The sequence below is a fragment of the Mesoplodon mirus genome, assembly GCF_964341445.2.
Source record: "Mesoplodon mirus genome assembly, chromosome: 4".
Taxonomy (NCBI): domain Eukaryota; kingdom Metazoa; phylum Chordata; class Mammalia; order Artiodactyla; family Ziphiidae; genus Mesoplodon; species Mesoplodon mirus.
Genome location: NC_138979.1, coordinates 151947048 through 152067633, shown reverse-complemented (window position 1 = coordinate 152067633; position 120586 = coordinate 151947048). Strand labels below are relative to the sequence as shown.

General features: G+C 44.7%; 2 protein-coding genes across 8 annotated transcripts; one reads left to right on the top strand and one right to left on the bottom strand.

The window, feature by feature from the left end:
* The first annotated feature begins 3723 nt into the window (after positions 1 to 3723).
* MAX (MYC associated factor X) lies at positions 3724 to 26335 on the top strand. 6 transcript variants are annotated; one of them, XM_082618934.1, is made up of 5 exons: positions 3724 to 4012; positions 4737 to 4763; positions 12156 to 12263; positions 24640 to 24763; positions 25026 to 25239. In XM_082618934.1, exons 1-5 carry the CDS (start codon positions 3977 to 3979, stop codon positions 25166 to 25168), a joined length of 438 nt encoding a protein of 145 aa, XP_082475060.1. In that variant the 5' UTR covers positions 3724 to 3976; the 3' UTR covers positions 25169 to 25239. The 6 variants fall into 6 exon arrangements, with proteins under 6 accessions (XP_082475060.1, XP_082475061.1, XP_082475057.1 ...); XM_082618931.1 differs by lacking the exon at positions 25026 to 25239 and adding an exon at positions 26013 to 26335 and having other exon boundaries at positions 3734 to 4012; positions 24634 to 24763; XM_082618932.1 differs by lacking the exon at positions 25026 to 25239 and adding an exon at positions 26013 to 26335 and having other exon boundaries at positions 3738 to 4012.
* A 12215-nt stretch (positions 26336 to 38550) lies between these two features.
* On the bottom strand, positions 38551 to 118947 carry FNTB (farnesyltransferase, CAAX box, subunit beta). Of its 2 annotated transcripts, XM_082618929.1 has the most exons (12): positions 118706 to 118947; positions 96041 to 96105; positions 84010 to 84082; positions 81518 to 81609; positions 73342 to 73488; positions 73156 to 73239; positions 61858 to 61944; positions 55935 to 56064; positions 52943 to 53075; positions 46266 to 46377; positions 44741 to 44855; positions 38551 to 40057 (listed from the first exon to the last, which is right to left on the bottom strand). In XM_082618929.1, the coding sequence occupies exons 1-12, from the start codon at positions 118847 to 118849 to the stop codon at positions 39926 to 39928; spliced, it is 1314 nt and encodes a 437-aa protein (XP_082475055.1). In that variant the 5' UTR covers positions 118850 to 118947; the 3' UTR covers positions 38551 to 39925. The 2 variants fall into 2 exon arrangements, with proteins under 2 accessions (XP_082475055.1, XP_082475056.1); XM_082618930.1 differs by lacking the exon at positions 44741 to 44855.
* Positions 118948 to 120586: the final 1639 nt, after the last annotated feature.

The window sequence follows — 120586 nt, the reverse complement described above, 5'->3', positions numbered from 1 at the left end:
TGTGGGATCTTTCTGGACCAGGGCTCAAACTCGTATCCCCTGCATTGGCAGGCAGACTCCCAACCACTGCACCACCAGCGAAGCCCTGTGGTTGTCTTTTAATAGCCCTACTGTTTTGGTGAGAATGATGCTGCTCGCTTAAAAAGGAAAGAAAAGAAAAATCTTTGGAAATCTCACCTCCCAGAGACAAATGCTGTTAACATTTTTGCTGAATATTTTTCTACACATTTCTCTATACATATATACTCATACAGATACATTAGACTTCATATGAATGAATCATACTCCAAATGCTGAATCAAACCTACTTTTTCTCATCCATAAGCCTCAAGTTTTGAGTTGCCAGTGGACAAATCCAAGTAGACCTGTCAGGAAACAAACTGAATATAGTCATCTAGAGTTCAAGTCTTGAGGTCGCCATCAGAGAGTAGAGAGATGGTCATGAAAGCCTCATGAGGCAGAGGGTCCCATCAGGCAGAGGGTGGGAGGGGAAAAGGTGAGGGCCACCACAGAGCCACTGGAACTCAAACACTGACAGTTCAAGAAGAACCAGAGGAGACAGGGAAGGAACAGTTAAGGAAGTAAGAGAAAGGAGCGTTCTTGGCCTTTGAGAAAGAGGTGTGGTCCATGGTGAAGAAGGCCACTGTCAGGTCAAGGGAGGTAAGGGCTTTGGATTTAGCAGTAAAAAGGTAGCTGGTAGCCTGGATAAGAGTGATTTTAGTTGGGAATTCCCTGGCGGCCCAGTGGTTAGGACTTGGCACTTTCACTTCCGGTGGCCTGTGTTCGATCCCTGGTTGGGGACCTGAGATCCTACAAGCCACTTGGCATGGCTAAAAAAACCAGTGATTTTAGTCAAGTAGTAGAGTGGAAGCCAAATTGTAAAAGAGCTGAGGAGAAAATGGTGGTAGTCTGCCCCCCAATTTGCTGTCCCCCTCCTCCCTCATCAGAGCTTTTTCAAACTCTAATGTGTGTATGAATCACCTGAGCATATTGTTACAGTGCAGATCTGATTTAGTAGGTCTGGGGTGGGCTCTGTATTTCTAGCAAGCTCCCTGGTGATGTGAATATCACTGAACCAAACGTGAAGCAGCAAGGGGTTAGATTGGGCTGCCCAGTGCCAAGGCCCGGTCTTGATAAGTGCTTTACCAAAGACACTCAAGTGTACAGATATAAAAATGAATTCTTAGGGTCTTAGATTATTATTCACATCAGAAAAGTACTAAAAAGGAAAACTAGAGGAAATTTCTTCACTCATATGTCTAGTTCTGTCCTATGTATGTGCCTTCCTCATGAAAGTCCCTTCACCTGGGTCACTCAAAACTTATTAGGATTTTCTAGTTATCTTTTAGTTATTATTTCTACTTTAATTGCATTAGGCCCAAGAACATGCTAAGATCACAATCCTTTGAAATTTGTTAATATTTGCTTTATGGCTCAAAGCATGGTCAGTTTTTGTAAATGTTCCATGAGTGCTTGAAAAGAACATATTCTACAATTGGGTGCTTATTAACTGGATTGACAGGTCTTCATATTTTATCAATTACTAAGAAGAGATGTGTTAAAATCACCTGTCTCTCTACCTGGACTCTACTGGGGACTCATGGTGACCAAAATCTGACCCAATCTCTGCAGATCCAGTCCTTCCCCTCGTGGAGCTGACAGTCTAAGAAGATTTACCTGGTCACCAACACCTCCCCTCCTCACATCAGACCTGGAAATAATTCTCCCTCCTCTGAGCTCTTACATCATTCACTGCCTGGGCAGCTAATTCAACACTCAGATAGTCTGTCTTCGTTGCAATTATTTGTGTTCATAATTTACTCCAGCGTTTAGACTCCACATGAGCAAAGATTTTCCTATATATTTTCTATATAACTGCTTTATTAAAATTATTGACAAACCATAAAATTAACTCTTGTAAAGTGTACGATTCAGTGGAAGACTATCTTATTTATCTTGGCATCCTCTGTAGCAGGGGTCCTCCATCTTGGTTGCACATTGGAATCACCTGTAGAGCTTTAAAAAAAAAATACTGCTACCTGGTTCTCACCCCTAGAGGTTCTGACTTAACTGGTTTGGGGTGTGGCCTGGGCATCAGATTTTGTAAAACCCCCAGAGGGATTTTAACTTGTAGCCTGGGTTGCCTTATAGTGCTTTGCACATAACTGCCACTCAATAATTGTTGCAATCATGAATTAGCCCTAGGTTCCAGCTAATTAACTCACTCAAGAACTACCCTGTCTCCCTTCTAGCCCAGCAGCTCCTATAATGATCTGCTTATATCTCTTTCCCCCACTTAGTGTAAAAGGAAGACTGAGACAAAAGCATTTAGAAAAGATAAGTATACTTGCAAAGACGTGCTGACTTCAGTAGGATTGGACCACTGAATAAGAAATACAACATATTTAAAGGAAAAATGTAAAGATTACCATGTTTACATTTATCTCTTCAGCATAGATAGTATGCTCACATGGGAAGATATGTCACAAATGACATATTCCCAAATTTCTGTATTCAAAAGTCAGGGATAAAATGGTTTTCATTAGGGAATCAGTAACTGATGGGAAAAGCTCAAGATTTCATTCATTCTAGACAGCAGACTTAAAAAAGTAGTTCGGATACTTTGTCTTAGGGTTGAAAGTGTCTTATTATCAGTAGTATTCTTCCTCCTGTGGGACTTGATGTACACTCTTAAAATGGCAGCAGGGCAGTCTCACTTTTGTTTCCACAACCGTGAGCTTCATGAAGACAGGGTCCGTTCCAGTCTTAGATATTATGGCATTCCCGTGCTGGCACATGTTGGACGTTCAATATATATTAGTGAAATGGATACGATCACACCTCATGCCACAGTACTTAAATAAGATTTTAACTGGATAGGGAGCTGCACCGGTTTTCCATTTTGATACTTTTCACAATTCTTAATTATGGTACTCTGAACTGGGGCACTCCTCAAACTGCTTAGGCTACAACAAATTCAGAAGGAGCTTTTATTTCCACGTAAACGATTGTTGAGGGGCGGGTATCTGTGAATGGACGACCCTCACGTGAGTAACAAGATGGTCACTCCCGGATGAATGAAGACACGATTCTCGTGGCTGGGAGTGATCCCTCAGCGAGGCCGGTCATCTTGCCTATCCTGTAATACCATTTAACACCTACTATTGACACCTCGCCATAGCCAGATCCCAGAGGTCCGCGTGGGTATCCGGAGCCGCGCCCCCAAGTTCGCCGCAGCAGCATCCCCGCAGCAGGGGCGTTACGCCCCAGGGCGCAACGCAGAGCGACTCACACATCTAGAACACAGAGTAAAACCAGTCGCACCAAGGAGAGGCAGCGTTATTTAGGCAGGCGGCTACTCATCCAGAGCTTCCACCCTGTCCCCTGGGCCCGGCGCCCGGCGCTCAGCCTGTGCCCGGCTCCAGGAGCCCCAGCTCCCTCCACGTGTCCTGTCTTCCCAGCAGCCACCTCTGCTGCCTCGGGAGGAAAATCTCCTGACAACTCGCGGTCTGCGGACTACGACTCCCAGCAGGCACCGCGCCGCTTCTCTCTCCGCCCCCCCTCCACGGGGCACGCAGGCGCTCTGGGCTCCGTCAACAAGCCGGGCTGGCGACGACTGTTTACAGTGCCTTATGGGATTTGTAGTTTCTCTGGAGCTAGCTGGGCCGTCAGTCAAACGGACAAGAACTACAAGTCTCGGCGGCCCCAGCGTGACGAGCCTGGTCACGTGGGAGGGGGCCGACCGGGCGTGCGTGCCGCCGTTGATCCGGTGCTGCAGTGAGGAGGTGGTTCTCGCCCGTGTTGTGTGTGTGCGTGTGTGTGTGTGTGTGTGTGTGTGAGTGAGAGAGCGAGTGAGTGAGTGAGTGAGTGTGTGTGTGGGGGGACTCGGCTTGTTGTTGTCGGTGACTTCCCCCTCCCCTCCACCCCTCCCCCTTCCCCGCCGCCGCTGCAGTGGCCGCTCCCTGGGCCGTAGGAAATGAGCGATAACGATGACATCGAGGTGGAGAGCGACGTGAGTCCTGGGGCTTCTTGCTTCCCTTGCGGGTTGTCAGGCGGGGACAGCGGCCGGGGTTCTCAGCAGGGCGACGGCGGTAGGGGGCCGGGCAGCCGCCGCCTCCTTCCCCTTCCTCACCCTGGGCCGGGACCGCCTCCGTCGCGCTCCCGGCTCGCTCTCCTCCGGGCTCTTGGCCGGAGCGGCCTTCTGGGACTGGAGGTGGGGAGGAGACACGCGGCCTCTGGGACCCCCACCTCCCCCGGTGGAGGAAGGTGCTGCGGCCTCCCGTTCCCACCCTATCCAGTTCAGGATCCGGGGGACAGGGACGGGGTGCGTCTGGGATCCCATTGTCCGGATCCTGGGGAAGGGCACCGCGCTTAGGACCTGCTCCCTCGGCCCGCGACCCCCTCCTCCCGTGACCCGCGGCGGATCCTGGCGGGTGAAGGAGGGCGGAGAGGGCTTGGGAGTGCCCAGACGCCCTGAGCTGGGTGCGAGGAGAGGAGACAGTGCTCTGGACCCGCTCTGTCCCGAGTCGGTTCCCGGAAGGAGGGGCGGCGCTCGGGACCCCCCTGCCCCGCTACCGGATCCCGCTAGGGGGGATGGGGGCGTGGGATGAGGGGGGTAGGGCTGACTCCCCCCCCCGCGCCGCTTCCTCTGCCGCCGGCATTTTCTTTCTTATTATTGAATATGAAGTGTAAAAATAACTTCTATATTTTCTATTTTTTTTTCTCTCTTATTCCAGGAAGAGCAACCGAGGTTTCAATCTGCGGTACGTCTCCTACTCTCCGTTTCATTTTCATTTCCGTTCAGTTCTAGTCCTTTTTGGGGTCAGAGAGAAAAAGAGATCGTTCTATTACTTTTAATATTGTAGTAAACCCTCCTGTTAACCGCTAAGGTGAGGTGGGGCCTTGTTCTGGGGTTCTAGGTTGGGGGGCGGGTTTGCGAACCTCATAATTCTAGGTTCTCAGGTGGTGAGGTTCAGTGACTGTAGGTGAGTGAGAATTTGTATGCAAGGAAATGAATCCTTCTGTAGGTTTCCGCTGGGGGCTCTAGCTGTCACTATAGAAGTGGGAAATGAGAAACACATCATGCTGAAGTAAATTGTAGTATTATTTCAGGGAAAAGTGGCCAGATTTACTTAGGAACAAGTAGGTTCTAAACCATATCTGCATAGTTGTGTGAAGTTGAAGCCACATGCAGTAATCACCTTTAACCAAAAGTCACGTGACTGCTGTAGACCTATGGAATCTAGCACAACCTGGTATTATTCTAATGCAGAAATTGGAAATGTAGAGGGGCCAAAGGTTGAATGTGAACGTGTCATATTCAGCCGCTTATTGTGGTCTGACTATATTTGAGTTGAAGGAGCAGTATAAAGACAATAAAAGAACTGTTGAAGAAAAGTGGCACTGTAGAGAGAGGTTTGCTAAGAGGTGATGGTTGAGACCATACCGTGTTGTCAATAATTTCTCAGAGTTTGGATATTAGTGTTCTCAGTGGATGGTTCTGTGGATTAAGATAGACACAAATCTCATGTCCTTGGAGTCTGAGATAGTACTATGGGTGTTCCATGAATAGATTAGAGGGAGAAAAAAGAATAGAGACAAAATAAATCAGAATCAGAGGAGAAGAGAAATGAGTAAACCATAGCATCTAACATTTGACAGATGGGAGCAGTAAGAAGTGTAGAGAATGAGGGTCCAAAATTTAGATGTCTCTAGGTGGCCCAGGCAGTGAGATAGTCAGGAATAAAGTAGAGAGCAGAGGTGAGGACTGGGGTACTAGAGAGCACACGCCTCTTCTGAAAAGGCAGTCACTAAAGTCCAGTGGGTTGCTGTTATGTGGGAATGAGGGCTTAGTGTTGTCTTATCTTCCTATTTTAAAAGAAAGATTACAAATCCAGACTTTGATGTTATTTTTCTGATTTTTAAAATAATGTATGAGGCAACCAAGTTGTTTAGGGGCTTGTTAGAATTTGCAAGATGCCACTTTGAGACCTCTGGTCTAATAATTTCATTATCACAGGATAAAAGCAAGCCCTCTTAATTGTACCTGCTTTTCATTAGAGCACAGATTCTAAGGTTGTCGAAGGAGTTAGGCATTTAGAAAAACTTTACTTATGGAAAGCTGATATTTCCATAAAATCCAAGAATGCAGTTGTTCCAGGGGGTTTAAAATTATCCCTGGGTACTAGTCACTAAAAAAGAATTTGTTTTATTTTTCCTTGAAGTATTTGAAGACAGTACTTTGAATATTTGAAGTATTGTCAGATACTTAATATTTATACATACGTTTGAAAATTAAATTCCTTTTTGTCGGTTACTATTATCCTTAATAATGTAAACATGGAATTTCATGTTTGGAACACCGTCTATTTAAAACATTTTTTTCCTCCAAATCTCTGGTTGTAAAATCTGTCCTAGGGCTTGATCAGGATTGGAGGGTAGGGATTGTTTAGGCTTCCTTTGAAGAATCATTATTTAAATTGGAATTATATTGGCTTTGCAGTGAGATAAGGATTTTCTTTGTGAAATTTTGGCTTCCAGTTCTTGAGCGCTTTCTGCTTTTCAGAATGCCCGTCCACATGGCTGTTGATGTAAATCGTTTTATTAAATTATGAAAATGTCCCCACTCTCCTAGAGTGCTCATCTCATTGTCTGGTCTGGAGGTTTTCAGTTCGCTGTTAAGGCACTTAGGATTTTTCCCTTTGATTTTGGAAGGTGGGCACAGGGAGTGGTTCTGACCCTTTGTTTTTAATTTGACACATCTACTTGCTGAGACATTTAAATATTATCTGTTACAAGATAATCACAATGGCATAGAGAGAAGAAGCAATAGACAAATTTCATAGCATATCAAGCAATTATTGTGAACACGTAGGGTAAAAAGGATTTTTTTTTCTGTGTGACTATGTTTATTTCCTGACATTTAGTATAGATAAATATATATTTTTTTAATTTGGGGGAAACGGTTCTTAAGCTTTGCCTTAGTTCAGAAAAGGGTGTGGACTGTGAACAACCAAATATTTAGAACTGCAGAAGAACTTTTAAAAAAAGTTATTTTGAAACGGTCCTGTGGGTCCTAATATAAAAAGAGGTATTCATTCATGTTTTATAATGTCACTACAATAGCTACAGCCTTACTACATAAGAAATGTAGGATACCCAGCAATAACAGAGTTAGGAAGTGAGGCTAACAGTAACAGAAAGTGAAACTGATTTGACGAGTATTTTTTTCTGTTGCCTCAGTGCGAACAGAAAACAACTTCTCCGGTGACCAGTAAGCTTTGTTAAAGGAAGTAATCCCAAACAATAATTTTTATTATTAAATTCAATATGTCTCAGAATCCCACTGATATTATCTTATTTTTATTATTTTTTTGGAGGGAAAAAGTTGCATTTCAAAGACAGTTTTCTGGGGCAGGTATATTTCATACAAGGTGATCTTTGTTTTATTTCTGCTTGGGATTTTTTTTGTTTGTTTTAAAGAATGAACATATACAAGAAATGTAGGGTTAGTGTGTTAGTTGGAAGCCTAAGACCTTTTTCAGCTTATCCTTCATGACAGCTGCACGTGTTTCAGTTACAGTATATCTTTGGGGGGGGGATTAGAAACAGATTTGTACAATTCTGTTTCTGGACCTTTCTGGTATGAAATACTTCTAACTTCTCAGAACTCTTTGTTTCTTTAGAAATTGCAATGTATTCAGAAGGGAATGAGCTTGGTCACCTTTGAGATTGGAATTTACTCAGGAAACTACTGTCTTTTACCCGGAATTAGTTGCATGGCAGAAGTGCTACATGATACATGTACTTTGTGTCTGCTTAGAGTGTTGACAGTGATGTGGATGCCAGGTTTGGTTCCTAAAAATACCTGTTGAAGGGCGTTCTTATATTTAAAAGTCTTTTTTCAAGATTCCAGTAATGGTAAAATAGTTGATCAAGGAAAACGGGTATAGTATGATGGCATATTTGGATGATAGTGTTCCCAAGTTTTTTTAGGCACCAAGTGATTTTTTTGAATAGCCTGGAAAACACATGTATGTATTGGATATTAAAAATGTATACCAGGCAGTCGGCTTCAAACAGGAGAGGTGTTGGGAAGTTGCAATTTATATCTCCTATTAAGGACTTTTGTGAATTTCTCATCCTAGCTGCCCATAATTTCATGTTGCAATTTTCATGTTGCTTAAAGTGAATTAAGTTGCTTAGAATTTCAGTTTTATTTATCCATTTGCTTCCCATCAGAAGTAGTAAATAGATCTTTTCTGATGAGAATTTTGAGCCTGTGTATTTCCAGTGTTAGTGTTTAATAAGAGTAGCTTATTAAGTAATCATAAGCAACACTATTTCTTTCTAAAATCTAGCCTTGAAATTTCTTAAAGGCAGTAAATGTTTACTGGGCAACTCTAATTCCATATATGGTGGGAATTTTCTATATTGGAATTGAGAAGATTCCCCTTATAGATGGGGTTAGGTGTCACGTGACCTGCAAGAGAGGACATTGCTCTGGAGAACCTTGGTCATACTTGAATAATGGATCATTCATTTCCCCTTGTGATTTGCCTACCTAGAACTTGCAGGAAATAATGCTGCTGACTGATGTAATGCCTTGAAGGAAGATGTATTCTCTATGCAGTAAGTTGGAAGGAAATAATTTAAAGAGATTTCTTCAGTTTTGAGCAGCCCTCCTTAGCTTGAATGACCTACTGCCAGTTTAGCAACTTCTTGGCTAACAAAATAACGTTTGCCTTCAACATTTAACGACACTTAAGATAACATGTGCTTGTTAGTGTCAGAGATGGACAAATTGTAGGTGAAGATTTTTATTCTGGCTGCCAGTATGGAAAGTTTGGTGGAAATAATACTGAGAGGCTGAATAAAAACCTTGGCAGAGATGTCAAAGCTGGAATCGATTTGGTGTCGGAGTTCCTGTTGAGCATCTGTGGGCCACTCTTAAGATCACACGGCTCTTTAGTATTTCTGTTAGCCTAGGATGCCCTGAAGGAAGGGTTGTCTGCTGGAAACTGCAAATCCAGCGTACTTAAAGAATGACAGCATCCAGCCACTGCTCCTGTAGGATGTATAGGGGAGGTATTTGTGGGCCTGCTGTACAGCCCAAGAATGTTTCTGTTGTCTCCTAGAATTTGTTTGGTATCACCCGTTTCCATTATCAAACATCTTTCTCAGTATAGCTGAGAGAAAGCTGACTCATCTGAGTTGAGCTTTATTTGTTCAAGACACACAATTGTTTGACCCTTCCCCACCTGTTGTTTTTTTAAACTAGTTTTGAGTTTGTGGGAGGATCTCAGGTGCCTTACACTGGGAGTCTTCAAATCTTGTCCCTTTCAAAAAGGGTTGCCAGCAAGCAAAGATAGTTAACAAAGCAGTGATAAGCCTGGCAACTGGCCCTCCATTTGGATGGGTCGCGGGGGAAGGGAATTCATCCGGCTGGACATTTGGAAATGTTTCCCAAACAGAGTTCTCAGTCTTGTGTAAAGGTTTTTCATACGTTTAAAGGTCTTTCAAGCCACTAGAGGTATTATTTAGTTCAGAGTTGCCTGGAATTAGACATGTTAGTTCTGCATGTTTTTAACTTGCTCTTTCAAATGAGGCTGGAGAAGAAGAAAAATACATCATTGCCATTGTCTCTGAGAGCTTTAAAATGGACTCTGGTTAAGTGTAGCAGCTTGGGGATGGACATGGCAGCAGGGAATGGTCTAAGATTCCACTCTTCTGCTGGTTAAATTGGGCCTGGAACCACCACAGAAATTCCATCCACTACTTTGAGAACAACAGTCCCCAGCCCAGGCTTTCTACCAGGCAGTGGACTGTTGCCTTTCCTTGTTGAGCCAACTTCTCAAACTTGGCTGGTTTCCCAGATGAGAAGCCAAGATTTCTGCTGATGGTCCACAGCCAAGTTCACTTACAATCCTCTAACCGAAAGACTTGTCCATTTGAGTCCTTTCAGGGCTCAGTGAATGGGAAGGGGGTAGTGCATTGTGGGGATGATTTTGGTGTTAGATTATACTTAGCTCCACCCTTCTACTGCAGGCCTGAGTGAAACCAAGTCCAACTTGATTCTAGCCATTTGAGATTTGCAGGGCTCTCCCAGAAAGAAAACAGACAATTAGAATTTTATTTGTATCAACAAGAGGGATTGTGGGTAACTGGTGTCACTGCTTCTGTGCACAGCTCTTAAGCTGGGACGAGGGCCAGGAATCAGGGTGATTTAGTAGACAGGAGTATCTTGGGCTGCTGCTGGATACCAAAGCTGGGCGATTATTTTGCATGTAAATAAACCATCCTAGGGAGTGTGTAGCAAACACAGGAGAGACAGATAGAAGCCAAATGCCATCTCTCAGCCCTCTAAGTCTTTAGTCTAAGACCCAGCCAACTTACCTATGTATCAACAGATGACTAGAGGGAATGGTAAGTTAGAAAAGGACTAGGTACTTAAATATGTTTAATTCTTTCAGGCTATTCATACTGCTGATAGAATGCACCTGCACTTTTCTTGCTCTAATGCTGTATGTTACCTTCCTCTAGCCTCAGGTTATCTGATCATTCCCTCAGTTTCCCTGTAAATTCCACATATCCCTGGAGTTCAGCAGACACTCATTTTTACAGAGATTCCAGGCGTAAGATTAGCAGAGCTTTAGAAGTGTTCCAGGCATCTGCCCTGAAAATGAGTGCTATGCCATGGAGAACCATGGCTGTGATGGGAACCGTGTCCAGTTCAACAGAGCTATAGGTGAGGTGTTGGGCTCGAGAGACCAGGAAGTGACTAAAATTACCACAGCTGCTCTCAGCCTCTTCCTCTGTAATGACTCAGACTTTTAGGATTAGATACTAGAATTTCAAGTTCTTTCATTCCTATAACTCTTGTCTCTATAGACTTTTGTCCGAACATCTTGTCTAGTATAAAGATTCATTTGAGGCATTCTTGTGCTAAGCCAAGTTATTTACTCCTGTTGCTTCATTTTTTAAATTCCTGGTGCTGTGTCTGGGTAGATTAAAACTACCTGAACCTCCTCTGTACAGACTTCCTCTTTAGGTTAGCCCAGTGCAACCTTGTGTATTGGGGGTAAGTTCTTAGAGTATAGTATTTCCCATAATTCCCGGAGTGCAGATGTGAAGTTCTTGCTTTAGGTTAAGTGAGCGTTTGTGCTTCATTGGAGGGACCGCCCCTTTAATGGGGACCTGCCAAAGCTCTCTTGCAGTGTTCTCCAGCATTGTCTCTTCCACCTGAAGCCAGTGTATTTTGCCACTGATTACTTGGCCGTCTCTGTCCCTCTCCAGCTGATTGTTCTTTGTGATTCTAAGCAGGACAGGATAAGGAGTTTGGCCTGTGGGTATTTAGATACCACCAAATAAGCATGACGTGCCACAGGTGCCTGATGAGATGTATTGAGAATATGTGAGTGTCAGAGGTTTACTGGCTGAGAACCGCCTTTCTGGCAGCCTGTGTGAGGGAAGCCCTTGGCTGAATAGCACCTTAGATGCACTTTAAAAAGTAGGAGCTCGGAATGCAGTTGGCGTCTATATCAGCTCTGTCATAATGATCGCAGATTCATGCATCTGGGTTTTCTAGAGGTTTTAGTTTCTATTGTATGATTTGGCAAGAAGATGTTAAAACTAGTACCCCTTAGTGAGCTGGAGCCCAGAGCAGACTCATGGTGATGGTTTCACATGGAAAGAAACAGTGCACCAGTGACGTAACTCCTTTCCTGGGTACCCACCATGGGGAATCTCTTACAGTGGGGGTGATCACATCTTATGAAGGGGCCCACTGCAGCTTTTCCCTGGTCACCTCCCAGCCATGGACTGGCGGCTGTTGTGTCACATAAGTAAGTTGTGGGAGAAAACTGATGCTACAGGAGAGTCACACTTTGTCCCCGTGAATAACTTTTATTTTACTTATGCATGAACTGGATGCATCGAGCTACTTTGGATGTTCCTGTCGAAAGCCTTGCTCACCCCTTTCTCCCCCTTTAACAGAGCCTAATTCTGGAGACTCCTAACTGCCCACCTGGACAAATCCTTCCCAGTCCAGTCACCTGGGACAGCGCTGACAGCATATACTTCCAGGCTGTACCCACTCACCTGTACCAAGCAGAAGGACTGACATCACTAATGTGCTCTTTCTCCCATTCTTCCAGGCTGACAAACGGGCTCATCATAATGCACTGGAACGAAAACGTAGGGACCACATCAAAGACAGCTTTCACAGTTTGCGGGACTCGGTCCCATCACTCCAAGGAGAGAAGGTGAGTTTATTGAGAAAGCTGATTAGCTTAACCACCACTAACTTGGAACTCACTGTGGGGCTTAGCAGGGCATTCACCTTTCTGGAAAGAAATGGAGTCAGGGATATTTGGGTGACATGGTTTCCTTAATCTTTGATTCTTCTGGGAGTCATCACACACCTTACCTACTGTAGTTCATCCTTAGCAAACGATGTCAGATGTAATGGAGCTGCTTGTTAAGACATCAGTAGGAGCTCTCTTTTAAAATTAGTATTATGTATAATAAATTACTCATTCAAGAAATTATTATAACTATACAGTGTAATATAGAGAGTAGCATATAGTAGTTTGGAATAATGCTAAGGATTCCTGAGGTCAGTGATTCTCTGGACCTCCATGAGAATTCCTTTTATATGGTTCGAAGTGAGTACTTACTTTAAATGAAACTTCCCAGGAATGTATTAGAACCAATCTGGACACCAGTGATCTCCCAGTCCAACAGTTATTATTTCAAAGGCATGTAAAGAGCATTTTAAATGTGGGACTTGAGTAAAGAGATGTGTTCATACGAAATGGAAGAAAAAACTAACTACTCTTCTTCCACCATCCCTCTACCCCACTGGTGGCCTTCCAGAAACTGTTTTCCCTGGAGAGGTAGGCACCAGCTGTTTCTACATTTGAAAAACAAAGTCCGAAGCTTTGAGTAAAAAGTCTGTGGGTTAGGGTCACTCCTTGGAATTTGGAGAAAATATGTGTTTGCACAGTTAGTTCCATCCTTTTCACACAATATAACTGGCTGCTCTCTGCAGCTATTCAGTGTATAAGTGGCAAACTTGGAAGAAGACCTGTGTGTTTTTGGTTTTTGGTTCAATAATGCAGTGTTAAAGAAGCAACCGAAAAAAAAAGCAACCGTTTTAAGAAAAATTGTTGCTTTCAGGTGGGCTTTGAATGGCTTTCCAGATTTAGCTCTGTGGTAGGAGTCCTGGTTTTGTTTGGTTATCCAGAATTAAATTTGGGACCATTATGGTTTCATTTTATTTATACTGCCAGTCTGGTAAGCCACTTGCTTTATACGTTATTTAAGGTGTGGCTGTGTGGCTATAAAGGATGGGGTAGGTCTGACCTTTATGAAAAACATAAAACAGGCCATGTAAATACCTAGCATTGCAAAACCAGAATTTGCCCTGGGTTAGGCCTACTTAGTGTGCACTTGGCTTAATGGCCTTGGACCAAGGTGCTTACCTGGAATAACAACATTCCTGGATACAACACTGTTAAGCACCACAGGAAATCTTTATGATGGGGGGAGAGGCTCACCCTTTTAGTCAGAGTACACATGTACAAAGGATTATCTCTTGTGTTTGTCTGAACTATTGACAGTAGGTGCTTATTCATATGCCATGGTATCAATTAAAATGGCTTTGGTGAAGTAAATGGACAAGAGCTACCTTTTTCTAAGTCTCACATCTAATCAGGAGTGGCGCCGGGGCAGCATATCCCAAGAAATGGCCTGTGGATCACCCCCATCAGAATCACTACTGAATCTGTCTTTCTGGAGGCAGGCCTAGAGATCTGTATTTATAACCAGCAGTCAGGTGATTCTTAGGCTTTCTTAAGTTCAAGAACACTTTGTGAGAGGTCAGTCTTAAGAGCTCAACTATACCTTTTTCTTTATTCAGTCTATTTTACATCGTTATAACATTCTTCCTTAAATCCTTAAAATCACATTACCCTAAATCCTGTTGTCTCCTTTCTTCAAGGAAGATGACAGTTTGAATTTGGTAACCTTACAAACCAAACAGTTGTCATTCTTTGTGGCCTATTCATTTATTCACTTACTCCATTCAGCAGATACTTACTGGGGGTCTGCTACATACCAGTCATTGTCCTAGATATTAGGAATACGGCAGTGAACAAAGTAGACAAAAGCAGAAGCTCTTAGTGTGGTGAGGAAAAGATAGAAAATGAACTAATAATTAAATATATATATAGTATGTCAGATAAGTGCTATGGAGAAAAACAAGGAAGGAAGGGTTGCAGTTTTCATTAGGGCAGACGAAAAAACACGCTGGCAAGGCAACATCTGAGCAAAGACTTGAAGGAAGTGAAGGAAAGAACCATGCATCTATCTGGTGATTAGCATTCCAGGCCAGGGAGGGTGAGTGGAATAGTCCAGGGGCAGGAACCTGGGAGCATTCCTGGGCCTGTCAAGGAGACAGAGGCCAGAGCGGCTGGAGTAGAGTGAGTGAAGGGACCATAGCAGGAGATGAGGTCAGAGAAGTAGCATGACTAGGGGAAGGGAGTGGTCGAGGGGCCAGGTTTCTTCTAGCTGATTAAAGCCCAGTGGAAGTTAACCAGGTGCCTTTCTGATTTCAGAATGCTTTTGTGTGTTCCAGTCCAAATGTTCATGTTGAGCATGAATAAAGGAAGTAAGTGGCTATTAGCTTTGGTTGGACCCCAGCCCCTTCCCACTAAGTTCCACAATCTTCATTATTTTCCTTCCCTGCCAACACTGTTTCACAGGTGCTGCAGTGAGTCTAACAGAATACTTTGGTCTCTCAGACTTCCTAGTTCTCCCTAAATGTTGCAGTTTTTTAAAAAGTGGTATTTGAACCAAAGGGAATTGGGTAATTCTTGAATTGGATTGCAGTAATTAAGGTTCTGACATTATGTAAATAATCATGAAATGATCATTTTGCCCTGTGAGTTTTGGGGGTGCTTAGATCAGTTTCTTGAAGCGAAGGCCGCCAGTCTCCTTTGACTTGTTCACCTTTATGTTCCAAGTGACTTCTCACTTAGTATTTGGATTATCTGTCCTATGTGTTCTAATAAGCCTTTTGTTTTTTAAAGAGAAACTAAAACTGATTGAATTGGATCCTAACCAAGAATGGGGATACTTGTACTAAAAAAAAACAACAAAAAAAACCCCTTTAAACATGAGACCCAAACTCTATTTATCCTTTGTTTCCTATATTTCTACTATAAAATGGTCACCTTTTGCTTAAGTAAAAAATTCAGTATTAACTAATATCTGTATTGCAATGTAAAATGAAATCTGCACAGCAGTTCTCTGAGGTGAGTACTACACTATTATAATTGGACAATTACTACTGCTAGGGCTCCTGCCATCCTTAATGTATCAGAGATGAGGAAACAAGCTCCAGATCAGTCTGTAGCTGGACAGGGACTAGAACTCAGGACTGCTGGTTGCCAAGTTCAATCTTTCTACCACACCATAGGGGTAAACAATTTAAGGATATTTTAAAGAAATCTTGCCTAAATTCTTATATCTTGTCTTTATATTGGGAGATTCCCCTGGATAGGGTCAGTAATCTTGGCAGTATGTCATACTAGGGTTGCTACTAAAATATTATCCCCTGAAGTAGCATATGTAGACAACACCAAAGTGCAGAGTTAAGGGTCACTGAAAGTTTATAAATTTGTCTGAGTCCACGTAGCTGTTCTGAGAAATAGATCATTATAGTTGGCAGTCCAGCTGGGTTTTGCCATAGGTCACATTGTTCACAAGTAGACTCTTGAACTCTTGTTGCCTGAGCCTTTTGTTTCCCATAGTTTTTCAGCTGGACATGGAGCCCACAGGAAAGATGGAATGGCATTAGAACCATCAGCCAGTCAACCAGAGTAAGGGAGCAAGGGCAAGAACGACTGTGGTCCCACTTTTCAAAGGAAGATATTACTGTTCTTGAACAGAACTATTCCTTATTTTGAGGGTCCTTGGTTGGGTGCTAGGGAGTGTTGCCCAGTGGCTTGCTGGCACTGAGCTCACGCTGTTATGTGGGGGGCAAACGTGGTGGCGAGCCCATCAGTCTGCCTTTGCGTGGGGCTGTAATTCTGTGCCCACCCCCGGTGACTTAGCCCCAGCACCTGCACCAGAGTGACTGTATCCAATCACAGTGTCTCCTTAGCCTGGCTGACTTTAGTGAAAAAAGGTTCTGTTTCAGTAGTGCCATATGTAGCTGAATAGTGGTGTATAGTAATTTTTCATCTTCTAAGTCTCTTCCTAAATGCCTATTTATCATACTTAATTGCTGTCTCAGGCAGTTGTGCTCTGGATTTCTCCTTTCTGGATAGAGCTATGCTATGTTAAAAAGAGATTATAACCTAAGATGAAAATAAAGAAGAAAAGTGTTTCTTCTAGTCAGCAAGTAAGAGTTCTTATAGTCAGTGAGTCAGAGTCCCTTTGTTTTAGGTGAGACCGTGAAGGCACTGCCTCTGCTGGCTGCTGTCACCGACTCCGGCTCGTTGTAGGTTCCCAGAAAGGAGCTGAGGAGTGAGAGCGCCAGAGGAAACGGTGGGCTTGCTCAGCTCTTTGACAAAAACCACCACAGCCCACATGGTTGTGCTCACGTTTTTATATGTGAGCGCCGCAGAGATTTAAGAGGTGTAATGCATGGTGTCTCCTCTTGAGAATCTTGCTCTCTTGTTGGGGGAGAGGATTATACCTAACAATTAACAATAATATAACATGCTGAGCATCAAGTAAGAGGTTAAAACACGGAGCTAATTTGTTTCATCTTCATTAAAGCCCAGTGTCCTTAACAGGTAGATGTTGAAACCAAATAGCCCCTTATACCAGGGAACATAGTAGTTCTTACTGCTGAAGGTCAGTCTCCCTGTTAAACTCACTCAGCACTGAGACCCGGGCTTATCCCAGGTGTAACTGTATACATATTTGTGTGGTTACTTGATGACTGTCCGCCCGTCTCCCGTACTACACTGTAGTAAGTACTGATGGCAGGGAGAACACCTTTGGTCATATTTCTTCCCTTGGTGCCTGGCACACAGTAGGGAGCAGAGTGAGTGTTTATGGACTGAAGGAAGGAAGCCCTCTCTCCACCTGGCCTTGTTACACTGGGAGGAGCTCACTCCAGTGGACACCCTTTAAGGCAGGCAGTTCATTCAGCAGCAGTGTTTCTACATCATATCTGGGCTGCTAAAGGGGTTGTCTTTTAAATGAAATGTAAACTACAGCCCTACCCATTTCACCTTACTACTCAACAGGGTTATTACCTGGCCAGACTCCAACTTGGGCAGTTCTTTTATTCTTAAATTTTCTACATCTTAAGTTGTTGTCCATAGTTGTCCAGGTCTCCCTTAAGCTCCAGGCTCAGCAACTGTAAATGTACTGATTCATTGAATTCTTTGTTAACTGTATTTTTGCACTGCCAAAGCCTCCAAAGGCTTTTCAGTGCCCATCAAGGTAAGGACTGGCATCCCATGTTCTCTGAATAAGGCACCCAACTTGTCCTCCTGCTTTTTCTGCTCCTTCCCTTATTATGAAGCAGTGTACACCCTCCTCTGTTTCCCCAGGAATGTCATCTTCAGGTTTATCTGAGTTCTTTCCTTCCACCAAGGTCCCAACTCCAGCTTCACCACCCAGATGACATTGGGGTTTCACAATGAAGAGACCCACTTAGAAGGGCTCCCCAGCTCCCCGTGTTTCCTGCCCATGTGCCTTCCTGTGTTTCTCCCCAATGAGGCCACCCCTGCCAGTCAGTCTCCACCTGCCCATTTTCAAGGGCTGTACCAAATGCCTCAGCACCCTGAGAACCCTGGGTTATCACTCTCCCTGACACCCCACTGGCCCTTTATGGGGCCTCTCCTATGTCTTCCTTTTTTCTGTGACAGTTCTTATCACCTAACTGAAGGGTGCACTCCTTGAGGACAGAAGCTTTGTCCATCCTTCTGGAAGTCTCTGCACTACAGAGTAGGGGAGGGCTCACTCCCATAGAGAAGACTAGAGAGTCAGGAAACTTACTTACCGCTTTTCCATCTGGAGATTTGAAAGAAGAGGAATTGGTTACTGGGCCTTCCCTCCAGCATTTCTCTTTTCTTTCCCCTCTAACAAAATTGCAGAAACTTTGGAAAAATGGGAAGAAGAAAAACAGTCCTTCCATTCCTCTAACACAACTACAACCTTTCCTTTATTCTAAGATTCTAAGACAAGTGCTATCCAGTGGAATTTTAATGTAAGCCACAAATAGCAGGTAAAATTAATTTTAATAATATATTTTATTTAACATAATATACAAAAGTAAGTATGACTTCCATATATAATCAATATAGTAAAAATTACTAGTGGGATATTTTATATTATTTTCTTGCACTGTTTTGATAATCCAGTGTGTGTTTTATACTTACAGCACGTCTTAGTTCAGACTAGTCATATTTCTTTTCTTTTTTTTAATTAATTTTTATTGGAGTATAGTTGCTTCACAATGTTGTGTTAGCTTCTACCGCACAGCAAAACGAATCAGCCATACATATACATATATCCCCTCCCTTTTGGATTTCCCACCCATTTAGGATACCACAGTGCGTTACAGACTAGTCACATTTCAGTACTTACTAGCCACCTGTGGCTGGTGGCTATTGTGCTGGACAGTGCGGTTCAAAGATGCACTCTCCCCATCCCACACCCCATTTTAACATGACTGAAATAGGGTGCCATCTTAAAGTGGATGTTAAACAAAGCTCACCCCTTTTTTTTCCTCCCCCGGCAAAGGCCGCTCTTAAATCCATGTGTTTATTGATGGAGTCTAAGAAACAAGAGAATAATGGTGTTATCAATCTGTGTATCCCCTCTGGTCTCTTCATACGCCTGCTTTACATGGGTAAAGGCTTGGTCTCTTCATACGCCTGCTTTACATGGGTAAAGGCTATAGCCTGATGCTTTCACATAACATGCCCTTTCCCCAAGTGATAGAGTGTTCATATTTAGCTATTAGGCATGTTTCTTTTAACCATTCAGGTTGCCTCCAGTCTTTTAACTTTATAAATAATGTAGTGATGAACATCTTGATGCATGTGGCTGTTTCTATAAAACAGATTCCCAGAAGTTGGATTGCTGGGTCTAGTGGTAAGAACATCTGATTTTTTGCTGTATGTTGCCAAAATGCCTTCCAGGAGGATTGTTTTCATGTCTTCTTTCTTTTCTTTCTTTTTCAAGCAAATTCTAAAGATTAGTCTTTTGGTATTGTTTTGAGAGTAGCAATTTTACCACCACTGGAATTTTTTTTTTGGAGGGGGTGACTAATTTAGTAGGCAAAAGGTAGTAATTAATTTTGTATTTTGTTTATTCCCTGTGAGATTAAATCCTTTTCCCCATGTTTATTTACTAGTTGTATTTCCTCTTTGAGGAAACCCTGTGCTCCTGTCCCTTGTGGTCAGAGTTTGATGGGGAAATGTCACACCTTCATTTCAGACCACCAAGGGCTCAAGATAAAAGAATACAAAGTTTGAAACATGATTTGTGTTGACCCTTAAACAAATGTCTGGCTCCCAGCTTTAAGCCCTTAATGGGGCATGATAGCTTTGCCTTCCCCTAGTAATCAAGAAAATGGTCCTTTGGGCTTGGAAGGGCCAGGCACAAGAAGCCTTTGAGGGGCCACATGGCTATGCTAGCTCTGAGCCCACAGCCTTCCAGCCTCCCTTGTTGGCATTGATGGTGGTTCCATTTTGGAATGAACTAGTTTAATACAGACCCAAATTTATTGTGCTTTGATATTTGTTTCCAGAACATGGCTTATTCAATTGAAAATGTACACCAGCTTTGCCCTAGGCCTCCCTTTACCTTACTATGCATAGAAGTTTGTGCAGGTTTCAGAAAATAATGGTTTTATTTTCTTTAAAATAACAAAACATGTCAACTGGTGAGTCAGGCAGTAGTTCTTTTTTCATTCCCCAGGATGTGGCGTTTTGGTTCTTGGCAGAACAGGGCAGCTGTAGCATCAGCCTGGTAGGATCTGATTTTGACAGGAGGAAAAAATGATAAATACAGCGAAGATGACTGTTTCTCAGGTCAGCATTAGGACCCTAGGGAAGAGCAATGGTGTTCCTAATGTTAACAAGCTAGTACGACTCTTCTCTTCCTCACCTCTCCCCACCTGCTTTCTAAACAACTTGGATTTTTGTCTAAACAAACACAAAGATTTACAGCTCCAGAAATGTGTGGGACTCTTGCCCTATATGAAAATTTTTGAGAACCACTACCTTAAATGGGATTTAATGACCTTGGATGTCATCCTAAACATCAGTGTTAACTACTTCAAGAATCATTTGGGACCTTTAAAAGGTACTAATTAGAATCAGATTCCTGGGTTTGGGGCCTCTCATGAAATAGGTAGTTGATTCTTGCTGCAGCACACCAGGTGAGTACACTCTGTTCCCAAACAGAGTTCTGTTCAAGTGGGTGCCTCTGGAGGCTGGGGTGGCCCTTTCCTCCATCTCCTTGCTGCTCTGGGCAGGGATGCAAACAGGCCAGCAACTGCGTACGAACAGGAGAGGTGGCACAGGAACCGCTGGGCCCCTCTGCCACGCTGGGGTCTTCTCCGCTGTCCATTTCGGGTTTCCTCTTCTTAGGTAATGAAGCCAGAGCAGTGCGGGGGGCCAGCGTTTCCCCTGGCCCAGGCCCAGGTTCAGTCAGTTCTTTCAAGCTAACTTGCATCTTCTGGCTTTTCCTCTGTATTTGCTTCTTCTCTGCTAGGGGTCACTTTGAGTTTCACCTGCCTTTAAAAGAAAAAGAAAAACAGTCTTCCTTCAATGCTGAGGTTATTACACGCTACTTTTTTTCCATTTCTTACTTTTTCAGCCTCATTCTAAAAACCAGTCTTCATCTTTGCTTCAGCTTCAACTCACTCCTGCACCCATTACTTGTGTGAAGATGATTTACCTAAAATCACTCCTTCAAGGAAATCACCCTCACCAGGCTCTTCATTGATGTCCTTATAGACAAATTGGGTGACTCTTTCCTAGTCCTTTTCTTCCTGCTCAGACTCTCCAAATTCCATTGATCTTCTTCTTCATTAGTTCCACAGCCTCCTCTGTGGTCCCAAAATAGGGTGTCCTGGAGGCCTGGGTTCAAATCTTGACTCACTGTTACCCACTGGTTATGTAATATCAGGCAAGTTACAGCTCTGTGCCTCAGTTTCCTCATTTATAAAATAGGGGAAATAACACATCAGAGTATTGTATGAGGGTGCCTGGCATTTAGTAAGTACTCAGCTGCTGCCATTATCATCATCATTTGTATCGCTGTGTGCAGCCGTGGCTCTGGAACGCGATTGGGCAAGGGCGTCCAGTGTCCTTTTGCGTGGCTCCCAGAGGGAAAGAGAAGCCTGACTGCCACTGTGCATTAAACTACTACCCAGAAGGCCCAATGCCTTTTCAGTGCCCTTGGCCATAGGCCATCCTGTGTCCAAACCATTAAAGAGATACATGTTTCTGCTTAGAAAGGCAGAATGAGAACTGGTACCTTCTAATTGTAAAAACTAGCAGGAAAGAAATTATTCAGGTCCTTACTGGGTACCCAAAGGCAACAGTCAATCTGTGGACGTGTTGACCTACCAAGTGTTATCTGCTCAGGGACACACACACGGAGATTGCTGACTTAGCCAACTGGGCACGGTTTAGAAAACAGAAACCGAAAGCCCAGGGCCACTCCATAGTCCAGGCCATAAAGCGCAGGGTTTTTCCTGGCTTCATGTCTGCTGTTCACAGTATAAACTCATAAAGGCAAGGGCCTGCCTGCACCTTAACCCTGTGGCAGGTCACATGACCTTGCATGGTTTGTAAAACTGGAAGAGAGGGGATTTTAGCTGAGTCTGGCATTTTCTACCTTCAACCTTTGGCTTTTTCTTCGCTGGACTAGATGCACATGTAAATTTGGGGGAATTCTGTATTTTGTACTTTAAATTTTTTCTTGTGGGACTTCTTGTTGAGTACCCTGGAGGGGGCAAAATAAAGTTAATTGAACCATGCTTTTGGACTTAGTAAGTGGGGGTCAGGGATACCCCAAGTGGCCTAGGTGCTTCTCCTTAGGCAAGGGGGGTTTGGAGGAAGGGCGGTGCTTATTAGCATTCTGGAGGCCTTGTGCTGGGTTTATTCCAATCTGGCCTTCTGTGGAGACCTCTTGATCCCAAGACACTGTTTTCTGAGCATCTATGAATTTTATCTTCATCCAAAAACTGCCTTGAGGTGGAAAAACTTCCATCTCTCATGGCATCTTTCTCTTTGGTTTGTTGTGCTGTGCTTGCTTCTCCCTTTTCACTTCGTGGTTTCATGTATAAATATGTGAAGAAGAAACTGGGAGCGCTCAGGCTGCTACTCGGTGTGGTCATTTGTTAAAAATTATCTCTGAACGTTTGCAGGCGCCACCAGGGAAGCCCACAAGTGCTCTCGTTCAGAGATTTTGCTTTTTTCCCTTGTGCCAGATGCAAATGAGGAGTTAAATAAGGGTTAATGTTGCTTTCTGGGAACAACAGTTAGTTGAAAAAATAGTCAAACTTAAAGAGAGACTGGGATGTAAATATGTATAACAATTAGATCAGTGATGGAGTGCATAGCATTTGGAAGGCTAGGTGGGGTCTGAGAGAATTTCTCATCAGATAAGGAGTAGCCACGGAGAGAAATACTGTGTCTGCAGTCACAGAGCCCATTAACGACAGGACCTAGGAGGTACCCGTCTCCTGGATTCCTAAACTCTTCTCCCCACTCTGCCACCCTGCCACCTATCCTACAATACTTGTTTTTAATCCCATCTCTAGCAGCCAGAGAGGCAGGGTGTTTTAATTAGTCCCTTCTAAATATGTGCCCCCCCCTTTTTTTCATTTTATCACCTAGTAATTAACCCTAATAAGTCCCCTTTGGCAGAAATGGGAAACAGCTTCTGAAGCGGCCTTGTAGCCAGAGTTGCAAGCCCCCGTTGGTAGGTGCTCTCATTCTTTTCTACGTAAGCTGACTTACTCAACTAAAGAAATAGGCCTGGTCCTGTCCCCACCCTCATGCCCTTGCTTGTGCTATTCTCCCTGCCCAGAGCAACCCTTTCCCACAGATTCCACCTCAGTCTAACCCAGGGTTCACTGGTTCAGATAGGAGCCTGTGTGTGCCGAGCCGAGGCTAATGCCTGGCACTCAGAAGGTGATCACCCCAGCCAGAAGCCATCTTTCCCGTGGCCTTTCTAATCTGTACTACTCAAATTACACTTGTTGGTACTGCCCTGTGATTTGTCTGTATATAAATACATTTATCTCCTCAACTAGATAGTAAGTTAGCTTCTGGGCAAAAGAAGCCATGACTAATACATTTTGTTTCCCCACGGTGTCTGCTCCGTGCCTTGTATGTAATTCGCACCAGATAAAAACGGTTGAATATGAACAATTTCCTTTTGAGGAAGTTGCCTTAAGGATGCTATAAGACAAAGCCTGGAAACTCTAGTACTTGTGAGAACTGGTGAATAAACCCAGGCCTTCCAAACCTCTCTGATACCCAGCCCTGCTGAAGTCTATGAGTTGAGATTGTCAGAATATACTACAGGTGGATTTAGTTTTGCTCGCCTGAGTGTGGCTGTTTTCTTTGCCATTTAAGAAGCTTTGCTCCAGTTCAGGTGCCTGAGGTGCCTCACCAACATACTTCGGCTACTAGACTACCCTGCCTTGAGCTTCTCTTGGCTTTGTACCATTCCACCAGTTCAGCTGGTTGGCTGCCTGGCCATGAGTAACTCTGGCTGTGTTTGCAACCTGGGGGGAATCTTCCAGGTACTTTTGACCTCCAGGGGCCGAGTAACCTGACATCCATTTTATTAGCTCATTAACTTGTTCCTCTGACAGGGCAGTGCCTAGGCTACCGACAGCCATGGTAAAGGTGTGGTTGCTTCCTGAAATGGCCCAATCTCATGCCCTTCCTGTGTTGACATCAAGCTCTGACAGCTTTCACAAAATTCTCTTTAGCCAGTTAGGCTGAAATCATGACAAAGCAGCATGGCTCAATTGGAACTAGTTAACAACGGTCTGAAAGCTTGTCTGAAATCTAGGACCTTGATGAACAACATTGTACCCATTCCCATCCTGACAGCGTTGTACCCATTCCCATCCTGAGCCACCTCCAGCTGAGATCTTGATCTTGTCTTTCTGGACCAGCTGCCTGTAGCCAGCCAGGCCCTAGCAGAGAGTGAATGGCCCAAGGTCTCAGTTAAGTAGCATTTTAATGTTTTCAGAATAGCCTGGCTGAAGACATGAAAGCAACCTAAAGAACCAAAGCGGGTGGGCAGGGTACAAGTTCAGGAATGAGTTGGACCTGCGTTTGAATCCAGGCTCTACACTCTTATTTTGAATAAACCAGTAAACGTCTCTGAGCCTTGGGTTCCTGGTGGAGCTACCTCTCTCAGAGAGAGCCAGTGAGGTAAGCTATGTAAAGCAGCTGGTGCCTTGACTGGTATAAACAAGATTCCCGATAGCACTTACGCTGTCTCCTCAGCCTTGTGCCCCCTCCCCCTCCTGCTTCCATTCCCTCATGCCGTCTTTGCTGAAAGGCATGGTTTCTTCACTGCGTGGACTAGGTCTTTATTTTGTCCCCTTTGCTTTTTCTCATATTGCAACAGGCATCCCGGGCCCAAATCCTAGACAAAGCCACAGAGTATATCCAGTATATGCGAAGGAAAAACCACACACACCAGCAAGATATTGATGACCTCAAGCGGCAGAATGCTCTTCTGGAGCAGCAAGGTGAGCGGCAGAGCTTGTGGGGCATCTGGCCCTGCTGTGCTCCAGCCAGGTCAGGGCTTCGCACCCAGGCCTGCTGAGCCAGAACCAGTTCCGGAGCGAGTGCTCCTAAGCAGCTGTGGCCCTCCTTCTTGGGCCTGAGTAGTCGAGTGTAGAGCCATCCTGAGGAAGGACCTGAGCCCTCAGTGAGGGAACAGTGGAGTATAGGGGTTAGACACTGGAGACTTTTTTCTGACCTGCTCTCTCTCCCCTTCTTGGGGCTCAGGTGCTCCGCTTGTCGTAGGGGTCACACCTGGCATCAGGTGTCTCAAAAGAGCTGTGAGGTCCTTGAATTGGAGTGTGCTGTGTAAGCGCCACAGAGACTCCAGGTGTTCAGGGACAGTGAGCGCTCCCCGTTGTCAATGGTAGTCCAATCAGGGCAGCCTCTGGGCCAGGCCCATGCTGTTCTCCAATGCTCACATCCGCCTTTTCCTACAACCACAGGGGAAAGCGAGAGCTGATCAAGTTCTTTGTTCCTGGGGAATTCACTTCTCTTCCTCCCTCATGGAAGATGCAAGTAAAAGGAAATGCAAGTAACCACCTGGGTTAGAACACCTCAAATAAACTAAACTAAAATAAATGGGCTGACCTTCCAGGCTCCAGATGAGCTGAAATGAGGGCTGGGCAGCGGGAGGCGGCAGCGGGTTGGTCACCGGGCCGAGCAGCCTGCATGTAGGGGCCGTGTGTCGGAAAGCCCAGGTATTCTGTGTGTATTGGTGACTTGCTTCCAAGTGTCCAGCTTGTCTTTCCAAGTGGATCTTGTACATGAGAGCTAAGCCAAAACTTTTCTTTGGCTGATACATCTTCTGTCATCCTTTCCTGCTGATGTGTGGCCTTCACACCCTTGTGGAGCCTGGCATTGCCAGGCCAGCTTCGCTGTTATTGCACCGCTGGGTCCCACAGGGAGCTCGTGCTCCTGTCTCTGTACTGGGCTTCCACAGCAGGACAGTGACATCACAAGCCTTCTCTTTAGGGTTGGGTGGCATTGCAGAGTGGCTGGCCACATCCACTGAGCGCTCAGCTCTGGCTGGGAAAGGCGGAGGGAAATGAAGTGTGCAGGTGGAACAGCCACCAGAAGGGAGTTACTTATGAGCCACCCTGAGCCTCGGGGGCCAGCAAGCCCTTCGGAAGAACAGGCTGGACCCTGACCTGAGACTCGGTTACTCCCCCAGTCTCCAGAAGGCTGTAACCCGCTCGCTTGGTTGCCTTTCAGTCCGTGCACTGGAGAAGGCGAGGTCGAGTGCCCAACTGCAGACCAACTACCCCTCCTCAGACAACAGCCTCTACACCAACGCCAAGGGCAGCACCATCTCTGCCTTCGATGGGGGCTCAGACTCCAGCTCGGAGTCGGAGCCCGAAGAGCCCCAAAGCAGGAAGAAGCTCCGGATGGAGGCCAGCTAAGCTCCACGGGGCAGGCCAGCAATAAAAACTGTCTGTCTCCTCCATCGTCTTATCTTACTTTCAGTTCATCTTTAAAACCCTCAGAACCATTTAAGAGACTCTTGTTTTCTCCTTCCCTTTTTTTTTTTTAATTTTATTTTTACGTAGAAGCTCTTGGACAACAGCTCTCGTTCTCCTTCCCCATTTCCACTATTTTTTTTTTTTTAAACGTTTCCCTTCAGGGATTCCCTGTCCCCACCAGGAATATTCAAACCAAAACACCCCAACTTGGCAGCTTTTTCTGTGGAGGACAGACGGCCGGCCAGACCTCTGAGCACATGGTGTCCTGACCACCCACCAGCTCCTCCAGCCCTGCCGGGCGCATGTGCCCCGGGGACTCCTGCCCCTCCCAGGCCTCTCCTCCCGGGCCACCCTCACCTCTGTTTGATAGACTTTGTGAATCTGTGGACTGCTCTACTTTAAGAAGATGACCAGTTTGGAGTAATCAGAATTATTCCCCCTTCTTTTTAAGGATTTTTTTTTTTTTCCCTGAAAGGCTATTTATCGTTCCTGTTGAAAGACCAGATCCTTGAAGAAGTTTGTGGTATAAAAGGAAGTGGGGACAGATTTGCAGCGCAGAGTCTTTGGCCTGTTTCACTCCTGCTTCTCTCAGCCAGCCTTAGGGAGGGCCTCGTGACACTCGTGTGGTTTGTTGGGGGACAGCAGCAGTGAGGCGGTAGCCGCCAGGGGGTGGGAGGGGGCGGGACAAGGAGGGAGGGTAGGGTGGGGTAGAGGTTTTGTATTGAGGGCCAGTGATGATGTTTTGATATTTATTTCCTGCTACTGAAATTTGAATCTGAGTGAATTGTCCCTATTTCTGATGATGTCAGTATTGCAAAACGACAGATTCATAAAGTAATGATCAAATCTTCCTTTCTTTCCGTGTGTATTTCTAAGAAATAGAGCCAACTGATTTTCTATGTAAATACCAAGAGCGGTTCACCTCATACTAAACCCACACCCCAGTGCAGACCCCTCCCCGCCCTCGTCCCCCTCCCCTTCCAGCTGTCCTGGAACCTGTCCCCATTATGTGATCCAGCCCTGGTTCTGGCTGCGGTCCGCAGATCCCAGTGAAGGGTTTTGTGTGTTTAGGCCTCATTTCTTTGTCTTTTTCCTACTCTGTTCCTGGCATTTGCTGATTTCTAGTGTATACTCTGTAGTCTCAGTCCGTGTTTGATTCCATTCCATGGAGATAAAAAGTATGTTGTACATACTGCTGAAGAATTGTCTTGCAAGTTAAGGCTTCCCCTTTACTATAAGACTATAAATAAAAACTTATTTTATCCTTCTTGGTGGTGGTGTCTTCTTGCCCTGGCAGAGGCCAAGATATCTTGGTAGAGGGAAGCGCCCCCTGGAGGCCGCTGGGCCTGTGTGGGAGCCTGAGACAGGAGCCTGCAGGCTGGGAGCGACCATAAGCCAGAGTGGTTCCCTTTGTGCTCTAAGGGCTCAGTCCAGCCTGGGCAGGGGAGGGTGGCTAACCCGGTGGTGGTGACTTCGCTCATTGGATAGAAGCTTTTAAGGCTCCAACAGGGATGGGGTTACCCAGGGCAACGTTTCTGGATCCAGTTCCTGCTAAATAAATGACCCTTGGGGAATTGGTAGCCCAGAGCTGTGAGTTTGGGTTTCTCCTGGTAACGAAACGCCCAGTCCAGGGGTGACTGGTATGCTCTAGGACTTTTCAGTTTCTAGAGAGTTCCGACATGGTAACAGGAGGCAGCAGTGCTGCCACGGGCTGGAAGTCAAGGAGGCTTCAACAGCATCCAGTTAACTCTACTTGGGCTAGGGACCAACACCGGCCTGGACTCATTTGACCTGGAAAGAAAGGATTTATGGCCAGAATACAGCTCAGCTTTGGTTTTCCTGTCTGGCTGACAGGAAATACTGCTGTTCCTAGTCCAAGGGAGGGAGAGAAGTCAAATCAGTTCTTTGATTTGTCACTCTTTAGAGTGGTGGGGCTGGACCTCCTATCAATTGGACATCAAATCCATGGTATCTCGTTTTGGTTAATGGGAGTTGACAGGTGGTGGTGGATTATGTTTCCATAAGAGGCATTTTTTAAAAATATATTTTATTGAAGTATAATTGACTTACAATGTGTTAATTTCTGCTGTACAGCAAGGTGACTCAGTTATATATATATATTTTTCATATATATAAGAGGCATTTTGTAACGTGATCAAACCAACCCCCCAAAACTATGATCACGATAAGGAAAACAAGGATGCTGGGAGAGAGCAGCGTCCCATTTATTAAAGTCATTCTAAGACGGAAAGAGACACGAATAAGGGGAGAAAAATGGGAATGAGAGGTCAGGTGATTTCCTAAGCCTTCAAAGTTAGTATGATTTCCTCCCCTTTCATTGCGCTTTACTACATCCCTTTGTATATCTGGACTTATTTGTAGACTTCATATTACACACAGTTGGCTTGGTCAGGCTGGGCATCAGAACCAAGCTGCAGCTGCGGCCGTGTTGGTGAGGAGATGGAGTGTGAAGCAAACGGTCGAGCCAGCCCTGGGGTAGGGGACGTCCCCGAGAGCCAGTCCCTGGCTCCAGGATATTGGCTGGACAAGGGGTTGAGTTTTAGGCTTCTCAAAATTTCAATAAACCAGTTGGAAGAAAAGGGCCACAACAGGATAGCTGATTCACCTGGGAAAATCCAAACCACCTGACTGACAAGTGGTGGAGAGGAGGTGGTGCCACTGGGAGCAGCTGCCTGGAAAGGAGAACCAGGTAAGAGCAGCCGGGCTGGAGGTTGTGCTTGCTGAAGGGGACAGATGAAAGCCACAGCTGAGTTCCTTCGGGTACGCGTGTCTAGGAAGCCAGTGTATGTCCTCCACGTTCACCAAGGTTGGACCACGGTTCACTCAGGTTATTCTTTGTGGCTGGTTCTCGGCACTGCGCTCCGGACCGCCCTGGTGAGTTGCTTGGTCCTGTGAAAAGCCACCTCTTTCTCTTGCAGAGGTGAGCTTGATATGTACCTTCCTTTACAGTTGCCCCAAGGTCAAGGGTATTAATGGCCCAGTTTTTTAAATTCTTGATACGCTAATCCCATCTGTAGAGTAGCTACCACTTCAGCAAAGAACTACCTCAGCTCACAGAGCTATCAACTCGCAAAGGTTTAAAAAACAAGACGAGTAGATGAGAGCCCTGAACTAGGGCTGAAGAGAGCCGAATTCGATTTCTAATAATAGAGTGTAGTGGATTATGCCTGGGCTCTGAAGGCAGGTTGCCTGAGTTCAAAATCCTGGCTCTGTCGGTAGCTGGTAATCTCGGGCGAGTTACTTCTCTCAGCCTCAGTGTCCTCATCTATAAAATGAGGATAATAGTAGCTTTCACCACATGATGTGTCTGTGAGGACTAAAGGAAATAATGCTTATAATGCACTTGACCTCAGGACCAAGGGAGCACTCAGGTGCCAACTGTCGTCATCTACATAGAGCACGTGACCAGGGCTGAACCTGCAAGATGGAAAAATCCGGCTCCTGCGGCTGTCTCCAGACTGCATGAGGGTGGACTTCTGGGTATCTCACAAATGCTTCCCACCCCTGAGATGTGCCCTCCCTGTACAAGGCAGGGTGAATAAAGAGACGGCAGGGGACCCCAGAACTGGAGTGACACACTCCAGAGTTCAAAACCGGAGAATGTACCTTAGATCTTTTGCCAGCCGGAGTGAGACTGTCACCCCCTCCCTCTGCTACTCAGTGGCCTCTAAACTTTGGGCACTTGGTGCTCTGCCTGGCAGAATTGTTCAGAAGCCCCCATGATGTTGTTACTTAAAGTGGATCTTTGGCCATGCCCTGGGGGTGCTTGTTAAGAGGATTCCTGGGCTCGAGCTCTGACCTGCAGCATACCACGGCCCACCAGCCAGAGTCGGGCTGTTTAACAAGCTCTCCCAGGTGGTTCTCATGCACTCAGGTTTGACTCCCAACAGCAAAGTAACCCAGGGAACAAAAGGAAGCTCTTGGGGAAAGTGAGTCACAGCTGAATTAGCCAGGTGGGTCTGAGACCGGGCTCTTTAAGGCTGCACTCGGGGAAAGGGGGCGGAGAGGGGCTTGTTAAACAGTCCTATTAATAGGACTGCCTTGAGGGTGTTTCCCTTCTCCCCGTGGGTCTCCAACGCTAGTGAGGGCTGCCCCGCCACCTGTTTTTGAAGCCCTAAGCAAGGGTGATACCATGGGGCAGCACCCATTTTTATGCCACACACTGGCTGGCCTCTGTCACCAGGCAGATTTATAAGCCAGCCAGAGCAAGGCTATCTCTGAGGCCTGTTTGCCGGGCTCTGTTCTGGACAGCCTCCGGGAACATGAAACTAGAGCTTTTCTTTGCTCAAAACAGTTTCTCTAGCCTGAGGAGGAAACCCAGTTAGGGAGAAGGAGTTTACCAGCCTCTACATTTGGATGCACTGAAAAACCATGGAAAAACCATGGTAGGAACTAGGACCCTTCTGAAGCACTGCTGAATCATGAACGGGCAAAGACAGTGTCCTTCACTTGGGTTCGATAGTTTGGGGTTTACTAAGGCACGGGCTTAATTAATACATCCCCACACTTGCCGTGAGAAGGGGATAAACAAAAATATTTTCTAGTTCATTTCTCAGGTAGAGGATCAAATTGGCCAAATACTCATTCCTGGACCGGGTTTGAGAAGCAGGCTTAGCTGTGCGCAGGACTAATGGCACCGGGCCCTGCTCGAGTTCTGGAGGCTCTCCCAGCAAACACCATCACCCAGCCGGTAAGTGTTGTCCTTGCTCCGTTAGGGTCAAGGTGGGGACAGGGAGCCCGAAAGCTTCAGAACCAGTGCCTGGGTGGTTTAGGTCACAGGCTCTGAGCCCACCTATCTGGACTGGCTCTGGGTGACACTGCCGTGGTTTCCTGAGGCATGAGGACAGCAGTAGCACAAAGTGCCATTGTGAGGTGTGAAGGCATAAGTTGGAAAGCCTGGCACTTTGGAAGGACTCACATGTTAACAATTCTTAGGTCTATCCACCGGCATGGGTCCTGGCCACGCAAACATTTGAGTTTTGTTGAAATATGGAGTGAATAAACCCTATCCTTCAGTGTGTTCAAATCCTCACAAGAAAGGGGCAGTAAATATATGTTGAATACCAAAGGGTGTGGTAACGAACAGGCTTTGCTTGACTTCTGAAGGGATTCCAGCAAGACATCATCTGTTACCATTTGAAAATGTATCAACTTAGGAAATGAAACACATGGAGTCATCAACGGCTCGGAGGTGGCAGGGACAGACCCGGGGCTGAAGGACAGTGGCCAGCGGCTTTGGACCAAAAGGCCATAGCAAGGCCAGCCAGCTGAGAGGAGGAATGTCACATCCATAGCAGGCTAGTGGGAGACTTCAGGTACGGGAACTCTGGTTCAAATGACTTGACTGTTTCCCAACCAGGTAGTGAGTCCAGGGCCCTCTCCTTTGCAGAGAGCTGCCGTGAACGGTTCGACAGGCCTTTCCATCTGGGAGCTCCCAGGAGGCCAGGTGTGGTCTTCCTGCTTGCTACTGCACCCCAAGCACAGCGCCTGGCCTGTCACAGGCACCACACACAGACACAAGCGTGTGTGTATGTTCATCTCTGAGCACTGTTAGGTCAGTCCTGAGGTTGCCTCTGCATGAGTTCAATCCATGGGTATTTGACCAGCATGTATTCTCAGCCCAGCCCTGTGCCAGGCACTGGGGAGATTCAGGGCACCTAATGAAGCCTAGGCCCTGCCGCCAAGAAGCTTAGAGGAGTTGGAGACCAGATTCATGCACGTGGCACAAGCGTGCATGTCCGGGCTACAATGCCAGAGGAGTTCAGAGGCTGCGGCCCTTGATGAGAGAGGGCTGGCAGGTGGGAGGGGCAGGGAACAGGGCCAGGTCATAGCTTCTCAAGCTTTTGCTGCGCTCTCCTTCCTACCCGAACAGAACCAGCTCCGGGCTCCCGGTGCAGCCGGCAGAGAAGCTGGGTGGAGGCTATGGGTGAAAGGAAGGTGGGCCAGAATCTCCCCCCTGCATGGGCTGGCTAACCATTCATATCCCACCACGTAGACTGGCCACCATGGGATCCAGGCCCAAGGCAGCCACTGCTCTCGAGACAGAGGGGAGGGACTCGAGGGGTGGAGCCCAGTGAAGCATTCACCTTCCTTGGGAGCATGGTGTAGGTCTCCAGGGTACTCATGTCATCATCCCTGTCATCATCCCCCTCACAGAGGGGCCACTGCAGGGCACTCACATGCTCCTGCCAGGCACTGGTCAGCACGCCTGGGCAGCAGAGTCCCTGCAGCCCCAGGGTGCACCCAGCCTTCCCCTTGAGAGAGCTGTGCCACTGAGCCTGTTCTGACTCTGGTAGCTGAAGTCCCAGGCTCCTGTCACCCACTTTGTCTCATTGGCCCAGGCCATCACAGGTACAGCAGATGGCAACATGAAGTCCCACATCCAAGAGTACAAAAATGCAATACCTTTTATTATGGAAAGAATTTAATGTGACCAAAGGCTGTGAGAGTAGAGTACTAAACCCTAATGTAGGGACTTCCCTGGTGGCGCAGTGGTTCAGAATCCGCCTGCCAATGCAAGGGACACGGGTTCGAGCCCTGGTCCGGGGAGATCCCACATGCCGTGGAGCAGCTAAGCCCATGCACCACAACTACTGAGCCTGCGCTCTAGAGCCCGCGGGCCACCACTACTGAGCCCAGGTGCCACAACTACTGAAGCCCGTGCACCTCGAGCCCATGTTCCGCAACAAGAGAAGCCACTGCAATGAGAAGCCTGTGCACTACAACAAAAGAGCAGCCCCAGCTCGCCGCAACTAGAGAAAGCCCACACTCAGCAACAAAGACCCAACACTGCCCCCCAAAAAAACCCTAATGTACCCATTATCCAATGTCAACGATTATCAACATGCAATACTTCCTGAAAGAAAAGGGATGGAAAATGCATTATTATTAAAAGTAAGAAAGTGTGGGTATAGCAAAGGGACACGGAGCCAACTGAAAGAGCTCCTGATGGCCAAAGCTGGAACAATCTGAGCAGTAAAATAAACATAGTATTGGAACACTGATACATAACCCGAAGTATAAAATCAATATTCATGAGTGCATACTGATATAAATGATTGAATAAATGGAGTGTAGACAAACCTCCCAAAGAATTCCAAATAATTTATGTAGCTACTCTACCCTCGAGGATGTGGGGCATAACTCCCCATCCCTTAAGTGTGGGCTGTGCACACGGACTTCCTTCTAAAGGGAACAGCAGGGGAAGGGGAAGAAAGAGGAACCTTATGGTGGGGAAACCTGACAAACCTCAGCCAGGCGGCCAGGGTTAACAGCGTTAGTGATGAGCCATGTTGATAGCATGTTGATAGGATGTGATCAGAGGGCACTTGACCTCTGGGGTGTTCCTCCCCCCAAACCCAGTCTAATCAGAAAAAATGGACACAAATCCCAGTTGGTTGACATTCTGCAAAATACTTAACAAGTCCTCAAAACTGTCAAGGTCATTCAAAGCAAGGAAAGTCCAAGGATGTCACAGCCAAGAGCAGCCTAAGGAGACCTAATGACTATATGTAATGAGGTATCTTGGATGGGATCCTGGGGCAGAGAAAGGACATCAGGTAAAAACTAAGGATTCTGAACAAAGTATGGACTTTAGTTAATGTATCAATATTGGCCATTAGTTAGGATGAATGTATCATACTTATATGAGATGCTAACAAGAGGGGAAACTGACTCAGGGGTGTATGGGAACTCAGTGAAAGTTTATTTTTTAAAATGCATTATTGTCATTGTTGTCATTTTTCCACATCTGTGTTTCTGCAGGGGGCAGAGAAAGCTTCCCATTAAGTTGGGCTGGTGATGAGCACTCTGCCCGCCTGCCTGGCTTTCTTCTTGGATGTGCCCGAGAAGTAGGAGGGAGGAACATCAGCCGCCTGGCCCCGTCCTCTGAACCTCCTGCACCAGCTGGTAAAAAGCAGAGGCAAAGAGGTTATCACGAGGAAGTGAAAGAGATGTCCAGGAACCATCCAGGCATGCCGGGCTGGAGTGGAGCAGGCTGGCTGTGGTCAGCTCCCGGGAAGACTGACTCACGGGGGCCTTGCTTGTGACTCACGCAGCGTCACACTCTGCACTGGGGTGGCACGCATGTGTGCAGCGGGCGTTGCTCTATGCCAGGGACCTGACAGTGGGCAGCGGGTTAGAAGGGTGAGGTGAGCCCGCCCCTGCTGTTCGCTGTCACCATCCTTGTCCTGGTGGAAGATGGGAGCAGGCATTCAGGGCCTCGGTCGTCCACCCCTGGAGCTGACTCGTGCATGTTTAGCTACTGCTCCCCACCCCCGAGACCGCCCATTTCAGAGACCTGGGGTGGTGGAAGCACATGGGCTTTGGACGCAGCAGATCTGGGTTCAGGTTCAGACTCTACTACTTGATAGCTAGGAAACCTTGGGTGAGTCACTTAAGCTCTCTGACCTGTTTCTCCAGCTGTAAAATGCAGACACACACCTGCCTCACCCACCTCATGAGGCTGAGTCAAGGATCAAATGAGGAGAGACAGTGACCAGGAGGCTCTCTCTCAGGGGTTGTTTGGATGGAGGTGACAAGAACGATCAGCATTCTTCAGGCAGCAGGTAAGGAGTTCATGGCTCTGGGGCTAATCCGGAATAGAGTTTTCTATGTATCAGGATGCTTTGGGTTGCAAGAAATAGTAAATCCAACTCAAACTGGCTTACACAGCTGAAAAATGCAGAGGCAGATCCAGGCTGCAGGAGTCGTGTGACAGGGTTCTGGCCGTGTTTCTCGATAAGTGTCTCAGGCTTCCTTCTAGGTAGGAAAATGGTTGTTGGAGTCCCAGGCCACACATTCCACCATCCCTAATAGGAGAGAACTGCTTTTCCCCTGTCATCAAATGTCCAGGGCTTCTCTCTCTTTGGTCTATTTTAGGCCACATCCTTGGCTCTGAATCAATCACTGAGGCCAGGACAAACCATGCTGATTGGCTTAGGCCTGGGTTATTATTAAACCTGAACAAATTACTCAAGCAGAGGGATGGATTAAAATGATTGGCTTAGGCCAATCAGGGCCCAGCCTGGAGGTAGGAGGGGGGACACAAGCCTTTTGGCTGCCACAGCTGGGGAGGGGAGGAATGGATGCCACAGTGTCCACTACAGGTTTCTAGAATCCACCATTGGAGAGAACGTGGTGATTTTGCCTGTCTAGCATCCATCTCCCCCTTTTGGCTACAACCCTAATTTGCACTGGGGCTTCATTCCTTCCCCATTCTTGGACTATGTGCTTCTGATGGAGCCCCATTTCCCACTCATGGGAGAAGCATTTGATCAATCCGTGTACTGTAATCTCCTGGCCACAGGATTGCATCTCAGAAAGGCACTTGGCTTGATCAAAGTCAGTGAAATGCAATGATACTCACTGGGAAGAAAGTGCCAGCTGCTCTTGTCTGCTGGACTTGACCCTAAGAGGATGTAAGGTCTGGAGCTATTGCTACTGCCATTTTAGAACCACATGGAGGGAGCCTGAGACTGGAGCCGATATAGAAAGATGGAAAGAAAGCCACTGAAGCCACTCAGAAAGCCAAGCTAATTCCTGGACGATTCAGTTTATGAATCAACACATCTCCTCTTTGCTTTAAGCCTGTTTGGGTCAGGTTTTCTGTCAGTTGCAACAATTCCTTAAATCATACAATTCTCCTTCCTGTTCAAGGGCAATGAATGCCCTGAGCAGTGCATGTGGGTGGCTAAAATGTTTGGGCCGAAATTTACCAAGTACATTTTGTCATTTAACACTAATATTATGTACATGGAAAGCATCCCAGCCATGAAAAGATGCAGAAGAATGCTAAATGAATATGGATGGGATTTAGTCTAGATCGGGGTAGGCAAACTACAGCCCATGGACCAAATCTGGCCCACCATGTTTTCATAAAGTTTTACTGGAGCATAGCCATGCTTTGTCTGCAGTTGTTTTGTAATACAGTGGTAAAGCAGAGTTGAATAGTTGCTTGCAAAGCCTAAAATATTTAGTAATTTGGCCCTTCACAGAGAAAGTCTGCTGCCCCCTGGTGTAAATCGTGGAATAAAATGTTAGCAAAATACTTCCCCAAAATGAATACCTGCATCCCCAGATGAAAGCAACACTGAACAGCCCTCCATCATAGACCTCTGTATCCTTGTATTAACATCAAGCCCTATTATCAGCGTTAGGAGAGCAGACTTTCATTGTACTGAACTTATCCCAGACGGTGAACGAGACATCCTGTCTTTGTTAAGATTTGGTCTCTGCAGTGCCTGTATCTTAGTAGCCCTGGCCACAGAGGGTCTAGGAAGCCTGCAGGCCTAAGAACAGTCATTTCCCACCCCAGCCATTACCCTTTCTTCTGACTCGGGATGCTGAAGCTACTGGCTATTCCTGCACGTAGCCCAGTGACCCTCTTCCATAAGGAGGTGGGATCAATGTAAACATGGTGGGAAGAAGAGACAAGTTCTTTAGCTTTCATAATGGAATGTCAGCATTGTTATCTGTACATCTCTGACTTCTGATGCCAATGGATTCCACTCCTACCAACAATATAGTGCACTCAAGAAGCTCCATGTTTAGTTCCTGGCTATCAAGCTCCTGCCAGAAGCACAGCATAATTATTACCGGTGAAATAGCCAGGGTCATGTAAGCAACCACCCTGCCAGGAGTTTCTAAACTCCATCTCTCTGCTAAGTTAAATCACCAGGAGGCAACATACCAAAATCTAAGGCTAGTCCTCCATGGTAGGACATCGTGGAACTGTTATTTAATATTATGACCTCTGCTTTTGTGTGAGGTCTTCCTGAGAAGTGGCTTCATCGAGGACACTCCTGCGTTGTCACAACACAGTGGCCAGAATCTAACTAGTGGCTTCTAACTCAGAAACGATACCACGAACAGAGGGCAGTTTAGGAATATTATTGACTGGTGTTGTTATCTCAGGCAAGTCCACGCTGGCTTATCCACGAGGTCCCCCTTCTGCTCACCGTAGGGTCTGGAAGGCTTCCCAACTTACACAGCATTCAAGGTGGGTCTGAGACAGTTCCAAGGGGGACGTTGGGGCCCATCTGGATATAGAGATCTGTAGTCGGCTTATATTTCTTTATTGATAGGGGAAATATTTATTTGGGGCAACCTACCTTGAATGCTATGTAAGTGCCTCCGACTTAAGGATCCACATGATAAATCTGAGAATCTACCTGCAGGACCCACTCTGAATGCTCTTTAAGTTGGGAAACGCTCCAGACCCAAATGGGAGCAGAGAGAAGTCTCATGGATTTGCCAGCGTAAACTCCCCTACCCTTTGGGGCCCACCTCAAATCCTCCCTCCTTGGTATAAAGCCAGTTCAGACTGAAGCAACCCCTTCTGTCCCTTAACCACACCAACGATCACTGCAGTTAATCTCGTAATACCTCGAGGCCAGTGGTGTTAGAGGGTCTGGCCTTTTGTTGTAGCGAGCATTTCAATATGTTGCTTTGTAGCCTGAACTTTTTTTTTTTTTTTTTTTTTTTTGCGGTACGCGGGCCTCTCACTGTTGTGGCCTCTCCCGTTGCGGAGCACAGGCTCCGGATGCGCAGGCTCAGCGGCCATGGCTCACGGGCCCAGCCGCTCCGCGGCATGTGGGATCCTCCCGGACCGGGGCACGAACCCGCGTCCCCTGCATCGGCAGGCGGATTCTCAACCACTGCGCCACCAGGGAAGCCCTGTAGCCTGAACTTTTGTTATCCCAGCAAAAAACAGCACGGGGGCAGGAATCACCTTCCAGGATGTGGCTCTGGCTTATGCTCCACCTCTGAGGGTACCCTCTCCTTTCCTGTCAAGGAGGGGCAGGCCACAGAGCACCCGCCTTCTTGGCTTCTCCCTGGGAGAGGGTCTCTGCCCAGACGAGGAACGCCAGGTGACACAGGATTCCGACCTGTCCCTGTGACGGCAGCCCTGCCTCTGGCCAGGACGTCCATCACCCACCCCACCTGCTGCTGAGTGCCTGCGTGAGGGCTCGGGAGCGCAGTCGCTGCTCGTAGCCAGGTGGGGGAGACAGACTCCCAGACCCTGAAACCGTGTGTGGAGTGCTGGGACAAACTGAAGTGCTCGGGGGGGCTTTTCCCCTCCTTGTCCTCGACTGGAGAAGGGATGTGAGGGAGGAAGGCAAGTCAGACCTCTTTGTAACTACAGACTCGCCCGGCCTGCAGTCGCACACGGGAGGAGACTGGCGACCCACGAGCAAGCTGCAGAACTCCAAACGCTGGGCACTCGGAAGGAATTTTCTTGGTACCAGTCACAAATGAGAGACATCATAGAAAAGGTTATTCTTTTACTATTTCAAGGAGGTAATACATAGCCCAATACACCAAAGCACTAGGGAACTAGAGGCAGCAGATGGCCAGAGTTTTTGAGAAGAGCCTTATGCTGCATCTCCAGGCCCCCATCTGCCCACAGCCCACGGCTGCTTATGGAGAGGCCAGACCAGCGACATGGAGCTCGCTGTGATCGTAGCAGTGGACAAGTGAGCCAACTCCTCAAGACCCCACCGACTGAGAAAGGGTTCTTCTGTGAGGGCAGCAGAGGCCCTGCCAGGCTGAACACACCAGGCAGCGCTCAGCCCTGCCCCGGCCAGGTTTACACGGTTACTGCCTCAGCAGCACCCAGCTTATCTAGCGCTTGGTTTTATTTCTCTGAGCCTCGAGTGGGCAGGATGTGAGTAAATCCTGAGTCAGAAATTAAGGTGAAAGTCTTTCTTAGTAGTGTTAATACTTGGGGTGAGAGAAGACAACACCGTCTCTGAGGAGGGTGGGCTGGGAGTCGGTGGAAGACAGATGGAAACAGACTGGCCACGGGCTGAAGGTGCTGCCTTGCGGTCCTCAGAGGGCCTTTTCAGGGCACCTGGGGGGGGCGGGGCTGAGTCGGGGGTTGGGGGCTTGGGGCTGCTTCCTCTGGCACAGAGTTGAACTAGAGGTTCATTTTCCACTCATAATTGGCTTCCCGGGTCTAAGTCACCACAAGTGGGGCTGAAGCAAATCCTGCCCACGCACCTGCCCTACCTGGCCTTGGAGATATGTGGTCAGTGCCCAGTGTGGACAGGGAGGGACTCACATCTCCCGAGACCTTTCTCCTCCCACCCCAGCTCCTTCCCCTTGCAAGTAACCAGGCTGGGAGGTGAGCGCCTCGGGCACCTCTGAGTGAAGTGCCACCATGTTTTTTTCCTGGAAAATTCATTTTGGTGGGACCCAAAGCCCCTGCCTAGGCATGGAGCAGATTTATTTCCACCCACGGAGGCCACCTTCCTGGTGACTTAACAGCGACACAAGGAGGAATCGCAGCAGCGACTCCAGATGCTGTAACCCTCATAAACATCGTTCACTTCGACGCGACAGTTGCACTGGAGAGCTGCACTGTTCCCCCACCAACCCTGGCCAGGCCAGAGCGGGCTCAGAGGCCGCGTGGCTGGAGATTTTTGGTTGGACAGGAGTGGAAAGAATTTTTTAAAAACCACACCACTGTGTCCTCTAAACACAGAGCCATCCGTTTTGTTTTGTTTAACAAGAAAGGACAGAGAACCGAGCTTCACAGCGGCCAAGGCTTGTGCAGCACAGAATGCAGTATGTATCGAAATGTATAAACCTTGGTCTGACTGGGGAGGTGGGTGAACACAGAGCTGCGGGACACCATGTCCTCTAGTCAGTGGCAGGCTCTGCTGTTGCCTCATCCTCATGCTCCTCGAAGCCTGGAACTGGCTTCTGCAGAAAGTGCATGGTGGCCTGGATCACCTTATCTGGTCCAATATTGTACACAGGGTGAGTGGGCTGCTGCAAAGAGAAGAACAGATGCCAATTAATCACCCCAGTGGTCCTTGGAAATGTGCACAGCCTCTGCCCATTAAATGCACTTGTAAAAATGTAACATAAGGAATCATCAGAGATGCACTAGGAGGATCTCACAAGGCCCTAATGTTCAACAACAGGGTATTGGTAAAAACATGTTATAGTATGTGGGACACAAAGGAACATTATAGAGCCATTAAAAAACATGCTTTCAAATATTTGACGATATTGGCAAATACTTATATTAAGTGAGGAAAACAGTATGCGTGATATTATCCCAAACTTACTTTTTAAAGTGTTGATAGATGTGATTTATATAAATAGGCAAAAAATGGACATATGCCCAGATAGGAACTGTGACAGGACTGTTTTAAATTTTCTTATTTATACTTTTGGGGCTTCCCTGGTGGTGCAGTGGTCGAGAATCTGCCTGCTAATGCAGGGGACACGGGTTCGAGCCCTGGTCTGGGAGGATCTCACATGCTGCAGAGTAACTAGGCCCGTGAGCCACAACTACTAAGCCTGCGCGTCTGGAGCTTGTGCTCCGCAACAAGAGAGGCCACGATAGTGAGAGGCCCCCACACCGCAATGAAGACTGGCCCCCGCTTGCCACAACTAGAGAAAGCCCTCGCACAGAAACGAAGATCCAACACAGCATAAATAAATAAAAATAAATTAATAAACTCCTACCCCCAACATCTAAAAAAAAATTTATTTATACTTTTATATATATTCTAATTATTAAAACAATGAATATGCATCTATATTTATAATCAAGAAAATGGACCACAACCCTGTTACACTTAAGTAAAGGTGTCAGGCCATATATAAATTATTTTATATTATCCCACTGCACCACAGAAACCCAAAATAAACTTTGTTCTCAGACAGGGCACAATCCTAGGCCAGTATTCAGGACTCTTCCACCCTGGGACAATGAAGAAGGGGACATAATTGCAAGAGATTTAAAAAATTTTAAGAAAATACTACATGCGAAAACATAAAAATTCTGATAAACTGAATAGTTTTATAGAACAATACGGATTTTCAAAATTGCTCAAGAAGAAATTCTTTAAAACCTATATGAATAAGTTAAATCAATAACAATTGTTTTTTCTGCTACCACCATTCCCCCCCCAAAAATACCAGGCCTACATGGTTTCTCAAGCAAGTGTTAGCTTACAAGATAATCTCTAACTTATACAAACTTTTCCAAAGAAAAAGTAGAGCAGGAAGACACCCATCTAATTTTATGAGGCTACATTATCCTGAAACACAAACTGGAAAAGAATACAATAAAACAAAATTTTAGATCAGTCTTTCTCATGAACACACATGCAAAAAATCCTAAATAAAAATACGAGCCAAAAATACCAGCAGAGTGAATCCAGCAGGCGTTAGAACAGCACATACACCCCCTACACACTCTATTATCACCAAGCAGGGCTTATCCCATAACGTCAAGGTCACATCAGAATATGTATTAACAAAACACAACATCAGATTAAAGGAGAAAAGCCAGATGAGGAAAAAGCATTCAATAAAATTTAACATTAGATTATGACTGAAATAAAACAAAAAAACAACCCAGTAGACCAGGAACAGAAGGAAACATCCTTAACCTGATATGAAATGTTTACCAGAACCTCACAGTAAGCATCCTCCTTAATGATGGAATTATAGAAACCTTCCCATTACAATCAGAACACTTTCTATTACCACCTCCAGTCAACACTCCATGGGGGTTTTAGTCAACATTACAGGGCAAGAAAAGAAAGAAAATTCTTAAGAATCAGGAAGGAAAAAGCAAAACTCCTTACTTGAAGATGACATTACATTCTAAATAAGAAATCCAAGAGATTCTATAGACAAACTATTACAACTATCAAGAGAATTCAGAGGGAATTCCCTGGCTGTCCAGTGGTTAGGACTCCACACTTCCACTGCAGGGGGCCGGGTTCAATCCCTGGTCAGGGAACTAAGATCCCGCAAGCTACGCGGAGCAGCCAAAAAAAAAAAAAAAAAAAAAGAATTCAGCAAGGCTGCTGGGTGCAAAATTATACTATAATTATCAATAGCATTTCTATACATTAGTAACAACCAATTACAAAATAAAATGGAAAAAAATATTCCAGTCACAATAGACACAAAAACTATAAATTTCTTAGACGTAAGTCTAACAAAAGATGTGTTAGTCCTTTAGGGAGAAAATGATAAAAGACCATTAAAAGAAACGTAAAAAGTCTGAAGAATTGTGTTTATAAATGGGAAGCCTGAATGTTAAAGTCAGTTCCCTCCCATTAATCTTACATTCAATGTAATTCTAATAAAAATTCGACTAGTTTTTTTTGTGTGTGTCACTTGATAAGCTGATCCTAAAATGCACAGGAAATCCTAAAATGCAGAAGGCAAAGAATATCCAAAGCAGTTTTGAAGAAAAAGAATGAGGCGGGTAGGTGAGACTTGCTTACCTGCATTTGAGATTTGCTTAAGACAGCAAAGATAACAAACAGACCAATGGAACTGTATGTCCAGAAACAGTCACCGCATATACAGAAACTTGAGTATGTGACACACACGTGACACACATCAATAGGAAAGGTTGTAAACTTCAATAAATGGTGCTGGTCAACTGGTTAACCAAAATGGGAAAAAGATAAAATTATATCCCACTACAGACGGAAATCAATTCCAAGAGAATTAGATGGGATAAGCAAAACTTTAAATTGTTTAGAAGAAAATATATTTATGACCTCAGGGTACGAAAAGATTTCTTAAGTAACGCTCCCCCCCCCAAAAAAAAAGCCTTAAAAACCGAAAAGGCAAATAAAATTATTCACTTTAGAGTTAAAATCTTCTATTCAACAAAAACACTAAAAACAAAGTGAAACGACAAGTCACAAACTGGAAGAGATTCACCACACACAAACCACTGACAAAGGATTAGTATCAAGAACACACAAAGAACTCCTACTACATAAGAAAAGAGCAAACAAAATTACAAATCAATACGAAAATGAGCAAAGGATAGGAGCTGGCTGGCAGTTCACAGAAGACATAACACAATGGCCAACAAACGTTTGAAAAGATGCTCAGCCTCACCAGTAATCAGGGAAATGCAAAACAAAACTGAGACACCATTTCACATCTGTCAAGCTGGCAGAAAGGAAAAGTCTGACTGGAGCGACTCATCTTGGTGCCACGTGAGCATTAAATAACCCAAGCACACAGGGGCGAGGTTCAGGGCCATCTGGTGAGGATGAAGGTGTATCTCTCTCAGAAACTGTAACTTGAGAATGTTCACTGCAACACCTTGTGTAATAGCACAATCTGAAACCATCTCAGTGTTAACCAACAGGAGACTAGAAAATTAAACTGGGGTACACTTAGACAAGGGGATACCGTACAGGAGTGAAGGTGACACTTAGACAAGGGGATACCGTACAGGAGTGAAGGCGACACTTAGACAAGGGGATACCATACAGGAGTGAAGGTGACACTTAGACAAGGGGATACCGTACAGGAGTGAAGGAGACACTTAGACAAGGGGATACCGTACAGGAGTGAAGGAGACACTTAGACAAGGGGATACCGTACAGGAGTGAAGATGAATAAACTAGAGCAACACATATGAAGACGACTAAGCCTCAAAAGGGTAATGGTCAGTGAGAAAAGTGATGCAGAATAAATGGTGGGGTAGATACTGTTATAAAACATTTGAAAACATACAAAACAACTCTCTATATAGTTTGTGGATACATACCTATGTAGTAATGGCAAAAAAACATTTGCAGGCATGATAAATGTCAAATTTAGGATGGAGCTACGCTGAGGAAGGAGGGAGGGAAAAGAACGGAAGAGGGTTGCATAGGAGGCAAATACTTGAAAGAGCTGAAGGGTTGTTACTTGGATTTTCTCAATTACTAGTGAGGCTGAGCATCTTTTCATCCACCTACTGGCCATTTGTGTTTCTTCTGTTGGAATATTTCATGACAATCTGCACAGGCCCCATCATCTGACAGCTGCAGTCTTAGCCGGAGATGAGTCTCAGGATCGTGACTAGGCTCACAAGCATCTCCTGCGGCCAGGCTGGCCTGGGGCTAGATGCCGTGGTGAACAGCTCGCCCGCACGGGGCTGACAGTATTTGAGGGAAGCAGATAAAACCCAGTTAAACACACGCATGACAAATCGTGCTGGTGCTATGAAGGGCACAAACCAGGCTCTGGCAGAGTGTTTCGGGGCATCTCATTTACAGAAGGTGGTCTGAGAGGGCTTCTCTGGAGGGATGGCCGCAAGCGGAGAGCTCCAGAAGACAGTCAGCCACATGGGGAGGGCTGCTGGCTGCAGATGCAGAAACTCGCTACCGCTGAGCCAGCTTCCTGGGAGATGGGAACTAACGACAAGTGGTCTGGGTCCTAGGCTGTGGGACAAAGGCACAAACCCTCTACCACAGGTTGGACCTTCGCCTGGAACCTCGAGTTTGCCAGCCAGATGCTCATGAATGGAGATCGAGCTGCAGACAGAGGGTGGGGACAGTGAGTTCACCAGCCCGTCCATGTCCTCCTGCAGCCGGTTCTGCAGGCCAAGAGCAGGTGCTATGCTCTCCTGCCAGCCCCATCCTGGGGGCCCCGTGGAGAAGCAGTGGTGAGCCCCCCAGCCCACCTTACCAGGGCGTTTTCGGGCACACCCAGGACCACATCGTGCAACATGGCTCCACTGCCGAAGTGCTGGGCTATGGACAGTCCGCTCAGGCAGTAGCAGGTGTGGTAGAAGTCCCGGGACCTGGAAGGATGGGGCGACTCTCAGCAGGCGTCCTCTGCTCCCCACCGGCCCCAGCACAGCCTCTGACAACAAGGCCACCGCACAGACGCAGAGGCCCGGGGAGCGCTCACGCGTCCCATCCCACCCTCCACGCACCTCGAAGCCTGGCTTCCCCCAGCAGCATTTTTCAGAGCCCCATCCTTCCGCCCTGCTTGATAGCAGGAACTGTAACCTTACAGTCAGTCCTGTCAGCTGTCTTCCGGAAAGGGCTCTCCAGGGTAGTGCTGGCTAAATTAATATAGTTTTTTAAAAAAAAAAATCTCACATCAAAATTTCTAGGAATGGGCCAAATTCTTCCTGATAAATTGCTGGGGACTGGCCTTCAGCTGGACCAGGATGCAGAGGCAGCAGGGTGTGTGTGTGCTAGGGGAGTGGGGAGTGAGCAGCAAAGGCGACAGGACTTGACTGGTTTCCCTTTTTCTTTCAGTATGGCACCTAAAGGTATTGAATCTACTCGGTAATAGTCGCCTTGATTATAATCTCTGTTTATGACACTCAGGAGTTTTAAAATCCTGTATCCTCTTCTATTTAAATCAGTTTGGTTAAATAAGAGGAGGGGCTTCCCTGGTGGCGCAGTGGTTAAGAATCTGCCTGCCAATACAGGGGACACGGGTTTGAGCCCTGGTCCAGGAAGATCCCACATGCTGTGGAGCAACTAAGCCTGTGCGCCACATCTACTGAGCCTGTGCTCTAGAGCCTGTAAGCCACAGCTACTGAACCTATGCTCCAGAGCCCACGAGCCACAACTACTGAGCCTGCATGCCACAAGTACTGAGCCTGTGCTCTAGAGCCCACAAACTACAACTACTGAGCCTATGCTCTAGAGCCCACGCGCCACAACTACTGAGCCTGTGTGCCACAACTACTGAGCCTGTGCTCTAGAGCCCGTGAGCCACAGCTACTGAGCCCGTGAGCCACAACTACTGAAGCCCACATGCCTAGAGCCTGTGCTCCGCAACAAGAGAAGCCACCACACCACAACGAAGAGTAGCCCCCTCTCCACAACTAGAGAAAGCCTGCGCGCAGCAACGAAGACCCAACGCAGCCAAAGATAAATAAATAAAATAAATAAATTTATAAAAAAATAAATAAAAATTTAAAAGAGGAAAGAAAAGCTACCAACACAGCAATCTGTTTACCTAACTGGAGAGGGGGTGCAAGTCAGCTGGGTAAAAAGGAGAGCACTGGAGGGGCCAGGATGGATGGACGGCACTGGATGGGGGTGCTCCCAGCTGGGCTGCTTCCTCCCATGCCACACGTGCACTAAGCAGCAACACGGAAAGGCCCACCCCGTCTGGCTCTGAGTAGGCCTGAGGTGCTCACCCCTCTCTCCCCGCCCCGCCCTCCCCTCCCCAGAGGCAAGGCACTCACTTGCCAGGTTTATCCAGAAGCCCCCCGGTGGGGCACTGGCAGCACATAAGGATGTACTCCTGCAGGGCCTGCTGATGAAACATCCAGCGGCTCATGCTGAGGGCAGGGTCACCTAGAGGAGACAAAGGATCAGTATGGGCTGGAGCCTAGGAGAAGCCCAGCAAAGGATCAATGACTTCTTTGTATTTTAGGATCCATTAGGAACTGTCAGGGTTTCCCTCTATTCTCCTTGGACTAATCTTGAAAACTACATTCTTGGGACACTTGATTTCTCACCCAAGTACCGAGACACGTCCCTTCTCCTGAACCTTGAAGAGTCAAAGAGCAGCAGGTCAGAGCGGCACTTGGCTTTACTTGAAGTGTCCCCTTACCCTGGATGACCACCCTAAACCATGTCCCTTGCAGGCATGGACAAACTGTTTAGCTCAGCTTACCAGACTGACCTCTGCTACTGCTCCTGACTTGGTTCACAATTCCTTTCCCTGGGCTTCTTAAGACATTTCCTCCAGTGCATCTCTGAAACTTGTTAACCAGACTCTAATTAGCCAAGAGAACTCTAATGGGGTAATAATGTCTGTTTCTTCTATTGATACTTGTCTTAGCCTGGATTTAGTCTATCTCTAAAGGGAATTCTCCAACTAGCGTTTTGGCTCAAAAAATTTCCCTAAGAAGCATTCTAATAACCACTCTCCTGCATCATATAATATGATAGCCCAAGCAGAAACTGACAATTCTGGTGATAATATTAAAGTACGGCCAATCAGCAGTCAGAGAGCCCTGTGGACCACTCGGTTATCAAGGGTGGAGGAGGGACAAACAATTAATAGATAGATGTGCACGGAAACATTTATGTGGGAATACACATATAGAATGTGCATTAAGTCTCTGGTTAATTTTATACTTTGATACCTGGGCTACAAAGGTAGCAAACAATCTGTAAGTGACAACCGAAAGCTAATTTTTCTTCCAGTCTTTTTGTGTTTCTATGCGTTTTTCTATATAGGTATGATAATTTTGTATCTTACGTTTTTCATTTAACCCTACAGGCATACATTTTTCTGTTCTGCTACATAATCTTCATGACCATCATTCTAAAGAGCCATACAGCATTTCATAAAGTGGACGCAAAAGGTAATGGCATCAATATAGGCTCTGGATCCAAACTCTCATATATATGAGTAGAGAATCTTCTGTGGTAAAAATTCATCAAAGTTTATAGTAAATGTGGTATATAAAGAGAATATGTAGGCAAAATAGTTAATTTTGGAATATTTATATACATAGAATACTATAGAAAATAATCATTTTTAGATTTCTTAAATGAGAGATGGGAGGAGAGATGGGTGCAGTTGGAAAGTGATCGCCGTCTCCTGGGTCGAGCACTGGATGAGGTGCACGGTCAGCCGATGTTTGGGGGCCACATGCAAAAACCACTCATCTTCAACACCCGAGTCCCGCCCTGCCCCTGAGATGCTCACACTAGAAGAGGCACGTGGGAACTGAGCCCAAGGAAGGAGGAGCACTTTCAGGTCCCCCCTCTCATGCTCAGCCTGGCACACAGGCTTACTGAAGGAAGCGCTCACACTATTTTAATTACTTTCCTCTTTGTTCTTTCTCCACCTGTGAGCACAGTGGACTCTGTAGGAGATACATACATATATGATGGGACTTCACTCTATCTTGTTTCCAAGGTTGTTTCCAGTTCCTTGCAATCATAAAAAATGCCGCAATAAACATCTTTGTGAATCTCCTCTATGTCTAGGATTATTTTCTTCAAGTAGATTCACAGGAGTGGAGTGATTCAGTTAAAGGGAATAAACATTTTTTTTTTTTTCTTTTTGCGGTATGCGGGCCTCTCACTGTTGTGGCCTCTCCCGTTGCGGAGCACAGGCTCCGGATGCGCAGGCCCAGCGGCCATGGCTCACGGGCCCAGCCGCTCCGCGGCATATGGGATCCTCCCAGACCGGGGCACGAACCCGTATCCCCTGCATCGGCAGGCAGACTCTCAACCACTGCGCCACCAGGGAGGCCCGGAATAAACATTTTTAAGGCTTTTAATAGATACTGATAAACTGCTTTAAGACTTTATATAGCTGCCAGCAAAATTTAAGATTTTCCTGTACTACCTCTAGCATTGGTTACTTTGAAAAAAAAGTTCTCAGCAATTAAAATGTTATAAAGAAACAGTACCTGATCATTTGTTTTGATGTGCATGCCTTTAGTTACTAATTAGGGTAAACTGTTCCCCTAACTTTTGCTTACTAGTTCTATTTCCTTTTGAGAGTGTCTGTCCTTTTGTCCTCTGAGATCCAAGAGTCAATTTTATTAATCTAGATTTTTACTATATTTATTCTTTATCTGTATCATATGGTATACCTATTTCTCCCTTTTGGTTCTACTTTTTTGGTTATATGGGTTTTTTTAATTGCATAAATATAGTTTACACATATGCTGTAATCACAGTGTTGATTTTTTCCTTTGTGATTTCTTATTTTAAGAAGCACATTTAATGGGTACAGGGATTTGGGCGGGCGGTGACGAAAACTCTAAAATTGATTATAGTGATGGTTGCACAACTCTGAATACACTAAAAACTACTGAACTGTACACTTTAAATGGGTAAATTGTTCAGTATGTGAATTACAGCTCAACAAAGCTGTTATTTTTAAAAGCATATTTACTAAACTTTAGGGTAACTGCATTAAACATCTGTACAAAATATACCTTTACTTCATATCCTATAAGAAATAAAAGACTGTTACCTTAAGATAAATGATAACCTATCGCTAAAATTGGAATCTGAAAAGAAAATGCTACGTTTATTATTAAAAAGATTACAGAGTGTTTCAGTTACCCCCTACATTATTGAAGTCTAAAGGCTCAAAGTTCATAAACTCGACAAGGAACTTCCTGAGATCTTGAATTTGCACATCAACACACATAATTACGGTGAGATGAAGGGAGATATGATTACAGGCTGATAACTGTGCACTGGAGTCGGCCTTTTAAATCCTTTACATCTCTCCCTTAAAATACAGATCCCCATTATAATGTCATTTTGCATTTCAAAGGTTCCTTTTATCTGAGAAATCAAAAGTTTTTCAAACAGTAACTGACAGGTACAGCCACATGTAGCTCAATTTCACAGGTGGACAAATAAAGCCTGTGGTACATCCCAAAGAACATGGCAGCGACTAGTAACTATCAATCCAAACACAAAGGCCTGCTGCTATCCTACTGCTCCACAAAAACAAACTGACTCACTAATTTAGTCAGCATTTGATATTTTAAAGATATTAATAGCGATTTGTTCTTGTACTCAAATACCGTCTTCTATACATAAGGCAGCCACCGCGTGGACTACGGAAGAGGTAGGGATTGGCCTGGGTTCATGTGCTACAGTTGCTGGTCCCATGTCATCTTTTTAGTTATCAGAATGATCATCATCATCACCTTTTAAAAATGTATTTGTTCACTTACTAAAATAAAAGTAGTAACACATATGGTAAAAAAAGAAAAAGAAAAAGAAAAAAAAAAAGCAGCCTACAGTACAATAGGAAAAGTACATTTCCCTCCCTCCATCTCCTACCCCTCTCCCAAAGGTACCCATTGTTAAAGGGGAGTTGTGTATACTTCCAGGAAAGCTGGGTGGATGCCAGCCTGTGTGCACACAGACAGACTGTTCTCGGCCTGGCCTGGCCTTTGACACTTGCCATTGTGTCCTGGAGAGCTTTCCATGTGAGCCCATTGTAATGCAGCTACTGTATGAAGAGATCATAATTTATTTAATTGTTAGCCTTTTGATGGGCAGTTGGGTTGTTTGCTATTAAAACTCCACTTCAACACACATCCTTTGCAATGTCTGTGCAGGTAAATTCCTGCCAGCGTCCTCACTGGGTTTAAATAATTTAAACTGATGTCTCCAAACTACCCACCAAAAAATGATGCACCTATTTACACACCCTCTAACAGTGAAAAACAGGGTCCCACTGTTTTTATTTGCATTTCCTTAACTATCACCTTTTCATCTGATTAATGGCCATCTACAGATGGCAGGGCTCTGATACCATGATAGGTGGCAATCAGGTATTATAAAGCAAGTCACTTACCCATGTTTTACTTTGTTTCCTCACCTGTAAAATGGGAATAATGATAGAACCTGTTTCTTTTTCTTTTTCTTTTTTTTGGCCATGCAGCTTGCGGTATGTCAGTTCCCCGACCAGGGCTTGAACCTGGGCCACAGCAGTGAAACCCCAGAATCTTAACTACTAGGCCACCAGGGAGTTCCCAGACAGTATTTGTTTCATAGGGCTGTTTGGAGGATCAAATGAGAAAATACATGTGTAATACTCAGTTCTGCCCCTGGCTTGCGGTGAGCACGTGGTAAGTCTCAGTAGTCGTAGCAGCTGTAGTAGAAGTTATAATAATATCGGTTCTTTTTCTGTCTGTTCTGAACCTGTCTGTTCAGATCCTCTGCCTGTTTTTCAGTTGGGTTGTTCATGTTTCTTACTGCTTGGTATGACTTTCTCAAATGAAATTAAGCTCTTCATCATTTATCCAAATATTTTCCCCACCTTGCTACTAGTTTTGTTTATAGAATTTCTCTTTTGTAGAATAACTTTTGTTGTTCTCATTTATGGAAGAAAGATATATTACTGTAGAAAAATTAGAAAATAGAAGTAAAAAACAAAGAAAACAGGGCTTCGCTGGTGGCGCAGTGGTTGAGAGTCAGCCTGCCAGTGCAGGGGACGTGGGTTCGTGCCCTGGTCCGGGAAGATCCCACGTGCCGCAGAGCAGCTAGGTCCGTGAGCCATGACTGCTGAGCCTGCGCGTCCGGAGCCTGTGCTCCGCAACGGGAGAGGCCACAACAGTGAGAGGCCCGCGTACCGCAAAAAAAGAAAAAAAAAAAAAGAAAACAAATATCACCTGTCATTTCACAACCCAGATACCTTCCATTAATTTTTTGGAGTCAACTCTTCACTGAAAATGGAATTACATACATACTGCTTTGAAACCTAACTTTGATCACAGTATATTGTGAATATCGTTCTACGTCGCATCTCCTTTTGACTCCTAATGTCAGCATTTTGCCCACCACTCAAAACACTCCCGTCTTCCGGAGCCCTGCCTAGTCCAGGTCCACTGTTTGCTGAGACGTGAGCTTCGGGCCTAACATGGGCCTCCTTCCAGGCAGTGAAAAAAGCTGGAAGCACCAAGATTCACAGGCAACTAACTTTTCCCACAGGCAGAGCTTTGAATGTGACTAGTCCTCCAGAACATGCACTACAATAAACAAAATGTGAACCAGGGCCCCCTTGAAGACTTTGGCAGGTAGCCCTTCTGTTACGCTCTCACTATATTTTCCTGGCAGCTGCAGAATGACTGCATCTTAATCCTGCCAGGGACAGGTTTGTGAAAGGCTGACGGTGTGACCCCAGAGGCTTGACCTCACCAGTTCCAAACAAAGAGATCACTAGAACCCCGAGTTATTTCTGTTTTGAAATGCCGGACTCTCGGGGGACTTCTGACTTCCCTACTACAGTGCTCAGCCAGAGATCGTGCAGGTTCCAGAGTCAGGGGACGTATCTCAGCTGAGACATATCTCAGCACCCTGAAACCCTGAAGCTGAAAGCCCGGGGGCTCCAAGCCAAGGACTCTCAGGACAGACCGCGACGGGGAGGATGGGGCGATGGGGAGACAGGACAGAGGCTCTGCTGACTTCAGTTCGGTACCCAAAGTGGCCACAACTTAAATGAAATTAAGAAACGAAAGAAAGGGGCTCAGAAAAAAACAGCCAAACAAGAAGGAAACGTGTGTGGGGCAGGGCGGAGGTGGGACGGGCGGGGGTCGGGGGCAGCAGAAAAGAGTCTCATCTTCTACATTTGAGCAATGAATAACCCAACTACTAAGTCCAAAGAAAAGCTTCCCTCTGGGCCAAGGGATCTCATTCCAAGACCAGATCTGCGCCCAGCAGGGCCTCCAGACCTCCCCTCTCCCACTGGTTTCCTCAAGACACCCTGTTCTCACATAAAATAAATGAAAATGATGATTCCGGAGGCAGCCGGTGGCCTGAGATGTCGAGAGGTAACAAGGGAAGGCTCCCAGAAGTTTGCTCTCTAGCTCACTGCTTGGATCTGCATTCCCATCTGAGGCTCCACAGAGATGAACCCAGGTCTCTCCGCTCCAGTGGTGCGGGGCAGGGGGGACAAACCCGCATCCAGGATTCTTCGGTGAATCGAAAATACAACACTTCTAATGGCGGCAACCACGCAGCCAGCCCGCCATGGTGGGTCTTTGCTCCAGGGGTTCTGGTTCTCTGCCCGCTTACGCAACTGCCTTTCTGTCATTGCTGTGACCATGTGCGTAGTGTGGGTTTTCAGTTCTGACGTGACACATAGAGAGTTCTGCACCGGAAACTGCGGCTTCACACGGAGTTGAGGTGGTGGTCACCGTGGAGCCAGGCCCCTGCCTCCCCCTAGCCATAGCCAGAGTGAAGCAGCAGTGGCCCCTAAACCACTGGGATGGAATCCTAGCCTGAGGCGGGAAGGTCCACACTGGGCACCTCAAAATCCAGGACAGACAGCCTATTTCAACCCCTCTAACAGAGCGCCCTGGCCTCCGACTCGGTCAGCAGCTGAGGGGAGTCACCCAACCCTGCCTCCAGCCCCTGGGCTCACCTTGGGCGTGCAGGGCACGGTGGAGCAGAGGCAGGAGCCCCGCCTGCCAGAAGGAGTAGCAGCCGTCCACCAGCTTGTTGCAGCGGCCCTGAAATCCACCTTCAAACCGCATCTGCCGGCTTGTCACCCATTGCTGAGCGTGAGACAGAGAAGGGAGAGGCAGCTGTAGGTTAAAAGAGGCACAAAATCCAGCAAGCCCAGATCCCCAGAGGCCAATCTGGGAGGGAGGGGTCCCGTCTCTTGGCTTCCTGGCACCCGAGTTGTGGTGCTGTGGCCTCGGACTTCCTCACCCTCACTGCCGCAGACTACAGTGCAACATCTGGTCCAACCCTCTTGAGGCAACCAGCATGAATCTCTGCTTAGGGCCTAACAGACAACTAACCACCTTTTCCCAGGTTCCAAGTGGGTTCTGGTGCTGAGAGAACAAGTGCGCCAAATTGGCCTGAAAGGAAACCTGCAAGCATCTTTTTTTTTTTTTTTTTTTTTTTTGCGGTACGCAGGCCGCTCACTGTTGTAGCCTCTCCCATTGCGGAGCACAGGCTCCGGACGCGCAGGTTCAGTGGCCATGGCTCATGGGCCCAGCCGCTCCACGGCATGTGGGATCTTCCCAGACCGGGGCACGAACCCGTGTCCCCTGCATCGGCAGGCGGACTCTCAACCACTGCGCCACCAGGGAAGCTCAAGCATCTCTTAATAAATAAGGTGTAACTAGGAAGTTTAAGGCCAGACCACCAATGGCTCATTTCTATTCACTTTCCCTGCTCAGGGAAGTTTATTAAAAGCAGATAAATGGAATTTTGTGCTACAAGTCATCAGATGATCTCAAACTACTCTTGACTTTTACTTGGCACCTGAGGAAATTCATCCAAGATTTCTTAGCATGGCCCTTGTCCCTCGCACGACTGGGGGCAGAAGCCGTTAGCCCTGGTGAACGAGGATGGCTCTGTGTGGTCTAGCCTCTCTGCTATCCCAGGGGAAACCTGCTGGCTGACAGAAGAAAAGAGTTTACTTTGAACCTGTAAGATGGCTCTTGGTGTCACTCGGTGGTCACACTGTGATGCATACTTATCTCCAAGTTTTCTAAACACACTCTACTATGAATATGGAGATGGTGAAGGGTTTGGCCTGGAGGCCGAGCAGATAATATCTCCACTTCCCTCCCAGCCCCCCAAGGCAGTTCCAGCCACCTGCCAGCGACTCACGGAGCAGCCTCACCAAACTGAAAGGTACAGAGTACGGTATTTCCCCTGTAGCTACGTTCTTACTAGACTGAGTTCCTGAAAGGAGTCACTAAGGACCCTCTTCAGAAGGAGTCCAGCCCTCCTTTAATTAATAACTGTAGACTTTAGATTATATCCCTGTTCAAAGTAACACCCACCCGTAGAGAGTCACAATCCAAAATTCTTAAAAAGACAGAAAAACTGCACGGCAGGTGCAGGACTAATATATCCCCAGTCAGTCTTAAATGAACCAGCGCTTTAGGACTGATGCCATTTAATGAAAGCAGGCGAAGCATTACTCAAGAAAACAGCCACTACAGCACGGAGTCCATTCTTCACTTTTACTTACCCCACAGATTACGTGTTTCTAACCTAGACTAATTATTTCTTTCTAGTGCCTAAGTCCATGGATTTATTCTGTTTCCCTTGCCTATATGAATTCATAAAATCCTTCAAATATGGGTCCTAGTTCTCCCGGAGCGAACAGAGGGGAGGGAGTAGTTTGGATAAGAAGGTCGCACCTACTATGTACCAGGCTGTTTATACCTTTCTCGCCTTTGACCTTCAAAGAACTGTTACTTCTACCTTACAGAGAAAAAAAAATTGTAGTTAAAACAGACTAGACCATTTTCCCAAGGTCATATGGCTGTGAAGTGGCACAGACAGGGTTCAAATCCAGAACACTGTTATTGTAACTGAGGCATCTGCTTATTCCTTATTTCTGCCTGGGAGATGGAGCTTTTATGTTTCACGCCTTGTTGGTGAGCAGTTTTCAAAATGTCTGATAAACTCGAAGTCTGCGCACAAAGTTGGCCATTTTGGCATACACCTTCAAGGCTGTAAGAACCTTCAAGAAGAGTATGTTATAGGAGGCTTCCTAAAGGTAAGGACAAAATGCTGCTGGTCATATCTGTATAGAGTATAATAGAAACTGTCTTGGAAGCTCAAGATGGGTGTCACAATGGTTCCTATGATGGGAACCTGACATCTGAACTTGGGGAGAGGAGATGAATATCAGTTGTAGCTGGTTTGCTTTGAGGTCATGGTGAGGGAATAAATGCTTCCCCAAAGATAGCTCCTTTGTGGCTCTGTGTCTGTGTGTGTGTGTTTATGTACTAGGCCTCCAATGATAATTTAGCTATAATCTAACAAGTCCCTGAAGCTGACTGTGCTCTGACTTCAGTCTGAATATTGGGCAGGAGCCTGGAGTCGAGACATAAATGCCTGGGCCACCTTCTCTGTGCATTACCCGGCTGTGCCTAGCTCATGTAAAGGTAGTTACTAAACGTGCACATAGTGCAGCAGGTAATAAAAGCTCAGCTTCAAAATGCCTCAAAGCTCTTCTCGTAATTTCTTCTCCCAGGAGAATCTTTCTAAGGCACATGATAACCTCTAATTTTAAGAGGCTGAAGCTATACTTCTCTTCGAAGTAGGAGGAAGGTACTCTGGCCCATACCAGATGTCTGAGGGATTCAAGAAGCCTCTGGAATTGGTCTAACACACTGTACAGAAAGTTCAGAGCAGGAAGATGGAAAGGCAGGAAGAAGGGAACTGAAACTGAGCACAGATGTTCACCCCTTGCACTTTCTTGGTACAGTGCTGAGCACTCCAACAACGGCATCTGGAGCTTCGTTACAGGACTGTTAGTTCACAGCTCCAGGCAGGAACTGTTAGCCCTTCCCACAGCCAACCGTCCCTTAAGCCGGCATGCCTGAGCAGTCACATCTCAGGGGCCTGGGGCCTGAGAGGAAGACGGATCACCAAGTACTTACTAATAAGCTCTTCAAGTTCAAGAAGCGTTCCTTCTTGAGGATGACCAGTGCAGCCAGGCCACAGAAGGTATAGCCGCCGTGGGCTTCCATCCCTGGCACCCCGCCAATTCCACCTTCCCAATTCTGACACCTGGAAGGAGATTGAGAAAAGCAGACTGAGTGTCAACCAATGAGCACAAGTGCAGGACCACCCTCGATGGCAAAGAATGAGTTTGCTTAGTTTAATGCAACTATATTCAATAGCTGTAACTATATTCAATATCTTGTAATAAACTATAATGGAAAAGAATATGAAAAAGAATATATATATAAAACTGAATCACTTTGTTGTACACCAGAAACTAACACAACATTATAAATCAACTATACTTCTATTAAAAAAACAAACAACATTGCAACTATGAATGGAAAGATGCTAATTAACTTTTAGAAATGCCTTTTCCTCAAAAAAAAAAAAAAAAAAGGAAACTCAGACATAGTCTACTAATGTAACAAACATAGTACCTCAAGTCATTACTTTTTGGAAAAAGTTATAAAATCATGCGTATAGTGTGATAACCATCAGGTTAAAATAAAATTGAAAAATAATTGCTAATTCTGGTTATCTTTTAGTACAGGTCTATTGCTGATATTTTTCCTCTTTATTTTTCTGTATTTTCAAAAAGTTTCTATAGTGAAAATACATACTTTTATAACTATTCAAAGTAAACTTATTTTTTTAATTACAATTTCCTACAATTTCAAATTACTTTATTATCATAATAATTATTTGGGATTAATTTATATTTAAGAGTATATTTTCTAGTAAAAAACATGAGTAATCTTTGGCTCAGCAATATAGGGTCATTTCTAGGAATTAATCTTATAAAGTAAGTAAGAAATGTGTTCAAAAATCAGGTTGTAAGAATGTTTACTGTATTCCCATTTATAACAGTGAAATATTAGAAACAACTCAGAAGCTCAACAGTAAGGGACTCGCTATATAAATTATGGTATATCCATATAACAGAATACTACACAGTCATTTAAAATAATGCTACAGAAGTATACTTAAAAATGTTCCAAATACATTACATGAAAAAGTTATAAAATGATAATATACTGCATGATTTTTCTGGAATTCTGGAAACGTATACAGCAAATGAGTGGTTAGTGGTGGATTACAAGCAGTTAGATTTTCTTTTTGCTTGTTTATAATAAACATGTTTTATCTGTGAAATAAGAGATTTTCTTTTCAGTATATTTTCATATAACAGAACTTTACTTCCAATGATCTACAGGTATGTACATAGTCACACTCCCTCCAGGTGTGTCTGCCTCACAAATCCTGACAGGTGCACAGGTGGATGAGCACTTAATCCAACTTCTGGGTAGAAGAGAAAGGAACCTGCAACACCTCCTGTCTTCCAGGTACCTCTCATTAAAGGAGAGGCCTTGGGAACTCAGAGGCCCTTTTCAAAGAGGCCCAAGGCCCAGGGAGATCACAGCAGAGTGCAGAGTCAAGAACTGGCTACCATCCCCTGAACAGATTCTTCAGCATCCTCTATCCCCTAACCCCACCACCACCCAAAGACACACAATCCAAGTTTTCTTTCCAGTGCATTTGGCTTCATGGAGCACAGGAACAGCTCAAGTTTGAAAGGTCTGATGAGTGAAGAATATGCAAGGGACCTCTGAATTTTTTTTTTCTTAACTTACCTTTAAAAATGTTTTTTGAGTTAAAAAAATAATAAAACAGTATAAAAGAATAAACAATAAAAAGTTACAACTCCTGCTGAGCCTGGCCTCCTAGTTCCTCTCACCAGATGAGTTTCTATGTCTCAGTCTCTCCTTCTCTCCACACATACACACACACACAATATACATTTATTTACATATTCCACTTTCCATCCCTTTGTTTTTACATGCATGAGAGCAATTTAGTAAAATTCTTTGGGAGTATCTTCTAGTTAAATATAACTGATTGAACACAAGAGTCCAGTAAAATGAAAGTAAAGGAATTTTAAAAAAGGATAAACCCACAAGGGTAAAGAGAATAGGAGAGGATATAAATACAGACAGGAGATAACAAAATTGTGAAAGCTGGAAAAGGAGAGAGGTAAGACGTAACTGACTTAACAGAACCAAGAAACCTACACCAGCCCTGGGAGGAAAGGAGGAAAGAAGAAATAGAAAGCAAGGTGATATGTTCCGATGACAAGCCGGGGGACACAAGGTACCCCTAAAGTGGGATGAGTTTCAACCAAGTTGACTGGTGGTAAATTTATAAGAGAATCAGCTATACCTCCAGGTACCCAGCAGAAGATGGGAGGTTTCAGGCGCTGAATGAAGAGGAACTGAATTCCAGGATTTCCAGCACAGCTGAGAGCAGGCAGAGGCACTGTACTGAGCAGGGGGATTAAGTGAGTCTAAGATCTGAGCACAAGCACCCTCAACCCCTTTCCCTATTAGTGTTTCACAAAGCTGGCTGCTAACTTCATAGCCCAACCAGGAATCTGGAAGATTCTTCTCTAGGGAAATGGATAAACCCAAGGGAAAAACCCTACAGATATTGATATATGAGAATTCCCCCATGAATGGCTGCATCCCAGCCCACCGTGACACACACAGTGTTTTAGCACCTGACACTTAAATATGAACACCAGACATTTGAGCAAAGTCTCTTACATGAAAGAGACTTTTATGTAAAACATGAAACAAAAATAAGACAAATAAACAAAAATAAATTGGAGGAAATAATGCAGGGAGCAGAAGTAAACTTTAAGTTATATTTTTAGATAAAATATTATATACAAAATAAAAACACTGCAAGGACAAATATCCCTGAAACAAGAACAGGAGAGAATATAAAAAGGAAGTATTCTTTATAAATGGAGATTAAAAGTTAAAATAGAACTGCAGAAATAAAAACTTAACAGAGGGATTAGAAGATAAAAGGTAAGGGAATCTCCTAGAAAGCACAATAAGAAAGATGGAGAGATCAAAGATAGGCAAAAAATGTTTGAAAAATTAGAAGACCAATTCCACCTATTGGATGTTATAAAAAGAGCAAACAAAGAAAATGGAGGGGAAGAAGTTATCAAAAAAATAATAAAGTTTCTTGGAAGTAAAGCACATGCAATTCTAGATTGAAGATAACTGCTGAGTGCCCAGCACAATGAATGAAAAAAGAAATCCGTATCATGGTTCATCATCATGAATTTTTCAAACAGCAAGAATAAGAGAAACAAAACAAAAACAACAATGGATTGGGAATACAGTAGATTGGGAGGCAGTAAAGCACAGTGGTTACCCTAACAGGTTTTGGTCACTTAATTTCTTTGTATTTTAGCTTAATGTCAAATTCAATATCCCATCATTTGCTATATATGGAAACTATGACATGGAGAAGTTAAACAATTTATCCAAGGCACAAAGCTAATAAATGACAAAACTGGGATTCAAACCCAGGCAGTCAGAATTTCACATCTAGTTAAGTGCCTAACAAACCAATCCTGCAAATAACTATATACTCTGGACAAAACACACTAAAGCAACTTCCTGAGGGCTCAGCAAACTGACAAAAGCTGGGGATTTGAAAGTTGGAGCAGTCAGTCCCTCCCCTCCCCCACCCTATTTTTTTTCTTCCTGATTTGCCCTGAGGATGGCTACAGTCACCTAACAGTGGCAGCAGCAGGTCAGGGGAAGGCAGCTGAAGCTAACAGAAGGCCCACCATGTTTCTGGCAAGAAGAAGCAGGCTGACAGTAATCGAGGAGGAATCCCAGAAAGAGGAGAGCCAGAGAAGGAAAACCCAAATTCCATGTTTAAACTTCGCTTAAAATTTTACCTGACCCTGAATTACACATGCATTGGGCAAAATGAAAGCAGCTTCTGACCAAGAACTGATCCAAGACCTGAGCCCCTGCCCACTGCAGGTGTGTCTAACCAAGTTGATTGCCGGCTAAAGGAAAAATATCAACACTCTTTAAAGCAATCTGACAGAATCCAATCTCTGCAATATAACATCACAATGTCCAGGGTACAGTCCAAATATTACTTGACATAGACACTCAGGCAAGTGAGACATGTCAACTCCAAGACAGCCAGATGTTGAAATGACCAGGCAAGAATTTTAAAGTAGATATTATAATTTTATATTTACCTCGGTGAAGTGAAGAAAAATACACTTGTAATGAATGAAATGATGGGAAATCTCAACTGAGAAAAACAGAAAGTATAAAAAAGAACCAAACCCAGGTAGTCCAGATCAAAAGGCTATATACTCTCAATCTTTAAACTATCGCTCCCTTATTCTTGAGTATTACATACCAAATCCTCAGTAAATGCTGGTTACCATTATTATCAGCCTTTCTAACAATGACACTGGTAGCCAGAAGATAATGGAGCAATGCTTAAAAATTCTGAAGGAATACAATTCATCCAGTTTCCAATTTAGAAGTCTCTAACCAAATAAACTATAAATCAAGTATGAGACTAGAATAAAAATACATGCAAAATCTTTAAAATGTACCTCCGAAGTTCTCTTTTTGGGGATCTGTTGGAATACGATATGTGATTCATTAAAATGAGTGAGTAAACCAAGAAAAAGGAGGATGGGGCTTTAACAAAGCAGAGAAGTGAAGCGAATTTCCTGCTGAAAGGAAGCTTCTGGATGTCTGCTGTGCAGCAAGCTGAGAGCAATCTGTCCAGTCTGAAGCAGAAGGGCAGAGGCCCCAGGAGGGATAACTCAAAACGCACGTGCACACACACATACACAAACACACACAAACACACACACACACAAGAGAACTGATACATTACCTGAAGTGTTTAACTGCATTGAGAATAATTTTATAGCTCTGGCAGAAAATTCAGGAATTAAGAGGTAATAATTAATTCCAGGAAAGTAAAAGTTATACAAAAAGGTAAATATGATCATAGTATCTCATTTGGTTTAGCTGAAAATTGTATTTTCATAGTAGTAAGTACTACTTTGATAAAAATTAAAATGTAAAAAATAAAATACAGCTTGGATATAATTCCTCAATAGTATGTATAAATCTACTATACCTTTTTTTTAAATTATGAAATAATTTGAAGGATCCACGAAAGTATAGCAAATAATGTATAGAACATACATGTACCTAACACCTAGCTTTGATTTAGCCATATGCATTTCAGGTTTTTTTATTTTAAACAAACAATTACAGATACAATTGAAGTCTCCTGAGTAGAAGTACAGACCTCCCTTAATCTCATTTTCTTTACTTTCTCCCCCGAAGTAAGCACCATCCTGAATTTGGTGTTTATCCTTCCCAGCATGTTTTTATATTACTACATGTGATTCTTCCCATAAACAGTATAGAATTGTTTTGCATGTTCTCAAATTTTAAGCAAATGTGATCTGCATGTTTTCTTTAACATCCTTTTTTTTCCCCAACAGTGTTTTTGAGATTCACCCATATTGATACGTGTAGCTCTAGTTCATTTTAAATGCTATATTATATTTCAATATGACTACACCATAACTCACTTATCCATCTTGTGCTTGTGAACATTTAATCTGTTTTCAGCGTTTTACTATTATAAACAAGTCCTATGTTTGTCTCTCTCATGCATGTGGTGTGAGTTTCTGGAGAAGTGGAATTTTGGGGTCATCAGCAAGGGCATCTTTGAGATATTTCCAAATTGCTCTCCAAACTGGTTGAAATCCATTTAGACTCTGACCAATACTGTTTACCCAAGGTTTTGATCCTTGCCAATCACATTAAAGAAAGTTTGGAAGAGAAGAAAACTTTTAAAGTATTTTTGAAATGCACAATCCTTCAACCCAGATATCTCTTGTAATTTTATATTCCCTTCTCTGGTCCTTCTGCACTTTATTTTTCAGAAGTCTTGACCGCCTGCTGTCTAAGAGGCAGGACAGATCCCAGCTTCTCTCACCTTGCGATCCATTCAGCAGTGCCCTCAAACAGGTCTGGAGTGATGATGTTGGTCAGAGAAGCTACCGAGGCGGCACAGTACGCACTTCTGGAAGGACAGAAATAGAGGGGAAAGTGTTAAGCTTTAAGGAGGAGCTTGAACAAGGCTCACTGAACTTTTTGGACGGATTGCTCTCTGCCTTGTAAGCTGTAATCACTGCCTGTCCTCACTCCAAGCCCATGGTCAGTCCTCCTGGGTCTCCAACCAGGAGTTCTGACATTCTATTTCAATAGAGTTGCTCATGGCACAGCCTCAGTGAAAGAACATGACATTCTAGTCTCCCTCCCTCCACATGGTCAAATCTACACCAGATGAAATAACAGCCATAACAATTCCTGTGGACAGTGAATTCAGCTTTTCTTTCAAAGACCTACAATGGCTCCCCAAATTCCATGCTGTCATTCAGGTATTTCTGACATGCTCATTCAGTTGTCAGTACTGTTTTTAGATCCAGGACTTGTCTGTTTATGGCATGGACAAGTTAAAGGTTAACTGTATCTTTTCCAAACAGACACAACTCCAAAGCAGGCCGCCAGACCACACTGGCTGCTTAGACCAGGCAAGAGGGACCGAAATGTATGAGCCCAGTCAGATCCATTCCTCAGGCTTCTAGAGCAAGAAAAGGGTTTTGATTTCAAGCATCCCACCAGTACACACACACACACACGCACACTCTCTCTCTCTCTCTTTAAAGGGAAAAGAAAGAACATGTCTGTTTTTTTCCCCACATGTTATCCTACATGATTTGGAATAATTCTTGCCATTCCATCCTGTCAGCCCTAATTCTTCTCAGGACACCTTTTATTTCAGCTGATCCCTCTATTATGGAACACGTCTACAAACTGTCTTTTCTTCCCTTCCAGGGTCTTTTCAAACATCCAACATCTCAGCTCTGTTTTATGTTGAAGACAAAACCAGTCTGTTCTAATTCTGTTTACAGATCCTTTTTCTAAGGGCTCCTAAGGAATATAAAAGGGAGGAGAGAGAACAGCTTCCATATTGTTCAATATGGACATAACACTAAGCCAAGTGCACTGGGGCTCTCCAGTGAGCCACGGGCATTATTCTCCTCCCAGCATTTTTAACAGCCTGCTCATGCCGGCCAAAGGCACAGCAGAGGCTGAGTTCTACCAGCAGGCATCAGAAGCATGAAGAGTCCTTTCTGCCAAATGTTGCCATCTACCATAAGCTAACTTCGAAAGTCTGACCTAACTGCTCTCAGGTCTCAAGCCTCTCAAAGGGCTTCAAAGGTATTTGCTCTTGAATCCGAACATAACCTCTGCGGTAGGGAGGCGGCGAACACAGGGCGGTCGCCTCATAAATGGAAGAACTGAGACCTGCTGCCAGACCTCACACTGAGACCGGGAGCGAACAAAACACACCATTTTTGAGCATCTTCTTCCTCTCTCCCTCTATCCAGTCATCACATCTCTCAGATTTGTCTACTACCCTCCATCCTCTCTGCTGTTACCCAAATCCAAGTCACCATTAACCTGGGTCGGTCTCCCTCTAGCCCTGAAACCAGAGGATTTTCACTAAAACACTACAATCTATTCACTGCAACTGCAGAACTTGTAATAAAATACCAATCAGATTGTGTCACTCCCTACTGAAAACTTGTCAGTGGCTTCCCACTTCCCTTAAAATAAACTCCAGCCTTCTCAAGGAGACTTCGGGGCCCCTCTGGCTATTCCCAGCCTGACCGTCCAGCTTCATTTCTCCCCCTGCCCACCGGGCCTCTGCACTTCAGCAACACTGAACTTCTCCTTTCCTGAACACACGCTATGCTCTGTCACCAAAACTTTTGCAAATGCTGGGTCCCTATCTCCCCACTACCCACCCAGAATGCTTCCAGTTATATAACCTAGATTAGGAGGTCAGGAGTACATAACTGCTCTTTTCTTAAGATCTGAGAAAAAAATGGTGCTTGCTATGAGTTCATTGCAACTGGATTAGTGGCAGCCCACAGGAGCTGTGAATGCCTGAATAAGCTCATCTCAGAAACTGGAAGGAGTTGCGACAGACCTGAAAGATCAAGAGACCAGTTCTGCCTAACCCAGAATGAGACAAGCTGGCTTCCAGATGCCAAACTGTCCCCATCAACTGCTGCTTCTCTTCAGGTCAAATCCACTCAACAGCACTCAGGAGTAACTGCTGATGCTTCCGGGCAAAGACAATTAAAGGAAGACAAAGTGGGGCCTCCCTGGTGGCGCAGTGGTTGAGAGTCCGCCTGCCGATGCAGGGGACGCGGGTTCGTGCCCCTGTCCGGGAGGATCCCACATGCCGCGGAGCGGCTGGGCCCGTGAGCCATGGCCGCTGGGCCTGCGCGTCCGGAGCCTGTGCTCCGCAACGGGAGAGGCCACAACAGTGAGAGGCCCGCGTAATGCAAAAAAAAAAAAAACAAACAAACAAAAAAAAGGAAGACAAAGTGAAAAGTGATGGAACTGGGGCACTAGAAACCACGCAAAGCAGGGAAACTGCATGAGACCTGCTAGGTTACATCCATCATTCGCATCTTTAATCCTCTGTAAATGAAAAGCATGGCTCGAATGGCAGAACATTACCAGAGGAGCTCGGGTAGAGGAGGAATATGGTTACAGTGCTCTTCAGTGAAACAAACATATTTTATTGGAGGGGCTTCCTAGCATTTGTCTAGCAGATATGAATAAGAAAACAGAAGGAGAGAAAGATAAGATAAAAAGCAGAGGGCTATGTACCAGATGAAGGAACAAGATAAAACCCCAGAAAAACAACTAAATGAAATGGAGATAGGCAATCTTCCAGAAAAAGAATTAAGAATAATGATAGTGAAGATGATCCAGGACCTTGGAAAAAGAATGGAGGCAAAGATTGAGAAGATGCAAGAAATGTTTAACAAAGACCTAGAAGAATTAAAGAACAAACAAACAGAGATGAACAATACAATAACGGAAATGAAAACTACACTAGAAGGAATCAATAGCAGAATAACTGAGGCAGAAGAATGGATAAGTGACCTGGAAGACAGAATGGTGGAATTCACTGCTGCAGAACAGAATAAAGAAAAAAGAATGAAAAGAAATGAAGACAGCCTAAGAGACCTCTGGGACAACATTAAACGCAACAACATTCACATTATAGGGGTCCCAGAAGGAGAAGAGAGAGAGAAAGGACCCGAGAAAATATTTGAAGAGATTATAGTCAAAAACTTCCCTAACATTGGAAAGGAAATAGCCACCCAAGTCCAGGAAGTGCAGAGAGTCCCATACAGGATAAACCCAAGAAGAAACACGCCAAGACACATAGTAATCAAATTGGCAAAAATTAAAGACAAAGAAAAATTATTGAGAGTAGCAAGGGAAAAATGACAAATAACATACAAGGGAACTCCCATAAGGTTAACAGCTGATTTCTCAGCAGAAACTCTACAAGCCAGAAGGGAGTGGCATGATATACTTAAAGTGATGAAAGTGAAGAACCTACAACCAAGATTCCTCTACCCAACAAGGATCTCATTCAGATTCGATTAAGAAATCAAAAGCTTTACAGACAAGCAAAAGCTAAGAGAATTCTGCACCACCAAACCAGCTCTACAACAAATGCTAAAGGAACTTCTCTAAGTGGGAAACACAAGGGAACAAAAGGACCTACAAAAACAAACCAAGGGCTTCCCTGGTGGCGCAGTGGTTGAGAGTCCACCTGCCGATGCAGGGGACATGGGTTCGTGTCCCGGTCCAGGAAGATCCCACATGCCTCACAGCGGCTGGGCCCGTGATCCATGGCTGCTGAGCCTGCGTGTCCAGAGCCTGTGCTCCGCAACGGGAGAGGCCACAGCACGGAGAGGCCCACGTACCGCAAAAAAAAAAAAAAACCCGAGAACAATTAAGAAAATGGTCATAGGAACATACATATCAATAATTACCTTAAATGTGAATGGATTAAATGCTCCAACCAAAAGACACAGGCTCACTGAATGGATACAAAAACAAGACCTGTATATATGCTGTCTACAAGAGACCCACTTCAGACCTAGGGACACATACAGACTGAAAGTGAGGGGATGGAAAAAGATATTCCATGCAAATGGAAATCAAAAGAAAGTTGGAGTAGCAATACTCATATCAGATAAAATAAACTTCAAAATAAAGGATGTTAAAATAAATTAATTAATTAATTTTAAAAAATAGAGAATGTTACAAGAGACAAGGACACTATGTAATGATCAAGGGATCAAACCAAGAAGAAGATATAACAATTATAAATATATATGCACCGGACATAGGAGCCCCTCAATACATAAGGCAACTGCTAACAGCTATAAAAGAGGAAATTGACAGCAACACAGTAATTGTGGGGGACTTTAACACCTCACTAACACCAACAGACAGATCATCCAAACAGAAAATTAATAAGGAAACACAAGCTTTAAATGACACAATAGACCAGATAGATTTGATATGTATAGGACATTCCATCCAAAAACAGCAGATTACACTTTCTTCTCAAGTGCACACAGAACATTCTCCAGGATAGATCACATCTTGGGTCACAAATCAAGCCTCAGTAAATCTAAGAAAATTGAAATCGTATCAAGCATCTTTTCTAACCACAACGCTATGAGATTAGAAATCAATTACAGGGAAAAAACGTAAAAAACACAAACACATGGAGGCTAAATAGTACATTATTAAATAACCAAGAGATCACTGGAGAAATCAGAGGAAATAAAAAAATACCTAGAGACAAATGACAATGAAAACACGACAATCCAAAACCTATGGGATGCAGCAAAAGCAGTTCTAAGAGGGAAGTTTATAGCTATACAAGCCTACCTCAAGAAACAAGAAAGGGCTTCCCTGGTGGCACAGTGGTTGAGAGTCCGCCTGCTGATGCAGGGGACATGGGTTCATGCCCCGGTCCTGGAAGATCCCGCATGCTGCGGAGCGGCTGGGCCCGTGAGCCATGGCCGCTGTACCTGCGCGTCCGGAGCCTGTGCTCCACAATGGGAGAGGCCACAACAGTGAGAGGCCTGCGTACCGCAAAAAAAAAAAAAAAAGAAACAAAAGAAACAAGAAAAATCTCAAATAAACAACCTAACATTACACCTAAAGGAACTAGAGAAAGAAGAACAAACAAAACCCAAAGTTAGCAGAAGGAAAAAAATCATAAAGACCAGAGCAGAAATAAATGAAATAGAAACAAAGAAAACAACAGCAAAGATCAATAACACTAAAAGCTGGTTCTTTGAGAAGACAAACAAAATTGATAAACCATTAGCCAGACTTGTCAAGAAAAAGGGGAGAGGACTCAAATCAATAAAATTAGAAATGAAAAAGGAGAAGTTACAACAGACACCGCAGAAATACAAAGCATCATGACAGACTACTACAAGCAGCGCTATGCCAATAAAACGGACAACCTGGAAGAAATGGACAAATTCTTAGAAAGGTATAATCTTCCAAGACTGCACCAGGAAGAAATAGAAAATATGAACAGACCAATCACAAGTAATGAAATTGAAACTGTGATTAAAAATCTTCCAACAGGAGCTTCACTGGTGGCGCAGTGGTTGAGATTCCACCTGCCAATGCAGGGGACACAGGTTCGTGCCCCAGTCTGGGAGGATCCCACATGCCGCAGAGTGGCTGGGCCCGTGAGCCATGGCCACTGAGCCTGAGCATCTGGAGCCTGTGCTCTGCAACGGGAGAGGCCACACAGTGAGAGCCCCACATACCGCAAAAAAAAACCCAAAACAAAACAAAACAAAAAACTTCCAACAAACAAAAGTCCAGGACCAGATGGCTTCACAGGTGAATTCTATCAAACATTTAGAGAAGAGCTAACACCCATCCTTCTCAAACTCTTCCAAAAAATTGCAGAGGAAGGAAAACTCCCAAACTCATTCTATAAGGCCACCATCGCTGTGATACCAAAACCAGACAAAGATACTACAAGAAAAGAAAATTACAGACCAATATCACTGATGAATATAGATGCAAAAATCCTCAACAAAATACCAACAAACAGAATCCAACAACACATTAAAAGGAATCATACACCATGGTCAAGTGGGATTTACCCCAGAGTTGCAAGGATTCTTCTATATACGCAAATCAATCAATGTGATACACCATAGTAACAAATTGAAGAATAAAAACCATATGATCATCTCAATCGATGCAGAAAAAGTTTCTGACAAAATTCAACACCGATTTATGATAAAAACTCTCCAGAAAGTGAGCATAGAGGGAACCTACTTCAACATAATAAAGATCATATATGACAAACCCACAGCAAACATCATTCTCAATGGTGAAAAACTGAAAGCATTTCCTGTAAGGTCAGGAACAAGACAAGGATGTCCACTCCCACCACTATTATTCAACATAGTTTTGGAAGTCCTAGTCACAGCAATCAGAGAAGAAAAAAGAAATAAAAGGAATACAAATTGGAAAAGAAGTAAAACTGTCACTATTTGCAGATGACATGATACTATACATAGAGAATCCTAAAGATGCCACCAGAAAACTACTAGAGCTAATCAATGAATTTGGTAAAGCTGCAGGATACAAAATTAATGCACAGAAATCTCCTGCATTCCTATACACTAATGATGGAAAATCTGAAAGAGAAATTCAGGAAACACTCCCATTTACCATTGCAACAAAAAGAATAAAATACCTAGGAATAAACCTACCTAGGGAGACAAAAGACCTGTAATGCAGAAAACTATAAGTCACTGATGAAAGAAATTAAAGATGATACCAACAGATGGAGAGACATACCATGTTCTTGGATTGGAAGAATCAATATTGTGAAAATGACTATACTACCCAAAGCAATCTGCAGATTCAATGCAATCCCTATCAAATTACCAATGACATTTTTTACAGAACTAGAACAAAAAATCTTAAAATTTGTATGGACACACAAAAGACCCCGAATAGCCAAAGCAGTCTTGAGGGAAAAAAACGGAGCTGGAGGAATCAGACTCCCTGACTTCAGACTATACTACAAAGCTACAGTAATCAAGACAACATGGTACTGGCACAAAAACAGAAATATAGATCGACAGAACAGGATAGAAAGCCCAGAGATAAATCCACGCACCTATGGTCAACTAACCTATGACAAAGGAGGCAAAGATATACAATGGAGAAAAGACAGTCTCTTCAATAAGTGGTGCTGGGAAAACTGGACAGCTACATGTAAAAGAATGAAATTAGAACACTCCCTAACACCACACACAAAAATAAACTAAAAATGGATTAGAGACCTAAATGTAAGACCGGACACTATAAAACTCTTAGAGGAAAACATAGGAAGAACGCTCTTTGACATAAATCACAGCAAAATATTTTTTGATCCACCTCCTAGAGTAATGGAAATAAAAACAAAAATAAACAATGGGACCTAATGAAACCTTAAAGCTTTTGCACAGCAAAGGAAACCATAAACAAGACCAAAAGACAACCCTCAGAATGGGAGAAAATATTTGCAAATGAATCATCAAAGGATTAATCTCCAAAATATATAAACAGCTCATGCAGCTCAATATTAAAAAAACAAACAACTGAATCCAAAAATGGGCAGAAGACCTAAATAGACATTTCTCCAATGAAGACGTACAAATGGCCAAGAAGCACATGAAAAGCTGCTCAACATCACTAATTATTAGAGAAATGCAAATCAAAACTACACTGAGGTATCAACTCACACCAGTTAGAATGGGCATCATCAGAAAATCTACAAACAACAAATCCTGGAGAGAGTGTGGAGAAAAGGGAACCCTCTTGCACTGTTGGTGGGAATGTAAATGGATACAGCCACTGTGGAGAACAGTATGGAGGTTCCTTAAAGAACTAAAACTAGAATTACCATATGACCCAGCAATCCCACTACTAGGCATATACCCAGAGAAAACCATAATTCAAAAAGACACATGCAGGCTTCCCCGGTGGCGCAGTGGTTAAGAATCCACCTGCCAATGCAGGGGACACAGGTTCGAGCCCTGGTCTGGGAAGATCCCACATGCCATGGAGCAACTAAGCCCATGCACCACAACTACTGAGCCTGAGCTCTAGAGCCCGCAAGCCACAACTACTAAGCCCACGTGCCACAACTACTGAAGCCTGTGTGCCTAGAGCCCGTGCTCTGCAACAAGAGAAGCCATGACAATGAGAAGCCCGTGCACGGCAACTAAGGGTAGCCCCTGCTCACCAACGAAGAGTAGCCCCCGCTCACCGCAACTAGAGAAAGTCCACGCACAGCAACGAAGACCCAACACAGCCATAAATAAATAAATAAATAAATAAATAAATAAATAAATAAATTTATTTTTAAAAAAGACACATGCACCTCAATGTTCATTGCAGCCCTATTTACAACAGCCAGGTCATGGAAGCAACCTAAAAGCAACCTAAATGCCCATCGACAGACAGATGGATAAAGAAGATGTGGTACATATATAGAATGGAATATTACTCAGCCATAAAAAGGAACGAAATTGGGTCATGTGTAGAGACGTGGATGCATCTAGAGACTGTCAAGCAAAATGAAGTAAGTCAGAAAGAGAAAAACAAATATCGTATATTAACGCATATATGTGGAACCCAGAAAATGGTACAGATGAACCAGCTTGCAGAGCAGAAATTGAGACACAGATGTAGAGAACAAACGTATGGACACCAAGGGGGAAAAGCGGCGGGGTGGTGGTGGTGGTGGTGTGATGAATTGGGCGATTGGGATTGACATGAATATACTGATCTGTATAAAATGGATAACTAATAAGGAAAATAAATAAATAAAAAATAAACATACACAGGTTATTTGTAAGTAAAAAAACAAACAAAAAAACCCCAATTATTGGGTCTCTTTGAACTACAGAATTCAATGGACACCTCTTGCAGGAAAAAAAAAAAGAAAACAGAAGGAAACTGGCGCCAGGATGAATAAGTTAGAGAGTAATCATATCTGAAAAAGGTATGTGATAAAATGCCAAAGCAATCTTGCCAGGGTTTGTTTGCTTTCACCTATAATCCCAGGAAACTTTAAAAAGCTAAATTTGGAGTACCTGTAGAACAGGATGAAAATGTAGTGACCAAGAGGGGGAAAACATTTTTTAACTTTTTTCTTATGACGTCAACACAATACTGCTTTTCCTCAATAGTTATATTGACTTCACTGGCATACACAGTGTAAAAACAAGACCACAGGCCCAAAAGGGAGTCCCTTATGCTAAACTCCACATTGCCAAACCCGACTTCATTATGGTTTCTGCCCTCCCAGAAATGGAATCTTAAACCGTCAATCAGGAATCACCTGATCAGCACCGGTGAGGGGATCTGCCTGGTGGACACAGCCAACCCGCTTTTCTGCCTGCTTTAACTTCCTTGTCCCTGCTCCCTTCTGCCCATAAAAGCTTCTCATTTTGTACAGCTCCTCAGGGCTCCTTCCTGTCTGCTAGATGGGATGCTGCCGCATTCAAATCAAGTGTTGCTCAAATAAATTCAAAAAATTGTTAATAGGCCTCCATTTATCTTTTAACAACAGACACCGGGATAATGTGATATAAGAAGAAATATGTATTTGGTCTTCTCCTCAGCACAGAGCTCATAAAACCTGTGGAATTTCCTGACTGATGGGCGATAGGAGAGTCCTGTTATTCATAACATGCGCCCTTTGACCACACCTGAGTTTATGCTAATGAGGTGACTCCTGGAGGATGGGGGCTGGTTGCCAGAGGCACCAACCATGGGATTCGAGGGTTGGAACTTCCAGGCCCACTCCCCAGAAGACTGAGTTAATCACCAGTGGTTGATGAGTTCATCAATCATGCCTACATAGTGGAGCCTCCATAAAAACCCCAGATGAAGGAGTCTGGGGGAGCTTCTGGGCTGTGGACGCACCCCTGTGCCTGCTGGGAGGGTGGCACATCCCAACGTCACGGGGACATAAGTCCCTACGCTTGGACATTTCCAGCCCTCACCCTACATACCCCTTCATGTGGCTGTTCATTTGTATCCTTTATGACATCCTTTATAATAAACTAGTTAAACAGTAAAAAATTCTCCTGAGTATTCTGAGCTCTCCTAGCAAATTACTGAAATGAGGAGGGGGTCGTAGGAACCCCTGGTTTGTAGCCAAGTCAGGCAGAAGTGTGGGTAACTTGGGAACCCACTACTTGTGACCAGTGTCTGAGATGGGGGCAGTCTTGTGGGACTGAGCCCTTAACCTGTGATGTCTGTGCTAACTCTGGGTAGTTAGGGTCGGAACTGTTTAATACGAGGAAGAAACACCCCGACATTTCATGTCAGAAGCGTTGGGAGTAGAGAGACAGTTCTCCAGGTACCTAGGTTTCCAGATACCTTTTACTTTTATGGTTTGAACAGACAGGTTCCAGACAGAAGAACATCCTTCACTGAAGGTCTCTGCAGCCTGGTTACCTACTTTTATCTGCAACATGTTTTGTGCTCCACAACTTTCATGTTTTTTTCTTCCCCTATACTTTCAAACCAATAGTTAAGCCAGAATATTAATCAATTTGTGTAGAGGAAAATACATTTACAAATAGGCAATAAGATGGCTTTGATATAGAAACCTCATAAAAATGTATTTATCAGACTAAAGAATAATAATCTGGTATAAAATCTCAATGATCCACACTGCCTTTGAATAATGACTAATTCAGTGAATTCCCTATATGCTTCATAGGCAACCTCCTGCCAGGTGAGTAAACTACTTGCTAGGTACTTATAATTCTTGAGAAAAGTGATCATTTTGAGCCAGCTGGTTCCATCAGTTCATGCAACTGTTTTTCATACACCCTACTGGCCCCTAAGGGTTTCTGCACCACCCAAAGCAATTCTCACACAGTTGTTAAACATTCTCATGATTTCACCAAATTCATTCAGAAAATATCTCCCATTCCCATGCCAGAGAGATGAAAGATTATATTACACTATACAGTTACATCTTACAGTATATCCTTTCATATCAAACAAATGTATTTTTCATTTTTAAAACAAAAGCATTTGATTTTGTTTCTGTGTTATTCATATTTTGGCATTTACATAAAAGAAGTCAAGTGACAGTGACCCCTGAGGACATCTGTGTCGTATTTGCAGTGATTATGAACTGTGTCACTGACACTTTACTCTGCATGTCATTCGGTGAGACAAGGCAGCAGCTTCCCTGTGTTGTTCCCTGGGCTTGGCATCTCTGATGGCAGATAAACCCGAGAATCTGCTGACGCAGCAGCCTGAGAAAAACCCCACTCACCTCACGTCCACCTCACCTCCAACGTGCATGAGAAAAGAGCCATCGGGTTGCTTCAGCGAGTACAAATACTGGAGAAGCTTTTCTCTGAGAAACGAACAGGAGAGAGGCAGGAGATGGCGATGGTCAGTGCACTGTCAGCATGCGGGAGCCCAGCTGGGTGTCCAGTCCTGCTGGCTTTGACTGTACCTGTTAATGACATCATAGGCCTCTTCGGTGCCAATGATGCATAGCGCGTTGACTGCTGCGTATGTGGGCGCAAGGTGTGGGTACTGGCCAGGGCCCCCTCCAAAGCCACCTTCTGGGCTTTGACACAGCTCCAGGAACTGACACACGCTAGGTACACAGCCAAAGGGAAAGACAAGGTCAGACAGCATTAATTTCAAAACACCGAATTCCTCCAGTCCATGCCTTTCCAAGCCTCCGCCCTCCTCAAAAGGGAAGAAACCTCCCCTCCCCACCTAGTGAATATATACTGAATACAGTTAACACCTGTGAAGGGCCTAATTCTCTAATGATAGCCTGATTCTCTGCTATCATCAGCTTTGTGTGCCCTCCTTTCTGAGTTTTGTATTTAAGCATTTGCCTAGTCGTGAAGCAAGGAACATAAGGCCGGGCAGAAATACACAGCCTTTTTTAGAACTGGGAGTAAGTCTCATGCTTCTTGACCTAATCTTTCCCATATTTTCCTCTCAATTTGCCACCCTGGATCTATGGAACCAGCCCATTCTCCTTGTCTCTAGGGTACCTCCCAGGCTTCGGATTTTGCCTAAATCATGGTGATACTCAATTGCTGGTCTAGAGCCATCACCTAGGCCTACCAGAAAAATTTAAAGCGGTGCCTTCTCACCCCCATTGCCGTGTAAGCCCCAGTGGGCTACTGATTTTTACTCCGTTCACCGACAAGAAACAAGCTTCCAATGGAGTCTGCCTCCATGGTTAGGAGAATAAGAAAGAGGTGGGCTTCTGCTTGCTCCGCTCACTGTGGCAAACTTAAGCACTGCTGGCTCCTATCACAGGAATGCATCCCAGGCTGTAGGCTTCTGGAGAGTTTCTCACAGAGGCTCCAGCTCCTTCACTGAGGGAAGCTGTTTATTGAGGGTTGGCCTCCAAGCCTTTGCTTCCAAGCATGGCATCAGTCTGCCCAGAAGTTATCTTCTTGCTTTAAGTGAAACCAAGAGAACCCCTCTTTGTTTAAGGTCCTCTAAAGTTCATCGGAAAGGGGTGCCCCCGGAGGGTGCCCCCTGGTTCTCAAGCTGTTTCCGCACAACGTAGCAGGATCACAGCTTCCTACTAGGACAAGTCCTCAGTTAAGAGAACCAGCTGCAAATGTGTCCTTCTAGTGCTCAGACAGCCTTCTTTTCCTGGACTCTTTTGTCTCATTTTTTCTTGTCTACTGCTGCCAGAGAGATGGCACAGAGTCTACTTAATCTCCACTAAGACACAAGCTGATTGCGCCTCTCCCACCTCATATTTGATGACTTTTGATTTCAGACCTGCCATTATCTGGGCAGGGACAGCCACAGAAAATGCTGCTGACTTCCCAGTAAAGCCCTGAAATCATCACAGGTTAAAAGCAATCCACACTCACTTCACGTTCCACCCACAATTTTACTGTAGGAAACACAAGGATTGAAACTGAAGTTGATAATCAGAGAAGGAAGACGGTTCTGTGACATGTTTTTTTTTTTTTTTTAATTTATTTTATTTATTTATTTGGCTGCGTTGGGTCTTTCTTCGTTTCTGTGCGAGGGCTTTCTCTAGTTGCGGAGAGCGGGGGCCACTCTTCATCGCGCTGCGCGGGCCTCTCACTGTCACGGCCTCTCCTGTTGCGGAGCACAGGCTCCAGACGCGCAGGCTCAGTAGTTGTGGCTCACGGGCCCAGTCGCTCCACGAGCATGTGGGATCTTCCCAGACCAGGGCTCGAACCCGTGTCCTCTGCATTGGCAGGCAGATTCTCAACCACTGCGCCACCAGGGAAGCCCCTGTGACATGTTTTTAATAGCAATTAATTTTTGCAGAGAAAAATGAGTTTTTTACTAACATGTTTCCCAAACCCTCATCAATTCTTATCCTATTTCCCAGAAACAAAGAGCTAATAAACTCCTGGTCTAACAAAAGTTGGCTGCATTAGCTTACAAAAAGCTTTCTGATCACAAAAATAACGTTTTTTGGCTGACATAAAACTTAACAGCACATTTTAAAAAAGAAAAAGGAAAAGAGTCATCTAGTTATCCATTCCCTTCCCCAGCTCCCATGATAAATTACGGCAAATGCAATACTCCTGACCCTGTAGCCTAAAGTCTGGAATGGGCCGGGATCTGAATGTACCAGAGACACCATTAAATCACCCCTCCACACCAACTGCCCCCAGCTGACAGGCTGCATCTGACTGACTGAGGGCTATGTGGGGAACAGGGGTTGGGCTCTTCTTGAGTCTGAGACACTTCCGTACTATAGAACATTCTGATCCAGAGTCTTTCCAACTTGTACCTTAAGGAACTGGCAAACTGACAGTGAAGCTACCAGCTGTCGTGAGCAGAACTCCTAGCAATTCTGAAAAGCAAAATCTGAATGATACTTCTAACGATCCAAAGGGGAAGAAAAACTTGTCTTAGAGACCAGAAATTTGCCAACTAATTTTAAAAATCACATGCGGAAAACACTGAGCAAACACCAAGAGTGGCACACTTTGTGAAAAACAAGTCTTCATAAATCACTCATTTAGTCATATGACTGAAAGATCTAGGAGATCAATTTTCTTTCAAGTCAGCAAGGCATTTCATCCTCGCTTACATGACGATTTCCAACAAAGTGGGAAACTATCTTCCAGATCAGGGATTTAAAAACCCCAAATGTGTATATGAGAATCACTGGAGGGCTAATAAAGAACACAGACCCAGACTTGCTGAAGCAGGAAAGAGCTGGGCCTCTGTATTTTTACCAAATTCCCAGGTGATGTGGATACACACGAAGTTTGAATACCACAAGTCTTTGCTGTATAATTAGAATCACTTTGGGGATGTTTTAAAAAAAAAACAAAAACCAAGCCTAGGCCACATCTAATATCAATTAAATCAGAGTCGCTGAGGGTGGGCCCAAGTGGCAACAGTTTTAAAAATTCCCCATGTGACTCCAATGTACAGCCAAGTATCAGTGCTTCTCAAACTCGAGTGTGCGTGGAAGTCACCTGAGTATCTTGTCAAACTGCAGATCTAATTCAGTAGAACTAAAGGGACCCGAGATTCTGCATTTCTAGCAAGCTCCCAGGTGATGGCAATGCTGCTGGTCTGGGGACCACATTTTGGGTAGCAATGTGATATATCTGCACTGTCCAATAGGTAGCCACTAGCCACATGAGGTTTTTTAAATTTCAATTTAAATTAATTAAATTTAAAATTAAGCTCCTCAGTCACACAAGCCACATTGCAACTGCTCAATAGCTACATGTGGCTAGTGGCTGCGATAAATTATAGAACATTTCCATTACCTTGTTGAGTTCTATTGGACACCACTGCTTTATCATTCAACTATTAAAAAGTGTGTAAAACCTGTAAGAGGATTAAGTTCAAAGCAAGATTATCGATGATTTACTTGGACTTTTAGGGGATGGTTGAGGACTGCCTTAAAGTGGTTGATTCTGGACATCACTGTCACCAGTGTGGATGGAGGACTCAAAAGCATGCATAGTATATAAGCAAATAATACATAACGAGCAGGGAAACCCTCCAAGGAGAGAAAGCCCAGAATAATATAAAACAAATCAGAAGCCAATAAGAATAAAACAAATGAAACAGGTGTAAGTAGCAAGTAATATACTTAGAGATGGCAGGAGTAGGGGGATGAAGAAAGCATATAAATATGAGAAATAACTAGGAACACAGCAGAAAAAGGACCAGAGGTTAGGGTCCAGGACTTGTAAACAATAAAGAAAATGCTTTTTCAAAGCATCATAAACATAGTATTGGTCAAAACTATATCTGGCTCAAGCCTCCATTTTCCAACTCAAAGGAATTTCAGAATAGAGTTGTAAAAATGGCTAAGTATACAAGTGATTAAAAGGCTTACCATTAGAGAAAACCACAGTGTGGAAGCTACTCAGCAAAATACCTCAAGTATACAAAGGGTAATTATGCAAACTTTCTAGTAAAGAAACAAAAATTGAAGCTAATCTGCAGCAAGAAGAATTTAGGTTAGATTTAAGAAAAACTTCAGCACCAGACAGGTTACCACAGATAGACTTAAGGCCTAGAATAAGTTAGAAAGATGGTAGCTTTGGAAATAGGCACAGTCATCCTTGAGCAGATGACTCAGGAGCATATGCGAAGGCAGGATGGATGACCTGACATCAGGCTAAGACATCTATGCTAAGTCTTCCGATTTTCATACTGTAAGACAGCTTCAGCTGATACAAGGGAAAGGAAAACTCCTTCCCTGGCAGAGGAGAGCAATGAACAGGGGAAAGACAGGCAGGCTCTCCTGTTGATTCCAGGAGGCCAGTGTCGCCCTGGGGAGGACGACAGGTTATCTGATTTCATCAAGAGCTGGCGATGCCTGGTGTGTTGCTGTTTTAGAAGTGTGGTCAAGTCTAAAGTTGGTTATTTTAGAGCAGGGTTTCTCCACCGTGGCACTATTGACATTCTGGACTGGATAATTCTTGGTTGTGGGGACTGTCCTGTGGAGGATATTTAGCAGCTTCCCCAACCTCCACCTTCTAGATACCAGCAACACCTGGCCAAAAAACGCCCAGAAGACAAATGACCACGTAAGGTATCTTCACTGAAAGATAAGGAAACAAATTAAATTTAAAAGGAAAGATATTTCAGGAGCTATCCAGGGGACAAGCAACTAATAACCTTTCGAAAGGGAAATAATAAAACACTGACACATGAAAATTTAAATTTAATCTTTAGAAAAACTTTACAAGTGGAAAAGTCCTAAAACAAGTTTTAAGTTAAAGATAGTTTTCAGATCTTACAGAAGCTAAAAGACCTAACACTACAGTAGTTTCCCTGTGGTTTTCATTTTACCCTGTGTGTCTCATTAACGTAGCATTCAATAACAACGCGTGGGATTCTCATTAAAAGATGCTTCCTTTAGTTCTAAAATCATTAACAAGGCAAATGCACTTAGTCTGGTTCCAAAATATGAATTTACTTTAGGTAAACACATGTATAAATTTGTGGATACAATCTCTTAAGAGAGGCACACTAAATTCCTACCTATAAATATATTATTCTTGAAAGGTCTGAAACCAGCAGTAAAAGCCTGGCCTTGCTGACTTTGGTAGGCAGTCACAGTAGCTGACAAAAGTGGTTTTGTCCACTAGAGGGAACTCAGCTTGTCATATTGTTCCCAGAACAAACAGAAGTACAACAGTGAACAAAATAGGAAAGAGAGAGAAACTTGAGTGTGTGTGTGTGTGTGTGTGTGAGTGTGTTGCACACTAGGCTGGGGAGGGGGAAGAGAAGACAGCAGAAAAATAATTAAACTCTACAGCTAAACTCAACCTCTAGGTCACCTTAATATTTGTATAAAGAAGAGGGAAACAAAAAAAACCTAATCACATTTTCAAAGCATTTCTTTTCCCTGTGCAAAATAAACAAAAAGGCAATATCCAAAATCAAGTAGTCTTTTTTAAAAAAAAAATCCCCATATTTTTATAGAAGTCATTAAGATTTCTGTTTCTTACTAAAAATAGTTTATTCCCTTATAAGCCAGAGCTACTAGGCTCTGTTCATTACAAATATTATCTGCACCTAGAATTAACTGCCTGCTAGGCACACAACAAAGTACATTATTGGGAAGTCTAAGTAATTCTTTCAAAGTCTGTTAAATCAATGCTCAGAAGAACCATAGGTAAAGCTTTTAAGTTGGCTGTGAAACAGAAAATTTTGCTCATTAACTATCAAGTGGTTCTTGCAATCAGGACAAATCAGCTTTTTAGTTTTAAAACATTCTTTTAATTACAAAACAACAGTTTCATTGTAGAAATTTTAGAAAATGCAAATCAGCTTAAAAAAGAAAAGAAAAAAATCACCTTCAACCCCACCATCTGCACAAATAACTACCATGTGTGTATCTATCCTTGTTTTTTTCTATGCATAGAACCACCTTTATTTTTAATCTATAAAAAAATGAATCTTTACCTTTTTTCATTTAAATATCTTTCTATATAAATACATACATTTTTATATACAAATATACACATTTATAAAGAAAAATTAAAAAATATATATATACACATTTATATATTTTTTTTTAATTGAGGTATATATTATTGACATGTAACATTATATTAGGTTCAGATGATCTGACAACATTAGGATTTGATATTTGTATATACTGGGAAGTGATCACCACAACATGTCTATTCAACACCTGTTAACTTTTACATTTTTACGTGGCTGCATAGTATTTCACTGTATGTATCATGACATAGGTACTTTACCTGAACTTTACGCCTATAGCATCCCCGACTGTTGATACTTAGGTTGTCTCCAATCGTTCAGTGTGAAAAGCCCTCTAAGGGGGTCCTCTCTTCCTATCTGATGTTGCCACAAAAGCTGCTCTGACACTTATTCCCTCAGAAAAGCCTTACATATAAGACGCCAAGTATACAACCTGGACAAAACTCAAAATCGATGCTGACCCGAGTTTTTCCACGTCAAGAAGCCCCTTATCACCATCTTCCCACTTCAGACCGGTCTACGTCCACCTCTAGGGGGCATCCTTCCTGCTCCAAACCACTGCTCCTTTAGGGGGTATCTGCACTTCACTCACAAAATCCTCCCATGTCTTTTGTCTTCTCTCACATACGACTTTCCCATTCCCATTCCCCCAGCGTGCATCCTGATTGTGTATGTGGAGGATGGGGGGGGAACTTCCCAAACAATCCACAACCCCCAACTGGTATTTCAAAAACACACAGGCCTTTATTTTGACAATTAAATTCCTGTTACTGCAGAAACTGTGTCCAACTCTACATCCAGAGCTAGAAGCAACTAGGCTTGCAGCAGCTCTGTGATGTGGAAGACAATGCATATTTTTCCTCTCCCTCTGAAAGCATCGTACACATCACAAGGGTTAATGGCCTAATTCTTTATTATCTTCCCTATCCACATTCATCACAAGACACCCTGCCCAGGAAGGCAAGAATGAGAGGTTATTGTTAAGACGGAATGAATGAGACAATGTGTGGCTCTGTTCTTCTGACCTGACCCAGGCAGGGGGACTGCGGCCAGGGAGGGGTATGTGCTGGCCTCCACGCGTCCCGGCACAGCTGCCCGTGTGCTGCGGGCAGACGAACCTAGCTCAGGGGCCTCCCTCTGACTCTCTCCCTCCGGAGCAGCAGCGGGAGAGATGAGGTCGAGGTGCTGCTGAGGGGACGCGATCTCTCTCAGTGAGAACTGGAGCATTAGATCCAATTCCTGGCGGCTCTCTGCTACCTCAGGTACCCCTCAGACTAGAGTGATGATCGGTTTCTTCTTTAAAATACAAACTATATGGGCTTCCCTGGTGGCGCAGTGGTAGAGAGTCCGCCTGCCGATGCAGGGGACACGGGTTTGTGCCCCGGTCCGGGAAGATCCCACATGCCACGGAGCGGCTGGGCCCGTGAGCCATGGCCGCTGAGCCTGTGCGTCCGGAGCCTGTGCTCCGCAATGGGAGAGGCCACAACAGTGAGAGGCCCACGTATCGCAAAAAAAAAACAAAAAAAAAACAAAAAAAACCCCAATAAAATACAAACTATGATGAGCGTCTAAGGATGAGAAGCCACACTGAGGACACCGTCTGCACCAGCACTTTGGGAAGAATCCTAGTTGCTGAGATCTTTAACCATAAATCAGAAGCTTAGGAAAACGATGTCATGACATTTGTACACCAAGACGGTAACACATCCACTGCCATCAAGAGCCATACTGTCCCTCCCAGGCATTGGTGAGGAGGGACTTCTATGGACGTGTTTACGGAAAGCAAAGACATTTTTGTCCACTGGGTTGCCACGCGTTTCCCCACAGAAGCTATTCAAATGCATACTGTACTTTCTGGCAAAATCATATTTCTCCAGAGTTGATGATGAAGACTTTTCTCAAAGACCAGAGCAAGAGCCAAAAGAAAAGGCCACAGAAGAGACAGAATCCTTCTCTTGGGAGTTCAAAGTCTTATTCTACCTGTGAGCATACAATGGGCTTCTGAAGTGGAAGAGTTTCAGGAAGTTACTGGAGGTCAAGAGAAGGGCAACGGTGTCTTTGTAGTGCTCTGTGGTTTTCATTCAAAATAAATAAAACAGAAATGAAACAAAAAGAACCCCGAAGTCAAAATACAATTTCAGAGAACACCCCGGGTTCCCCAAAGCCAGACTCACTCTGTCGCCACCATCTGGGGAATGGGTTCATCTAGGAGTTCCAAGCTGTGCAGGATCCAGTAGCAGAGCCATGGGCGGCTGGCATCCAGACACTGCAAAAGGAACAGGGTAGAAAACACACCCCTTGTTCAGAATCCTTCCAAGACCCTGCGGAAAAGGCAGCAGGGTCTCCAACCGTTCAGTGTGAAAGGGGAGACATCTGTCTCCCTCCTGGCAGCCTGGCAAGGAGGAGGAGGACAACCTATGAACAATCAGTGAATGAAGGACACTTTGCCTGGTGGCCTTAGCCAGGAGCTGAAATGACCATATGTGAGAAAAGGACAATGGGACAAAGGAGTTTAACCTGAACCCAATGGGTCCTTCCCTCACAGGCATCCAAAGAAGCCAAGCAGAGGACTTCTCACACGCCAGAAAGTTAAGTGCTACTATTTTCTCAGTGCAGATCCAAGAAGATACACAACCTCAGGAAGGGATTTGCTGGAGTAACTCATTCAGTAAGTATCTCCTCATGCCAAGCTCTGGGGGCACAGTAATGAGTAAAATTCAGTTCCTACTCTTAAGATACTTTGTTTAGGATGTGTGTGGTTTTCTGTAGAGGAAGAGGGCAATTAGAAAGACATGTAAGGGGCTTCCCTGGTGGCACAGTGGTTGAGAGTCCGCCTGCTGATGCAGGGGACACGGGTTCGTGCCCCGGTCTGGGAAGATCCCACATGCCGCGGAATGGCTGGGCCTGTGGGCCATGGTCGCTGAGCCTGCGCATCCGGAGCCTGTGCTCTGCAACAGGAGAGGCCACAGCAGTGAGAGGCCCGCGTACCGCAAAAAAAAAAAAAAAAAAAAGACATGTAAGTACAAGTGCCTCTCTGGAACACGGCAGAACAAAACTAATGCACACATATACCTGGATAAACGCTATAATGGGCACATGGAAGAAACTGACTACCTCTGCCTGGGGAGCTGGGAAAGGTTTCCAAAGGTGACACGTGAGCAGGTCTTGATCCTAACTCAAGCCATAAATATTCAAGCATTCAAGGCTAGGCCGGCAGGCAGTATTACTGCCCCAGTTTTACAAATCCAAAGTGTATAAATGAGATCCAGAGAGATGAACTTTTTCCAGATTACAGAGCGTAAACGTCAGAGATAAGACAAGACTGCCGGTTTCTAGACTCTCAGTCCAGTGCTCTTTCCGTTGGCCCAAACTGCCCTCTTCATAAATGTGCACATAAATGTGCTAGCTCCCCACCTGGGGGCAGCTGGTGTGGTGACAGAAGACACTGCTATGGGTTTCAGTGCCAGCTCCTCCTCTCGCTAGCTATGTGCCTTTGAGCAAATACTTAATCTTGCCATGCCTATTTCCTTATCTATGAAGAAATAAAGACTTACCTACCCCCTGGATAGCTGTGAGGATTAAATGAGACAATGAACAGCAAGCTTTTAGCGCACTTTTCAGTGAATTGTTAGCTGTCATGGTATTAATTGTATCAGGGTTGCCTGGACCCTAATCATTGAGGATTGAATACTGAAAGTCCACAGGCCAAACGTAACCCAGGGATGTGTCCTGCTTGTTCCCTGTAGTGTTTTGTTTGTTTAATTAGAAATGGTTGTAACATTTACGTGTTGAGAGATCCACAGGGAAATCTGAATTTCTGGCTTCATTTGAAAAAACAAGATGAGATCTGGCAACCCTGGGTCTGCACTGCTGTTTGGCAGCAACTGGGTCCTCTGCTTTGCCTCAGTTCCACCCCGCGCACCCTCCCCCAACCAAGCCCGCATCTCTCGTTTATGCTACCCGCTTGGGTCTACAGGCTCAAATTCCTGCTGTAAATAATCAAATGTAGAACCCCCAAATAAAAGCAAACTAAAAGCAGAGCTGCTGTATGTAAAGTGGGGCAGGGAAACTGGCAGCCTCTGGTTCACATTTACCCTCTGGCTGCTACTCAACCCTATTCCCAACACCCCTCCCCTCCACCTCCGCTGCCCTCCCCTGAGCCCCTCTCTGGACCCCTAGGGCTCTAAGGTATATTGATTTAAGATCCACTCCACGTTTGGGCATTTTTTAGTGTTAAACCACAGGACTACTCTCTGGGACTTATATACTGGTCCTTTGGCCAGTAGAGAAATTAGATCAGCTTACAGGGCCAAGGGGTGGGGATGAACAGGTATCTAGACCACCTTTTAGCGGTCAAGGAGTGTCTAGAAGAACAGCATGTGAACCCCCCTCAGCCACGATGGGGGTGAAAGCCCCACCCCATCTGGGGCCTCCACTAGCTCTGAGGGAGGACAAGACTAGAGACTGGGTTCTGTCCTTTCGGAAGCAGGAGTCCCGGCTCTGTGCGGCAGAGCTGCTGCAGACCCGGTGCCCACCAGAGCCACACAGGACGGTGAGTGAATCTGCGACAGGGCAAGCCCATAGTGTCTTTTACATCCAAACAGTAAAAAAGGAGAAAGATCTGACTGATAATTTGATAGAGAAAGCTCCTGGGCAAGGTGTTTACCTCGTAGGCATCTGTCAGCTGTCGGAGGCCTCTCTTCAGATAATGGAAGTGCTTCTCCCTCTGCAAAATAAGCCTGGAAAGATAAAGAGCTTCGTAAACCTACTCTAACAGCCTCGGCTTCCCCCACTACAGAACACAGTACGCACACGCACACACTCACTCACACCTTCTGGTCATCCCCCTACAGTCAATGAGTAGAAAACAGCAACTTCTTTAGCTCCCCAGGGCGGCTAAACCAGAGAAGAGAGGCCAGCCTCTGACCGTCCTTAACGTGTCTGGAAATGGCGCTGGCAAATGTTTGGGGAGGGGCTTCCCTGGTGGCAGTGGTTAAGAGTCCGCTTTCCAATACAGGGGACACAGGTTCGAGCCCTGGTCGGGGAGCTAGGATCCCACATGCTGCGGGGCAACTAAGCACGCGTGCCACAACTACTGAGCTCACGCGCCTCAATGAGAGCCAGCCTGCGTGCTGCCAACTGTGGAGCCCACGCCCTCTGGACCCCAACAAAGAGCCCGTGCGCTGCAACGAAAGATCCTGCATGCCTCAACGAAGATCCGGCGTGCCGCAACAAACACACGGCGCAGCCAAAAAATAAATAAATAAACAAACAAACAAAATGTTAAAAAAAAAAAATTAGGGATTCCCTGGTGGCGCAGTGGTTGAGATTCCGCCTGCCGATGCAGGGGACACGGGTACGTGCCCCGGTCCGGGAAGATCCCACATGCCGCGGAGCGGCTAGGCCCATGAGCCATGGCCGCTGAGCCTGCGCTCTGCAACAGAAGGGGCCACAATAGTGAGAGGCCCGCGTACTGCAAAAAAAAAATAAAAAAATAAATTTGTGCAGCCAAAAAATAAATAAATAAGTAAAATGTTAAAAACAAACTCTCCTTCGTGGCCGGTAGCTTTGGGCTAGAAATGCCTCTGTGAGCACACTTAGCCAGGCAGTAACAAACCACCCAGAAAGTTCCTCCAGGATCTAGCTGAGAACAGATACCTTGCGGCTCCCCACCCTGTAAGCAATTTAAATCTGAGCCTCGCCACTTCCCTGATTTGGTTAGCCTCTGTCGTTCTGGTCATTTCTTATGGGGTCACTTCTCTGAAGTCTGTGGTTTGTACCCTGCCTGCCCCTCACTCATCTGTCTAGTGTTCCCTCCCCGAAATTCCACCTCCCACGTGCTGACCCACAGCCCTGGCCTGAGGATCACGTCTGTATTCTGCAGCCAGTCACTCTCCTCGGCCCTGATGTCAGCAACACTGGCTCTAAGATGGACTGTGCTGGCCATGGCCACCTGCACAGGCAGGCAGAGGACAGGGGCTGCGCTTCTCGCTGGGTCTTACAGAAGGGGTCTGTGTGATTACGGAAGGAAAGAAAAAAGTAAAGAATTTAAGACATTCCCTGTGCTTGCTGATTCCAGAAATAAAATGAAAGAAGAACCACTCTCTTTCCTAGGTATTCAATTCAACAATTGTTTATTGAACTCCCACTGTACTGTGCCCAGAAGAAGGAGTCTTTACTTCAAAAAGTCTTCTAATTCAGTACTGGAAATGAGATAAGGACATAAGCGGCTACAAAATGAGGAAAACTGAGTAGTTTTCATAAAGGGAAAACAGATAAAATACTAGAGACTCTAAAGGGTTTGGGGGAGGGCATCTCATTCAGAAAACAACGATCAGGGAAGGTTGTGTGAACAGGTGGAAGTTGAGGTAGGGGCCCTGGAAGAAGGAGAATATTGTAACAGGCAGAGGATGTGAGGAGTTGGTGGGAGAACAGTTTAGCCAGAAGGAACAAAGACAAAAGGAACCGACCAGGGCCGTCCAAAAGAACTTCCAGTGATGATGGAAGTGTCTTTGTCTGTGCTGTCCAATAGGTAGCCACGAGCCACATGTGCGTACTGAGCACTTGAAATATGGCTAGTGTGACTGAGCAACTGAATTTTAAACTTTATTTAATTTTAATTAATTTATGTTTAAACAGGCGCAAGTGGCTAATGGCTACTATATCATGCAGACAGGTATAAAGCGTGCAGAGGGAGTGCAGGTCGGGGATTTGGCCTGGCTATTAGGAATGAAAGCAGAATGGTCAAGAAGGCAGCTGAGGCACTTTTTACAGGGAGCTGGGATGCCAGCTGAGGAATTTAACTCAATTTAATACGCAAAGGGAATTTGCGACAACGTGGATGGAACTTGAGGACATTATGCTACGTGAAATAAGTCAGATAGAAAAAGATAAATACTGCACAATCTCACTCATATGTGGCACTCTAGAGCTTCCACCAAAAAAACAAAAAACAAACAAAAGCCCTGAGCTTGTGGATACAGAAAACAGATTGGTGGTTGCCTGAAGTGAGAAGTGGAGGGGGAGGGCAGTGAAATGGGTGAAGGGGGTCAAAAGGTACAAACCTCCAGTTATAAAATAAATAAGTCTGGGCTTCCCTGGTGGCGCAGTGGTTGAGAGTCTGCCTGCTGATGCAGGGGACACGGGTTCGTGCTCCGGTCCGGGAGGATCCCACGTGCTGCGGAGTGGCTGGGTCCGTGAGACATGGCCACTGGGCCTGCGCGTCTGGAGCCTGTGCTCCACAACGGGAGAGGCCACAACAGTGAGAGGCCCGCGTACCGCAATAAATAAATAAATAAATTAAATTAAATTAAATTAAATAAATGTAATGTACAGCACAGTGATATAGTTAATAATACTGTACTGCATACTTAAAAGTAGCTAGGAGGGGCTTCCCTGGTGGCGCAGTGGTTGGGAGTCCGCCTGCCGATGCAGGGGACACGAGTTCGTGCCCCGGTCCGGGAAGATCCCACGTGCTGCAGAGTGGCTGGGCCCGTGAGCCATGGCCGCTAAGCCTGCGCGTCGGGAGCCTGTGCTCCGCAATGGGAGAGGCCACAACAGTGAGAGGCCCACGAACCGCAAAAAAAAAAAAAAAAAAAGTAGCTAGGAGAGTGGATCTCAAAAGTTCTCAACACAAGAGAAAGAATTTATAACTATATATGGTGCTGAATGTTAACTGGACTTACTGTGGTGACCATTTTGCAATACATACAAATATTGAATCATTACGTTGCACACCTGAAATGAATATAATGTTATGTCAGTTATACCTCAATTTTAAAAAATAGGCAAAGGAAAATCCTGAGGGTTTTCAGCTGAGAAAAAATGACCAGAACTGTAATTTAGAAAAATTATCTGACCACAGTAGGTATTCAATATGTGTTTACAAACTGTACCGATGAAAGCACTAAGTGGGGAGAGAGATGAGGTGGGAAGACAGGGTAAGATGCTGTTAAGAGTCAACCAGGTGGGGCTTCCCTGGTGGCGCAGTGGTTGAGAGTCCGCCTGCCAATGCAGAGGACACGGGTTTGTGCCCCGGTCTGGGAAGATCCCACATGCCGCGGAGCGGCTGGGCCCGTGAGCCATGGCCACTGAGCCTGTGCGACCGGAGCCTGTGCTCCACAACGGGAGAGGCCACAACAGTGAGAGGCCCGCGTACCAAAAAAAAAAAAAAAAAAGAGAGAGAGAGTCAACCAGGTGGGAAGAACTTAGAGTTCTGAGGGCTCCACCTAGCACGGTGCCCAAGACAAGCTGACTGTGGACAGGTGGACTCTAAAGCACCGGAAGTGTATTCAGGTGGGGATGTCAGTCACATCGCTGGAAACCCATGTGAGACTCTGGAGAGGGATCCAGGTGACACAGACGAACTAGGAATCATTTATCTGCAAGCAGGTGACAGGTGAAGCTGCAGGAGTAGAGGACAGAGCAGAGAGCAAAGTTTGAAGGCAGAACTGAGGGAAGCCCCATCTGTAAGGGCTTGGAGGACCAGGAGCCAGAGGAGAGAGGTAAAGAGCAGTGCACAAGCAGAGGAAGGCCAAAGGCAGTGTCGCCTCACAGGCAGAGCAGGAGGAGAGAATTTCACGGAGGTTTTTTTTTTGGTGTTTTTTTTTTTCCAGTACGCGGGCCTCTCACTGTCGTGGCCTCTCCCATTGCGGAGCACAGGCTCCGGACGCGCAGGCTCAGCAGCCATGGCTCACGGGCCCAGCCGCTCCGCGGCATGTGGGATCTTCCCGGACCGGGGCACGAACCCGTGTCCCCTGCATCGGCAGGCGGACTCTCAACCACTGCGCCACCAGGGAGGCCCTCACAGAGGTTTTTAACAGCGGCAAACAGTGCAGTAGGAGTGAGGAAAAGAGGACAAACTACAAAGTGGCTGGTGACCTTCAAGAGAGTTCAGGGAGTGAGGAGAGCAGATTCCAGATCATAAAGAAGAGATGGCCAGACTCAACTTCTCTTTCAAGGAGGTCCAGGGGTCAGGGCTCAGCGAGCACAGGGACAGGTGGGCTTGAAGCACTGGAGGTGTATTCAGGTGAGGGCGTCAGAAGGAGAGGTGAGTCTGAAAATAATGAGTCTACATTCTCAGAGACAGAAACAATGGGACAGTGTGAAGTTAGACAAACAGAGGACTCTGAAGTGGGGAAGAGGGAAACCAGGGAAACCAGGGAAACGTGGGACGGCCTCGGTTTTCTCAGGAATTAGGAAGCAAGACCTGGGAGAGTGTGCGTTGGCCGTAATGGGGAATATGTTAGGAAATCTACACAAGATGAATGAAGGATGATAAACCGGAGTGAAGGCCCAGCTGAAGCTGAGGAGTATAATCTTTTGATGAAGCCGTTCAGAAGGCACTGTTGTACGATTTTTTTTCTTGGCAATCTTGCTAGGACCCTTTAGCACAAGCAGCGACAGGGGTACTGTGGTTAGGGCTCGTAAGACGGGAAGCAGAAAGGTAGAGGTGTGAGGGAACGGAATGAGATCAGCGCACAGCTGAAGAGAGCACACCACGCGGCCTGGCTCCGGCCGGGCAGGCTGAGTGTGGCCAGCATAGGTGTGATGGACGAGAAAAACCAGAAGGGCGCAGGAGACCGTTAACAGGGCAGGCAGAGACCCACTCAAGAAGTGAGAGGAAGCTGAGAAACCCAATCCAGGTGAGGGCAAGCACAGAATTTGGAGGCAGAACTCCTGACTTCTAACTATGACAGGATCAAGTCACAGAGGGTTTTCTACAGGTCAGTTCTTGGCAGTCTGAAAAATAGTCAGAGGAATTTGAAAATGCCAAATACCCTGGGATGCTAAGCCACAGAGGAGAGAAGGGAAAATACTCTGTTCCAATAAAGAGAACACTTTCCACCTCATTTAAAATGTCGGGCAAGACAGCATTAAAGGTTTCTTGTGAATAAAATTTTGTGATCCTAAGTGTAATGCTGGGGAAAGGGACCAGGTATTGACTGGAATTCCCTGTTGGGTCTGCCTGCCTACTGCATACCCTATAACCCCGTGAAGGGAGCGCACATCTAGCTTCAGCACCTGGGCCCAGCACAGAGCAGGCTCTCAACATGTACTGTCGAATGAACAAGAGAAAGAATAGAGGAATGGTAGCGTCAGTTTCTGACTAGCCAAAAGAGACTTCTCCCTGGGTACGTGTCCTGTCAATTAAAAAGAATGACAAACCTCAAAGGGAAAGTTAAAATGCGAGCAAGCAGAGAGGGCAAGGAGGGGTTGGTTAGATTGCAGATGGCATCCACTCTGGCTCAGGGGTGCTTCCTATCAGTCTCTCAGGGGGTCACACATGCCACACTGCAGGAGACCCGTCAGCCAGGGGTTAAATTTCCCTGGAGGACTCGGTATTTCTAGAGAGCTGAATTAAGCCACAATCAAATCCTTCCCCTTTTTGTGGGGAAAAGAAAAAACCAACCCCGGAGAATGAACCCTTTCCCTTGTCTTCTCACTCCTCTCATTTGACAAGGGGCTTGTCAGTCCTAGGAAATGAAAGACCTCAGAGGCAAAGGCTTTTCTGTGTGTAGGGAGGAAGAGACTCTGGCTACTCCTCAGGATCCTGAAGTGACAAGAAGCTACCTGAAGCCTCACCTGACCAGAAACATCTAACTGAAAGAAGCTTCAGGCACCTTTTCTGCAGCTCTGAGTTGGTCCCTAGAGGTGGGACCTGAGGCAGCCCAAAGGGGGCTCCCCAACAGCTCTCCTCCCACCCCGAACCTCCCTCACAGATAGCCAGGCCCTGGGAGCCCTGCTAAGAGGGAACTTGTGAATTCCTTTAGCTGGTTTCATCTGAAGACCAACTTTAGCCACAAGCAGGGAAAGAGAAATTTCTTTCGGTGACTTTTTCCACAAGGGAAACTGTCCTTTCACTTTCATCCACTTAATCATAAACACACGTACACATGCATGCAAGCACACACACAAAAATGCTAATATGTAAATGTTATTCTAAAATCTCGGGAAATGTTTCTTTGTTTATCTAGCGCTTCAAGGGCCACAATGCTGATTGAATTTTAACTTCTTCTTTGAGGTTTATGATTCTTTTAAATTGAAGGGACATATATCCAGTTTCTTTTGGTCAGCCAGAGACTGTACTAAGAGCCTTACTGTTATGGACTAAATTGTGTCTCCCCCCCATCGCCAAATTTCGTATGTTGAAGCCCTAACCCCCAGTGTGACTGCATTTGAAGATAGGACCTTTAAAGAGGTATTTAAGGTTAAATGGGACCTGGTATCCTATAAAAAGAGTAAGTGACACTGGGGAGGAATCCACACAGAGAAAAGGCCATGTGAACACACAGTGAGAAGGCGGCCTCTGCAAGCCAAGGAGAGAGACCTCAGGAGAAACCAACCCTGCCAGCACCCTGATCTTGGAATTCCAGCCTCCCCAACTGTGAGAAAACAAATTTCTGTTGTTTAAGCCACCCCATCAGTGGTATTTGATTACAGCAGCCCTAGCAAACGAATACTCTTACCATTCTTTTATTCTAAAGTCACCTCTAGATCTAAAACTCTTTTCTGTGTAGGGCGTTAGAAAAGAAAAGCTAGAGCTCTTTCCCTTTCCTTTCTGAATAATTCAGCCCCAAAGCCATTCAACTAGGTGGAGCAGAACAAGCCAGGCTCTGCGCAGGAGTGGGGTGGCAGGGCACACTGCCGGGCACGAGTGCTCAGCTGGCTGAGGAGGGCATCTGTGTGGCTGTGGAGAGAGGGGTGGGAGATTGGGACACACAGGAATGACCAAATCAATACATATATTTAGGATATGGGCAGTCTGGTTCCACTGTTGGAGAAGTAACTTAGAAATACTTGTGTACTGTGCAGCATGTCCAGTACAGTCCCATGCCCTCACCAAGCTCCAGTCACACTGCCTTGGGTACACTCTGCTCTTTTCAGTCTCAGGGCTGCAGCTCATGGTTTCCCTCTGCCTGGAAAAGCCCCACCACCTCCTGAACTGGCCAATTCCTACTCACCCTCCAGGTCTCAGCCTAAGAGTCACTTTCTCTGAGAGGCCTCTGCTACAGACTTCATGTCTACATGCCTCCAAAACTCTTATGTTGAAATCCTAATCCCCAGTGTGATGGTATTAGGAGGTGGGGACCTCTCTGCATGGTGATTAGGTGGTGAGGGTAGAGTTCTCATGAAGGGATTAGTGCTCTTATAAAAGAGACCCCAGAGTGCTTCTTCCACCAGGTGAGAATACAGTGAGAAGATGCCATCTATGAACCAGAGGGGCGGGTCCTCGCCACATACCAGATCTGCTGGTGCCTTGATCTTGGACTTCCCAGGCTCCAGAACTGTGAGAAATAAATGTTAAGTCACCCGATCTACAGGAAGTTGCTACAGCAGCCCAAATAGACGGAGACACCTTCCCTAATTTACATCCAACCTAATTTACACCCTCCCTGTTACTCTCTCTCGGAGCGCCACGTTCCCTTCTTCAGACAGTTACCCCTGGGCTTCCCTGGTGGCGCAGTGGTTGAGAATCCGCCTGCCAATGCAGAGGACACGGGTTTGAGCCCTGGTCCGGGAAGATCCCACATGCTGCGGAGCAACTAAGCCCGTGCGCCACAACTACTGAGCCTGAGCTCTAGAGCCCGCAAGCCACAACTACTGAAGCCCGCGCACCTACAGCCCGTGTTCCGCAACAAGAGAAGCCACCGCAGTGAGAAGTCCATGCATTGCAACGAAGAGTAGCCCCCGCTCGCGGCAACTAGGGAGAAGCCCACGTGCAGCAACGAAGACCCAACGCAGCCAAAAATAAATAAATAAAAGAAAGAAATTTATTTTAAAAAAAGACAGAGAGAGACAGTCACCCCTTGGTAACTATGTTCTTTGAATTCATTTGTTTAACAACTACTTTCCCCATGAGACTGAGAGCCCAGCAGGAGCAGGACCTGGGTCAGCCTTGCTCACCCTGTTCCCAGAGCCCAGCAGTGTCTGAGCCCCTAGATACCGCTGCCAAATGGGTGAAGGAATGAATGACTTTAAATGAACACAGCAGGGCTTCCCTGGTGGCGCAGTGGTTGAGAGTCCGCCTGCCGATGCAGGGGACACGGGTTCGTGCCCCGATCCCGGAAGATCCCACATGCCGCGGAGCGGCTGGGCCCGCGAGCCATGGCCGCGGAGCCTGTGTGTCCGGAGCCTGTGCTCCGCAACGGGAGAGGCCACAGCAGTGAGAGGCCCGCGTACAGCAAAAAAAAAAAAAAAAAAAAAAAAAAAAATGAACACAGCAGACCGAATGACAGCAAACACACTCCCTCCCCCTAAACGTGGACCATCCCTGAGACTCATGCCTTTGTTTGTGACAGATGAGAGAACAAGGATTCAGTCCATTGTTGGCTGCTGGGAGGGTTTTAAACCCACTAAAGCCAGGGGCTTCTCCAGTCAAAAAGTAAGCCTCTGGGGCTTCCCTGGTGGCGCAGTGGTTGAGAGTCCGCCTGCCGATGCAGGGGACACGGGTTCGTGCCCCGGTCTGGGAAGATCCCACATGCTGCGGAGCGGCTGAGCCCGTGAGCCATGGCCACTGAGCCTGCGCGTCCGGAGCCTGTGCTCCGCAACGGGAGAGGCCACAACAGTGAGAGGCCCGCGTACCGCAAAAAAAAAAAAAAAAAAAAAGTAAGCCTCTGGCACATAAGCAGTAAGTCACTTGAGAGAGGGTGGGAGGGAAGATGAACTTACTTGTATGAACCTTGGACAGAACAACAGTATGAAGGACCACATCTTTTAACTGCTCAGGATTTGGAAAACGCTAAAGCATCATCACATACAGAAATGGCAGAAAACATGGAAGCTGAGCAGGTGCCCGTATGAAAACTGCTTTGAGAGCTTAACTCAGAGCATTTTGGCTTCAGAGCAACTGCCAACACTTAACCGTTAGTGCTCTATTAGCATTATCAATATTTCCCCCTTACAAGGAGCACCAGTCTACTTTTTCCCAAGAAAAAAACAACTTTTTGTTTTTTGGCCACGCTGCACAGCTTGAGGGATCTCAGTTCCCAGACCAGGAACTGAACCTGGGTTACAGCAGCGAAAGCCCGGAATCCTAACCACTAGGTCACCAGGGAACTCCCCGACAATTTAAAACTTTTGTGTGAGTGTGTGTGTGTGTGGTTTATGCATTTCAGGTGTCTTACTAAAGCTAATATAATACATGGAAAAGGGTAAATTCATAAGCATGTGAAACTGTGAGAATGACTAAGCACAGGGAAAGAAAAATTAACTTTTATGGGAAAGCAGGATACTGATAAACAAAACTGTTCAAAGCATGGTCCAAAAGCTCCTTGGGAGGGACCACCTCACTCCAGGAGAGAATGCATGTTTCACAGTCTGAGAGTGAGGAAAATGGGGAATAAACTGTAGAATGAAACAGCATTCAGCTTCAGCCTTGAATTTCAGCCCAATCTTCTATTTGGCAGTGGCTCTGAAAGGCTGAAGAGATGGATGCCTCGCTCAGCATCATTCCTGGCATCCCTGGACCTGGGCATGGTCAGTGATCCTGGGAGTGTGTGTGATTCTGCCACATCTGATCAACAGCATGACCTCAGAAACACAAACAAGCCATGTCACCTAGATTAACTGCTCTATCTGAATATTCACTTTAGCTAACAAGGAAGTTCTGTTCCTGCAATATAATACTAGACTTTTAAAATTTGACTACTAAAATGTTAAATATTATAATTGTGATAGTAATTTAAAATGCTGATAAATTTTCATATTTATTCTTAAACCCCAGAAGTTCATTCTATGGTGAAGATGTTTGGCTCCAGCCTTATATTGATAAGTTGATTTACATTCTCAGCCAATTGGCCACAGTGTGTAATATCTCTAATATTAATTAGCCTGCTGTGACATAAGATGCTAATTAGCATCCTTTAAAACACTCATTTTCATAGGCAACAATGACAAAATGGGAAATGTCAGATTCCTGACATAAACCCAGGGCCCTGGTATATTCTATTTCCACAAAGGATACAAACCCAACAGAAACATTTTTGTTTGCCACCCACACCTGACCTAAGACCTATGAATCAGGGGATTTTACTCCTTTACTGTCCTCTACCACCACTCCCAAAACACAGCTTCCTCCCAGATTGTAACCTCCTACTCTCCCTCCCATCTCAGTAAGAATAAAAGGAAAGTCCAAGGGCTCTGTTCTGATGGTGGGTGAAAAAGGAATGTCAAATGATCAAAGGTCCCTTTGGAAATACAGAGGATATGTGTCCACAGAGCTGGAGACAGGGCATAGTGACTCAGAGCACAATCAGGTGAGTCATTGCGATGCAACTCTAACCACAAACCCCTCCTGAAGCCACCATGCCCCTCACCATCACCAAGTCCTACCACCTCTGGGGAAACAGCCTGTACTGGGCAGAGAGCTCCTTCTCCCCGAGCTGTTTACACAAATGGTGTCATTGGCTAAGCTCCAACTGTGGCTCGCGACAAGAGTAATAATTCATTTATTGAGGTCTGGGCTATGGATTAAAGTAGAAATTTAGGTTAGCAGTTTGGAAGAAGACTCCTCTGGTTAGTTGATGCTTTCCTTTTCTGCTCCAGGGAAGAAAGATGAAGAGAACTTTTCCACCTGTCTTTCCATTTTTCCAACTGTTTTCTGCCTTGGCTAATCAGAATATTTTAACTAAATTTCTTCTCATGGAAATAAGGGCAAAATGGAATGGTGGCATAAAAAGACACAAAGTTAACTCAGGCTAGAAATATCTGTAATGCTCCAGTAAGCAGAAGTACCCCGAGACTGACTTGCCAGGAGTTAGTGTGTTAGGAGGCCTCAGGAAATTGGGAGACATGATAAAGGAGGTCAGGCTGGACCTCAGACCCTTCAGCTTCCCATCCAGAGAGAATCAGCCAGCGGCCCAACTAGACTACGTCCAGAGACTGTCAAGGAAAAGTGCTATAACATTAAGATAAAATAATGACCAAACACAATTTGGACTACTGATCAGGAAAGATAACACAGGACAGTTTCAGAGAAGCAATCTGTGATTAGAAGAGAAATGCTAATAAATGAAATAACCTTATGAAATTCTAGTGTGATACATTACAAAATTGGGGGAAAAAAGAGAAAATGAAGGTTCAAATTAATAAGTTTCTGCTTATAATTTTCCTTTTGGAATTTCTGACATCAAAGAGCTCAGAAGGCTTCAACTTACTAAGCACCAAGGAAAACAAAAGGCATTTTATTTCTCACTTGAAATGTCACCCTTGGGAATCTGCTGCACAATCACCAGTAAAGGCCAGGCTGGGAGAAGCTCAAACTTCTCACATTTTCCCAGTCAAGTCATAATATACATCCAAGGAATCCATCCTTTGCCATCCCCCTGGACTCTACATCTGTTTCAAAGTGTTATATGAAAAACGTGAGAGTTCTGAACACCAGCGCAGCAGGTCAGAACTAAGCTTCAAGATCATGAACTTCCTCTCTCCACCTTCAGAGCTCAGAGTTCAGGCCCTGAGGGCATCCCCATGTAACACCTGATGGCTCAGTTCAAGTGAGCAGCTCCTCTAGACACTATTCCAATAGTGGCAGGAGCTGGGGTCAGGAGCATCTCCAGGGAGCCAGAAGGTCAGGGAACCCCAGCCTCACAGCGGACTCATCCCCTGAGGTTGGACAAGCTCAAGGAGGAAAGAAGAAAGGCTCCCATGGGAGATGGTATTTCCCAGATCCCCTCAAACACTTAACCACAGCTTACCTTGGTACAAGGTGGTTGAACTTGTAAGAACTGAAGACCTCTTGGATCTTTTCTTCTACTTTTGCCTGGTAAGGATGCAGGAGATGGGAGAGAGAAAACAAATACAGATGAGACCTTTATCAACTTTACGTTCCTATTGTCACAAATGCCTACTGGCTAGAGTTCCTTGGTGTGACTTTGTACCTCACAGCATAACAAGACTGCATTCAGGGGCTGGGCAGGATGACAGGCTTGGGACAAGGACAGAGAGAGAAAGAATGCCCTGTACCACATTAGCATCACAACCGACTTCTCCAGTAAACTAATCCACGATATCCAAACTAATGGCGATTCTGGAGTTTGGGACCCTGGCACCAGTTACTCAGGGAGCAGGTGAAGATGGACCCCTTTTGCTTGAAAGACCTGTTCTTGCCTGCTCTATGACGTTGTTTAGGTGTTCGTTAACCGGCCATTCTCAAATATGCAATTAATTTCCGCCAAGGGTCCTACTTCTTATTGTCAAATTTAATGGTTTAAATATAGATTGAACAGTATTAAAATCCCCAAAGGGATTTACAGGAACATCAATCATGGAAACACCAAAGAAATAGCACATCTGGTCATTGGACCTGTGTCACACACCAGACTCCACAGTCCCATAAAACAAAAGATCTCGGAAAGTCAGGTCACAAAAGGAATGAGATGACCTGTCTCCTCTGAAGATCACACCATGATGTGGTCACACAGCACAGCTTCTGTAAGGAAGGGGTACGGCAGTGCAGGAGGGGGCTGGTCAACGGGATACAGGGTTTCACCTTCACGGCCATCCCTGCTTTGTGGTGAGGCAAGTCCTTGCTGAGATTTCAAGATATATAATAATGTCCTCTCTGGGAAATATCAAAAATGCATTATTTGTTTCTGAAACACCTGAGTTAGAGCTTCCAGTCCCTTTGACAAGTGTGCAAAAATCACGATGAGGGGAGCAGTGATGTGAATCAGCTAAAATGGCAGCCCATCTAAAATTCATTTATATTTGGTTTTAGGATATGCTTTGGTATTTGCCTTCGAACATGAGTTTCAGGGATTATCTGGCCAAGAATTTATAATACTTCAAAAAACAGACTGAAGTCACTGTGAGAATTCGACTCAGAAGAAGTAAGAAAGTTCTCCCAGACCCCTCACGATGCTTTCTCCATGCCAGACACCGATGTGGGACTAATACAAAGCACCAGCCTAAATGAAACACAGACTGCATTTTTCAGACGTGCCTTCCTTGGCTATACATTGAAAGGGATAAAAAAAAAAAATACGAGAAACATATGTCAGGAAGATCATTAAATAAAAGGATTTGCCTACCAGGTTTGGACATACAGTTTTTCTGGGCAGGACCCCGCTGTTTCCCCCTTTGCCTGCCAAAGCAGTAAAGCTATTCTTTTCTACTTCACCCGAAACTCTATCTCCAAGATTCGATTCAGCCCCAGTGCACAGAGGTCGAGTTTTCGGCATCCCTAGGAGTGGAACTGCTGGATCATTATGATAACTTTATGTTTAATCATTTGAGGAGCTGCCAGACTGTTTTCCAGAGCAGTTGTACCATTTTATATTCCCATCAGCAGTATATGAGTGCTCCAATTTCTTCACATCCTAGCAACACATTATTATCTATGTTTCTGATCATAGCCATCCTAGTGTGTGTCAAGTAGTATCTCACTAGTTGTTTTTTAAATAAATTTATTTATTTTATTTATTTATTTTTGGCTGCATTGGGTCTTCGTTGCTGCGCGTGGGCTTCTCCCTAGTTGCAGCGAGCGGGGGCTACTCTTCATTGCGGTGCACGGGCTTCTCACTGCGGTGGCTTCTCTTGTTGCGGAACATGGGCTCTAGGCGTGCGGGCTTCAGTAGTTGCAGCACATGGGCTCAGTAGTTGTGGCTCGCGGGCTCCAGAGTGCAGGCTCAGTAGTTGTGGCACATGGGTTTAACTGCTCCGTGGCATGTGGGATTTTCCCAGACCAGGGCTCGAACCCATGTCCTCTGCATTGGCAGGTGGATTCTTAACCACTGAGCCACCAGGGAAGCCCTCACTATAGTTTTGATTGCCTTTCCCTGATGACTAATGATGTTGAGCATCTTTTTACAGGCTTATTGGCCATTTGTAGATATTCTTCGGAGAAATGTCTATTCAGATCTTTGTTCATTTTTTATTTTTATTTTTTTTAAATTTTATTTATTTTTTTTACATCTTTATTGGAGTATAATTGCTTTACAATGGTGTGTTAGTTTCTGCTTTATAACAAAGTGAGTCAGTTATACATATACATATGTTCCCATATCTCTTCCCTCTTGCATCTCCCTCCCTCCCACCCTCCCTATCCCACCCCTCTAGGTGGTCACAAAGCACCGAGCTGATCTCCCTGTGCTATGTGGCTGCTTCCCACTAGCTAGCTATTTTACGTTTGGTAGTGTATATATGTCCATGCCACTCTCTCACTTTGTCACAGCTTACCCTTCCCCCTCCCCATATCCTCAAGTCCATTCTCAAGTAGGTCTGTGTCTTTATTCCTGTCTTACCCCTAGGTTCTTCATGACATTTTTTTTTCTTAAATTCCATATATATGTGTTAGCATATGGCATTTGTCTTTCTCTTTCTGACTTACTTCACTCTGTATGACAGACTCTATGTCTATCCACCTCATTACAAATAGCTTAATTTCGTTTCTTTTTATGGCTGAGTAATATTCCATTGTATATATGTGCCACATCTTCTTTATCCATTCATCCGATGATGGACACTTAGGTTGTTTCCATCTCCCGGCTATTGTAAATAGAGCTGCAAGGAACATTTTGGTACATGACTCTTTTTGAATTATGGTTTTCTCAGGGTATATGCCCAGTAATGGGATTGCTGGGTCATATGGTAGTTCTATTTGTAGTTTTTTAAGGAACCTCCATACTGTTCTCCATAGTGGCTGTATCAATTCACATTCCCACCAGCAGTGCAAGAGTGTTCCCTTTTCTCCACACCCTCTCCAGCATTTATTGTTTCTAGATTTTTTGATGATGGCCATTCTGATTGGTGTGAGATAACATCTCATTGTAGTTTTGATTTGCATTTCTCTAATGATTAATGATGTTGAGCATTCTTTCATGTGTTTGTTGGCAGTCTGTATATCTTCTTTGGAGAAATGTCTATTTAGGTCTTCTGCCCATTTTTGGATTGGGTTGTATGTTTTTTTGTTATTGAGCTGCATGAGCTGCTTATAAATTTTGGAGATTAATCCTTTGTCAGTTGCTTTATTTGCAAATATTTTCTCCCACTCTGAGGGTTGTCTTTTGGTCTTGTTTATGGTTTCCTTTGCTGTGCAAAAGCTTTGAAGTTTCATTAGGTCCCATTTGTTTATTTTTGTTTTTATTTCCATTTCTCTAGGAGGCGGGTCAAAAAGGATCTTGCTGTGATTTCTGTCATAGAGTGTTCTGCCTATGTTTTCCTCTAAGGGTTTGATAGTTTCTGGCCTTACATTTAGGTCTTTGATCCATTTTGAGCTTATTTTTGTGTATGGTGTTAGGGAGTGATCTAATCTCTTTGTTCATTTTTTATATTGGGTTGTCTTTTTATTAATGAATTGTAATAAGTCCTTAAATATTCTATCAATAGATACAAGTTCCTTGTCATATTCCCATTCTGTGGGTTGTCTTTAGGAACTAGTGTATTTTTTAATAGAAAAAGATCACTTCAGAGCACAAAGTATGATTTTTAGAGTACAACTTTTAAAATAATACTAGCAATAAGCCTGTAATTTTTTTTGACAAATAGTAATGGATTAATATAGAAATTAAAAAATAGTCATCTGAGGATAAGAAAATGAAAGTAATCCCCAAAATATGCAACATCCTTTTTTGCCTCTCCTTCTCCACATACAGTCTGCTAGTGTGATATAAATCATAGTAATTTTGTCACTGGGAAGATGTAAGCATTCTTTGAATGTTCTGATTTTTCATAGTGAAAGGAAAGGAAGAAAGCTAGTTGTATACAAAAGAGTTAACACAGCACGCCTGAGACTACTATCCTTAGAAAGGCCTACTTGAAAGGTAGACCCTGGCTGGAGTCTGGGAGCCTGGATCTCGGGAGGGCTCTCACCATTCCCAGAACTGATTAGAGAGGCTCACTGAGCCTAAACTGTATAAACAAAGTGGTTTATGGTGAACAGCTCTTTTCCTTCTGCGAGTCTGGAATTATGCTAGAAAGTGGGTCCCTATGTGACCAGCCCCAGTAAAAACCATGAGCACCAAATCTCTAATGAGCTTCCCTGGTAGCTCTGCATGTGTGGTCACAATTCAATGCTGGAGAAGTTAAACACTTCCTCTGTGACTCCACTGGGAGAGAACTCTTGGAAGCTTGTGCCTCGTTTCCTGGAGACTTCACCCCATGAGCCTTTTCCCTTGGCTGATTTTGTTCTGTAGCCTGTTGTAATAAATCATAACCATGAGTACAGCTATATGCTGAGTTCTCTGAATCTTTGTGTAAGCAGCTAAGGTAGAGAGAAAAGAAAGAAAGAGAGAAAAGAAAGAGAAAGAAAACCCCGGAGAAAGAAAAACAGGCATGGCTTTCTTGACATAAGAGAGGCCATTTTGGCCTAAGCCATTCTGGGATCTAAGCCTGGCCACAATGCTTGCCCTTTAATAGGTCTTAGAAATCAATGATCTTAAGAGAAGAAAGAATGCAGACACTGACTGTTATCAGGCGAGAGAAATAACAATAGCAAAGGTAATATATTAGTTATAAAGACTCCGAGTTCTCTTTCGATGGTAAAGAGTAGCCTGAAGCCTCAACCACCAGATGTACTGGAACCTAAGGGCTGATGATGTTGACCTTTTCTGAACTTCTGACTTCAATCAACTAAAGCTTGGACTCTGTAGACCACTCAAGCCCCATCATGAATATGCATGTACCCTTAGCTTAAAACTTCCCCAATTTTGCTGTTGGGAGAGACACTGCTTTGGGAAGGATCCCCAGTGTTCTCCTTACTTGCTGCAAGTAATAAATCCTTCCTTCTCCCGATCTTTGGCTCGGTCGTGTCTTTTGGCTCAACACTCACCAAGAGGCAAACCAGTTTTCAGGTAACACTAGTAGTGAATCACTGAACCTAGGAGTGATCTTGGGGACCTCCAAAACATTAGTAGAATTAGAAATGTAGCCTTTGGGACAGAATTAAGAGAAGCAGTCACAACAATTGCATAATGTCTGTGAAGCAAGATCTATAATTAAATTCCTTTTTAAAATTTTATCGAAGTTCTCACTTTAAATATAGGAGAATTGGGGGTAACTATTAAAAAACAAAGTTACCTAAGTCATGAAGAACTCTAACACTACACAGCTCTCAAATCAGAATTAGGAAGGGAGGGAGGGAGGGCGAGAAGGAGGGAGGGAGGGAGGGAGGGAGGAAGGAGGGAGGGATCGGCTTCAACACAGGGATGCTAAAGCATGTCTGCTTTCCCTGGCCTTTCATTTTATCTTGAATTTCCATGTTTCCTTTCCATCCCGAAGGAAGGGACTATTCTATTTTAGTTAATTTCTCTTTTCTGCATGAGAGCTCCCACAGGCAAGGCAGTTACCAACTGAGTACAATACAAAGGATTATTAACAGCCCTACAATAGCAGATAATTTTCTCTTGCATAAACAGCAAAAAGCCCATAGGTTCATTTCCCTTGAGCACAAAGCACACAGTTTGTGACCATGTTAATGAAAGTGATATGGCTCTCTTGGGAGGAGGATGACATCCTAAAGCATCTGTTCGGTTTCAGAAACATTGTTACATGAAATGTTATAAGAAATGCCATCAGGACTAGTCACCAAAAAATTCAGTCCCAAGGGATTAGCTCTTCAAAAATTTTAAACAGCCTGAAATAAGGGAAACTTGATTGACTCCTGATTCAAAACACACACCAAAAAGATATAAAAAGAATCTTGAGACAATTGGGGAAATTTAAAAATAAACTGGAGGGAATTCCCTGGTGGTGCAGTGGTTAGGACTCTGTGCTTTCACTGCCAAGGGCCAGAGTTCAATCCCTGGTCAGGGAACTAAGATCTCACAAGCCACATGGCTTGGCCAAAAAACAAAACAAAACAAAAAATAAATAAAAAATAAAAATAAATTGGATATTAGATGATATTATACAATTACTTTTAATTTTCTTATATGTGACATTATTGTGCTGATGTAGAAGAATATTATTCTTAAGAGACGCATGCTTTATTATTTAGGGGTAAAGTGTCATAATATCTTCATCTTACTTTCAAAGATTCGGGGAAAAAAAACAGTCATATACATATATACACGTGTGTACATACACACACATATAAACATACACACACACACCCCCAAAGGAAAAGTTGTGTCCATCACTGTGAAACAGGAGGGAAGGGGGCAGGGCACTACCCTTGAAAGAGTGACATAGCCAGAGGACATGACATAAACTGATTAGAACCAAATGGGTCCAAGATGGCAGACAAGTCAACTTCCACTAGACCTTGAGCCTCAGTATACACTCGCTGTAACACATCAGGAAGCTCAATGACACACCCACAGGCACCAAGACAGTTCTAAGACTAACCATAAGGATCAAAAAGTGGGCAGTGGGGCTTCCCTGGTGGCGCAGTGGTTGAGAATCTGCCTGCTAATGCAGGGGCCATGGGTTCGAGCCCTGGTCTGGGAACATCCCACATGCCGCGGAGCAACTTGGCCCGTGAGCCACAACTACTGAGCCTGCGCGTCTAGAGCCTGTGCTCCGCAACAAGAGAGGCCGCGATAGTGAGAAGCCTGCGCGCCGCGATGAAGAGTGGCCCCCGCTTGCCACAACTAGAGAAAGCCCTCGCACAGAAACGAAGAACACAGCAAAAATAAATTAATTAATTAATAAACTCCTACCCCCAATATCTTCCTTAAAAAAAAAAGTGGGTGGTGGCCCAATTCCTGGAAATCCCCACCCCTTTCCAAAATAGCTGAAATACTCCTCCCACTCATTAGCCTATGTAATTACCCAACCCTATAAAAACTGACAACCCTTTACCCTGGTGCCTTTCTCACCTACTGAGATGGCCCACACTCTGTGGAGTGTGTTTCTCCCAGGGCCACTCTCGCCTTCTGAGATAGCCCACACTCTGTCTGTGGAGTGTGTTTCTCTCTAAATAAATCTACTTCTTTTTTTAAAAATAAATTTATTTATTTATTATGTTTTGGCTGCGTTGGGTCTTTGTTGCTGTGCCTGGGGCTTTCTCTAGTTGTAGTAAGCAGGGGGCTCCTCTTTGTTGCGGTGTGCAGGCTTCTCAGGCTTCTCATTGTGGTGGCTTCTCTTTGTCGCCGAGCACAGGCTCTAGGCACGTGGGCTGCAGTACTTGTGGCACGTGGGCTCAGTAGCTGTGGCTCACGGGCTCTAGAGCACAGGCTCAGTAGTTGTGGCACACAGGCTTAGTTGCTCCATGGCATATGGGATCTTTCCGGACCAGGGATTGAACCCGTGTCTCCTACATTGGCAGGCCGATTCTTAACCATTGCACCACCAGGGAAGTCCCTAAATCCACTTCTTAACTATCACTTTGCCTCTCACTGAATTCTTTCTGCAATGAGACATCAAGAACCTGAGCTTCATTAAGTCCTAAAACCAGGTGTGTGATCTCAGTTGGAAAATTGTGGGTTTTGGCCGGGTTCGAGTCCCACCATGTGGGTTCAAGGCCCAATCTGAGGTGCATGGTTCCAGCTGGCGACCATGAAGGAGGGATGGTGATAAGGTAAGAATGTTGAAAGTTAGGTTTTGGTCCTAAAGAGGCCCGTGTGATGCTGCGAGCCAGGTATACTGGGGAGGACGCTCTGCCAATGTCTGCTCATTTTTGACCGGTAGGTCAATCCTGTTGCTTGTGCACATGCAACAGCAGATCCAGGACAGAATTGTTAATCTCTATACTCATCTCCCTGACTCTGAGGTTTTTCTCCTACATTCTTGCATTCTTGTTCATTCCTACTCTACTTCTTTCTTTCTTCCTTCTGTTAACCCCAGAAAACCTGTGTGACCACCAAGGTGTACTTTTTATTGCTTTTACTCCCCTCCCTCTGACCCTTACAAGTGCTGACGCTTTTTTTTTTTTTTTTTTTTTTTGCGGTACGTGGGCCTCTCACTGTTGTGGCCTCTCCCACTGCAGAGCACAGGCTCCGGATGCTTAGGCTCAGCAGCCATGGCCCACGGGCCCAGCCGCTCTGCGGCATGTGGTATCTTCCCGGACCTGGACATGAACCCGTGTCCCCTGCATCGGCAGGCGGACTCCCAACCACTGCACCACCAGGGAAGCCCCATAAGTGCTGACCCTTTATTCCCAACTTATAGCTAGACCAACTCCCACTCATCATCAACACCATTGGGGATGTCTTCTATGCTGTTTCTTTGTGACAACTTTTTGGGCACCAACACCTGGTTGCGAGACTACGCTGGAAGGGACAGCATCTAAAATGTTAAGTGTAAATCTTCACCAAATTGCACGGTGGATTTTACTTAAGAGTGGAGTTTTGGACAGCTCAGGAGCTTGTCTAAAATGGGTCAGGCTGCATCGATCCCAACCAATACCCCTCTGGGCCATATACTCTGGGATTGGGAAAGATTTGGACAACAGGAATTAAACGGAAAAAACTTAGTAGGTTATGTAATCAGGTTTGGCCACAATATGAGTTAGGAAATTTAAAATTGAGTCAAGTACCCTATGTTCAAATTTCCATGGCCTTGTATCTAGGCAATGGAACACAAAAGGAATTTAAGGCATGTGTAGCTTGGAGGGATAACTCTAGGGAGTACACTGAGTACCTTTTAACTGACCCACCCTACAGGGTCATGGATCCCGAAGGAACGTGGATCCCTCCTCCCCCAAGGTACAGGCCTTTTTGGCTATGCATTTCATAGCCCAGTCTGACCCAGACATCAGGAGCAAAATTCAGAAAACAACTGCTGGTCCTCAGACTCTGATGAACAATTTGTTCCAATTGGCTTATTTGGTTTTCGGTAATAGGGATATGGTCAAAAAGGCTGAACGCACCCAGAGAAATATGCAAAAGGCCCAGATGACGGCAGTGGCTTTGTCCACTCAGAGGCCACCAAAAGGGAAGTTGGCTTTTCTGGGCCAACCTGGCCCTGACAGACCACAAGGCCCATGGGTAGCCATACAAGGCCAGTGTACCCTCTGTGGATACAACGGACTGGAGAGAGGATTGTGATCAATGTGCCCTTTGCAAACAGCCAGGGCATTGGAAGAGGGAATGCCCCATACGCCAGAGAGCTACGGGGTGGGGTGGGGGGCCCTCAGCCATTGATGGTTGTGCAATCAGAAGACTGAAGGGGCCCAAGTGGCTCTGCCTAGAGATACCATCTACATAACTAATGGAGAGCCTTGGGTGGTCACTGATGTGGTGGGCCACTTGACAGAATTTCTTAAAGACACTGGTGCAACCTTGGTCTTAACCCAAAGGATTGGAAACCTTAGCAATCATAAGGAATACGTAATGGGGTTGTTAGGGAAGAGACAGGGGCACACCTTCCTGGAACCCCTTTTGTGCAAGATCAATGGCCAGCTGTTTCTACATTCCTTCCTGTTTGTGCCTGACTGTTCCATCCCGTTAATGGGAAGGGATTTATTAACTAAGGTAGGGGCCACTCTGTTTCTTGAGGGGCAAGGGAACCACCCTCATCACCAAATGGTTCTAGCAAAAAGCAAAAAGGAACAGATAATCTGAAGCTAAAATAGAAGACTTAGTAGACCCTGGAATGTGGACTATCGAGGTTCTGGGCTTGGCCAAAGGTATCCAGCCAGTGGTTATTAAGTAAAAAGGGTTATATAGTGTCTAAATATAAGGTACAAATTTCTTAAACCTAGGGAAGATCCTCAAAAATGTTTGTAAATAGATTACCAAAACAGGAGGCCACGGGTCTGACTAAACTAACCATAGCTGATATTCAGAGCCTGATAGGAATTTTGGAAGAGGCCTTCTCCCCTAAGCTAAATGAGGAAAAGTAAAACTTTCCAACTTAAATGAATAGGTATGTCAGTCCTTCAATATCATTGAGGTAACCACCCAATTCTTTGAAAAAGAAAACAAAACTCTCCTTGTTTTACAAATGTAGTCTTTACAGGACCAGAGGTGCGGCTCCAAAAATAATCCAAAACCCACCAATCCTTTTACCACTCCCCAAACCTTTCCTATTTATCTTAAGAGACTTGTAAGTATTAAACAAAGGGGAAACAGTCATCCTAGGAGGAACTTGCCAGTATCTTTGAGATGCAAGTGTCCTATCTGGTCTTCTCAGGAACCCTTATCTCTGCCATCTTTTTAAAGGCAAATTTTAAAAAAGAGGGTAAAGTACTTTAGAACTTGGCTTGTCAAGGATAAATAGAAATCCTAAGTGTCTTTTCTGTAAACACTAGTAAAAAGGGTTTAGCCATCTAGATAGATGACCTTGATTTGTTCCATCTGCCAGAAGCCCAATTTGAATCCAACCCCTTGTAACTGATAGGTTTTATGCTGTATCTGACTCAGGACTGAAATTTTGGAATGGGAACTATGAGGCCTCTGTGTTTGTTTGTGTGTTCATATGTGTCTATATGTGTGTTGTAGGCGTGTCATATTGCCAAAAATGAATTCGTAAAAGAGCTCTACGTAATTGGCTTTAAAAAAATTAAGTGTTTATATAAATACTCAGAAATAGAAAATAATCTGGCCAGAATGCATTTCAGGTTCATGTCATCTGAAAAACATTCAGTACTAAACTGGTATCTGGTATTGAAGGTGGCTTAAGCTTGTTGGTTTGATTAACACAGACCTGTTACAGTCATCAATGATCAATGTCAAGTATAATCCTTCTGTTGTACCTAGGTTTATTAGAGGTCAAATAAGACCTTTTTCTGTTACAACTTTGTCAACTAGAAAAGTAACTCAATGTGAAAAAAACTTTTAAGAAAAGTAAGATATGTGTTTTTAGTAAAAGAAGGTGTGAAGAATGAAGAATACTGAAAAGAGTTATACATGATCAGGATTTTCTAAGACTGGATTAAATTTAATTGGGTAAATGGATTTTGCTGGGAATAGGCTGGGACAAGACTGGATTTGGTATGTTTCTTTGCCTTTTAAGTGATCTGTATTTGTTTTTGAGATCTTCTGTAACTTTAGTTAGGGAATAAGTATTGTCTCACAGTGACCTATGATCTTATTTGAGCAAGTGTTTTTAAACTTTTTGACAAGCTTCCCAAATGTCAAATTTTAATTAAGTTTCTTTTGATTTCCAGCTAACTTTGGGGTACTTTAGAGGGCCCCTGAGGTATCTTAAAGAGAAATATTTAACTAGGATTATTTGGTGTGTTAAGTTAAATGTAATCATTCATAATTCTGGTTATTATAACCATGTTTCTTTATCGATTACACTGTTATCAGATGTTTAACCATGCCTTTTAAGCCTTTTGTCATTTACAGATATTTTTGTACTCTGATGCTGTTACAAAAAGTGCTTCATCATCAAGGAGATTCACAGAAAGGCCTTGGAAGCATTTACAACAGTTCCACACCAAGATGATGGCTATGTGAGGATTCCAGCCCATATTGACTTAGAACAAGGAGCTGTCTTGCCCCTGGGGCCCCTAGATCAGGCATCCAGAGATTTTTACTCCCTGACAGGCAGGGTCGACGCCCCTACTGAAGCAGTTACAGAAGATGGACCATTGCCCTTCTGCTTCCCATAAGAATATGGGATAGGGGCTTCCCTGGTGGTGCAGTGGTTGAGAGTCTGCCTGCCGATGCAGGGGACACGGGTTCGTGCCCCGGTCCAGGAGGATCCCACATGCCCTTGAGCCATGGCCGCTGAGCCTGTGCGTCCGGAGCCTGTGCTCCGCAACGGGAGAGGCCACAACAGTGAGAGGCCCACGTACCGCAAAAAATATGGGATAAAATCTCTGAGGGGGGAATAAAACAGGAGGGAAGGGGGCAAGGCACTACCCTTGAAAGAATGACATAGCCGGAGGACATGACATAAACTGATTAGAACCAAATGGGTCCAAGATGGCAGACAAGTCAACTTCCACTAAACCTTGAGCCTCAGTATACACTCGCTGTAACACATCAGGAAGCTAAATGACACACCCACAGGCACCAAGACAGTTCTAAGACTGACCATAAGGATCAAAAAGTGGGCGGGGGCTTCCCTGGTGGTGCAGTGGTTAAGAATCCGCCTGCCACTGCAGGGGTCATGGGTTCGAGCCCTGGTCTGGAAGATCCCACATGCCGCGGAGCAATTAGGCCTGCGAGCCACAACTACTGAAGCCCCTGCGCCTAGAGCCCGTGCTCCGCAACAAGAGAAGCCACCGCAATGAGAAGCCCAAGCAATCCGCAACAAGAGAAGCCACCGCAATGAGAAGCCCAAGCAACGCAATGAAGCGTAGCCCCAGCTCGCTCGCCGCAACTAGAGAAAAGCCTGAGTGCAGCAATGAAGATAACGCAGCCACTATAAATATTTTTAAAAATTAAAAAAAAAAAAGTGGGCGGTGGCCCAATTCCTGGAAATCCCCGCCCCTTCCCCAAATAGCTGAAATACTCCTCCCACTCATCAGCCTATGAAATTACCCACCCCTATAAAAACTGACAACCCCTTACCCTGGTGCCACTCTGGCCTTCTGAGATGGCCCACACTCTGTCTGTGGAATATGTTTCTCTCTAAATAAATCCACTTCTTATCTATCACTTTGTCTCTCTCACTGAATTCTTTCTTCGATGAGACATCAAGAACCTGAGCTTCATTAAGTTCTGAAACCAGGTGTGATCTCAGTTGGAAGACTGGGTTTTGCCAGGTTCAAGTCCCAGCCTCGTGGGTTCAAGTCCCAATCCGAGTTTTGGCTGGGTTTGAGTCCCAATCTGAGTTGCATGGTTTCAACTGGGTTATCTCCACCTTTGTCCTTTTTTTGGCGGGGAGGGGGCAAGCTGCACGGCATGTGAGATCTTAGTTCCCCCGACCAGGGATGGAACCCATGTCCCCTGTGGTGGAAGCAAGAAGTCTTTAACCACTGGACCGCCAGGGAAGTCCCTCCACTTTTATCCTTGACAAGACTATCTCACAATTCTGTAGAGGTAGAATTTGCAGAAAACTGATAGTAATGTGAATAATTTCTGTCCACAGAAATACAAATTGTATCTAGTAAAATGCAAGTAATAATGAATATTGCCCAGTTTTGCATCCATTTGCAAATTTACTTCAGCATCCCTATCTGACTTTAAAGGTGGTATGTTGAGTTCCTGTCTGAATTAGTTGTAATATCTTACTGGGTCCATGAGTCAAATAAAATCTTGGACATGTGTTCATTTTATAGTTGTGTGAGTCATGATTTTATCTTCTTTTAAAATTTATCCTTGAACAGTTTATATGGTGGGGGGGGATTAGGTGGAGGACAAACAGATACTGTCAATTTTTCTGTATATTTGACATTTTTTGTAATAAAAAGTTGGAGGAACCAAGATTCCATCACAACTACTTTATCTAGGTATAAGAAAGATTTTTGAAAAGTCAAATACATCTGCACACACACACACCAGTACTTTATATGTATAGTAGCTAAATAAATGTTAAACCAATTAGAGAGTGTTTCTGTCAATTTAAAAGCAAATACTCTACAGTGTGACACCAGCAGAGACTTTCCTTGACCAAACTTTAGTCAGGCTCCTCTGAATCCTCCTCCCAACTAGGCCTTGACTTTTTTTTTTTTTGCGGTACGCGGGCCTCTCACTGTTGTGGCCTCTCCCGTTGCGGAGCACAGGCTCCGGACGCATAGGCTCCGGACGCGCAGGCTCAGCGGCCATGGCTCACGGGCCTAGCCGCTCCGCGGCATGTGGGATCTTCCCGGACCGGGGCACGAACCTGTGTCCCCTGCATCGGCAGGCGGACTCTCAACCACTGCGCCACCAGGGAAGCCCTAGGCCTTGACTTTTATACTTGTGTGTCCATCATCGTATCACCTATTTTTAGCAAGAATCCTGCTAAGTTGGTTTAGCCAGAATCCCCCATCCCCACTATCTGATCAGGTTCCTCAACCTCCACCATCCCCCAGTGATGTCTGACCACTTTGGCCTGCCTTCACAAGGAATCCTTTTAAGTCAGTTTAGCCAGATTCCCCACCTACCTTTGATGATTCCTCTTACTAATCTACCATCCACCAATCCCCCCACCTTGCTCCTTGGCTATAAATTCCCACCTTTCCTTGCTGTTTTCAGACTTGAGCCCAATCTCTCTCCCCTACTGCAAAACCCCATCATAGCAGTCCTCCTTGAACAAAGTCTTCCTTTAACAAGTGTCATGAATAATTTTTTCTTTAATACCTCTCCACACCCACCAGCAGAGTGACTAAAGTTGAAAAGAGGGAAAACACCAAATGTTGGCAAGGATGTAGAGGAACCAGAACCCTCACACATTGCTGGTGAGAGTGTAACATGTCTGATCACTCTGGAAAAGGCCAGCAGTTTCGTTTAAAACTAAACATACACCTACCCTGTGATCCAACAATTCCACCTGTAGGTTTTTACCCATGAAAACACATGATCATAAAAAGACTTCTACAAGAATGTTTATAGCAGCATTATTCATTATATCCAAAACCTGGCAACAGCTCAGGTGTCCATCAATAGGAGAATGGATTAAAAAACCAGCAACAGCAACCATTAGATCTAGTAGCTCAGAGGCAGTTTACCCGCAGCCAAGCTGATCTTGTTAAAAATGTCAACTCTCAGGTCATAGACGTATAGAATCAGAAACTACTGGGATGGGGCCCACCCAGAGGATCCTGATGCATGCTGATGTTTGATAGATCAAAGGTTTTTTGTGTTTTTTTTTTGTAGTGGTAACGGTCACTGGATTTCAGCTCAGAGGCTGATGCTTGAGTTTGACTTCAAATAGGACTTTCTTAACTTATAATTATTGCTGGTTTTTTTTTTAACCTGCTCACCACACTTTTCTTCTTCTTAATTAGCAAAGGATAAACGAAGGTGAGAAGGTAAAACGTTCCTCTGAACAAATATCCTAATACTTTGAGTACAAAATTCAGAGGGAGGTCAGAGCTGACCTAGTCTCCTTAACCAGCTGGCATTCCTCTCTATCAAGGCTGAGATCCTTTATGAACCATGGGTTCTCAACCCTGCCTGCATATTAGAATTACCTGAGGAGCTTAAAAAATACTGATGCCTGGGTCCCACCCTCAAAGGTTCTGTTTTAAGTGGTCTAGGGTACAACCCGGGGTGGTTGGGAAGATCAAAAGCTCCCCAGGTGATTCTAGTGGTCAGCCAGGTTTGAGACCCACTGCCCTCACTGCCAATTCCCTTAAAAAACCTTGTTTTAACATCAGGTGTTCCAGAAGTAATGAAGGAAAACTAAGTTTAAATCATAAACCAAAATGAACACTAGAAAAAAGTTCCCAATGGCCTACAGATCCACAGGCTATGTTATCAGCAGTAACCTGCCTCATTCAAAGGACAGGTGCTTATCATCACTATGCTATAATATTCAATAATCCTCCTCTAACAGCATTTTTCATTAAAGAATTCCTAAAAGCCTATGCATATATGAAAACTTGGTTTAAGGCAGAGATGGGAAAATCCAATATCAAAGGAAAAAACATGGACAGTAAGTGTTGCTAGTATAAAAATTATTGCCTACCTCTCATCCTAAAAATAAATAAATAAATTCCAGGTTGATTAAATTTGAACATGAAAAACTTGAGTCAAGTCATTAAAACAACATATAGGAGAATATCTTTATATTCTTGGGATAGAGAAAGATTTCTTCAAAAAGCCCAAACTATAAGGAAAAAGACAAAGAAGAACATAAATATAAGCAAGGTTAAAGGCAAACAAGAGCCTAGGGGAAGATACTTAGAACACATGTAAAAGATACTATTTTTCCCAAATTAAGACCGCTGACCACTAACAATATCAAGTCTTAGAGAGGATGTGGACAAAATAGATCTCCAGTACACCACTAACTAGTACTTAAATTACTAGAGTCACTATGGAGGGCAACATGGTAGCAGGTAATAAAAAGGCACAGACCCTACAACCCAGCAATTCTAACTCTCCAGTAGAGACATACCTAGAAAACCCTTGCTTGCCCTCCCAAGCCTCTTTATAACATAACTTAGTCCTAACAGTACATCTCTCATTTTTCCAGTCATGAGGCACTTGATCACTTAGGGTATGGCGAAAGGGGAACACAAGAGTTCAGAGGTAAGTCTACTAGTTTGTCAGAAGTTTACCCCTGCTTCTGACGGGGCACAGGCTAGGTGTTGCTACGTACAGAATGGTTTTACGTTTGCTGAAGTAAGATTATACATATTGAGGAGTCCTAGAATATGCCATCCCAAAATATGCCTCGTTGGCATATGGATTATTTTGAGCTAAAGACCATTGATAACCAGGAGGTGAAGGAAAAGCTCTAAAAACAGGGCATTAAGCTTCCTTTTGTAAAGATGTCTCCCTCTCCACACCAAGAAGTGGAGGACTCCTAACAACTCTTATCTATGGAGAAGGCACGGACTTAAATCTGAATAACAAACCTCACTAAACAACTCTTGTTTACCATACTTTTCCTGGACTTAGGGGAAACATAAGTTGTCTCCCCAACCCAGAAGCCCCAAACCCTTTTCTTTGTTTTAGTCTAAAATGGCATATAAACTCAAGTTCTAACTACCCCTTTGGGTGACTCATCGATAGGTGCTCCCATGTGTACACAACAATGCACATGTTAATAAATTTCTGTTTATTTTTCTCTTGTTAATCTGTCTTTGGTCAGTCTAATTTACAGGGCCCCAGCTAGAGAACCTAAGCTGGGTAGAGGAAAAGGTTTTTTCCTCCCCTACTATATATTTATATGGATGTATATGCACATGTATCTTTATATAATATAAACTAATAAATATATATTTGTGTGTGTGTGTATAGTCTGTGTACATGATATAAACTAGTATGTATATTACTTTGTGGTTTTCAACGATGGAGAGATTGTGTGAGAATCTAGGGGTCAGAGATGAAGTGACTGAACCCACATCCCCAAGACTTAGGTGCCATGGCAACATAGATGCAGATCTAACCATCTGCCTGCATTCTTGACAGCTCTGCACATAGCTCCTGGAATTCTTCTAGAAATCCAATCGGAAGCACAGGATAATATCCATTCATAGCTGAGTGGTAAAAAACAACAAATGCATTTGGAATTTTCTCCTTCACAGCTTCTATCCAAAGCAAATCTCATGATGCACCAACTTTCGTATCATAGACCTTCCCTTCTCCCTACATCTCCCCCTCTCTCCCAGAGGAGGACCCTTCCAGAAAGCAGATTTGCTGCCTGAGACTCATGCTAATGCTGAAGATGTGGTAAAAGAATCATTAATAGATTAACTATAAGAAAAGGATTCTTCCTAAAAAAAAATTATCCCTCAGGAAAAACAAGTCACCTTATAAGAAATCTTTACAAAGTAACTCTTGCTGTGGGGAGTTCTTTCAATTCCTTATTTTGAATACAAAGTATGAGCTGGGGTTGACACATCATCCTGAAACAACCTCAGTCAAGGTCTGGTGTTGGCTGCCTACAGAAGTCAGCTGATGGTATCAATGAAAGGAGACAAATTAAATACAGATTTAATTCCTGGGGATATGAACTCACACTTGCATGTGCAAACTGCCACTGTAAACCCTTTTAAAGATCACTTTAAAAGTTAATGAAGTGTTTAAGTTGCGATGATCAAAGATATGTACCAACTGGACACACTGTAAAAGAATTATAATTGTAACTTGTGATAAAATATTCAATATCTTCCCCATATCTAAAAGGGATGTATCTCAAAAAACTGAAAGTGTGGTCTGCAAAAACATATTCACTGATCCAAAGTATAGCTCCAGTGATGATAAAAACACAAAGGTCAAAGATGGATGTGAAGAATTTGAAGACAAATGTTTTATGAATATGAGGAGGAGAAAGAAAAATATTTCTAAATTAGTGTGATTTTATAAAGTATGTGATTTTAAATAGGCACAGGTACCTAAATTTAAAACGCAAATAGTGTAAACAAGCATTTGGTTTGTTTACCTACATACCTAATAGTATGTGTATTCTCGAGTTGACCAAAAAACACTTTAGGGGACTTTTTCATAGGGAAAATTGGGAAATTTTGATATTTGCACTTTCTAATAGTTGGGCAACATGGTATATGCTGAATTTCAATACAATAAAATTGATTCACATAGCTAGCCTACTGACCACTTAACAAGCAGAGCTCTGGTCCCGTCTATCAGAAGCATAAAAATCTGGTTAGTGTGACTATATTTAGGGACTTGCTCCACCTCTGTTTAATAATCTTTCAGATACTAGAACTTGAAACAAGTCAACAGCAGGAGTTCGGGATTCATTCCTGGATCCCTAATGTTCCCTCCTGCAGGATCTGCAGTGGTGCAGTGCCCGTCACTTGCAGCCAGCTCTTTAGCCTGGCTCTCCATCCGGTCCCCACCCGCCACCAACACTCATTCATCATCAGGTCAGCCCCACCCATCCAGCTGACCTAATTCCCTACCACAGCCAACCTGGTCTTTCCCTCGTAATGGCTCCTCCCACTGGCATGGCTGCCGCCCCAACTCCATCCTTTACAGCCTAACCCGAGTCCCACATCCTCCATGAAGTTGTCCTGACCGCCTCACCCCACACCAGATCGGCTTCCACTCCCTGAAATCCTCATGCAATGCAGTCATAATTTAGCACTTCATTACATGCTCTGCTGAGTCATTCTGTGATTGCTTCCGGCATATTCTTTTTTTTTTTTTCCCCTCTAAGAGAAAAGAATTTTGACTGAGACAAATAATTCTTCTAGATTCCCCTCAGAGTTGACTGGCACTTGACTGAATGTCGTCTAATGACATCATGCCATTTCAAATGGAGAATGTTTCTGCCCCTGTTCAAGGGCAGTCTAAAGGGAAAACAAAAGTAGTACCTTCAGTAACAACTGTTGTTGGCAAACCTGCTACCTCTGAGGTTGTACCAGTATTACCCTACCTGCCTGAATCACAGAGCATTCGCAATGGGGTGACTGCAGGTGGCACAAAAAAGGAAGACAGCCGCTAATAATACAACCACATCTTGCTTTCTGGAGTCATAAAAGGTTCTCCGAGCATCAAATTCATCAGCTTGTCAAGAAATAAAACGGCCTGTCACAACAGAGACCTTCAAAAGATACCCAGAATCTCACCACTGCTCATTACCTCTACTACCACAGCCCTGAGCGAAGCTGCCATCACGTGTCACCTGCAGTACTGCAACAGCCACTAACTGGTTTCCCTGCACCCACGCTGGCCTCCTCACAATCTACTCTCAACAGTGACCTAAATGAGCCTGCTGAAATGCTCAACAGATTGTGTCAAAACCCTCCTATCATAGATCAGTCTGACTCCTGGTAGGAAACAGATGGCACACTCGAAGTGGGTGATTTGAGGGGAGTTCATATCATAACACAGGGGCTAGCAACACAAGGGTACTTCATGCCCTTCTAGACCTGAAATGTGAAGAGAAGGGGTAGAGAGGGAGACAGAGAGCTCCACGGAGAAGGCACCTAATTGGAGATGTGACCTTAAGTCTAGAGACACTCCAGCCCACACAATCCTGCGGGAAGGGAATATATACGCCAATCTCATCCTTCTCCCTCTCTCTCATCTCCTATCGATACTCCCCGTGGCCAAATGCAAACAGAAGGCAGAAAGCAAGGTTGCCTGTCAGTGCAGGTCCACCTCCTGGGGCACATCTACAGAGCAGGGTAGAAAAGGGTAGAGTGAATCTGGGGAGGTAAATGGAAGCTATTCAGCCAAATGCCTTCCCATCTCAATCAGGGTATCTGAAAGTACGAGATCCAACCTTATCGCCTGTTCTGTTTGCTAACCTCTCTACTCAGTGGCTCTCCACTCACCAGGCACCCCCCTGCCTCAGGTCCTTTGTACTTGCTGCCTTCTCTGCCCAGAATGCTTTTCCCCCAGATACACACATGGCTTGTCCTCTCACCTACTTCAGCTCTCAGCTAAAACATTACATCAGCAGAGGTTTCCTTTACCACCTTATATAAAAACCTCCCTTGCTCCTATCCCACCCATGTATCTCCCTTATCTTGCTTTATTTTTCTCCACAGCACTTCTCTCTAACATTAGATAGATAGATGGTTAGATATTTTTTCTCCTTTTTAATTGACTGCCTCTCTGGCCTAGAACAAAAGTTTCATAAAGGCGTCCACTTGGCCTCTTTTGTTCACTCCCTTATGCCCAGTGTCTAGAACAGTGCCTGGCACAAAGAAGGCACTCACGTATTTGTTGGATGAATGCAAATGAATGAATGGAACAGAAGAACCCATAGCTAAGGACTCTTTCCACTGTTCAGAGGTTTAACTCCTACTACCAAATCATTGTTAAGCAAATAAATAGGCTCCTGATAATCAGATAGGAAGCAGGTGACAAGCATTTTTTATTGGCAACGGCACAAAATTGAGTGCTGTCAGTAAACCCCTAAGAATAAATGGAATCTTCAGTCAGAACCAAAGGAATAACAGCAGTGTCTTCTGCAAACAACTCCTAGCAAGGTTGTTTTTTCTTATGACTATATCATCATTAACCTACCAACCTAGTCCTTCTATAAGACTCAGTTTTCTCATCTGTAAAATGTGTAAGGATTGAATGATACAATGTATGGAGAGCATTTATTGGGTATGGAACCCAATAAGTGGACACTATAATGATTATTAAAACATTGAGGAAGCCATGAGAATGAGATACTATGTTCTCTTCCTATGATCTGGAACTGTTTCTCCTAGACTTTTAAAATGTGAGCTGGAATAATGACACGGAAAAGAAGTATAAGATGCTTTACTACCCACCGCACAGTTGGGCCTAGATCTGAAAGACATCCTACAGTACCAGTGCTCCATATCAGAACCTAGTTTCCACAACTGGCCCAGACCTTGGCCAACCCTTTTGCAGGCCAGTACCTTGTTGCATCCATTTCTCCACCGCTCATTATATCTAAGCACTTAGAAGATAAGTGCTGGTTTTTCCCTCATAGGAACTAAGCAGGGCATGTGACTGAAAAAACAGTGTAAGCAAAAGAGAAAGAGCAGATCAGTAAAGCTCCTGGTGATGCTCCTGTTTTTGACTTACCCCTCTAACCATGGAAGTCTCTGTTCTGGTCTGTAAATTAGACCAAATTCTGATTCCCTTTTCTCCACTAACATTTTATTTATCCGTAGCCTTATCTGCTGGGTCAATTCAGTTAACTACGCAAAGGGTGACCCCATAGTCTTAGGTCAGATAGAAAGAAAAAGGCTTGACCTGAATCCACTCAACAATCCATCATTTAGGAATACTGCAAAGATCCTGTAGTAGCTTTTTCACTGATGGGAGATTTCTTTGCAATTTTTTGCAGAAGATTTCTGTAGAAGGACACACTGGTGGGCTAACTAACCTGGGAAGCTAGATTCAAAAGTTTCCTTTCTACCCTAAAACCCATGAAACTTAAATCTCCAGTTAAAATATTCCCTCTGCTACTATGTGTATACGTGTGTATTCAAGCCCTTGTTTTTGTTATTTTAGTCATAAATATACAATATAATAATTATCATTACTAATTTTTGCCAAAATTGAGGCTTCCAACCTCAGGCATGAAAATCAAAGCAGGTCCCTCCAAGATTAAGTCTAGGGATTGATCTTACTAAGAGATCTTATTTTAGTAAGCAGCCTGATGCTTGCTTGTTAGTGCTAAAAAAAATCATTCTGATCACTTCTCCTAGTGACAGATGGGTAACCATTTCCACAATAACTAACTTGGGACCAATTCCAACTGAGGAACGAGAAGAAAAACAAAACTATAATTCACTACTCATTCCGCAAACACGTTTCAAAGTGATAGGTCCCATCTACTTCGAGGCCTCAGCGAATGGCAAGTGGTACAAAATTCACACTCTTATTACAGCACTTCCCAAACTGTGCTGTTTTCCTCTCTGTCTTCCCCAACCAGGCTGTGCCATGCTCCTGATCAGGGGCTGTTTTATTTCTTTGCATTTCCAGAGTTCAACATTGTGACCAACACACTGCTGGTGCTCAAATGATTGAATGGCTACTAAAATGTCTCCCCACGAGGCAGGCATCAAACCTGGCACTGGTTTGTTAAACATCATGGAATAGCATGACCGCAGTCTGGCCACTTCTTTTCCCCTCTATGTCCCAAAACTATAAGCAGGGTGGGGAAAGTGCATTATCCATACGAGAACCTCCCGATGTCTGGCAAAATGGAGTGGGCTGTCCGACCCACCCAGGCTGCTTCAGTCCTCCAGGCACAGAACAAGATTCTCTCCGCTCCCTAAGGCAGAGGGGGCCCAGGTACTGTCCTCTCCCTCCAACCTTGACAACGACCCTCCCCAACCCGGCCCCACAAGCATTCCACGCTCCAGCCCAAGCCTGGGCGCCGGGAGCTTCCCGGGGTGGGGGGGGCGCCGCGGTGCACTGTGGGAGCTGTAGTTCCCGGGTGGGTTCCGTACCCCGGCGGCCCTGAGGACCAGACTCCCGCTCCCAGAAGCCCCCGCGCGGGCGCCTCGCCCAGTCAAGCCAGCTCACCTGTTCCATGGACGTGACTGTTTCTACCGAGTCGTCCTGCAACCGCTCCCGCGCGTGCTCGGGCCTCAAACTGTACAGCGGCTCTGACCAGACAGGGGAGGAAGATGGAGGGCAACAGTAGGTGAAAGAACTCGGAGAAGCCATGTTCTGGAAAGCAGCAGGCGGTGTATAGGACTCAGCTTCGTCAAAGAACAACGCGCCTTGAAACTCTAGCGGGCTAAGGCGCTACGGAGAGCGGATAGAGTCAAAAGATTTTGAACGCGAATCGCTCCTGCCGCCTACACAACCTCAGGGAGTGAGTTGCTGGAATGCTGCCGCCCCCCATTGGGCAGAGGAGCTGCTGCAAGAGGCTCAGTTTCCTGGCGCGCAAGGAAGGACGTGTACATCTGAATTTCATTTCACACACACACCTTTTCAACATTCTGCTCATTCTCACTTATGTCAGTAGTTCACAGTTTTGGGTGCCCAAGAACCCAATGAGGGTAGCTTTTAAAAAGGCATTTCTGACAGCTCTCCTGATTGCCTCAGTCATACTATTATGAACAGAATTATTGCACACCTTTTGGTACATGACAACCGCCCAGGAGAAGCCAGCAGCTTCTCCACAAAGGAATTGCCATCTCAGTAGTCAGTGATGGAGGGAAGTGGCACTGCAATTCTCTCCTATCAACTTAGGGGTTACAGTGCAGTAGCAGGAACTAAAACTCAGTAGAAGGGACAAGTGTAAGTGAAACAACCAGGAAAGTATTCACTCATTTATTCAGCAATTTTTTTTATAGAGCACCTACTACATGTCAGGCACCCGTGCTAGGCCTCAAGAATACAAAAGTGAACAAAACAAACAAGGTGTCCCCCCCGACGTTGAGAACCTTACAGCCTAATGGAATTGATAGAATTAAGTGAACGAACACAAAAAAATCTGTGAACACTTGTGATGAATTGTATGAAGAAAAACAACAGGGTCTATGAGAGAAAGTAAAGGAGGAGGGGACTAATTAGATAGGGTGGTCTGGCCAAGCCTCTCTGAGTAAGTGACATGTAAGCCGAGACCTGAAGGATGACAAGGAGCCATCCGTGTGAACAACATGGGGAAGAGCCTCATGAGGGAAGGGCCAGCAAGCTTGACAGAACACGCCATAAATACACTCATGTGTGTTTGTATTCATTCTGATGTTTAATCTGAAGGTGTTCTGAATAAAAGAAATTCCTATTGAGTGGGGTTAATCATCATATATGCCTCCATTAAATGTTCAAGTAGTGATTTTAGGAAAACTCTGCTACCTTTGGACAAGCAATAGAAGAGGACCTCTTTCAGGTCCCACAACAAAAAGACTGCACCAAAATTGTAGCACCAAGAGGTTAAACTATTTAGAGTGGGGATGAGGGTTTTGGGGGTGGGAGAAGATAAGATAATAACAGACTTTCTAGATAGACACAAACCCAACTTCCTGCTCGGAGCATTTTACTCTGTTCCCACTAAATTCCAAGCCACATGTCCAGGACCCAGGGAACCGTGGTGCGATCCTTCACAACCAGCCATTCCCCTGTTCTCAGACTCCAGTGTCTAAGGATGAGGCTGGGATGGCCTATGGGCCTCAGGTAGGTAAACACTATCGCCCTGTCCATTTTAGAGATACCATTGCTGAGTTAAGTCCTAGAGGTGCCAGAATATTTCTAAATCTGGGAATAGGTAGGACTGTGTGGGTTAGGGTCACAGATATGGCTGTACAATGTGAAATAGTCTCATTATTATTTCCTCTGCATTGGCATCTTATTGTCTTTCCCTTAGTTCTATTTTGGAAAAAATGATCTGTTAAGGTCTGGGTCATATCTAAGGATTCTGCCTTCTTTGTAAAGCATTGCTTTGCCAGCTAGAAATTT

Coding starts and splice junctions, on each gene's coding strand:
- MAX (XM_082618931.1), top strand. CDS start 3,977: ATGAGCGATAACGATGACATCGAGGTGGAGAGCGAC. Junction 4,764..12,155: donor AACCGAGGTTTCAATCTGCG/GTACGTCTCCTA, acceptor CCATTCTTCCAG/GCTGACAAACGGGCTCATCA. Junction 12,264..24,633: donor CATCACTCCAAGGAGAGAAG/GTGAGTTTATTG, acceptor TTTCTCATATTG/CAACAGGCATCCCGGGCCCA.
- FNTB (XM_082618929.1), bottom strand. CDS start 118,849: ATGGCTTCTCCGAGTTCTTTCACCTACTGTTGCCCTCCATCTTCCTCC. Junction 84,083..96,040: donor TTCAACCACCTTGTACCAAG/GTAAGCTGTGGT, acceptor TTATCTTTCCAG/GCTTATTTTGCAGAGGGAGA. Junction 56,065..61,857: donor ACTGCTGAATGGATCGCAAG/GTGAGAGAAGCT, acceptor ATCTCCTTCCAG/GTGTCAGAATTGGGAAGGTG.